Consider the following 144,179-nt stretch of genomic DNA (forward strand, 5'->3'; position numbering starts at 1 on the left):
AGCAAAAATCCAAATATACAGCAATAAAGCTGAGAGAAGAACTAATCTGTCTGAATAGTCCACTAATGGCAATGCAAATTTCCAACTGCTGGCCCAGAAGAACTCCCTAAGATTTCTTAAAAAATTGTTTTAATATTGTATTTACTGGATCTGAAACATGATCTGTATTCAAGGCTGTGATGGTTTGGTGCTGTTGCACTCATTCTCCTTGCTCACAGCAGCTTAAGGTGACAAACCTAAAAAGACATACTGAGAAGAGTTCCTGGAAGAAGGATCAGTGCCCAGGGAATTAAAACTTTTCGCTTTAGCAATGCCAGTGTCAATGATCTGTGGTCTCTAAGGACTCAACTGGACACATTAACAGACCTAGACTACCTTAATGGTCTGAAAATACTAAGTAATATTTGCTGTCATTATTTAAAGATTTGTGACAATTTAAACAAGCAATTTTTACTGCAAATTTTCACATGGAAATTTCAGATCTATGAAAGTAAACTTCCTAATTATGAATTAACAATAATGCTTGTCTTTTGCTGACTCAGTTAGATGACTTGATAGTACATTTTCACTTGTTTTACAAAGAAATATTAACTGGTTAAAGGGGGAAAAACTCAGAAAATCCATATGGATTAAATCACAGTTTGATGGCAGATTATATCTGATAACAGATTCTTAAAGACCATCTAGTAAAACTATTTTAATTCTATATACTGTATATTAATATTTTTTCAACTTGGGAGTTGTAGTAATAAAACTTACTACTATTTTATTTTAATTTATTTTATTTTATTCTTGCCATGCAAACAAAAGTAACCCCTTTTTATACACTTTACTTTCCAAATGGCATCACTTCCTTTGCATGAGTTATTTAAACAATATTATCTTCTTTTCTTTCCACTCTAACAAAAACATTAACTTTGCACACACAAATGTACTGGCCTTTAATCTGGTCATTTACAGTTTCACTGCAGAGCTGTGGGTGATTTTTGCAATACAGTTTGTTATAACTTAATTATGTAGAAAAACAAAGGTGTTACAACTGGGACCCATGTAGAAATAAATCATTTTATAGTGCATTGGTCTTTTCGCTCCGCCTTCAGAGCGCAGTGAAAATCCCATTACCAATTATAGAAGCTGTCTGACAAGTTACCACATGAGGGTAAAGCCTTTATTATGAGGAAGGTTCATTTTTTTCATTAACATTTTTTCTCCAAATGTTTGTCAGCAACAACCAGAGGAGAAGCAATTTAAACAAATTACATGACTTAAAACTTGCATTCTTTACATCCATCCACTTTAATCCATCCATTTTCTATACCAACCTTATCTTGTGAATGCCAGCCATCATATGGTGAGAGGACTAACACAGGGGGACAGACAAACATGTACTATGCATTGTTTACTTATAATATCTACTGTATTATTTGCTTTCAAGAAGCAAAATCCATGCAAATGACGACAACACTGAAACAGCAAACATTCACATATTTGTTCATCACACTGTTTTGGTGGAACTTGCCTGGAGTATACAATTAAGCTGATGGGATCTGGAGTAGCATGTTTTATATATTTCCTCACTCACTGACAGCTCCAATGTGTCTTTTTGTTAGTTAGAGTTAGTAATAACACAATTCCTTGCAATCATTTCATTCATCAGAATGCGGAAGAAAGAGAATTTAAGTGACTTTTAACATAGTATGGTTGTTGATTCAAGAATAAAGAAACAACATCCAGTGAGCAGTTGTCTGGATGACAATACCTTGTTGATGTCAGAGGTCAGAGAAGAATGTACTGGCTCGAGATGATGGAAAAGTAAACTAACTTAACTTTCCAACACCGATTTCCATGGCCCACTGTCCTCCAGATTCTCAGTGTTTCCCTGCTTTAACACAGGTGACTCAAACTAATGTCAAATCCAGGGTTGGGACCATTGTTTTACAGCCAAGGTATGCAGAATATGTCCGCATAACATGTCCAGCCTTGTCCAAAATTTAGATGGTAGGGTCCGAAAAACATGGCTCCTTTCTAACTTGTATTTCAATTCAGGGTGGTGGTTGTGTAATGTTGGAGATTTTCTTTTTACAGTTTGGCCCCTTAGTACCAACATGGCATGGTTTGAACACCACAGCTCACCTAAGTATTGTTGCTGACCATGTCCATTCCTTTATAACCACAGTGTAGAATCTTCTGGTGGTTACTGCCAGCAGGAGAATGCACCATGCCACAAATCTCAAATCATCTCCAACTGGTTTCTTGAACATGAAAACGAGTTCACTGTATTCCAACAGCCTCCACAGTCAATCTAACGAAGCATCTTTGTGATGTGAAACGGGAAATTGTCATCATGGATGTGCAACCAGTACATCTATGATGCTGTGTGATATATGACAAACCCAAATAGACATACTAAGAAGTGCTCCTGGAAAAAGAATCATTGTCCAGGGAATGAAAACTTCACTTTAAACATGCTAGTGTCAATGAGCTGTGATCTCTAAAGACACTGCAGCAACTCTGTGATGCTATCATGTCAATGTGGACCGAAATCTTTGAGGAATGTTCCTAACACCTTGTTGCATCTATGCTACAAAGAATCAAGGCCCTTAAGAAAGTAAAATAGGGTTCCAACCTGTACTAGCAAGGTATACCTAATATAGTGAGTGTTACGAGTATATCAACATTATTTAAGTATGTAAGATTGTAGGTGCATAGCCCGATATAAAGACTAAATATATGCACATGTCAAAAACCAAAATGCTAAATTGAATAGTTTTGACTCTTTAGAGTATTATGGTTTTCAATAAAACATGAACAACATAGGGATGTTGCTGTGTTAGTAATGACTGACCTGTACATTTATTTCCATTTATTGTCTTTATTATGAGCCTCTTCACCATGACTACCCAACAAATGGAAAAATGCCCAAAAGAAAGGGTTTTCTGAAAAATTATTTAAGTTCTTAAATATTAAACAGCCCACCAACATTGATCATTATTTTCCTACTGATGGACAAATATTATCCTTTTTAATTATATTTATGCCCTTCATAACTTTTAAAGAAAATAATATTACAAAGAGTTTTCTTTGAGCCTGCAGCTCATTTGTGTGTTTTATAGATGAAAAATTCTAACATGCCAGAGCTGTTGTTTCCATTTTGAAGGAGAGCGTTTTGAGTGGTGTCAGCAGAAAAGCACAAAATAAATCTAATCCATTATTATTATTTTTTTTATTATTATTATTTAATGCTTTACCCACAGAACACTAAGGTCAGGAGGTTTTCATCCTCGCTACATTGGCTCTGAATGGCTCACCTGACCCTACTATTCAGGGGTTAAAGACGCACTACTGAACTCAGTCAGGCACCTCCTAAAGGTGGCTAACATTCACTCTTATCTCTTGCTCTGCCGTTTCTCTCAACTTAGCTCAATTCAATTAAACTTTATTTATAAAGCACTTTAACATGCCAGCTGAACAAAGTGCTGAACACAGCATATAAACAAAATATTTAAAAGTAAAAACAGAAACAATAGCAACAAAACAATAAAACACAAAAAACAAGAAGACAAGAAAAAATAGGAGTATCATGCTAGAACGAAGCCTAGGTCATAAAAATGGGTTTTTAGGCGGGTTTTAAAAATGGACAACAATGGGGCTTCCCTAACTTGTAGCAGCAAAGAGTTTCACAGTTTAGGAGCAGTGACGGCCAAGGCGCTTTTCCCTCTGAGCTTCCGCCTAGACCTTGGTACCTCCAAATGGAGCTGATCAGCTGATCTGAGGCCCCATTTAAGGATTTAAAAACAAATAAAAGAAACTTAAAATGAACTCTAAAATAAACTCTTTCTTTTCCTCTCTTATTCAAATAACGTCCTCTTGTGTGTCTTGTATGAATCAGCCACGGTGCGGGTTCAAAACGGACAGTGTGTTGATCCAGTTGTTAGTGTGTGCATCAGAAACACATATTTTTAGGGTCAGAAAATTACATAGCGCAGCTAAAACTCTAAGTCTGAGTAAAATCAAAAGTGAAATCACAAAAAATGAATAAATAAATTTTCTCTAGTTTGGATGAAAGTCAAGTTTCCTTTATGACAGTTGCATGAAAACACCTTTTTCTAACAGTTTCATAGGACTGTGTTGTATTAAATCATGTAAACACTGATCTTTTACAGCACACAGACATTTATATGTCTGCTGAGCACATTCAGTTAACTAATAGCTCCAAGCAGCCTGACTTTCCACAAGACTAAAGTGAGCGAAAACTCTCTCGCTTTAGTTTCTGGCCATTTTCTGCAGGCAAGAGTCCACTTTGAAATTGTATCATCAGCCTCAATGGTGCTCAGGGCCACTGCAGGGGCAGATTATATAACAGCTTAATACTGTAAAGCCATGCAGACAAAGTCTCTCAATGTTGGTGTCTGTTTACCCCTAGATGTAAATAAAATGTCATAATGAAATCAGGGGTCTGCTACAGAAAGGAGGTTCAACTAACTCTGAGTCTAAAAATAAACTCTGGCTTAACTTGCACTTAGTTGAGCAACTCTGAGTTTTCTGTATCATGTTGGTTAATTTTATTTAGATTCTGTCCCACTGGGGAAAACATACATGCATGAAATTGAAAGTTAAGTATAAAGACGTGCTTTAGAAATGTAAAGTTTTGTACTAGACCATGATTGTACATCTTATTTTTTTATTTCACACTGGTTGACATACAAATGAAACATTTAGTTCATTCAAATGTTATGGCTACATCTAGCTATTTAAACCCCCAACAAATGCTGTTTTAACTCTTTCAGTACATGTCCTCTCACCTAATGAACTGATGAGCCACCATCCACAGTAGGAAACCTGGCTGTTGTAAGTACTCAACACTCAGATTTTGCTGCATATGGCAGTTTAAAATATACTAGAAGCAGAATGATCTCCTTCATCATGGGAGAAGAAAGAGGTGAGGTGGTGAGGAGATGCCATCTCTGGGAATCCAGATAGGCCGACAGTAGATCTCTACCCATAACCCACTTTCTAGAACGGCCCCAGCTCTTTTCCTTGGAACCAACTCCAGCCACCACCCATAGCCTCTACTCCTAAGCTTTAAACAGTCAACCAGCAGCAGTTTGCAAGGTGACAAATAAATACTGTCTCTCAGCTAAACATCTACTTGCGTTTATTTTACGGCCATATACTTAAGTTCAGTGTCTTGCCTTGTTTGTATGTGTGTGTGTGTGTGTGTGTGTGTGTGTGTGTGTGTGTGTGTGTGTGTGTGTGTGTGTGTGTGTGTGTGTGTGTTTGTGTGTGTGTGCATGTATGTGCAGTGCTCAAAATAATGCTTTTTTTCTCAAACAAAATACAAATCTTTCTTATAAAATTCAAAATTTCTAGCATCTTTGTATGGACACTACAATAATGGAACACATTTTAAATAGATGGAGAAGTGCTGGAATAAACCTGTAACTCTGTGTCCTTCACGCCACCCAGTTTTGCACGTCTATCTGTGGGCCATTAGGGGAGTCGCTGAGGGAGCGAGTGTCACTCTGCATTAGTCCAGCTGCCTCATCCATCCATTCCATCCTGTCTGATAGGATACAGTCTTATATCATAACCTGCTGTGTCAAATCTGAAATCACAAAGACTGCACTGAGTGTTATCACCTCTGCTCTGATCCTAATCATGCTAATGCATCCTTTTATGCATAGGGTTGGACATAATTTCTTGGTGAAAATATCAAGATGATGCTCACACATGAGGACCCTGGCAATTCCCTCTATCAGCAGCTGCAGTGTTGTTCGTGTCCAGACATCAACTCAAGGCACACATCTGGAAATCTCAATTTACCTGAAATTGCAATGGTGAGAGAGAAAACTGGCTCTCTTCCTGACTGACCAAGGGAGAATTTACTAGAGGAGTCTGTATGTGAAAAGGGAAAGTTAGTGTTTAAGATGTTAATCAGATTTGTTTGTTTGTTATCATACTTTTGTCAATGACCTGAGTGAATATGCAGGCCTTCTGCACATTACATTCAGGCCATACAATGTGACTTTTTGTCCTTATTTTTTTTAACTTTGTGAAGCATTGTCTAACATCTGAACAGCCATCAGTTCTAAATCATTACTTTGGATTGTTTAAATACACCTTTTGTATTTGTGATTGCAAAATACTTCGTGAGTTATAGCATTTAAACCTTTTTTATACATTTTAGCTTATTTAGAAATACAGACTGGAAGGCATTGAGAAACCAAGATCTGTAACATGTTTACTCATATCAAAATGATGATGGTGTGATAAGTTGCACTGTTGCCTCTCAGCAAGCTGTTATACTGGTTCAGTGTCGAGTTTGCATATTTCCTAGCTCTTGCACATTGGTTAATTCCATTGGGTAAATGTGTCCAAGCCTTGGACAGATAGTAGACAATATATATTGATCCACCTGCTCATACCAGTGCAGGACTGTGGGAGCCTATCCTCAAATTAGTTAATATTTGACTGACAAAGATTGTCTGTTACCAAAAACTATATTTTTGTTTTTCTTGTTTTTTTGAATGTGTCTGTTTGTTTGGATTTTGTTTTATCTTTACGGCTGTTAAGCAAAACAAACAAAAGTTTGAAGTACAAAATTTAAATCAACATTAAAAGTAATCTTTTACCATAAGGTTTCCACACAGGAAAGAACAACAGTCTCTTGCATGCAAGGTAATTACACACTGTATGATTTTATGTCTACATAACAATATCATGTCTGGGATGTGTGGATTGTACAATGAAGATACCCTCTGAATTGTAACAGGCTGCAACTGTGAAGGGGACCACAAATTCTAAGCATCATGCAAAATTTAAATGAGGTGAAAAATGCCTATATTTTGATTATTAGTGTGTGTACTGATAGGCTCACAGGTATGTTACCCACTTCAAAGGCTCCTGCTTGCATATCCCATCAGTACATTAACTGTCCAGAAATTAACTAGCCAGAAGATATTTAGTCACTGATAACCAGGTATTAGGCTGCTGAGAAACACAAGGTGTTATGTGACACCATAGATACTCACGGATAGATTTAATCATTTATTTTGTGATAAAGGACACCGCCAGAGAGAAAAGCGTGGGAATTATTGGCAGGAATTTTTGGGAGTAGGTGGTTCAGCACCTAGTTATAAGATTCAACAGCAATAAATTATTTTCCCTGAGTGTATACTACTTAGCCTGGCAGACAACATGCACGCTCTACTTCTGAAACACTCCTGGTGGGGCATGACGCCACGTGATGGATGGAAAACATGATGGATGGAACAAAACAGCTTTACATGAGGAAGACAATGGAGCCATGTGCGATGGAATCCAGGATTAAGTTTCAATTAGATACTGGTTGAGAGTAGGAGTGTGCTGGCCAAAACACTGACTGCCTCCTCATCAATCCATAATTTATATGGAGGATGGGGGGAAAAAAGTAATATTGTTCATGCAATGCAGAGCTGAGCTAGATAGTTAAAGATTATTAAACGTGAGATAAAACATTTATGTGTCAGTTTCCATAATTTGAGATGTAGGATATGACAAGTTTTATGCGTTGCTGTTTGTGTCAAAAAAAAGAATTATTGAGAGAAACGATTTAAGGTTACTTCCATCCTTATTTTAAAAGGGTGAAAAGCAAAATGATGAAAGCTAAATGTTTGCAGCGATGCAGTCAAAAAAGAAAAAAATATCTTTCAATATGTACACAGGTGCTGTTGCAGCTCAGTCTTTGTTTTCTTCTGCTCATCTTTTGGTTCTTCAAGAGTGAAGTTGGGCTTAGTAATAGTTCCTAAGCTATGTCAAAACAATGGCTCTTTCAGTTTTTGTATTTCTGAATATCCTCTGATTACTGTCTCAAAAGAAAATTTTCAGTCAAATTTCTTTTGACAAAGTGTAAAAAAACAGAAAACATGCTCTGTCTGACACAACCCCGTGGTTTCTCTGAATTGCCTCTAAATGATGATGTAATATTGGTGAGAAACATCTCCATAGTGATTAGCTGCTTTTTCTTCTCTTTGAGAAGAAATTATTTAATTAGCTTGGCCTTTCCAGGGAGCTTAACCTTTTTAAATGTCAGGTGAAGAGGTTTAAAATAAGTATGCTGTATTTGCAGAAAATCCCTGTTTTAGAGGGATCATGATGACCTATAGAAATATGGCAAAAAGAAGGTCTGACAGTGATGAATCTTACAGCCTTGAGCAATTTGTTATAGCTCAGATATTCTCCTGGAAATCCTTTTAAAGCAGAACTCCCACTCAGCTGAACCGCCCCACCGAGGCACTTGCATAACAATCACCTGTCCATACTTTTTAGGTACTTACAGAGTTTGTCATATTAGGTTTGTGCTCAGTTCAATGCTTTCTTTCTAAATGATATTAAACAAAATTTTGGGTTTACTAGATGGGCAATAGAGGATTAAGTGCAACTATCCTCTACAGTGACAGGGCCATTTGTTTGACGTGGGAAAGATCAATCCAGCTCTATCTTATTTTGGTTTCCTCTGCTTTTGTTGTCACCACTCAAACTGTCTTTATTAATCACTGGCTTTCATGTCAAATAAATGAGGTGTTTTATTGCCTGCATTGCTGTGGCTTCACCACTGGTCAAAATAAATGGAAATGAATATGGGTTATTTTGCAAGGACATGTGGCTCGGCTATAAAGGCTTCTGTCAAAGTGAATTGAATCACACAGATGACACATCCAGTGCACTTTTCCTCTGGAAGGAAAGAAAAATATGTGAAAATTTAATGACTCTAAGAGGAATATGGTGTTCAGGAAAAGTGATGGGAAAATGTGATAAACTGCAGCATGTTTAAAAATGTCACAAGGAGAGGATGTTAAAAATAACAGAAAATTGGCTGGGAACCCTGTTTTAATATGTTCTGCATCCATATTATGACACAAACAAAGTCTCAGTACTGTAAAAAAAAAAAAAAAAAACATGAATGTGGTTACCTGTTAAAAATTGAATAGTCGTTTCATGAAAAAAGATTAAAGACCACAAAGATTAGCTCATCACGTATGCTGTGTACTAGACATAATTTAGAGCATCTGCGCCTCCTCTGCTCATCTAATCCACCTTACCAGTAAATAAGGCACATATGTGCAGCTTTTTCTTGAGTTAATATACAATTCCCTCTGACATGTGGACTGTGCAATAACCAGTAAGTACACATGACAACATACTGTTATCTGATCTTAAAACACTTTATTGTGACTCTAGTTAGTGTTTGGTGGTTCCATTGTTGCATGAAAAATGTCTTATTTTTAACATAGTTTGAGTTGGGATGAGAATTTATTAGTACATAAGGGCAAAAAAGAGAAAATGGACAAAAAAAATAATAATACATAAAACTAAAAAAAAAAAAAAAAAAAAAAAAAACATCATACCAATGCCTTGTTCAAACAGAATGGGAAGAAGCCAACACTTTGTAATCCCACCTTTCTCCATATCCTAATGAACTATAACCATATCATAGTCACTATACATATACATTTTTATACTTAGTTTATTTTGGAGAAACAAGTTGCATTTTCAGCATTTCCTTTTCCACTATCACACTATTTTTATCTTGTATAAGTCATGGCTGATAGTAACATTTCTGAGCCATCTCCAGTTCGCTTCCAGTATAGTACCAAAATTTTAGAGTCACATCATTATGCAGAAATAGTTTTGAAGGCCTTCTGCTCCACAGCTGATGTTTATAGGCCGATGGTGGCATTGTAGACATTCTAATTATAGCAATACTTGTATGCTGAAGTTACCACGCTCCTCACTGTGCTCCGAAAACCACCTACTACTACCAGTGACAGCACACCATATGAAAATACACAAATATGGCACACAACTGATAGAATTTGCATTAAAGATCAAATTCTCAGCAGGGTGATATGAATTCTTCATTATTTTCAGTGCAGAGACAAGCTGTGTGGTCTCGGCCTTGTCAAAGACATCAGCATCAGACAAAAGCAATACTGCAGATTAACTGCAGTTCATTTCTTTTCACTTTTTAAAAAGTATTTTAACTTGTACTGCTTAAATATTCTCTTGAGAGCTTTGCATTAGCTTGATTACAGTTTTATCTGTCAAATAAATGTGCAGAAATAGCTGACATAACATTGTTTGGCAAATCCAATTTTGTATTGATTGACAGCATGCGATTCCCTGAGCCTGTGTTATGGCTTCCTGAACCAATAGAGCATACTGCAGCATTATTTGCATTGGATAGGGCGGACATTTGCTGGGAGTAATTAGTTAAGCTCCTGTGACTTTGGAAATTTAATTGCAGGTAAAGTAGAACCGGCTAACAATGGGATAACTGAAGCATTGCTGCCTGTGTGGAACCAACAAACAACAGAAGCCTCTTTCCTGATGAATAACACTGAAACACACACAAAACATACCAGCATGGAAATTCCCAGACACGCACCTAACAGAAAATACTGCTGACCACTTCATCCTCAAATCCATTACTGACACGAAATATTAATTATCCCTGCAGCTTAATGTTTCATAATAACTTAGAGACATAGAGTGAATTATTAAGAGGTATGGGACAGACTATCTGGAGAATGTTTGTCATTCATCATGAGCTACAGGCTTTTAGTGGGTTGTTTCTTAGAAATGCTTGACCTTGTATTCTGCCTTCATGTATGTTGAAAATGAAAGCATGAGGGAGTACCATTAGGCTAATATCATGTGCCTGAAAACATGTACATCTGTTATATAAAGATAAATACTTCCCTTGCATTTCTAATATGCCTCTGGTTTTCATTATTTGCATGCAATTTAGGCACATTCAGTCCTCCTCATACTTGCTGTTCAGCCTACACAAAACCTTATGTAAGGGTGTTGTTAAATCACCTTAAACTTTGATGTTTATTCATGGAGAAAAAAACATTATAATATGTAAGACTGATTCCTCTTTACATTAACAGATTTATTTTAACAGCCATAATAGCCGAAACATCAATCAGCAAAACAGGTAACATGACATGGTGGACAGAGTGGAAATTATTTAAAAGGATCACTGACTATTAATGGTTTTTTGTTTCACCTTTCCCATTATCTGTAGCGACCAGTTTGTTTTCCCCTCAATTAAGCACGCAGAGCGTGAACAGCACCCATCTCCTAATACTAGGATGTGGCAATAGGGGGGGAAGGGATAATAATAGGCAGCTGTTGTTAACACTGCTGCTCATTTTAAGCATTTCATTGGTAGCATTTCATTTCTTTGTTTTCTCCACCATAATTTGCTCCACTATTAAACAAGCCCTTTTTTGTAAATATCTTTTCAAGGTCTAACATGCTGGGTCACAGAAACCTGACCTGAATCAAATACATACTGTGCCTTTTTCTATACTTTTTTTAACTTCATTCCATTTTCTATTTGTATTCCATTTCACGTTAAACTTTTTTATTCTTTGCTGAAAGTATTAAGTTCGAAAACAGAATTTGACATGTTCCTTTAGCTATAACACTGATCTCAGTAGATGTGTTTTTAATCCGGGAAAGGGGAAGGTATATTTATACATCATAAGACAGCCACATAGCATCTTATGTTCAGGTATTTTGATCATTTAAAATGATTTCTTGGCCGACTGCAGTTATCACTACCAATATAGTCAAATGTACCAAAATACCCAATCTCTAAAGTATCTCAAATAAATATTTTTTGTTGTTCGGCTGCATGGTGGTTATCACCTTCACCTCCTGGTTCAAGTTTCAACTGCCTCTTGTCTAGTAGGTAGAATAGGCTTCAGTCCCCTGTTACCCTGCATTGGAATAAGTCAATAGGCCTAAATGGATGGATAGATAAGACTATTCTTATTATGTTTATCATGCAATTATTGGTTCTATATTATTACATGTTTTGATGATAATCATATTAATAATAACACTGTTAACTATGATAAGACTGTGATTTCAGTACTCCCTCTTACCCATCTTCCAGCACCATAAAATAACAAGTAAATAAATATTATCATCTGTAGTTACCAAATTGTTGTTTTTTCTTTTTTAAATACTACACTCTCACAAAATGTGCAGCAAAGTTGTCTTACACTGTGTGCAGGATTTGCTCAGTGATCCTGTGGCGGAACAAAAGACTGAGTGAGTAGCTGTAAGATACCTATGTTGCAAATGACTCTTTTAAGATGGAAGACTTTTATCCTTCACCTTGCCCTCAAGTAAACTGGAGTGTGGTGAAGGACCATCTCATGTTTGAGCCATAAACTCTATAGCTATAGAGGAGATTACATGTTTGAGAGGAAAGTCATGTTCCCTTTTTCTTTTATCTTTTTCTTCTTCAGTCATAATGTAAAGAAGTCTGAAATGGTTCACTGTATGACTGTTTCTACACAGCTATTAACACTGTAAGTATTTATAAAATTTTCTGTTGCTACTAGCATTTTAGATACCATGGTACTATCGGTAGTCATGTAAATGGAACCAAGTACTAGCATTTGAAAGGCTTCCTGTCTTTAACAATTCTCTTATGAAATATGATGCTTTAGAATTAAACTAGCATTGTTTATGTAATGTAACATTTTGTTAAAACACTGCTAACTATTTGTAAACTAGCATTTGAACAGCTAAACCAGTCATTTTTAGGGTTAATTTCTGAATATTTTAGAAGCAATAGTAAAATTTTCTGGCGTAAACTTCAATTTTAAAAGTTCCAACCTAAAATGCTACTCAATAATAACATTTTAAAAACTACTAAAAACTATTATTTTAAAAGCTACAAGCTAAAATGCTAGTTAACACTAGCATTTTAAAGATACTACATGTATGTCTCAATTCAGGGTCTGCACACTTCAAAGTGCAGATTCATCGGCTACATATGTCATTGTGATGCGCCAAGCACAGTCCCATTTCACAGAATTCTAAGGAACCTCAGAATCCACCCTTCAACTCTGCACTTCGCTTGGCCTCAAACAAAGGCTGTTGGTGATGCATCCTTTGCAGTTTCTTTTCTCACAAAATTCATTGCGCACAAGACGTGGCCAATGAGCAACAAAAATCAGAAGAGTACATTTAGGTCTCAATAAAGTTTTGTTTAAAAAAAAACATGGTTTTTGTGTTTGTTAAATGGTGACATTAAAATTCTGTAATATTTGATATTTGTGGATTTTTAAGGGGTTAATGAAGTGTGTACCAGCAGGAAAACAACAGAGCCTCAGACAATGGCTTTTTTTTTTTTTTTTTTTTTATTGTTGGTGTTACTGGTCGATGTTAACATTCAATAAAGTGTCCTATGATTTGCAAACAGTAATTTCAGAGGTTTAAGTGATTCAACATCCAATGTTTTTGCTATGGGAAATTCTTGTTGGCTAGGTAGGCTGTCCCATTTCACAAAAGTTAAGTGGACTCTGAAGTGTGTAGACTATGGAGGACACGCCGTTGCCTACATAGTCTGCACACTCCTACGTGTGCAGACCCTGAATTGGGACACAATAATATACAATTTAAATAGAAATAGAAATATATAAAACAAATATTGCACTTTAATAGAATTTAAAAAGCTACATGCTAAAATGCAAGCTAATACTAGCATTTAAAAAGCTATTAAAGCCTATAATTTAAAAAATGTCGAGCTAAAATGTTATCTAATACTAGCATGTTCAAATCTACTAAAACTACTAGCCTATTTTTTGATAATATTAACATTTCAAAAGTTGTTAAAAACTACTAGCCTACAACTAGATAACGCTATTACTGTTATCTTTTCAAACTGGAAGCATTTTATATGACTTTACATTATTAAAACCATTACTTGGATGTCAAAGTAGCAATAGAAGCAGAAGGTATAATTTTATATCATTTGATATTATTCATAAAATAAATTTTAAATTGTTATGTAGCTTGCATTTCAGATTCTGAGACTGGTAAAGCAAGTATTTCCAGCTGAAGCTGTCACTTTAAAAACAAGCTAAAATGCTTGCTAATATTAGCATTGTAAAAGTTACTAAAAGCTACTACTACTATGCTTTTCAAGTTAGAATAATTTTATGATTTCTTAAACATAATTTCAACTAGCCATTACTTTTAGACATCAAACGGGGAATATTAGCAAGTACTATTTTATTTTATTTTAATTTATTCTATTTTTAAAACATTAGCTAATTTCTATACAAACTAGTATCTTAGACTCCAAGACTGGCAAAAGTATTTCCGGATAAAACTAGCATTTTAAAAGCTAACTAGTTTCTTTTTTTTTCCCAAAAAGATTCTTCTTTTTAACCTTGTTATACCAATTATAGCAGTTTAGATAAGTGAACCTATGTTGTTTTCATAAAAGGTACCATAGGTGCAACAATATGGTACCGTCATTAAAGGTTCTTTTTATGAAATAAAAAGAACGATATTTCAACTAAATTTTTCAATATGATCCTTTCATATGTAAATATAAGTGTTATCATTGTGCTGATTTTTTTTAATTTAGTGTCGTTCAGCATTTGTGTGTCTTAAACTCTGCTGATAAATATTGGCCATTAATATTTGACCCAATAATGTGTAAAGAGCTAAAAACTTCAGCATTAAGTCACTTATGTCCTCTAACAACATTCACATATGGAGTGATGGCATAACAAAATAATTACCTGTTGTTTATCTTTAAAAACCATGTCCTATGCATATTTATTTGAGTATTGGGAGTTTTATTCTTCTGGTTGCAGACATCTCAAATCTCATGTGGACACAATTTGTGCAGGTGGGCCCACTGCTACAGTTACATGGTTCTGAGACCAAGTGTGTCAGTCTTTGCAGCTGATAACACCACATCTGTCACACTTAGGTCAAAGAGTGTTTGCTAGGTTCCCAAAGTGCATGATTTATTTGTTCCACAGCACTTGCCATTTATTTTGTGCCACATGGTGTGTTTTTTTTTTCTTTTATTCTTGGAGATTGTTTCTATCAAACTGTCCTGCCAATTTGGTAAATGCCAAGTTTTATCTCTGTGAAGATAAATATTTTCTTCTTCTCCTTTTTTTTGGTAACAAAATGAAATCTTCACAATGTACAACATTTTAATGATTTCTTTGTCTAGAATTGCTGTTTCTTTACATCTTTGTGACTCTACAACAATGGCAAGTGCATCTTGATAGGCCACTGCCTTCCCACAGTTTCCCTCATTGAACGAGGCACTGACAGAATAAAGAAGAGCTCCTTGAGAGCAGACTCTCTTATCAGCCTCCAACATCTGGCTGAGACTGATGGGCTCTTGGAACAGCTCTCCAAATATCATTGAGTTTGAGCTGCATAATGCTTGTTTAACTGCATCCTTCCTATAATACTAATTCAACCCCTCTCATTATGTGTCTTTCACCAGAGGAACCCATTTCTATGATTACTGAAATTAGTTCCTCAGTAGGGCAGGATTGATGTGAGGCAATACTCTAAAGGGTAAAGAAGAAAAAAAAAAAAGACGAGACATAAAGGTGAGGCATGTCATGTGTGAGTAAAGGAAAATAAATATGGCATGACCAATTCTGATCAAACATTACAAGTTGAAAAAATATTCAAATTGAAAGCTGCTCTGTCTTTATATCTTTTATGTGAAGGTCATTTATTTAAACGAACACTTTAGTCCTGCTAATTTGAAATTATTCTTGATGCTCATTTTATGGCTTTCACTCATTCTAAGCTATTAGTTTAAAGCTCTAAGGTAATCTGTACTAGATTTAAAAATTTAACCAAACACCTGGTTCAGTTTCTGCAAGTGATTGTGCACCAAATCTGTGATAAAACATGGGGAGGATTTGAGCAGATGTGCCATACTGAGCCATTTTTGTTCTTGTCACAACAGGAAGATATAAACAGGATATACCCAGTTAAGTACATTCATGCTTTGTTTTCTTGTAATCACTGACTCTTTTCTTATCTCATGTTTTCATGTCATCATGGAATAGTTATTTCATCAAGAAATGTCAAATAAGAACAAATGAGTACTTCCACATGCAGTGTTTCTTTTTTATTTGTTTTTCTTTTGTTGCCATTTTTGCCTCTTGTTTCCCCATTTTAAAGGCCAAATCTCCAGGTACCTGTGGGCCTGCTGAGACAACCCCCACAGTTAAACTGGGGAGGGTGTTTTCAACCTTGTGCTGTCTCCAGTTTGAATGGAGTTGCCAGCTGCTTCTTTTGACTTGACAGTGAGAAGCGTGCATGCAGGGGTTCAGAAAATCTCCAGCAGATCCACAAATCCCCACACAAATGCCCTCTTAAAACCAATAGCAATCACCACTACAGGTAGGAATTCTGCCAAGTATTAAAACACTAAAGCCATGAATTAAACCAGAATGCTGCACACCAAGCATTTAGGTGCTGACCAATACTGAGAGCTGAACAAGAACGATGCAACATTTTAAAATACTGTTTAGGTCTTAAACTGTTCATGAAGTATATAGAAATCCTTTTGATTTTAGGTCCTAGTGAAAAAAAAGTTGGAAATTGTGACTCCTCACACGATCTGGGAAGTCACAAAATCAGTCAGTGAATCACACAATAATGTACTTTTTTATACGACACTTCTGCAAGATACACAATATTGAAGATAAAAAGATGCTTTGACAATGAAATAAATAAATACATAAATAGGATCAAGGTCCTGATCTAATCAAAGTTTCAAGGAAATTAATTGACAACTGTTAACGAAACCCTGCTAATGAACACAAACAAACCCCTGAACATTTTTATGGTGGTTAATTATGTGTGCGTTTTAGCATCTCTTAATGAATAATTTTGTGATTTAAAGTGTCACAAACATACCTGCAAGCTAGTATTATGCTTGCTGTGGTTGATGGTAATTACATAAATGCAAATAACATAAATGAGTCTTAGAAGCATTACTTTTCTTATCCATCAGTGAAATATTTTTACATTGGTTTATTAAACGTGTTTAAACTTATTTGATTTTAAAGTTTCTAATTCTAAAATAGAACTTGTATGAAATTCAAGGCAATTTCATGATTTCTTTTAACCCTCGGCTGAAAATAAAAGAATCTGCCTTCAAAATCCAATATCGTATCCCACACATGTCAAGACTATTTTGTGATTTACAGAAAATATAAGCTTGTAACATCAGGTTGACAGAATAATTACCCAGTAATCATCAGTAAGACAAGCCTTAAAATAATTGCAATTATGGAGGCAATGACTATCTTTTTTTTTTTTTCTTTTTTTTTTTATAAGGTTACAGTTGTTTCCAACTTATTTACTTATATTTGCTCTAACAGTCAAAGATAAAGATTTTACCATGCTGCATTGGAAAGGAAGATTTAGGAAGGAAATTAATAATTGTTGCTGGTGAGGTTCTAAGCCAATTGCTCTGAATCATCTTAATCACTTCACCTGCTTTTCAGTTGTCTCACTGCTTGCCTGATTATGCATTCCAGTTGTCCTTGAAACGTGGAATACCAAAGGAAATTTAGCCGGAAATGATGAAGGAATCTTGTTTTTTTGAATGGCAAACTCAAACATTTCAGAGGAGCCCGCGATTCCAGATTTAAAGATGGCTGTGCCCAGTACCACCTGTTATTGTCTTTATTAAAGTTCTTTATAATATATTTTGTGTCTGTTAAGTTTTTAGTGTAAACAGCAGCAAATTTTTGTTGTTAATAATCATGTTGGTTTAGCAGATTTGCTTGTGAAAAAAAGTTAATATGTTTGGTTTATTAATCATTGTCACCAAAATTGGCCACTGTTCTCATAGTGCACATTTTTATAATGGGTTTGTGATTTATTCATTTTTATATGGCATTTGTAGATGCTCACAAGTTGGCTGCTTTGGAGGTGTCCACTTCTTCCGAGTTGATGCAACTGGAACACCAACTATCTGGTAATGATGTCACCATCTTTTGATCGTTCGGAAATCCAAGAAAACTGGAATGTACCACAAGTTGTCATGTTCTCTGCCCTGCCTGGGCTCATCAGTAGATTTAGGTCACCTGGTATTAATTGCTACTCTGCCTCTGCCATAGTTCCTGCTCTGACAGGCTAACCAGTCCAATTCAGCCCACCTGGGTTTCCCAAATTGCAACTTGATTTCTCTGCACTACTTAATCGCTCTTTAGTCTCTCCTTCTCTGCCAGATTATGAGCAACAGCACCTCGCCAAGTTGAAAGCCAGCATGCAGTTGTCTTCAGATTGCCTACTGTTTTCGTCCTTGGGTTACCCCTCTTGCCTTGCCCTTGTTGGATTCCTCTTGCCTGGTTTCTTGGATTTCTGGATTTTGGCCCATGCTTTGCTTCTGGAACCCGAGCCTCGCCTATCGTCTTGGATAAGTACCCTGTCTGCCTCAGTGTTCTGACCATTGCCTGCCTTTTGACCTTGACTCTGGATTTTGGACTTTTTCAGCTCCCCTCCAGCCCCCTCCAGGACTAGACGGCTTCTTTAAGTCTTGCTGGACTCTTGCCCCTTTGCTCAATAAATCTGGGTTCTTTGTATTCGTACTGCTGTGCGTGGTTGAATTTCCGGGTCCTCACAGTCAATCATTACAATAAGTAACACTCCTTGGTGTGTTTTTCTTTTTTCAAATCCAGAAGGCAAAACATAGGATTATTTTTCTTTTCATATAGATCAAATCTGTGAAATTTTACAGTTGTGAGAGAATGAAGTTCCTGCTGAGGCTCAGCTTTGAGGATAAAACAGCATGGCCAAAATGTCCTAATTACAAATGATGCAGCACAATCACCATCATCTAAAATCAATTATGACAAGGCCTTAACTCACTTGCTGGGGTTCCCCTGGTAGCAAATAATATGTTTTGCCTTATGGGTTTTGTTTGAAAATGAAGCATGATTATCATAGTTCTCACAGGGAATCAGCATGCACTGTTAAAGAGGAACTAAATTACTTCTTTTGCATTCATTCATTTAACTGTATTATATATCATTAAACTGAATCGATGTTGCAGGTTGTCTCTTATCGCAACTCAAAGTACCATCGATATCCCAGATCTGGTTGTCATGTGATGTCGTGGAAATAGAAAAAAGAAGTCAGCAGGTCATGGACTGATACTGTTCATTACGACTTTAGCCACATGAGGACAACCGCCAACGTTCTACAACACAGAAAAAGAATCAATGTGACATCATTGCAAATCTATCCACAGAGACACAATTAACCAAGGGACTGGGCATTAACTTCGACCCTCAGTGGACAAGAAATCTCTGCATATAACTAAGACAGGGCACACAATTACTCTATTAACAGCGCTTCTTTGAATGTATAACTACTTTGGTTTTTCTGGGTAAAATTCACAATGAATGTGATCAAAGTACCTTTTTATTTAATGGTATTATTAAACTAGTGTATGTCTCATACTTATAAATTGCCCATAAGTATCAGTCATTTGGTTATTAATTACTTTAGCATGAAATTATATTGTTGTTTTTAAATGTAAACAAAAAAGGAAAAGGAAAAACAGAAAAAAACTAAACAAATAAATAAAAAAAAAAAAATACAGAGAAAAGTATAAAGTCCAATTTGAATGGGACCTTGGCATGCTGTAGTATCAATAGCAAAAGCTTTACTCATGTGCGATGCAATTAAAAACTCAATTTTCAAAGGGCTTTGGTGAGGGTTAGAAATGGGCTAGTAATCTCTTAATTGTTCTCTCATAAGCAGAATCAAAGGAATGATAGATGTTTCATTAGAGGAGTAAAAATTCAAATAAATACAATGACACACAACATTTCTGGAGAAATATTTCTTAGTTTACTATCACCAAACAATGTCCAGTATATATGATATATTTACAGTTTCTGGTAAAGTAAGAAAAATCCACAAACAGTGAATTTTTTGCTTTCATTTAGGCTTTTTAGATCACTTTCAGAACCACGGACAGCTCTGCTAAATAGCCCGAGTTTCTTCTGCAAGCACAGATGTTGCTCACTGCAGTATTTTGTTGCAACACTTTAATTACAGCACAACTTAGCTTTAGCATCGTTATGACAAGCTTCTGCAATGTCACATTTATTTCTGTCCAAAGGTGCATTCATTTTTCACCCAGATCTTGTATTGCTAATGGGAGAGTCCACTGTGCTAAGCCTTATCCCACACATCCCAAAAATTCTCAATAGGGTTCAGGTCTGGACTTTGCTGTGGTCAATCCATGTTTGAAAATGATGTCTCATACTTCCTTGAACCACTTTTTCACAATCTGAGCCCGACGATTCCTTGCATTTTCACCTTGGAATATGCTTGTGGCATCAGTGAAGAAGAAATCCATTGATGGAATAACCTCTCATTCAGTATATTTAGGTAGTCAGCTGACCTCATTATTTGGGCACATAATGTTGCTGAACCTAGACCTGACATAGAACATAGTCAACATACAGTAGACTGCCCCTGTAGGCTTGTACAGCAGGCACTAGGCCTGATGAATATAGCAGTTCATCCAACTCTCTTCTTACCCTGATGCACCCATTGCTCTGGAACAGGGTAAATCTGGAATCATCAGACCACATGACCTTCCATTACTCCAGAGTCCAATCTTTATGCTCCCTAGCAAACTGAAGCCTTTTTTTCTGGTTAGTCTCATTGATTAGTGGTTTTCTTATGGTTACACTGCTGTTTAGTCCCAGTCCCTGGACAGGTCGCCAGTGCAGGGCCAACACAGAGAGACAAACAACCATTCACGTTCAGTCACTCCTAGGCAGAATTTAGTGACCAATTAACATGCATGTTTTTGGATGGTGGGAGGAAGCCAGAGTACGCACAATAAACCACATAAGGCCACGGTGCTAATCGCCACACCACAGGGCTGCCATTTGGAATTATTTAATTTCAAATCATCAGATTTTAGTCATATAGCAATAATTCAGTTTCTTTTTATATTTTATTATTATTATTATTTAATGTATTTTAGTGGACGACTGAATCATATCTGCAAATCTTTATTTTCGCCTATTGTTGTGGAAACGTTACTCCTGTATTCTCGAAATGCAGCTGCTGCTGCCACAGCTGGAATCGGCCAAGCCAAGCATATCATTGGCCACCTGAGATTGCAGTGTTTTTATTGACTCGGTCAACGGTAGGCTAATATTGACAAGTCCCGCACTTATTCCAAAGTGTCGTAATCTAGCGGGTTCATGCTTTTTAATTTAACGTCAGTTCAAGTTTGACTAATGCTGGCCAGCCTCGACAGGTCCAATCGGAGTTCAGATCAGCTCTTTCTTCCCCCACCAGCCCACCCCTCCACTCCCTCTCCGTCTCTCTCCGCTCCTCTCTCTCCCTGCCTTAGTTGAAAAAAAAAAAGCTCTGCAGCTGGGCTGCACCTCAATGAATGAATTGGTGCACTGTGAGCGACCATCATCTATCCACTGGATTTCCATTTGCTCCCGGTTTTCACCCAGAACATATGAATTTGCTCAGACAGACCTTTTTGAGGAGTTGAACAGATAGGTCGGAGAAAATGGCACAGCGCATGGTTTTCTTTCTGCTGTGGTTCTTTGACCGGTCATTCGCAGGATTTCCCAATCAGATTAACATCGGTAAGTGCTGTAGCCTACTACGTTAAACGGCTTTAGATTGTACCTTGTTTGAGCTAATTATATAAATTTTTTATGCCGGTCACTGTGCGCGGAGCTCTGCGCAATGATGCCGACTAACTTGTTTTTCCAGAGGCTGCTACATGATTAAAGCCGCTGGTTTGATAACTAAATTATAGCTACGTCTATTGTTGACACTGTTATAACTGGTTAACAATTGCCTGAATATAGGAGGCAGCTTTTTTTATATATATATATATATATAAAGATAAAGGGAGACTGAGAACCCCCCTCAAAGCGAAGAGTTACAGACAGGCGCGCCGGTAAACGATGCCTTAGTTATTTTGTCAAATATCAATTAGCTTATTTGTCTATAACCCAAAACGCAGAATTCTCCGTTCAAATAATAACGGCAAAAACCGGCAGCAGCTTGAGTGCGACTCAGAGAGAGTTGTCTGATCTTGGTTTTCATCTCTTCAAGGGGGACTGTTCATGCGTTCCACGGTGCAGGAGCACAGCGCGTTCAGGTTCGCTGTCCAACTCTACAACACCAATCAAAACACCACTGAAAAGCCTTTTCATCTCAACTACAATGTCGACAACCTCGAGTCGTCCAACAGCTTCTCAGTCACCCATGCATGTAAGTGTGCTTACTTGTCAGTCATGTCCTGAGTCCCACTTCTTTTGTCCACCAAGAATGAGCAGAATTATTTATGTCAAACTCCTATGGAGCTTATAGAGGCAGCTCATTGCAGACAAGTTCATGTCACCTCGCTCTGATTCATAAAGTCTCAGTGGAAATAACAGAAACATGTACAAATATGTTTTTATTTTTCTCTAAAGAACACCTTTTTTCATGCAACCCCCCCCCCCCCCCACACACACACACACCTCATTGTTTAAAATGTAGTTTATATCATAATTGTGTCAGTGAGATCGTTACAGACACACAGTTGCCATTGTTAGGATTGTTACACTGTTATTACATTTATAGCATCTGTGCTTGTGGATTGCTGTTACAGTAACATGCAGTGAACGTGCCTCAATTAATAGGGTGTCAAGGACTTCCTGAAGGAAGAATTCATACTCTAGCAAAAAGTGGACTATACAGCAAATAACAAATTTGATTCTAAAGAATAGCTTGTATGGAGCAAAATAACAAAACAAACAAACAAAAAATAAATAAATAAATAAATAAAAACAATGATAATTTATTTGATATCCTCTCTTATTTTTTATTTTATTTTATTTTGTTTAATCTACCATGTTGCTTTGATCATCCGCAGTTGGTATAACTTTAGTATGGCAGATGTGGTGAATAACCACTTCATCTTTACCCCTTGTGGCTGTAGATTCCTATAACAGTGAACAAATTGACATTATCAGAATTAATTGAAACCAAAATGCCATTCTCCTACGCCAGTTCAGTTTGGCCAAATAGCCACCTTTGTAGGCACACAGCTCTGTCTGTCTGACTGGTGTGGTTTTGTCCCTCTAACCCCTATATGACATGGTCATAATGGCCCCCTGACTCCTGGTGTGCCAAAGCGTCTCCGCCTGCTCAGTCCTCTGACTCCCCCTCTGTTTGAGAGCATCTCCCCAGCATTGCAGAGTCAGCTCATTAGCACTCAGCCCTCATAGCACCTTACTGTGCTGTCATTGGGTGAAAGAGGAAAAAAATCCATAGCTCCCCAACCAACGCCAGCAAATGAGTTGGACTCAGACCTGCAGAGGAGGTGGGCCTGAGCAGTGAAGGAGATGAAGCAGAGCATCATATCACAGGCAGCAGAGCTGCAAGTGCCTTAACGAAGGCATCCAGAAGAAACAATAAGTAAATGAGAGTGACTACATATTAGATAATGCTGAGCAATTTCATGCATGTTGAATAGGAAGGGAAGCAAAAAGGCTTGATATAAAAATCTAATTAAATTCAGGGGCAGACTGAGCTTCAGCAAAAAGTAAGAGCGTCCTTTGGGAGCCGTGACCCCGTTTCATGCTCCATGTCTTTGCATCTCCATCATACTGTCGCAATACTGCGATATACTTCAGATTATAGAAGCATAAGCCTTTAATGGTGCAAAGAAACTCATGTAAGAGTATGAGCACAAAAAGTCATTTTATGTTTGCTGCTGCTTTGCTGCTGGCATGCAAAATGACAAACTGCAGTGCTGGGAAATTCTGCCCCAGTGGAATGTTACAGTACACAAAAAGGAGTTTTACACCAATCAGCCACAACATTCAAACCGCTGACAAGTGGTGAAGTCAGAAACATTGATCACCTAGTTGAAATACAGTGTTCCACTGAGAAACATTGGGCTCTCGCAATCAAATAAATATGAAACGTAATAGTTAAACATTGTTGCAAACCAAGCAAAGCGTGCCCCCAGATGGCGAAGGCACTCCTCATCAACACCACCGCCTATCAAAAACTGCTCAGTAGCAGCCAAAGAACACAACGAGTTAAAGACTTTGTTGGTTGCAGAGAATTATCTGTGTAGTTTTACTTAGAGGATCAAAGAAAGGAAAGCATTTTAAAAGAAACCCCAACAAGTAAGTGATTGGATTGACAATCTGTTCATCATTGCCTCTCAAAAGTATAGATCAGCCAGTATGATCAGCAGCTGAAGCCAAGTGGTAAATCAAACTCTTGCTATTGCCAGTTAGACAAACTGAGAAAAGCTTTCAGTCTTTGCATGTCTTTTAATAAGAAAGTATTCTTCAGATCTTGTTCAATTGCCAAAGAAACATCTTTATCTATTTATTGATTATCATCAAAACTTAACAGTAGCTGCTATTTTTTTATTAATTTGAAGCCTTGAGCACAAACATATACTGTCACTAGAAACCTGGTAAGATAGACCATCCTTTTATTGTGATTTTTATTTTATTATTCAATAGGAAAATACAACACTTATGCACACATAATTACATGTTTATCTGGCCTCTATATTCACAAGATCCCAGTCTAATAGAACATCCTAGGGTTGTACTGGAATGAGTCCAATCCATGGAGATCCAAGAGATGTGCTGCCAACATAGCAGTCACCAAACGAGAACCAAATGGGTTCTGCTTGGCCCTAACAGGTCAGAGCAGATCTGGCAGCACAAAGGTACCTGCACAATATTTGGCCAGAGACTTCCTCAGTGTATCTGTTAAATGTACAACACATAAAGTATTTTTCTAACTGTAAAATAACCAACAAACTTCAATAATACTGATCCAGTAATACTGTTAAATCAGACCAACATGTAGCTTTCTTTAGAATATAATTTATGTTCTGCTGTATTAGCTGACACTTTTGTCAGAGAGTGCCCTGAGACTCTTATCCAGCTGAGCTCGCAAACTGCAGACAGTTCATGCTGAGCTCACAACAGTCCACAAGCACCTCAAATTGTCTCTACCAATACAGAGCAAAGCAGAGATGACTGTTTTTAAATATCACTTATCTGCTGACTTCCAGGCCTTTGAGACTGTGCCTTTAGGCAGGGAAGGCCTCCTGTGTTCTGTTTTACATTTGACTGTGTGGCTGTTTGGTCTGTAAACTGTCACTATCATTTAATGGACATTCAAAGTAACAATGTCATCAATAGACCTCTATGAATGACTCAGGCATTTATCAGCAGTACCATATATTCCACTATGTGAGTGGTCAAGGTTTTACAAAAGTGGAATTTGTATGGGTTTGGCATGAAAATAAATCTGCTTTAAAACAAGATTTTTCATTTTGATCAAGATGATGTTGATCTAGATATTTATTTTCCCTTTTTTATGCCTCTTTTATTACTTTGGAATCTATTCTCTTCTTGCACATCTAATATAAATACCCTCTACTCTGACTCTTCATAAAGTTCAGTTACATTCTTTTGCTGTACATCTGCTAAAATGAGTCTGGCACAGCACGTAGAAGGCATAAATACATTCAAATTCAACCTAAGTTTACTTTGTTTTATAGAAACAAAACACAAAAATCCTTAGGTATTATAAAAGCAAAGTCTTATGTCGGTTTAATTTCTTTCAAGTTGGTTTAAAGCTGTGCGCTATTAATTGAATTACTGACTGTCAGAAAAACAATGCATGGCTTCAGTAATCCTCGAGGCTTTGGCTTTGTACCACAGCAGCATGGCATGTGCTTTGGTGACAAGACTGTTGTTGCTTTGAAGTAAGAGAAGTAATTGTGAAATGTGTAATTACCAGCTCAGGGTCCAAAAAAGCTCTGGAAGCTGAGGTTCAGGTAGGCTCACAGAGAACGTAGAAGTAGTTCAAAGCAAATGGTACCAGTTTGAGGAAAGCAGAGGAGACAGCCTTAATGTTGCTGATGGTCATGGCTAGCCAACTTAATGATGCTGCCATCCTTTCCTTTCCTGTTTACCCTTCTTCTTTACTTTCTCTACCCAAGGCAAAAAAAAGAAAGCCATCAAGACCCCTAACGCCACTCCTTGCTTTGCTATTTATGAGATTACTTGCCTTGATTCTTGTTAAAAGCAAATTTTGCACTGCTTGGCTTTTGAATCTGGTCTCACTAGTCCTCATTCCTCATTCTGTCATTAAGCTAATGGTCTGTGTCCTCTCTGCCTGCCTTTTTACATCTGCCTACTCTTCTTTTATTGAATCCTCCAGGTCTTTAAACCCTGGCAGAAGCACATGCTTCTTTGGCTTCTCTGTTCTCCCACTCTTTCCCACAGTTATTGGCTGTAGACAAAACTCCCTCACTCCACACGGTAAGAGTGTGAATAAGAACACAGAATGAAGCAGGACACCGTTACTGCATTCGTGTTTTATAATGATGAGAGAAAAGCAGAATGACTGTGGTAATGTACCAGCCGCCAACCAGCTGAGGTTGTAGTTCTGGTACATAAGCCGGAATAAAATCCACAATTTCATACTTACTTTATTTTTTTTCATAAATACAGTATCTAACAAAATATATGTTTATCAATGAGCTGTTTGCAGTGTGGGTAGATGGATTTTGTTACCTGTGGCCAGAGCCAGGCTACCTGTTTTGTTTTTTTCCATTAGCTAACTGGCTGCTGGCTCTACTGTAGCTCTGACACAGAAATGATATAAATCTTCTCTGCCATCATTCTGACAAACAACTTGTTTCATTCGGACTAGATGTTATTAAATCTGCTGCTGCTACTTTAGTCAATAGTAATTGTATTGATTATACACTATATTATAGAAATAATTGCTTTAGAAATAATTTTGCTTTAGTAAAGAGCACTGATGAGATACAAAATAATTAAAACAGATTTGTAGAAATGGCTGGATGGTCTCTTTTTTAAAATATTTGGATTGTCTGGTGACTTATCTCATCTTTGTAAAAGATGAAATGATGATCACACTGTAGTGAACATACTTTGATTTTGTCATGAACTCAGTTAAGAGCATAAATAGCAAGATTATGCTCATTAAAACAAATATTATTACATGAAAATAAAATTAATCCATAACAATTTACATCATTTATTAGTTTCAAAAATAGTTTTGAAAGGAAGACAAAATTTTAGACTTTTAGACAATATTTTTGCATTATATTTGAGTTCAGAACTTCTGCTCAAACAAGACTTTTAAATACCAAACCTAAAGACACAACACCTGTTACAACATGTGTGATATCAACTGTCTGCACGTTTGATTCTGTCAGCAATGAGAAGTGTCCTGCCAGGTTTTCTGTCAGGATAGTTCTTATTGCTGACAGAGCCTGAAAGCGCCTGTAAAATTTACTCTGCATTCTGACCTTCATCTTAACTAAAATGCCATATTAACAATCATTAGTTTGATGAGAGAAGTTGACTTTGGACAAATAAGTCCTTAGTCACAGCTGTGAACATAATCCAGCAAAAAACACTTTATCCTCCCTATTTATGAAGTGTCTGATTACTTTCCATCTAGAATTTTTATCATCAGGTGTCCAGAAACAAAGTTATTACGAGTGCTATTTAAAAAATTTAAATTTGGTCTCATCTCGACGAGAGAAGCTGATTTTGGATGGAAGCAGTGAAGCTCTTTGAACATGTGTATATGTGGAAAAAACAAAATAAATCAGATTAATGGATTTACATGCACAATGACATTGGAGTATTGGTGAGAAATCAATGTATTTATCCAATTTCTCATAATCTGATAATGGCAGCTATCTAATAAAAGAGATTTAGTTGCTTATATGACTACTTGAATCACCTCATAACTGCGTAAATCAGGTCATGATCAGATTTTTGGTATGCATGGTAATGGGCTCATTGTAAACTTTTTTCCCACCTTGAAATAATCTGTTCTTTGCTGTTTTGCTTGTTTCTTGGATTTGCACTCCACATCTTGAAGTCTTCCATAATGAGTTGTGTTTAGTCATATGGATTTAGTGATTCTTCAAAATATTCAAACTGATTGAGCAATTAAATAGCTCCTGGAAATTAAATTGGACATATTGCAGGATGATCTCTGATACTATATGACTAGTGATGCAATAGGTTCATTATGAGAAGCCCACTTAAGGGATATTATCAATCATTTACAGGTTAAAAAAAAGAAAAAAAAAAAAATAGGAGCATATTCTACTGTCTGAAGCACTAGTGTAGATACTGTCTCTACAGGCTGGTCTAGTCAAAGGACTGGTCAACTATGACAAAGTTCAAAGCAGCTGGTCATTCATTGTTTGAGGCATGCACAGCCATTAGGCCAGCATTGTCTACATGTCCTACATGGTAATCTGGGAAAGTCATGGAAGAAAAGTTATTCTCTCCAACACAGTCCTGACTTTTCAAACACAAGAAACATAATATGACCACTTAAACAGAATTCCTGCAGATGATTAGTTGATTAGGATCATTATTAAGATTCAAAAACACATTGCAGAAGCCCAAATTTTGTTTACACATGCAACCTAAACAATATCATCTTTACTGACCTTTACACCCACTCAGAGAGTGCTGGATCTGCACATGTTGCCCAGAAACACCTTTTTACACCAGCGGCCTACACTGGGACAGAGCACATGTGGCAAATGGCATATGCTGCAAATCCCAGATGAAGGGGTCTTTACCAAATCTTTGCATGCGTTGCTGAGTACAGCTTTTGGGGCTGTTGTTATTGTGGTCTTGCATGAGTAGATTGTAAACAAAGTGACAGGGAGACTTTTTTTTTTTTTTTTTTTTTTAACAGTGCTTGGCCTGCTAGCACTGACAGAGACAGACTATGGTTGGGAGAAGCTCCTCAGGTGATGGTTGTTGTGCCACAGTTCTTGTTCTTGCAAGGTGTAACTCAGCTTGAAAGGTGAGACGAAGGAAACATGTTTAGGGAAACTGGAAAAGAGTAAGTAACAGCTAGTGGATAAAGAATAACAGCTAGAGTTTATAATTCTTTTTTTAAAAGGTTGCTCAGGGTATGTGTGTTTATGAGCGCATGACTGCTTGTTTGAGAGTTAAAGACTTCTGCAGGCTATGGAGGTTGTACGGGGACATCACAGTCCAGCTGTGTTGGAGGCACAGATGGAGGTTTGTTTATGGATGCACAGGCATGTGCATTTGCACGCAAGTGTGTAGACATATGCACAGAGTGCACTTTTGTATGCAGTGGCATGCCTCCCTCTTAAAATTTCTTACTGAGTAAATCTATTTTCCATAATACACTTCATCATTCCTCCAAAGTAAAGGCCACAGTAAAAACATATAGCTAGCTCACCTCTTTGTTAAAAAGACATACTATAAAATGTGATTTGTAAATATACATATCAAAAAAAAAAAAAAAAAAAAAAAACTAAAGAATGCATTTAATAATAATAAGCACTATAAAACAGCAAAAGCGTGACACATGAGCCATAATACGATAATGTAAGAGAGAGATTTTGAGGACAGCAGGCTAGGTGGTCTGTTGAAGTGGCTCAATATGGGTCTCACTCAAATAAGTAGTACAGTAACAGGCAGTGCTGGGGTTACATGCTCTGGGAGCTGTAAAATCTCAGAGAGGCCAGCACAAAGTCAATACAAGGGGTGACTTATAAACACAGTTCAGATACAAAAGAACAAAGCACAGTGATTGTTTCATAGGATTTTTTTTCTTGAAGGAACTGAAATTAGCCAAAAATATTCATTTTTCTACTTGCAAATGTTTAAGCAAGTGCTACAGTAACTACACAACAGCAACACCTGGATCTATATCTTACTAAATTTTATTTCTAATGAAAAAAAAAACCCGATTTTGGTAAATTTCTTGGAAGAATCCATGAAATCTTGTTGGCGTTATTACAGTCATGGATGCAGTTTGTAGAGGACAGGAGGCTCAAGTTGTTCATGCAGCACATAACACATAAAAAGCTGGAAAAATTCCAAAGGCCAAACCTCTGAAGGGAACATTATTTTTGACCTAATTTACTGCCCATGAGATGCCCTCTGTTGTTAGTTAAGCACATTGCCAAAGCAGTAATGAGATTCAAAATAAAGAAAAAAATAACATGGTACACACTGCAAGGCAGATTCAACACAATGAATTTTTAATCAGAATATCAAAGAGCCTCTTAAACCCAACCTAAGGAGAAGTGCTGCTGTCAGAGAGTTATTTGTCTTGGAATCGGTAAAGCTGGCAGATGTTGTTTGGTAAAACAACAGATTTCCTCCTTTGCTACTGTGGTGCCTTCAAATCTCTATAACATCTTTAGCAAACACTGGGCATTTGGCCATTTTCAGCAGTCATGAAGTGAGACAAATATGTAGTATAGGGAAAAAAAATTTGATTTCAGAGATCAGTGAACATTTTCAATTTTAAAGATTTCGTCAGCCCTGGTTTTTATCAATTTTTTATGGTGTGTTCAGGCCTTCTGTAGGGTTGGGGTGGTCTTTGAATTTCTTATTGATTTCCTTTATCTATCTGCTCAGTTTTATAGGGCAGATAGAAATTGCAAGGCAGACGTGGAATTAAAAGGAATGGTTATGGATGGAAAGTCCTGGCAACCTGAGGATACCATCATAATTCTACAGCCTGTCACCAAAAAAATAGCCAAAAAGGAAATATTGTGTCTAATATTGTATAAGCATAAGAGCAGAGCAGATTATATACAGTGTATATACAGTATACTAATTCTGGGAAAACAAATGCTTTACATACCTCAGGAAATACCACAAGCAAAGCTATGACACAAATAGACCTCTACTTCTATAAAAAGCTATTTTTGTTACAGCTTAAGCCCTAATGCTACTCCTAACCAACCTAACAAGAATAGGTTCAAGTATAATATGTGGAACAGTGATGCATATGTGAGCTTTATGGCAAGCCATGAATGCAAGGCGTAGATCAAACTCCCATTTTCGTCAGCAGACTTGATGCAACATGACAGCTCATCTCTGCTCCACACATCTGTTCACCCCTGTTCAAATAATGAGATGGGGTCTGAACTATAAGTCAACAATGACAGGCTAAGTCTGTGTTCCCTTATTGAAGATGATATCAACACAGCCTTGTGATGAACAAAAGGAGCTGGCTGACCATATGAAAAACCAGCGATAAACCACACAGCAAGACGCACACAAAATTTTAGCGGTGCATTAAACTCATCCGCCGCTGTTCTCTGTGCAAAGCAAAACTGCTTCTGATAAGACACAAGCGCTACTTGTTGTGCATTTGAAGTTAAGTGAACGAAGGGCAAGCTATGATTTTAAACTATTCATCTCAAGCCAGCAGTCCGGCTCTGTGTGATGGCTGCTTTCCATTTTGTTTTCTCAGTGAGCAAAACCTCTCAAGGCGAGTGGGTTATGTTGTTTGTGCTAGAGATTATTTTTCATTTCAAAATGCCATTTACCCTCACGCACCGCTTCTGAAATGGCAGGGTGGGGGTGTGTAGAAGAAGAGGGAAAGAGGAGCATTTTCAAAACTTGCCTCTTGTAAACATCTCTGATGCTGCAGTCAGCATTTTCAACTTTTCCTCACGCTGCCTGTCTTTCTCGTTTCTATTGCCCACGCCCACTTTATATATATTTAATCTCTCCCCACAAAGCTCATCACAGCTATGTTCTCACAGTCAATGCAGTCACATTCAGCTTGCTATTGGCCATTCACAAGACTCCACTACAATACCCGTAATCACTGAATCAGTAATCCCCTACTTGAGCTGGAATAGCACATCCGCATCGTGCCTGCATTGCTCGGCCTTTCTGGTTCCTAAAGAAAAAAGGGAAACTCTGTAGCCTTCTTCACTAGGAGCTGCTGACTACATTGTCCAAACCAAGGTCAGACAGCATTTTATTTATTTATTTATTTTTATCTCTGAAGAACCCAAAGATTCCAAAGAAAAGCAGCCTAATCTTGTTGGACCAGTTGGACTATACATTATCAGCTGTATATTTATATCATTTTCTGCTTTATACTTGCATATCTTTTCTGTGCAAAAAATGGTCAAAAATAAAGGGGACAACATGGTTGTGTTGTGATAAATGCAAAACACCAACAGGGAGTGTCACAGTGTAGAGTCCCAACTTTTAAATATTGGATCACAGAGCAATGGGGCTTCCAGCTTGCAGCCTTCCGTCTGCCGCCTGAGCAGATTGATCTGCACGTTTCTAGGCTGTTTCAAATGAGGCAGGCGCGAGCAGAGCTCTGCCAAAGCAGCATGTCTGTGCAGAAACAAGGGCTCCATCATAAGTGATTGCTTGTGACAGTTCACAGTCGCTGGGCCACTGAAGCATCATAACCTTGTGAAACTAGTGGATGGGCACTCTAGCATACAGGCAAAATGAGACAAGGAGGAAAAACTATATATATTAGCATATTCCTTGCAGTGATGCAAAGATGCAAATAAGACATGCTGTGCCATGAATAGCCTTCATGGTTAATATTAAACATTTATTATATAACAGAAGACATAATGCAGACCAACACTCCTGTGGATGGGGTGAATTTATACAATTACTGCAACTGTGACTGCAGCTGCAGAGCAAGACCTCCTCAGCAGTGTCATGGAGGGATCTGTTGATGTGATGGGGTAAACTGTTAATGGCAGGGAAGCAGAAATATCTTCTGGCAAGGCTGATGAACATAATCCAATCCTCCTAAATCATTTTAGTTGGCTTTGTCAGCACAATAAGTTTATTTCAGGTTGTTCACACGGAATGCATGAATTTGATCAGTTCTGCGTGAATGCTGTAAAGAGTAGGATGAAAACCAAACAGCCATGAGTAATATGCTTTGATGCTGTTGTAGGGGACTATAATGCTCCATTGGTGCTTTGACTTGCCTGCTGCTTGGTTGTCAAGAAGAATGTCACCATCTTTGTCCCTCAGTTTAGTGAAGTTATATTGATATGATGTCTATGTGTGGTCTTGCTTCACATGTTTCTTACCTTTGCTGTCCTGTCCTTTGAGCTCACTATCCTCATGAGTGAAAATTAAGCAAACATGATGTGCTCTTTCAACCATGACCCTCCTCTGTTTCTCCCTCCAATGGTTAATTCGGAGAGAGTGCTGTTGTGTGGCTCTTGCCATTTCACACATGGCTACGTAAAACCTGTGGGCGTTTGCTCTCAGGCCGCTGCTCTTGTTTGTGTGTCCATGCATGACTGTGGCGTTGAAATATTGAAGTGGTCCATCATTCTGTGATCAACCATCGGGTAGCCGTCTGCTCTGTCCCTGTCTCTTAATTTTATTTTTCCGCCCTCCTTTATATCAGTATTGTAGCTTCATTTTCTGCAGCGTGGTGTGCAGATCAGGAAAGCGAACCTCATCTGGACCCATGACAGAGCTAATCCATTGCAGCTGCAGAATGAAAAGGCCGTTTGGAGAGAATCCATTCCAAAGGCCTCAATGGAAAACCTCTCTCTGACGCTGGTGCCCTTTGCAGCCCTGACGGTGCTAGAATATGATGAAAAAGGACACAAAAGAGTTCAGTGGCTTAGCTGTGTTTATAAAAGAAGGGAGTAAAGAAGGGAGTAGTGAGGGAAAGCGGCACAGCAGTAAGATGAAGAGATGAAGTAGCCCCTGGTTGTGTATGCACATATGAACAGAACTGCAGGCATGTAGGTATTCTATGCTAAAGTTCAGTGTAAAGAAAATGCTGTCATTCATGTTGTGATGATTTATATTGCCTAGGATGAGCTACATGCCTTCTGTAGCAGACCCACAATGGCAGTGACATAAAAAGTGTCCAAAAGAAGGACCTTTAAAATGATTTAACACAAATATTCTGGTGAAAATGAACAGTAAGAGTAAATAACACAACTTTTCTGAAACATGCTAAGCGCATAGTCAGGTTTGACCCCACTCACTTTATATTCTATTGCCTTCTTCTCATGGTTTTGTGCAAAGTGTTTTCCTGCCCATTGTAGTGTTTCTCCTGCAGCTGCTGCCGCTACTGTACATGAACCATCCCTAAGCTGTAAGGGGATAGACTTTGGATCTTTTATGTGTAAAGAAGCTTAAGTTTTCAAACTGCTCTCAAGTGGCCAAAGTTTATGAAAAGTCAGTGAACATTTCACTCCCAATTTCAGGGGTTCTTCCCTGAGTAAAGCTTATTTTTTTTAGTCTGGCACCATTTATCTGAATGAAATATTTAGGAGTAATGAAGACTTGTTACACAGGGTAATTTTTACAGATCTCTAGCAGATACAGTTTTTTTTGCTGATTACTACCAAAAGTCAATTGATTTTTGTATACCCCCCCCCCCCCCCCCCCCCCCCAAAAAAAAAAAAAAAAACTAACGTATAATACAACTGCCCAAAAAACACTTTTTAAGAGCATACGATAAAGTTTCAGTTTTGCCATTTTAGGTCATAAGTTATGTTGGTACATCAACAGATCTCAGCAATCTGTGAGTGCACAGCTGTATGACTAAAAATAGATCCAATGGGCCAGCAAACCAAGGCAGTCAGTTGTACCGACTGACAAAAAGCCTGGGGTTAGACAAGTACACTTGAAAGATAAAGCAAAGTCGAATGTTAAAATTTCACAACAGTCAATTTTAAATAAGCTTCTGAACTCTGAAGTCTGTTTTTTGGATCATATTTGATTTTTTTATATATATATATATTTTATGCACCACTTTGGACTAATTCTTATAAAAATAACCATGATCTCAGCAAATATTTTAAACCAATAACCAGAGGCAAAAAGATCAAATAAGATAAACTGCATTTTCTATTTGAATATTTTTAGAAATTTAAAAATATCTTTAATAGAATGCATTCAGACTGAAAATGAATTGTACATGTGAGAGGCTGCCACTGGCTAATCCTGTCTTGACTGTCAGTCAGATGTTAATGATGTCTATGTAGACTATAGACACATACATGTAAAAAGTTAAAAATGTTCATGTTTTACTTTAAAACACTGATTAAAAACCAAACCAACACATTACATAGTATACATGTAAGATAAAAAAAAAAAAGATAAATGACTAACTGCCATGAACGAATGTCTTACCTCAGCACAATAAGTAATTATGTTGAAAAATCAAAGTTTCAATATTGACCAAAATAAGTGGGATTATGATTTTGAGTAGTGAATTCATGAAATTTAGATTTGTCAGCATACTTGTTGGAGATTAAAAAAAAAAAAAAAAAAAACTTCAGTTCAACTCAATTCTTAAATTGTGTTAACATGTCAATGTGCTGTTAAGAGATGCTTAAAGACTTCATGAAATGTTCATGCAAATAACAGCAGTTTTCATCTGTAGCATTTCCATCTTGCAGCCTACCAGCAGTTTCACTACATGGATTCAAGAGTTTCATATGTAACAAACCTCAGAAACCAATCCTGTCCATTTTCTTGGTGGAACTTGACAGAGCTAGTAATCAGCAAAAAAGCTTAACTCACATAGTAGCACAGTGTTTGTAAAATCTGATTAATACAAGAAAATAATAATACATTATTGCATTACTACACTGTGTGGAATTCGCCCTTCTTGTGTTTAATCTGAAATAGTTGAACAGTAAAGGTTGGATTCTACCAAAGTTAATGCTGTTTGACATAAAACAGTTTGCGGTATTGGAGATGAGTCAAGTGGGAGTAGCTGCATATTTTAAACATAGCAAATGAGAAGTGGTTACATCTCATGCCAATGAAGAATTATTTAGATTGAAGTAAGATTATTTTTTGGTAGTTTGATTGATGCCAGTCTGGGGAATAACCATATGGGAACATAATTATTGCTAAAGACTAACTAAAAAAAGGACTAAAGCAGCAACTTTGGCACTTCTCACATTCAAGTTTTTTTTATATCTGGTAAATTCCTGCATTGCATTCAGGTTTTCAATGACCTTTATTACAGATATTCACAATGAAATGCTGCAACAAAATTTCTATTCTGTAGTAATTTCCTATATATGACATAAAAAAGTAAATTGAAGTGAAGCAAGACACTGTTACAGTCATGGACAAAATTGTTGGTACCCTTCGGTTAATGAAAGAAAATATCACAATGGTCACAGAAATAACTTGAATCTCACAAAAGTAATAATAAATAAAAATTCTATGAAATTTAACCAATGAAAGTCAGACATTGCTTTTCAACCATGTTTCAACAGAATTATTTAAAAAAATAAACTCATGAAACAGGCCTGGACAAAAATGATGGTACCCTTAACTTAATATTTTGTTGCACAACCTTTTGAGGCAATCACTGCAATCAAACAATTCCTGTAACTGTCAGTGAGACTTCTGCACCTCTCAGCAGGTATTTTGGTCCACTCCTCATAAGCAAACTGCTCCAGTTGTCTCAGGTTTGAAGGAAGCCTTTTCCAGACGGCATGTTTCAGCTCCTCCCAAAGATGCTCAATACGATTTAGGTCAGGGCTCATAGAAGGCCACTTTAGAATAGTCCAATGTTTCATTCTTAGCCATTCTTGGGTGATTTTAGCTGTGTTTTGGGTCATTGTCCTGTTGCAAGACCCATAACCTGCGACTGAGACCAAGCTTTCTGACACTGGCCAGCACATTTCTCTCTAGAATCTCTTGATAGTCTTGAGATTTCATTGTACCGGCACAGATTCAAGACACCCTGTACCAGATGCAGCAAAGCAGCCCCAGAACATAACAGAGCCTCCTCCATGTTTCAAAGTAGGGACAGTGTTCTTTTCTTCATATGCTTCATTTTTCCATCTGTAAACATAGAGCTGATGAGCCTTGGCAAAAAGTTCCATTTTTGTCTCATCTGTCCATAGGACGTTCTCCCAGAAGCTTTGTGGCTTGTCAACATGTAGTTTGGCTTTTTTATGATTTGTTTTCAACAATGGTGTCCTCCTTGGTCGTCTCCCATTAAGTCCACTTTGGCTCAAACGACGACGGATGGTGCGATCTGACACTGATGTTCCTTGAGCTTGAAGTTGACCTTTATTCTCTTTAAAAGTTTTTCTGGGCTCTTTTGTTACCGTTCGTATTATCCGTCTGTTTGATTTGTCATCAGTTTTCCTCCTGCGGCCACGTCCAGGGAGGTTGGCTACAGTCCCATGGATCTTAAATTTCTGAATAATATGTGCAACTGTAGTCACAGGAACATCAAGCTGCTTGGAGATGGTCTTATAGCCTTTACCTTTAACATGCTTGTCTATAATTTTCTTTCTAATCTCCTGAGACAACTCTTTCCTTTGCTTCCTCTGGTCCATATTGAGTGTGGTACACACCATGTCACCAAACAGCACAGTGACTACCTGTAGCTTATATATAGGCCCATTGACTGGTTACAAGATCGTAGACACCTGTAATGCTAATTAGTGGACACACCTTGGATTAACACGTCCCTTTGGTCACATTATTTTCAGTCTTTTGTAGGGGTACCATCATTTTTGTCCAGGCCTGTTTCATGAGTTTATTTTTTTAAATAATTCTGTTGAAACATGGTTGAAAAGCAATGTCTGACTTTCATTGGTTAAATTTCATAGAATTTTTATTTATTATTACTTTTGTGAGATTCAAGTTATTTCTGTGACCATTGTGATATTTTCTTTCATTAACCGAAGGGTACCAACAATTTTGTCCATGACTGTAGATTGTTTTTTATCTAGATTTTATGCATAAAAACTTTGTGTCATATTCGCTCCATATAAATTAAGTTGCTCTTTGGTGCAGTTGCATGCTGAAAATTTTGTTTTTTTAGGGGGAAATTTGCTTTGGAAAAGCATAAATAAGTATATATGTGGCACATTGCAGTGGTCTGCTTGGTCAGGGCTTGGATTAAATCTCAGTCCCTTGTTTAGCTCCCCCTGTTTTCCATATACAGTATGTCTCTCTGCTACCCTCTGCAGCATTATCATTCAGGACAGTACACCATTTCAGCAAGGGCACTAATGAGATGAAAACTGGCACTGGACTCTACATGCCTAACCGCGTCTGCTTTGAGGCTAAGAAAGAAAGGGACCACTCAAATTGATGTATTTAAGGTTAAAAAACTGATGCCATCTACTGTCCTGGTTTACTTATTTTATTATTTCTCACAAACTGACAAAGAGCTGGTACAGACTGGTCCTAGAGAGTTTCTGTCTTTAAATTCAGCCCTGTATCGAAGCTTCACCATGAAAATCCTTCAGCTGTAATGCTTGGATTGTATCACCACCACAGGATATGAAGGATATGTGCAATTTGATCAGGCAAGGGCTCAGTTTACAGGGGCAGGAAGAATAACTCCTAAGATTGGTAGATAGTCATTCTGTGTCCATGTGCAGCACACTCTTGGCCTTGCCTGCAGATCTAAGCCATGCATTTATAGCTGCTGCAGCTCAGTTGGCAGACAATTTTCTTCTCTAAGCCCACAGTTTGATCACCGGCCCTTCCACATGCACGATGCTCATCCTCAAGTTGTTCTAAATGACAGGCCAGCACCTTGTATTTGTCCGTGTGAACAAAGAAAGACACCATAAAGCACTTTATAGAACCTGACTAAGAATAAAATGAACAGTGCATGTGCATTTAGCTTTTGCATTAGATATAAGGGTTGGAATTAGTGGAAACAACTGGCCATGAAGCATTAGACTTAAATGGAGTGCACTTGAAATGCAAAATGCAAATTTCAAGACATCTTTGCTGCAGCTGACTACGAATAGAACTGATGTGTACAGGGGGGCAGTGGAAAATCTAGTATTCCAGGGCTTGCAGACATCCACAAAGTTTACTCTCCATGCTTGTTTTTATTTCTTTTTTTCAGTCATTCAAATAAGAGTAAATAAGAGCAGGTAAGGGGAAGGTTTTCAGCTTCCAGGTTCTTCTTGCTGTGTATGTAGAATTGGATTCAAAACAAGTCAGCTGGGTGCAGCACACTATCCATGAAATATCACCATGAATTTTTGCTCCGGCGAGAACAGCACTCTTGTAGTCAAGTCAAATAATTTAGTCATCTTCTTAAACTATTCCTTTAATCTCTTTGATGGGGCTGAGATTTTTTCTTTGCATCTTCTTTCTTCAAGGCAGCCCTGAGGTGAACTGTCTCCTGTGATTCAGCAGAGCTAATCTGCCCTGCTTGTTGTGATGGCAGAGGCCAAGACCACTTCTGACAGCAACACTTTGAATGTTTGCTTTTATGATGTGACATGCTGAACTCTGTCTTTCTTGTTGCTTTTCCTCACTGTCCTTGGAACCCTGCTTCCCCCATCATCCACACACCCATTTCACAGTTGGTGATAAGACTGATTTTTTAGGACACACTGGGACACCTTAAGTGTCCGTCCTTGCTCAGTTTTGCTGCAATCCACACCCCTCTTCATCCACAAAAACCCCATGCTCTTCTACACTTCATGCACCATTCTCTTCTCTTCTTCCACATTCATCTGCAAAGACGAGCACACTTTATGCCCGCAGTGGTGATTGGGAGGATTAGTGGTGTGTGAGCGACTTTGTCACCAGCTTTCTGGGAAATCCAATTACAGAATATCATAAGCCTTACATGTTTCATACTCTGCTGAATCCTCCTTAAAAATGTACACTGCCATACTCAAAAGGTCAGCGTTTAGCAGCTGTCCTCACTGTATACTGTACTGACAAGGTGAGAAGAGCAGTCATCTTTGAAAGGATAAGACAAGTCCTGTAGCACTCCTTTTGCCTCTGCATTGCAGCAAATGGTGGACTGCACGAGCCTATCGGAGAAGTTATTTACTCCTTGCAATGTGCTGGGATCTCAGTGTATGTCAGCTGAGGTGAAGTTAGGGCCAAAGGGGTTAGCTCTGTTATCTGTTCAAATAGATAGTCCTTAATTGCATGTGTCAATGAGATGACTTGCTGCGGATTGGAGTGTGCAAAGTGATGTTTCTGCATGTATTAAACTGATTATACTCAGAGTTATTCAGCAAGTCACCCAATCTGACATCTGCATCACAACACTTATCTGAACATTTGGAGTGTTGGATCAAACATTTGAACAGCATCCTTGTTCAAACCTCCTGCTCTTTTGCTCTTTGCATAATGAGAAAGCAGTAAAGGTAATGTAGACATCCCCACATGTGAAGGTCCTTTTTCTGAAGTGTAGGTATTTTTGACTGGTAGTGCTGTCAGTCCAGTGTGTTGCTGTGTGTTGAAACAAAAGCATGATGGTAAGACCTTGAAGGTGAAAATATCTGTCAGAAGGAGATGGAGATGAGTCATTGAATCCCTTGAGGATTGCTCACTAGCCACAAGTACATGACTATATCATCAAGATGGCAGGTGGAGAGGATAGGCAGCTCATGGCTGAAGGGCTGTAGAGAAAAACAAGAGAGGAAAGAGAATAAGAAATGAACTTCAGTGTTTTGGAAGTAGAGCACGTGAGCCAGATCTGACCTTTGCTCTACAGGTCTGTTTCGCATTCCCAGCACAATATGTTCATAGAAGTTCACAGTTACTCTCAAACCTTTGATGTGGCAGACATCTTTAATGGTAAACTGAGGGTTCAGAATTCAGATAGCTTAATGAAACTTGATCCTAGGAATTTAATTATGTACTGTATGCTAAAATCATTTACCTTCTTCTTAAACAATTTACTGAATAGGTTGCCTAGTACTGCCACTACAATGAGTAAAACAAAGGAAGCATTTGTTTTGCTTAGTTTCAATCATTTTTAGAACAGATTCTGTACCTTCAGTATCATTACATTAGCTCAGCTCCAAGCAGATCATCCTCTTCAACAGAGCCTCTCCAGGCCTGGCTCGTTCTGTCCTAATGTCCATGATGCACTGCTTAAGTCCAACACTCATGTACATTTAAAAAGATGCACAAGCAGATCTTAATCTACCAAAGGCACTGGTGACTAACTTGTTTTTTTGTTTGTTTGTTTGTTTGTTTGTTTTTTTCCAAGCCCAAACAGCTGATGAGGCACTGAGCAATGGGAATTCTCAACCTGGCTGCTTGAACATGATGGAGCAGATGACAAATTCAGAGTTCAATTAAAAAAAAACACTGCTCTATAAAACAAAGTGAACTTTAGATGTGATCACCTGTGAAACAGCTGCTTTGCAATAAATTTCATGTGTGTTTCCAAAGGTACCCTGTGAAGTACCTTGTATCATTCGTTATCCAGCAGTTTTCTGCCTTAATGTATTCTGCATGCTCAGCATTGTTGTTCACAGCCATTTGCAGGTTTCTGGACTATATCATCTGTATACATAAAAATTCACTTTTTTTATTTTGTATTTTTCTACTTCTAATGCCATCACATTTGCATGGCTTTGTCTTGTTGCAGTAGGTTTAACTCTCAGAACAACTGTGCAAAGTCACGTTTTTTAAATGCAACCATGATTATGCCACATAATTCCAAAGAACAAAGGGTAACATTATATAATATTAAAATATATGCATACAACACTAACTGATGGATACATTGTATGTTATTAGTATGTGCATGTGTGTTTTTGTGCACACTGGTGTCCTTTAATCAAGCGGATAATTTGAAGTATAAATAGATTTTAGAAGTTGATTCAGCAAGACTTTTAACAGCTTCCGTTTATAGTCTCACGGCACCACTGCAGTCGGATGGTTCTTGAATCTGGGTCTGCCATTTGAGTTAACAGTTTGAAACACTTCACATCTATGTATGACAAGACATGATGCAATCCCCCTGGGCACTTTCAAGATGTCTCCTTGTGACAGCATTCCTTCTTCAGTTCAGAACAGGAACGGCCGGTCCTGATATAAGCGAGTTGAATGGGGAGGGGGGAGGAGGGTGGACCAGCAATAGCAGCAAGTAGGACCAGAGGGCAGAAGAAAGAAGAAAAAAGAAACTTAGGCAGAAAATGGATGAGAAGTGGTTTGGAAGATGAAAATCTGAGCTGGGAATGTGGATTTTGTGACAAAGGCGAGGAAAACTGCTAAAGAGATATGATCATCATTGACATTTACCCCCTTCCCAAGGGCCTACAAGACTCTGGCTCACAGGCTGCTAAAGAGCATGGATGCCTAAATGTTATGAGTGCAGAAAACTTCTTGTTTTTCTTTTTTATTATTATTATTATTTTATGAATTAGCTCAGCCTGCAGGACAAGACATATCCCTCCTAACTGGCATTCCGGGCCAGCCATCTCAAGTGATGCATCGGAAATGTAACATCCCTGTAGCACTGCTGAGTGTCCTGATTATAGAAGGGAATGAGGGCGGCACACTGTGTGTTTGACCAGTGAACTGGAGATGGGATGCATGGTTCCCTGCAGCAGAAGTGGGAGGGAGAGGGTTGGGTTGGGGGTGGAGGAAGAGGCACAGTTAGCTACAGAGAAAGTAAAAAAAGAAAAGATCAAATGCGATTGAGGAAGACGGAAAATAGAGGAAGCAGAAGAGAGAGAGTTGTGTTGTGTTCTTTACCACTCAGTCAAACACAAGCTTCTACAATAACTACCTGCACGCATGTGGTTTTCTGGCTTAAGTGAATTAACATTATTGAAATTCCGTGCTGCTCACAGAATCTTATTAAAACTGATGCATTATTTCTTCAGAGTCAGTCAGGTTTAGCCGCCTTTATTTCCATGTGGAGCAAAACATTTATTTCTCTTTTATTTGATTACAAGGAGATGAAGCTGAGGGCAGAGTATTTCTTCTCAGCAGCTCCGCTCTAGACTGCGCCCTCTATTCTCTGTTTCTCCCAAAGCCCAACAGAAGCCTGTGGTTCACTGATGGAGCCAGGCGAAATTATGGGTGAAACAATCTGAGAGGGGAAAGTGAGAGGCACTCAGGTGAAGAGAAGTACTGCTATGCTTGAAGAGGATGTGCTTTGGGGGATGACCAGATGGCCGAGGTGAAAAAGCAAGCAACAAAAGAAGAGGTTAAATAGAGTGGTGAGGATAAAAGAGAAGAAAGTGGAGAAAGACAGCGAGGTAGTGAAGGAAGATGAAATCAGTACTGCATGGAAAGATATTTTGGTACAGAAAGTAGAATTCACACTGTACAGAGCATGGATCTGTTGAGCTTTTGAGCTTCAGAAGGATAATCCAGAACTTTCCATATGTGGAATATTTCAGAAATATTGTCAACTTTAAATTATTTCCCTGTTACACACAGATATTAAGCAAACATCAAGATTTTTTTCCATGTATATTGTCCGCTACAGTAGGTAAAAGTATTTAAAAATAGATAAAAAAGCCAAATAAGATTAAAAATAAAAAAGCATCAATGTGCATGTATTTACTCCAGTCTACTAAAAAAAACTTTAATTACAAAGTTTGAGTATGACAAAAAAATCTATGATAATAATAATAATAATAATAATAATAATACCTGTCCTACACAGTGTTTTTCTGCTGTTGGTGATAACAGTCAGCACTTCTTTTTTTCCTCATTTAGCATCAGCAAAAACAATTAATTGGTTGTCATTTTTTTTTCTCACAGCACTTTATAGAATTTATGTTTAAACCTTGCAGCCAAAATAATGATTACTTTTATCGATGAGAATACGTGTTTAATTTATTAACCCTGAGCAGAAGCATTGTTGCTGTTAGGGGTGAAATGAATACTGGGATGTTATGTTTAATCAAAGTAAAATTACCTTTACTAGAAATACAAGGACGGTCTGTTGAAATGTAACCTGAGAAGAGAAAAGCCTTTATATCTAAGGATGATCATGCATTTTCATTTAGGCCAAGAAGAACAGAAATTAATATTAAAATATACATATTCTTGCAGATCATCATGACTGTTTTTTGTGACTCACACCAAGTCATTATGTCCAAAACTGGAGATAGTGTTTTGCTTCCTGTAATTAATGCAACAATAACTCAGCTAACACATAAACACAAAGATACAAAACAAAACACCAAAACCTTAAGATTTAATCAGTGACTTGAATCTGCAACTTTGAGACATACTTGAATTTGGGAACAGAGCTTCAAAACCTTGGCCCATTCTCCCCTTTAATACAAATTGAGACTACATTTAATGTTCAATATAGTCATGAGTCATTCTTTTTACTTTGCTTCCAAGAATGTTGCAAAGCGATCTTGAGCAATAGTTCTAGTCTTTCTTAATTTCTTCCAAAGTTTGTCTGGTTGCTTTTTCATTCATCTTCAGTCCTTGTGCTTGACTATTTTAAAATGAATGCTTTGTTTTCTTTGTTAAACAACATAACACTAGCCTATAAATCATTCAAACATAAAAACAGGTTCTGAACTAAAGAGATGAAACATTGCTGTGTCTGAATATAACAGACAACATTTTAATTTTCTTGAGGAAATTAGAATTGGCTCATATAGTACTGAACCTCAGAAACTGAGGAAAACAAACAGAATTTGTTTTTTTTTTTCTTTTGAGATAAAAATGTACTGTGTAAACCACCTTTTAGTTAAACTATTAGTGTAGCGTTCCCAGTCGCCATCACATGCAGCATAACAATCCTGAGATGTTAGTAAGTTAAAGACAGATTGCAATCAGTCACAAAATAATGCAGTGAAAAGGCAAAAAAATTCTTTCCCACTAATTACATTCTTAAACACACTCATCACAGGGATTTGAACTCTTCAAGTAATCACACTTGCGTGCTGCTGTTGACTGGTGTCTACAGCCCAGATGCTGCAACCATACATCTTTCTGTACACTGCAAATCAGAAGAAAAATAAAAGATAAAAAAGACAAAAAATATAGAACTGTATTGGTTAGTCTTCATATTGAATTCAACCAAAATATTTACAAAAAAACATACTTCAAAAGAAGACACAAAAATAGCACAATAAATAAAAATTGTCACAATAAAAGGAGGATTTTTTTTTCTTTTTTTTTAATCCTTGCAGCTGCAGATTTGCTTGATGTTTATGCAGCTCAAAACATTACTAGGCTAAAACCTGCAACCGCAAAGTATCAATGGTGGTTGGCCTCTAACCATGGAAAAGGGTCAATGGTGATTAAAAGTGAGAAAACAAGACACTTCTTCACAGCTCAGCTTAAGGCACTCCACTGAAAATCAATAACACTGCTTCCATTAATTGTATGTAGTTTTACACTGACCCTGGCTGGGTCTGTAGGGTAATTCTTACATGTGACTGCAAGTCTTAGTCCTGTTATAAGATGTCACAAATGATGCTCATTAGGACCGACTATGGAGAAGAAAGAGGTGCAGAAGGAGACTATGAGGACAGGATAGTGTATACTTCAGGCAGAGTTGCTGGGTGCTGGCAGATATAGTGAAGTGAGAGTGACCAGAATTTACCCCCAAAACAGAACACATCAGTCCTTGTCTGGAACATCCTCATCTGTGTTTCCCCCAGGTTTCTGGCGGCGGCCAGTTGACGGTGGCTGCTGTCAAATGGCGGCAGCGGAGGGGGAAAGACATGCGCAGTATAGAGGAAGGAATTAACTTGACCTTCTTGGGAGGACAGGGGCTTGCCAATGGGGTAGCGGGGATGCCCCCTTTAGTAATGGTAGGGAAAACACTGCTCATAAATCTCACTGCCAAAAGAAAACCTTCACAGAGCTCAGATCACTCCACATAGCATTACTCATGGGATCACTGCAGAGCACAAAAACCTGTTCACAGCACTAAGGTGGTCAACTTAGTAAAGACAGTGTTTCATTAAAAAGGGTGACAATAAGAATAGAAGAATAAAAATAAAAAATAGACTAGAAGACATTTGAGAGGGGATGGCGTAGTACTAAAGTTTGGTCTCGCTCAAAGCTCCACCTTACAACCAGAGGACAGCGGAGAGAAAGAGGCTGGGAGATCAATCCCCCTAGGATAGGTCTTGTGTCAGTGCTGGCCCAAATTAAGAAAGAGTGCAGAGGAAACTGGGCCTTGACAAGGGCTGAAACTCCTACTGGCTCCCATTCATTGTGTGAGATTGCACCACTCACCCTGCAGCACTCACCCACAATACTGCTGTCCATCTGTTGATTCACTTATCAAGAAGCTCTGTTCTGTGTATGTGAGTCTATGTGCTTGTATGTGTGCATTGGCATGTGCGCTGGCTTATGTGTGTGTTTGCGACTGTGAAAGGATGCCTATACCGTTAAAAAGGTGCCTGTACAGAGACAGATAGGGAGGGAATAGAATTAAAGCGGATGATGCAAATCCCACCAGTGACTAGATCTCTTATTCACGCAGCAATTGTGCTTAAGAGCCAAATACATGAGAACTGCCATGTTGTCCTTTGAGCATCAGAGGCTTGCACATGCATTCACAAAGACAGATTAATTCTCATGGGTGTAAAAATAAGAAAGAAAAAATAAATAAAAAAGCAAACAAGGTTCTTTTGTGTGTGTTAACATCTGTGTGTGTGTTTGTCTGTGTATGATTGCATGCTTGATTAGGATGGGGGCACAAAATACAAACTGTCATGTCGGTGATGGATTGTTTTCAGCTCAGAGGATACTTACACCCTTTATTTAAAGCAAGAGCCAAAGCAGCATCTCATGTATCGCAAGCGACTTGAGTGGATATCCTTCAGCCAATCAGGAACAAACATTTGACAGTCATTACAAAAGATTGGATAGAACCATCTCCCTTGTCAACTAGCCGTCATGCTGGAACAGTCAAAGTGTTTACGGATGTTGGGAATGCTTGATTACTCAGCAGGAACACTTCAGAGTCAATCAGAATATGTGAACAGCCATTCACGATGGGCTAGGAAAGCAAAACACACCTGTTGCTCTTGATATTGGTTTACACATTGATGGTTTCTGACTTGATGGGAGTTGTCTCAGCCTTTTCCAGTTTATGGTCTCCAAAAGGAGTACATCATGAGTATACAAATCATGTTTTGTGTCTGAAAAAAATTGCTGATGGACATGCTAACTAATAATAATAATAATAATAAATGTTTCTAGTATTACTTAGATTTTTAATCCCTGATTGCAATATTGCTGATCAAATAAAAGCTTTTGTTTAGTAGAGAAAGATTTTTTTTCTTTTAGTGTATAATCTCATGAACTCTCTTGACATTTGAAATGGAAACAACTCTGTGGCATTAATTGGCATTGCAGCATCAACAGAAACATTTTCATAAGGTCACTGAAATAGAAGCTGTGTTCACTTTCAGCGGAGGCTGAAAGAGTTGTCTTTTTCAGCGTTTTTGCTGAAGCGAGGACAGACAGCAGTGGCGCTCACAGCTGCTGTGAATGCTGCAGTGAGTCGTTCACTTTGGATGAGGGAGCAGAGAGATAACTGGTGGGAGCTCCTAGTGGGAGCAGGAGACCTTCAGTGAATGGCGTGACGTTTCTATCCTTTGGCTGCCACTTTTTTTTTGCCGGCGCAGACACATGCTGCACTGCCTCCATTTGTGAGCTCCTATCATCAGATCCTTTCTCCTTCTGCTGGAATGGACACTATGTTTGTGTGCATGCTGCATTAGTGTACATTGCACACAGATACAGATGAATAAATGTTAGCCCATTAAGCACTGTAGAAGGCTGTTTTTTTTTTTTTTTTTTTTTCCTGGAAAAAAAAACATGGGAAAACTTATTAAGGCATAGCACTGCAGAAAAAAATCTTTAAAATAAGATTTTTATTTTTATTTTACTACAAAAATCAGTGATGTATTGCATTTAAATGGTGACAAAAGTGCACATCTAAATATAAAATTCCAGAAAATTGCATTAGACATATATCTTAACAAATTGATTAGTTGAAATGGTGCACAAGGCCAACAGCTGTTTTTAAAAGTCAACCAATGCCTTGATGAGAGGTATGTGTCATTGCACAGAGACGTGGTGCTGTTTACAGCACATAGCATGTTATCAGCTGGTTTGGCGTAAGGAGGGTAGGGGCGACGTTGGCACAGACACAGTTAGCTATGAGAAATAAACTCATAGCTAAAAATATATAAAAATAGCGCTGAATGTTGTGCTACCAGCTTTAGCAATAAACACCACACAGCTCTTCTATTTCCAGCAGGGTTCTATGTCTGCTTCACCACTGCTGGGCGCAGTAAAGGGAGCTAAGGCTGCAGCTTCACCCAGGAGGAATCACCTCTCCTCCACCTCCAGACCTCTGTTTGGAGGCAACAGACCAGAGCTAAACCATCACAGAAATGTTGTGCTTCAGGAGCAAACAGACCAGATGGATAGATGGGGAAAATAACTGGCTTGTGTTGTAGCTGAATGCTCCTGTGGCTGCGTCTCCATGACCCACAGAACAATTAAGGACATTAGAGCCCACAGAGTGTTAAAAATATAACAAAATAAAAAACAAGCAAACATTTGTTTATGGGACACACATTATATAAATAAAATCTCACACGTTTTACAGTTTCCTGTTGGAGATTGTATTTTTAAAAAATTCCTTATTGATGTCACTATGATGTCATGAATAGTTGACTAATCATTTTTTGAAGGCCTGACTAGTCAACTTCAAAAATCCCCCCAAATGCTTGTGAAACTGCAGCAAATGTTTTTTCGAAAAGGGGCCAGAATAATTTGCCTAATTTGTTTATTGAGACATTCTTCATGTTGTAGTGGATGACTTCAACGTATCGATTTTCATGGCATATTTTGCTGATAAACACGTTTTGTTTAACATCCTCGTTGATTGCTGTTTTTGTTGAACCAAACCGTCCATCTCACATTCAACTTCTGTCTCTGAACGCTAAACTTGCTCGGCGCATGCACTTTTTGCCTCTGTCGATGCTTTTTTTCTGTCTGTGAGGATACAACAAGACAAGTGTGTGTAGGACAGTTTTCTGAATGGGTGGGGGAGTGTGCTGTCGGCTGTTAAATGGACATTAGGAGAGAGAAGCCAAACTACGAAGAAAATCACATTTAAATGTCTTAAAACATTGGGGTGATATATCACATCAAACAACTCAGGAAGCCTTGAGAATATGTGATACATCACACACCCCTAGTTTGTTCCTACATTATTTATGGCCTGATTTAGAGAATATTTTAGTACAAAAACATTTTTGCAATATCACAAATTTCCTCTTAAAAACTCTTTTTACTTTAAAATAACAACAAAAAGTAACAAGAATTTTAAAAATGGCTTTATCCAGAGTGCAGATACAGAACATGATACAGAAAATTATGTACATATCACTTAACATTTTACATTATTCATCATTATGGTTTTTTTCTTTTTTTTTTCCTTTAATAGCCCCACAATTATATGTCCATAATGTATAATGTTCATCTGCTCAGTGCTTTCTTTGATCCGTGGACTCATGGAAAGATTTTGAACTACAGTAAATCTCCTCGTCCCTGGATCTGCAGGAGTTTCCTCCAGTTAAAAGGAAGTTTTTGTTTTGTTTTGTTGCTTTTTCTCATCATCGTTGCCTCGTGCTTGCTCTCAGGGAATTGATGGCCGGCTCTTTGAATTGGTGCTCTATAAATAAAATGGGATTAAACTAAAACAGACAGGATGTTCAAGAAACACTACATTCATTTTGGTTAGTAGCACTAAGTGAGCTCTTTGCTGAGTGCGCTATGCTCGAAAGACTAATAAAAATGCTTGGGGGTGAGTTTTAATAACAGATATGGCCTGGTCTCAGAACAGGGACCTCCAGAGTGAAACGAGTCAATACTGGGTGAAAAAGAGGGTTTGTATTGCAGTCACAAGGGATGAGTAACATTATGTGGAGCTGCTAACATTTATTTTTTTAAGGTGCTTTATAAGCTTAATTTTGTGTTGACATTGCTGATAATGTTTTAGGTAAAACGGTACTCCAATGCTGAAGGACTCACTAATAACTTATCTTAAATAGAAATAATAACATTACCTACAAAGGCGTCTTTCATTAGACTGTACAGTATCAGTGAAAATTGTTGACACACTTTCCCATAAAACATAATAGGTAAATGTGTCCAAACTGTGTCCACTTGGTAAAAGCTATTACAGTGCATATTTTTAAAACTTTTCTTTTCTAATGCTTTGTCTATATTTTGGGTCTTTTTTGTTTGTTTTTTTGCTTTAGAAAATATAAATGACAATTTCTGAAAATGTCCATCATGCTCCTTAAGCCCAACCTGATTTCACTATGTTTGCAGCTTTTTTTGTATAGTGAGAAAATTCAGAAAACACAAATTGACAAAACACAAAGATATGCTGCAAAAGCTTAAATTACCAACGTTTTTATAATTAGTTTATTTTTAATAAATACAGCATTTTTGGTATTTTTTTAAACTGGGAGCTACAGTATGATTGATGTGTCATAGGTAAGGTTGTAGAAACAACTTGTTGAATTTTTTTATTTATTTAATTTCAAACATATGTTGTCAGTGATTCACAAGTGCTCAAAGGATCATTTAGAGCCACAAAAATCCCTGATTCTTTGTTGGTGGTTTGTCAGATGAACTATTACCTCCTAAAGTGATGAGGCTCACACTTTTGAAAATGCATACACGCTGTTGGCCGTTTTAACACTTGTGTCTTACCCTCTGCTGTCCCTGCAGTTTGCTCTCAGTTCTCCCGTGGGGTGTACGCCATCTTTGGTTTCTACGACAAGAAGTCCATGAACACCCTGACCTCCTTCTGCGGCGCTCTGCACACCTCCTTTGTCACGCCCAGTTACCCCACCGATAATGAGGTGCAGTTTGTCATCCAGATGCGGCCCGCCCTCCGGGGTGCAGTCCTCAGCCTGCTCTCCCACTACAAATGGCAGAAGTTTGTCTACCTCTACGACACTGACCGAGGTAAGTTAAAGTGCAAGCCTTGAGTCGAGGTTTATGTAGCTTGAGTTACAGCATGGAACCATGAGTAGCTGATGCACAGCAGGGCTAGCAAAGGACACATTTACCTTGTAATTGTCCATGAAAGCCTTGTAAGTGCTTCAACTTTTAACACTGCACTTTTTATACAATATTGTTTTTATGTAAATGTAAAATGTATTCACCAGCAGTGCTTTACACTTGTAATAACACATCATACTCAAAGCACTGACATGCACTGGGAGCAATAAGCTTTGTATTCTTCTAACAGTTGACTAGTTGATGTCAGTTAATCTTCCGTTTAATCGTGTTGTTGATACTGACTCATGTTTCATCTTGAATGAGGTATGTCACAGCTGCTACTAAAATGATTTCAACAGAAATCAGAGTCTCTGCCTTCCTGTGGGGGCCGCTTATTGTGCTGCATCAATGGGGGATCTTTGTATATGACAACCTGTCAACACAGCAACATATTCATTTCTTGGATTTCTAATGTCAGACTAGAAAATAAGCTCATTATCGCTCAGTCGAATAATAATCCTGTTCCTACTGTAACTTCAGTTTGTTCAAACAACACCAAGGCAGGAGAGAAGTTCATAACATGCCAGGCAAAGCCAGATTATGGCTTCCTTTTTGTGAGGGTTACAGAAACAGTGTGTTTCTCATGCTCTGCAAAGCAGAGTTTGTATTTTCTTTCTTTATTTGTTCATTATAGAAAGGTCCTGACCTGCAGATATGCTTCAAGGCACCTGTCTCTTCTGCAGCATGCACTCTGCTCTCTTGCATGGTTCCTGTTTTTTATGGTCCAGCCTGACGCCCCCGCTTCTCTCTGTCTCACTTTGAGGGAGAATATGTAGAGCGTTTAAGCAAAGAGTCTTCTGTCTATGGGTCTCCAGGCCTGTAGGGTCTAGAGCTGAGGGCCTTAATCCTCCACACAGCCTACAGATAATATGTGGTTAATTAGGGTCATTTTGACTAGGACACTCACTGCATCTTCCCCTGCGGATGCTAGCAACCCACATGTCCTTCAGCACAACCAATACAGCTCAACCCCCGTCCTTTTCCACTTCTGTCTGGTAAGTGAGACTGTCTGGGGCAGAATTGGATTCAGAGCAGTTGCAGGGGAAAATAGCCTGAAATACAAAAAGTGAAGAGGTGTTAGTGAGACGGAGAGGTAGAGATGACAAACCGACGTGTTCTTTAAAAAGATAAAAGGGCAACATAGGGCAACAGAGGGAGAGAAAACAAAGAGTAGGAAACAAAACACCAATTCAGTTCAGCAATTAAGGCAACAGCAGGCGCTTGTGATTTACAGCCTGTTACCTGTGTACAGACAATTCCCAGCATAGAGCACATCCGCGTGCTGAGGCCCATGCCAAACCACTTCTACCTCATTCCCTACTGCCAGTGGTGTAAGACAATCCCTTATTAGTGGGAGGACATTGGCCCCAGGAGGGGATTAAAGTCGTTTATTGATGCACTCCATCCAACACTTTGGGGGGCTTTGACACTTGGCTCATCAAGCAGACAGATGTGTGTCAGAGAGCCTCTACTTCCGTTTATCAGGTAGTGCAGCTCCCCTGGCAATATGGACACTGACTGCTGGCTAAACCGTGAGGAGTGTTAGGGGAAAATGGTTTTTAAGGGTGCATGTTTTTTTTGTTTGTTTTTGTTTTTTTCACCCTCTAGCTTTAAAGCAAAAGGAAAACTAAGACAGCTCAATTCACTCTATTACTTTGAGTTATTTTATTTATTTCTGTATTTGTATGTTTTTTTCACATTCTGGACAACCCGAATTGATCAAGTCTACTCATTCCTTAATGAAAACCATAAATCAGTAATCAAACTGACTGTGAGTGACTTAATAATACTGGGTATCATTTGAATTAACTAAAAGTAAGAAAAATAGTGTTTGCTGGATTATTTCTTATTGTTTGATAATAATGTTGGAAAGTCTGTTTATTTCCCATTTAAATGGTGCAATAATTGTAAGGAAAATGCATTGGCGGAATGAGTAGCAGAGTTGAGCATGTGGGTTGTGCCCATGAAAAACCTTCCAAATTTGTTCAGCCAATGCCAAACAGCTTTTTCTGCTATTGACTCTTGATTTGAGCTTCGGGTACCTCTGTCAGCACGTAAGCAGTCTTTTACAGATTTGCAGTCAAGGTTTGCAGCACGATATGGCCGACGGCTCTCTACAAAGACAATCCCAACCAGACTACATACAGACAAACCTTGATCTTATAGGGCTGCCAGAAGGCCTGCTAAGAATGTCCTTTCCATTTGCGCTGGGGTCAGCAACATGTGCACTGGAACTCTGACATATGGAGGAACACTATTATTCAGCAATGAGTCCAGAGTCTGCCTATGGTAGTTGAGATTATAGGGTTGAAGTGTGAAGAACATGTGGAGGACACTGTGCAGATTTCTGCACCGCCGGGGTATCAGGTTTTGGTGGAGGCAGTGTGATGGGGCGACATCTCCCATGCTGGAAAAAACAGGCTTGTCATCATTTGAGGAAATGTCAATGCAAAAAAGATATTGAGATGAGATTCTGCAACCAGTGGGAATCTTTATATCTATACAATGTGTGACTGATCCTCTGATATGCCATCACTTACCCCGGTCCCCCCTCCCCCACCACCATACCCACATCCAGACACACACAAAAAACCTGATCCTTGCAGACAGATGAAAGTCACCTTCCCAAATTTCGGCATCAGTGCTACACAGCACCACACTTTCTCCCTCTATAGCTACCTGAGTAGTGTTTAAAACCTGCCTGAAGCATCAAAGAACTCCAAGAGTGACATCTGTCTCACCCTTGCAGCACCTGTCCCTCTCCCCTTCTTCCTTATCATAATTTCATTATATACTGTATTATGATTGACTCTCAGAAGTTTTTTGGTGTTGCTATAACACCTCAATGTCTTCCCACACACATCATACAGTGCACCATTACTGTTCACATTGCTTATTTCACATGTGACTATGGCAGGTGGAAGAAAAAGTAATTCCTACCAACTGGATACAATTTAGACAAGATCCTGACAATAGAGTACTTTACACTGTGTTCCAGTTCATGATACACTCCACATTTACCCCAAATGAGTAAAATATTGATGTTCTAACATGAAAATTGATTTTAGAACATAAAAAGCTGTTATCGGAAGTATTGATGTTTCAGTATTGATCTGCACACCACTACTATTAGGTCAAAAATGATTGAGAGGCAAAGAGCTACTCATTCTTTGTTTATAGCACACTGATCTAGCCACCAGACAGGTTTTATAAAAATATAAAACATGGTGATATACATAAAAAAACAGAAGGAAAACCTCAACCATACTGGTAATCCACTTAAAGAGTAGTGTCAGCGAAAAGTGTGGGAGAAAATATCTACCTCTGATGTGAAGTCAGGGCTTACTAGTAAAAGATTATTACAGCCCAGTTTTAGCCAAACTTTATAATTTTTTATCTCCATCTTAGGTTCATTACTCTCATAAATTTTTTAAGGTCAAATAAAAATGAGAATTTATTGTTTATTCAAGGCAGCGGTTCCCAAACTTTTTAAGCCACGGCCCCCAAGATAAGATACGCTGGTGTTTCCCCCCAATTTCCTAATAAATTTTCAAGAAATCTTAGAAATGGAATAAGGAACAAGTCATTATGTTCTGGGGGTGATCCAGATCACTGCATGGATCCAGGAATTTTTTTAATTTTTCTTTACTTGGGGAGATAGGGATAATTTTGTCATTAGAGCTTCTAACTCAAAAATAATGCCCACAAAACATTGGCTTGGCCGAGGTCTGTGCTTTCTCAGTGCTTCTAGTTTCTGAATTTATTTGGCTATTGATGTTCAATGTACATTTTGGTTTTGTTTTCTTTTTTTATGTCAGAACTTTTTTTCTTCTTAGTGTAACATGGCATTATTCTATCCAGGCTCCCTCTCACAACCTAGATGTCCCTCATTGGTACAGATGGCAATTGTTGGGAATCAGTGATGTGAGTTACTTTATTCTTGCAAAGTGACACTGTTAAAGATAACCAGAATTTCATTGTTTTACCTGAGGGTTGGAAACAGAGATGATTTTTTTTTTAGAAAATCCTAGTGCACCTACAAGTACAGCATTAGGACATAAGCAAGAGAGAAACACCTATATGAGTATTTCACAGCCCTGTCTGCAGGTCGTTTTTTCTGGTTTCTTTGTATATTAACATTGAATGAAACACGTAAACCCAAATTACAGATAACCTTCAGCTCAGGATGTGCAACACAAATCGTCTGTTGCAATCTATTATTTTCTTGAGTGCCTTTTTGCTTTTTAATTTGTGTTTGATAAAAGCATTGATCATCCACAGCACTGGAAGCAGCTTTGCAATTATTCAACAAAATCTCCCATTAGGGAGGAAAAACACAACACTATAGAAAAAAAAAAGCAGCTGAGTTCCACCAAGAGGTTTTATTCAGTCAATAGAAAAGATTAATTACAGCCACACTATTCATTTGGCTCTGTTATTAGACTGGCAAAAAAAATGCTTTTAGGGCTTGTTGCAGTGCTTTCAGTCAGAGAGTGATTGTCCGTATGCTTCAGCCTCAAATATATTGGAGAGAAATAGAGGGAAATTTGTACCCTAAATGCCAATATGAGACAGCTGCTTGAAAGCAGACATTATGAGGAAGGAACAGCAACGGAAGCAAATGGAGCTTCGGTAGGTTGTGTTAAACCAGCTTAATGAGTGGCTACTCTCCTCTTATCTGTAGTAATTTATTGACAGGCTACCTTATGTGTGTGTGTTAACACTCTGTAAGTGTGGGTAGAGGGAGATGAAAGATCCAAACAGCTATCACCACTCCTTCCTTTGATTTATGCCTCCCGAACATCACATATGACTAGCCAGAAAAAAAAAAAAAAAAACTCTCTCCCCCAACACTTCTTCAGTTATGTCTTATGTTCTCCCTACCCTTAGGTCTGCTACTCAGAATATTATCTTTTTACCTCACACAAATTCCCGCTTAAAAACTGGAAGAGTACAGGGTGCTGGGGTGAAGGTAGATGGATCCTGCCCTTTCTGTTCTGGTGGTCAGGTATGGGCAGATAATTGCCAGGTCTGTGCAGCAGAGACAGATGATTACAGGCTTTATTGTCTCTCCCAGGCACAATCAACCCTGATTCAGCAGTCTCACCTCTTGCTGATTTATGAGTCACTCTACCCTATTTCTCCTTCTCCCACTCCCCCCATTCCTCTTCTTTATATGCCTTTGCTTTTTCTTATGTCACCTTCTCCCATCTTTGCGCTCACTGTGGCAGTTGCACAGCATTCACAACCTTACCTCCCTCAAATGTAGAAAGAAAGATGAATTATAAAACAAATCACAAGCAGTCAGAAAATGTATTGTTGGTTTGACACCAGGAAACAAATTTGAATTTTCAGGATCAGTTAACTTGAATGTCAATGCTGCAGGGAGTCAGGAATTTTTGATGCAATGGGTCTTGCATTAGAAGCAGAGGTGTACAAAAGCAGACTTCTCATACCCAAGGGCGGTTTGTTTTGCTGGCTGGAAAGGCAATTGTTTTAGGCCTATTTTCTCAGCTACCTATTTAAGCACCTGCTAATTCAATTCGTTATTTGGAAATATGGGTTTTGATTAACCTTCATTTTTTTTTCCATTTTAAAATTGGAAGCATGTAAAAGAAGCATTAAAAATACCAAATGAAATGGAAAAATATAATGTTGGTTGCATGGATGGTTAAAACAGGTGACCACAAGCAGAACAGTTCATACAGCAACGATCCAATCATCTTTACATGGAAACATGAAATATCTTTGTTTTGTATTCTAGTCAAGCTACAATCTTAAAAGCAGAAAAATTATACCAAATTAAAAAGTTTTAAAAACTACCCTTCTTTAAATGGCTTGTTATAAAAGTCAGTTGACCGTCTGTAGAACCCAACTCTGAAACGGTATCCAGCTGTATATCAGAAACAAAATGCTCTACAGTATAGAGCAAAAAAGATGGGAAGCAGAATTTAATGATTTACAAATCTCATATATCCATATTTTATTCACAACAGAATATTTTTTTGCTTATATTATGCACTACAGATAACAAAATATTAGTTCTTCAAAATTTGATGTAGGGCAACATCATTCAAATGTTTCTCACACTCTGCTTTTACCCGACAAAACACTGGGGAGTTTTGTCCTACTTGATGCAAAGATGCCTGGCTGAGTTTTCTCCCAACTAAACCCACCAATCTGCCTTTTAGACCCAATTCTCACATCACTTTTAAAAACATTTTATGGTTTCCTTGAGTATGAACTTTTAAATATTGTAAATTACTCTCTTTAGATGGATGTTTTCTTATCTGCCTTCAAAGTGGCAGTGGGGAGGCCCCTTCTGAAGAATAGTCATTTATATCCCACTGTTTTTGATAATTACCGACCTATATTCAAGCTACCTTTTTGAAGTAAAATCATAGAAAATTTTGTTTTTATTCACTTAAATGAGTTTTTGGATAAAAAACAATATTTTGGAAAAATATCAATCTGGCTTTAGTACAAACCACAGTACTAAGACGGCCATTTGACAGACTGTAAATGACCTCAGATCCTCTGGTACCAGCCTCTTAGTCGTTCCCAAAGTCAGAATCAAAGCTTAAAGTGAGGCCTCTCTCCACCACTACGGGCTTCGACTGTGGAACAACCTTCCAGAAAACCTCAGGGCTGCAGAGACTGTTGCTGTTTTGAAAAACAGGCTCAAGACCTTTCTTTGTAGCTTAGCTTCTAGCTAAATTTTATTGGATTTTGTTTAGATTTATAAGTACAGTTTTTCTAAACTCCTTTATTTTATTTTATTTTATTTTATTTGATCATTTTCTCTTTTATCTGTATTTTTCTTGTAGCTCTTATAAGTTCTTATTGTTAATAAGTTTATTTAATCTTGTTTTTACTTTTTAACTCCAGTGTTTTTCTCCTGGTGATCTCCACACCGGTAGCTGTACCTGCTTTGTCTGTGGGGATGTTGTTGCCATGGTGACTGCCCTTGTCTGGGTGGCTGGGGGTCCTGCACTGCAGCCCTGTGGACGTGGTGTGGACCCCGGCTTGCCCTGACCTGGGTGGTTCCTGTGGCGGCACCCTCTGTGGTTATGGGTGGGCTGGCTTCCCGTGTGACTGGATCCCCTAGATACCGTTTTCTCACATCATCATCAAGCCAGATGTTTTCATTCTATTGATTTTTTTATACTTACATTTAATTAAGAGACATTAACTAGGGATGGGAGTTCATGTTTGTACAGAATGTGGTATGGGCGAGTGGGGGGAGTGTACATGTGCTTTGTTTGTATGTGTGTGAGTATGCGTGTGTGAGATTGTGTGTGAAAGAGACTACAATGAGGTGTGTTTTAATGTCCTGTTATGTATTTTGCTGTGTGAAGACTTTTAAATTTTGTTTTCAACATGCATAATTTGTTTTTATTATGTAAAGCACTTTGTGTTGCTTTGTACATTTATAAGCAGTTTATAAATAAAATTTGATTGATTAATTGATTAATTGAAAATTTGCTCTTCATTTTGTAGTTTTGTGCAGATTGCTGAACCTCTGCCCTTCTGAGAGACTCAGCCTCTCTAAAGTTATTTTTTTGATACTCAGTCGTGTCACTGACATCCTTCAGTTGCCCCATTTCAGCTTTTTTTTTAGAAGTATTGCTTCTGCCAAATTCAGAATGTCTCACTGTCAGCATTTCATATGTTTTCTGTTTTTTTATGAATTAAAAATTGGTTTATGAGATTTGCAAATTATTGTATTCTGTTTATATTTACATTTTAAACAGTGCTTCAACTTTTGAAACTAATACTTATAAGTACTTCTAATTATTTATTTAAGTGTTTGTCTATCCTCTTCTGATTATACAATTAAATTAAATATACTTTACCAGTCCCTGAAGGAAAATTTTAAATCATTACAGTAATCAAGTAATCACTAAGCTCTCAGTGTTTACATCACTGCCTTGTCTCTTATGGAGAGTTTTTTCTCAAGCTTAAAAATCTACAGTTTTCCTAGAATTAAGCTGGAAGGCAGAAGGCAAGTTTCATAAATACAGATGCTAATATAAATGATTGAGTCTTCTGACAGTGTATAGACACTTATTTGTTATATAGTTAGATTGTGAAACCAGTCTGCAGAGGGCAGTTCAATTCATGTTTTGTGCTACAGCCTAGAGCCTCCACCTTATTAGTTATCATCGTGTTGAGAGAAAAGCATTGAGTCTATTTTAGAAAATATTCATTGCCACATAAGGGCACTGACAACATATTAAGAACAATGTTGGGTCCACTGTTCCCATCATTTCCTCTGACAGCATTCTCAATATCATGTTCAGAGGAACAATGATCCAGCACATAGTGGCTATTCAGAGAATACAGTTATTTACTTTAACTTTTTAACTGTTGCCATATGAAATGGCAATTGGAAAAATGTCCCATGTTGTTCTAGGACCACAAATTCAAATGTTCTTCAAACAAATCTGCTGTAATCTGCATTTAGTTTTAAGAGACCCCAGGGCCATTCATTTATTCAGCAAATGTTTCCAGTGATCCTAAATACAGTTGTCAAACTTTTGTGCTAAGTAAGATCCATGCACAGTATTGGTCTTAAGAGGTTACTGCAGTACTTGTCCACAGAGTTGCTATAAAACATGCAGATATGCAAGTTGTGTACTGTTGTATGTTCTCAGATGGTGTCTGCATAGCAAATATTTAAGCAACTGTGTTTTATTTTTCTTGATAAAGTGTTGGAGATTTATAGTGCAGTTATGAAACACAGTAGTTTGTGAGCAAAGCTTGGACAGTTATATAATAGAGAAAGTTAAACATCCAAGTTGCCCTGAAGAAAGCATTTACTTTTATTATAAGAAAAAAAGAAAGAAAAAAAGTAATTCAATCAGGCAGCTGTCTCCCAGACAACAGTCTGAGCCTAAACCCAGATCAAACACGGCAATCTGGGACTTTTATAATGGAAGCAATGATTATTTTCTGCTGTTTTAAAACAAACAAACTGAAAAAAGACGGCTTCCAAAAGAAAGTTTAGTGTCTCAGAAAGTCAAACCCATCTTCTGTGGAGTGGAATTGAGCAAGAGGTTATTGGAAAGCAATGTTTCCCATAAATTTCTGGCATTGGAGTGGCAGTGGTAATTCCTAAATTTCAAGAAAAAAAAATCATGTGCTGACTGTAAGATAATAACATGATAAAATAATAAAAGATATACCTTTTATCATAAATGATAAAAGGGTCATTTTTAGGAGTATTGACAGTCTGTTGCCTCAGTCAGAAGACAATGACTGCATGTGACAGAAAAGACTGAGTGGAGCATGAGTGACACCGACAGAGGACATGCTCACACTGCTGATCTGCAGACTGCAGCATGTGTAGATGTTTATGTGCAGTACCTGGGTGGCTGATATCGGAAACACTAAAGCTGAGTGGAGTCATCCAGATTATTCAAAATTTACTTAGACATAATTGCTGTAGAACACCTGTTTATCATGTGTGTATTTGGTGTTGGAAACAGATAAAAGATTCAGCATTTATTTGCAGTCTTTTTTTTAATGTTTTTTTTTTTATTTTATTTTATAGGTAGCCCACTTAATACGGGTGTAACATAATAATAATAATAATAATAATAATAATAATAATAATAATAATAATAATAACTTTTGCTTACTTACCCATCTCTAGATGCTCTAGAGAGCAGTGGGCCCACAGTGGTTTAACCTTTTAAATAGCTGGTAATGTCAGTGACAGGTACTTAACTCCTTTGCAAAACTCCTAAAAGGTAACAAAAAAAGAAAAAGAGAAAGAGAAAGTTGGAGAAAATAAATCGCCCACTCATGGTAGTCTGGCTGCATCATTTAGAAGTACTCTGCTTTTCATTAAACCCTTGTAACGTCACATGGCTCCTGGCAGAATGATGTGCCAGCAAGGACAGGATGCTTGTGAATGGGAGGGTGACCACACCTAGTCAATCTGACCTCCTATTGTTTCTGCCAAGCTACAGTACATTAAAGAGAAAGATGGAAAGATAGATATGGAGTGGTGGAGGAATAAAAAAAAACTAAAGCAAACTTTGCTCCCTATCCTTCAGCAATCCCTCTAATTGGCTATCCAGAGACAGTTGCCTTTGTTCCCTAAAAGAGTCAAACAATACATGCCTCCCGCTGCTCTCCTGGATAGCTTTGATGGGAAACCAAATGAAGTCTGTCCCTTAATTAGATTGTTGTGGTTTGGCATCGCATTTCTGTTGTGCACAGTTTAAAGAAAAAAATAAAATGAAAAAAATCAAGGCATTTGATATATTACTAAAAAGATGTCCAAACTAAAGTGATTTAACACATAAAGAATATGAATCAGCTGCTTTTTATTCCAGTATAACCATTAAAGGATGAGGTGTTTTTTATGGGTCCTCCCTCTGTAATTTGCGCTTTATCTTTTACAAGACGCCTGAGAAACCGAAGCAACATTTTTACATGTTTTCAGCTACTTTTTATCCAATTTCAATTAGTTATACAAGTAATTTTTTCTGCCATTATGATGCTAACACAAATAATGTCTTGTTAAGTACAGCATTGCCTCCCACAATAGTGTGATTTATTCTTATTGCTCACAGTGTGAGATAAGTGTGAATGCCAGCTCCTTATTGCAACCGTGTCTATATGACACACCGCGGTTTGTTTCCTCAGCTTTGTGGTCCCATCACAGCCACAATAATGGTATATCTGTTGCACCCAGCTGAGATTTTACCCTCATACACACACACATATATGCCTCTTGTGCTTTAGTGGGGGCCTCTCCTTCACAGCGGCTTCATAACAACTAAATTATGCATGCATCAGAAGAATAAATCAGCTTGGACACACTGACAAGGAAGGGCACATCAGAGAAGCCGTAAAATGCACAAGAAGAATAATATTAAAGAAATACGGATGAAGCTATGCATCACTGGCATTCTCCATCTCTTTTTATTTTGCACACATAAACTGGTATTACTGCCAAAGTGACATCCCAATATACAGTGTCCAACCTGCAGTGGCAACTTGCGTAATTCAGTAACCCCTTAAAAACTACCAGCCAAGCACCTGTGCCTTAGAAAACATGATATGAGAGCTATCATGTGTCGCAATAAGCACACAATAAACCCCTCTGCTCTCTCTGTGTCCTCTTAACTGAACCTGGAATAAAGCCATTTTGCCACCTGCCCACTGTTAGCTTCAACGGCCATGAAATTACAGCTGAGAGCTTCTTTTTTTCATTATTACAAAATGTCCTGGCCTTTCCTCCAAGCAACCGTAGTGGAGGAGGACTGCTTTGATGTTACTTTATGTCAGAAGGAAAATTTGTTTGTGTGAAAGAACAAATAACATTTATATGTCATCCTTGAGAGCAAACACAATAGTGGAATAATATTTGAACGTTTTCATAAAAGGTCTTCCCTCATTTTGCCATTTTTCTTTGTGTTTCAGCTGATTAGCCAAACCTGCCCAGAGACGTTTATGCAGCACTTGATCAGTCCCTTTAGACACACACACACACAACTGTGCTTGTGTATGTTAGTGCCTATGTCCCCTCTATGTGAGCTGCGTGTGCCAATATGTCACAGTATGTTGTGTGTGTAAGAGGGAACAACAACTGACAGGAAAAGATGGAGGGGTTCTGAAAAGTCTGTGGGTGGATTTCCACAGTGGAAATGTGCTCCTCTCCTTGCATGCACTTCCGAAGCTACAGACAGCATGTTTCCTCTGTTTGGTTTTACATGCGGTGTCTTGTTGATGAAGACTACACTTGGCAGTGAAAAGGTTTTGGTTGTAGGCCCACTGTAAATACCACATCAAAGCTGTGGCTACATACTTTTGGGCTACTTTGCCATTTGCTTCAGGGGGAATGCTACATATCTGCCACTGCTGTAATGGACTTACCCTTCTTCCGTGGGCAACTAGAAGTGCAGATACTACATATTCTACATAACATCTTTTTTTCCTTTAAGTTAAATCCGTCTGTTTCTAAGTCGTTTTTGCTGCACAGTTCATTGCCAGGAGCTGAGACAATTATCCAACATCAGCTTGACTCTCTTCTGTTTGATGTTGGTGTTTAAAGTGTAGCTTGCTGGTGGACTCCAGAATACAAGTCAAATAATGCTAGTAAATGTAAGTCTACTTTAGAAAGACTGTTGGTCTTAGAGCTATGCCAGATATATGCTAGATAATACCAGGATTTCATATAAAACTGTTCTTCCTAAGCCCAAGATTTTGATCCCTACTCTAGGGGCCCTTAGAGGCCTGTGAGCGTATGTAACCCAAAGGCACTTTCACTCACCAAGCCCTAAGATGGTTTTTTTTTTGTTGTTGTTGTTGTTTTTTGTTTGTTTGTTTGTTTGTTTTTTTGGCTACCAAAAAAAAAAAAGACAAAAAAAAAAAACGGTCGTTAAAACATAAGGGGTAAGATTTTTACATTTTGAGAATTTCAAATAGAAATTTCTTTGTGTGTGTGTGTGTGTGTGTGTGTGTGTGTGTGTTCTTATACAAAAGACAGCTCTCATATTTTGTTTCAAAGTTCCCCTGTTTGCTCCAAGGCCACCAATTAAAGCAAATCTATCTTTATTTTAGCACTAAAGGAAATTATACTTAATTGAAGCTAAATCTTCTATATCACAATGTAAGATATATGTTTGAAGTTATATGTACAGCCTTGTGAAAAAGGAAGTACACATCTTTTCAACTCTATCATACATATTAAGAAATAATAATAATAATAAAATCCCACTAATTTTGTCAATGTGAATGAGCACCTCGTTCAAAGCAGACGTTCTGTCAGTTTGGTGGTCTATGTCAAGGAGGAAAGACATCAACAATGATCTTAGCTGAGCACTCTTCGTTGTCCTTCAATCTGGGATTTCAAGGCCATTTCCAAACTATTTGAAGTCTATTATTCTACAGTAAGAAAGTGAAAAACATTCAAGACTGATGCCAATCTTTCCAGAACTGGATGTTCTGGCAAGTCTTCTCCAAACTCAGAGCATCCCAAACAAAAACAAAAAAAAAAAAAAGAAAAAATCATACACCTGATTGTTTTGCTTTCTAATAGAACTTTTCTAAGGGGACTGTAATTGTGTTGCATCTTCAAAGTTAATTTGCATCACTGTGCTGATGTTCACTCGGTATCGAGCCAACCTCACAAAATGTTATCTTTCTGGTTTCAGCTCAGTTGTTTCTGATTCCATGTGAGACCCTGGACAGTGCTTGGCAGGGCTTTTCAGGCTGCCAGACACCATCATTTACCAGAGGATTGGCACATTAGAGCAGAGAGCAGCCACATTTACTGTTGGCTCAGTGGCTAGTACCTTTTTTTCTGGTGTGCCCTCTCGGATTTGATCTTTTGTTGATGGGTATTACATCATATTTGCTGTTCATTTTTCCCTCCTTGCAGGTAGTTTAAGGATGTTGCGGTTTCCTTTATTTATTTTGTACCACAATGGAGTTAATAATGACTTATTTACTTACATTTAATTGTTTTAATTAGATAAGTAGATTGGACTGCAGGATTACTGTAAAGCCAATGATAAGAAGGTAATGTGAGCAAATGCTATAACTTTCTCTAAAGCTGGCAGTTTTAGATAAAACTGAGGTTCATGCTTAGTGGAATTTGTAGTATTTCTCTCAATTGCCTAGTTAGTGCAGATCAGCTGTGAGATATGAGGAAGGGGTGTGAGATAGGGAGAGACAGCGAAACCGAGGCCTGTGACACTCTGCGACAAACCCTAATGAGAGGCAGGGAACCAAAGGAGCTGGGCAATGAGATTAGATGCAACTCAATTCAATTACTGCTGAGCCGCCACGGGTGACGCTTCAAAACTCATCCTGTTAAGATCCGGTTCACAGACGAAGAAGAGGACTGCGGCTTTCACTCAGCCACTGTATGCTACACTGCCACAACATCTCATTCGCAACAGCTCTGATTTATAAGCACACAGGGCGTCTTTAGGCTCCATCTGGATTTGATAGCAGGAAAATGTAGGAATAATTGAGTTTTCACCCATCACAGCTGTTTATACACTGTTCCACAAACTGTTGGCCTAAAGTTGTTTCAAGGGGGTATTTGGGATTAAGGAGCAACTAAACACCCCATTCAAGCGTGAAAACACCCCCCCAACAAATTCAGAAAGTGACTTTGGGCCTGGACATGCAGTTGTGCCACTGGCACTGACACTCCTACTCTCCTCTTGGCTTTCTTCCTTCATATTAACTGTGATTAAGTCAACCTGTATGACATGGGTTGAAATTAGACTTCTGTAAACATACTGCACACGTTGCAACAGAACACAGAGATGACACACACACACATTTACCTGTATATGTAACAGTGCTATTTCAGTTTTAGCAAATCCAAGTGTGTTTTCTGCCTCAGTTTTGCTGTTGTTATTTTATTTACTGTATCCTGGCAACACTGACTAGCAGAGACACTGATGTACTTCCTCAGACTCCAGGAGAATAAAGAGTCTGTTGTCCACCACTTTGCCTTGTTTTTACTTTGGGGATTAATAAATTATTTAATTTAATTTATTTTTATTGTTCTTTGGGATTTTATTGTTATGTATCTTTTAAACTTCTGCTTTTGTTATTGTTTTTAGGTTTATTTGATCTTTGTTTTAACTTTTTAACACCAGCGTTTTCTTCATGGGAACCCACCACACTGGGGCTCTGCCTGTTCGGCCTGCAAAGTTGCTGTTGTCTGGATGGCTGCGGTCCTGCACTGCAGGTTCCTGTGATGGCGCTTCCTGTGGTCATGGATGGGTGGGCTCTGGGTGTGGATGGATCCCCCAAATTTTTTGTTTCCTCACAGCAGCACCAAGCCAGAGGCTTATTTTATTAGTATTACTATACCTACTTTTGAATAAGAGACAGAAAAGTGGATTTGGAGTTCTTGTTTGGATTGAATACAGAGGGAGGGAGAACTGGAGGAAATGGGGGTGTGGGGGTATTTGTGTTTGTGTGTGTGTGTGTGTGTGTGTGCGTGTGTATGTGTGTACGCATGTGTGACTGCATTAGACAGAAACTAATATATTTTTAAATTACTTTGTTATACTTTATTCTGTGAAGGCTTGTTTTATTTTATTATTGTTATTATTATGTAAAGCACTTTGTATTGCTTTTTGGCATGAAAAGCGCTTTATAAATAAAATTTTATTTGATTTGATTTAATTTGATTTGATTTAATGTGGTCTTACTCTTTAGTGATCCACAGCTTTACTCACTGCTTCTGAAAGACTGTTATTACCATATATATATAAAGAATGGAGTGATATAAGCATATTGTGTAATTAATCAAAAATATAGTCTAATGATAAGGATTTTAATGAAGAAAAACAAGCATCAAAAATTAAAAAATAATATTTCAAATGTGGAAAAGGGTTGTTAAATTATACACCATAACTACTGGTGAGATTTTCTTCCATCTGTTTTACTCAGAATACAAATACAAGGATTATCAGGTCTGATCTGTCTGTGCACAAGCTGACTCCTCCCATATTTAGCCATGAATGGACTATTGTCAAATTAAAATTGAACTTTTCACCACAATTGAATTGGCACGGTAATGATAAAAACAAAAGCTGACACACTTTAACCTTGTTGTCCTTTGTTTCATTTGGTTGTCTTGGTTCTTGTGTATCAGAAGAAAAATGATGATGATGGAAACTATCAACTTATTTACTGTTAGATATATGAATAGTAGATTATGTTAATTTACAACACCAGTCAAAAGTTTAGACATCCCTACCCATTAAATTTGAATGAGTGCATGTCCAGACTTGTTTAGACTGAATGTGAAAAGCCAAACATGGCAGAAATGTGGAAAATTCAAGCTGTGTAAAACAAAATGCTTCCTAAACACATTCTTGTGTTATTTTTCATTCCTAACTTGACATATCTGGCGTGACTTGGCATAAACAAAATCTGCACATGTTCACTATACATTTGTTTGTTTTTTTTATGATGTGTAGAGTAAAATAATGGAAGTTAAATGGTTTTGATCCTAAAGTCAAAACTTTAAGCTTCACGCCAGATCATTATCTAGCTTTGTGGTTTTCTTTTTAGTTTTGATGAGGTTTAACAACAACAAGTTGGTTACAATCGGGAAAATAATCTTGCAATAATAACAAATTGCATGTTGAGAGATAAAGAGTACCCTGTGTATATAAAGAATCCCTAACCAAACATCTGTATGTGATTGGGAAGCTTAAGTTTACACATATATAGTGTATTATAGAGCATACAATAATGCATGTTGGCTGCATTGTACTGTTTTTTTTGCAGTACATCATGTAACTGGCTGCGTGTGAAACATCTCTCTGTCTCAAAGGTATGATTAGCTCTGAGGAGCTTGATCAGCAAAAGCTGCTGCATTTGTTTTACAGCAATTTATAGGATGTGATAAGGAAACCATGTTGTTGTCTTCTATAATTTATGTAGTTGACTGTATTACATTTTCAGATGCAACACAGCTGTGGGGCTCCCGTTGGCAAAGTGGTGCATGGGATTTATAGCTTTCCTCCATGTTGGGAATAAATATCACTATCAAAAGCGTTTATGGGGTCTCTGGTGCTGTTTAGGAGGATGGATTCATTGATTGGCTCAAGCTGGGAATAGATTGTGGTCCAGGAAAGTTGAGTGGCAGATGTAAATCTTTTCAGATAGGTAACTTGATTTACGTTTTTTTTTTATTTTTTTTTTTTACTCACTTGTGAAGACAAGGAAGGTATTTTAGGTTTTGTCAGTGCTGTCAGATTAAGTTAAGTACTCAAAGGATGTTTTTCCTTTTTTCTAAGTCTAAATCATAAAAAATGAAAAACTTTTCCGCTGACTTAAAAAACGAAGAAGAAAAACATGAGTAAAAGTAATCCAGTTCTGCACAGACTATTTACCACCACCAGATTCCATCTCTTCATTACCATACAAATGTAAAACTAGGCAGGCATGGAATCTTCTGTGAATCTTAAATGAATCCAATTGTTCCTGCACAGTTCAGGGTTTGCTGGAGGAGACAAATGCTGCACAAATCAGCGATTTTTATAAAAAAAAAAAAAACAAAAAAAAAAACCCTCTGTGATCGTAATCTGATTGACAAAACACTGCTTCCCTCCTCCAATTTTTGTAGTTTTTCTTGCCCCTCAAGCCACAGAAAATGGGCATTTTCAGGCACAATAGTACAGATAGAGAGAGAAGCCCAAATCCCTACAGTGCTCCCCTTTGAGTATTTTATTTTATTTGTCATTTTAAATGTTCTGAGATACATAATACTGCCTGTCAAGCAGCACAGGAATCAGTTTTTAACCAGCCTCAACATCTCTGACACAAATATCCAATCATGTCTCATCTTTTTAACCTTTCTGCATGTCAAACACCTGATGTGATTAACGTTTTCTAAAGGGCTTGTTGCCTCTTTTTTTTTTTTTTTTTTTTCACCTTTTGCAGCCTTTTCAACATTTCAAACCAAAAGAGACCATTTTGACCCAGTTAATCTGCGTGACACCTTTTAATGTGAGAAGCTTTTACTGCTGGGAAGACTGCCATGCTATCCAGCTGGCTTATGGTTGGTGAGGTTCTGAGCATATGCCTTAGGAAAATGAATAATGCATCCATGTTATTCAGACCTGCTTTCTCTAACTTTTCCTTTAGGTAGAAAAAATGCGAAGTATACCATATGAGACACTGCTGCTGCTGCTCCTCTCATCTAATAAGGAAATGTGACTTTCCATCATGTGCTTCTTTGCTTTGCTTATAGTTTTCTAATTTATTGTGGGAAGAATAAATATTGCATTAAAGGTAAAACATCTAGGTATTTAACATTTAAACCCCTTATATGCTGATCTCATACCAGTTACGTGTACTGCCTCAGATCTTGTATTTTCAGCGTTTAGTTGTTGCTTTTCTTAAACAGCCCTGTGACCCAGAAACCTCAGAGGGAACTCTGTACACACATATCTCCCCAAACCATCAATGCACACATGAGTTTTTTGTGCTACATTCATAAAGTTACATTTCATAACGAACCGGCTATCTCCTTAGAGATGCAACCTGACAACTGGATTGTTTCATAACTTTGAGGTCCAGTAAAGGAGACGTCTCCAGGCAGTATACCACTACTCCTCGGGACAGATAACCCATGCTCTCTGTGCTGTGTGGCAAAAGGTCATTTGGTGGAGATGTTGCTGTGTGCTGCAGTAGCACACGAGGAATGCACACGCACATTATCCAGGAGTCTTAGAGTATTAACAAGGGTTGGAGCAGATGGAACATGCAAAAGTAGAGAACTAAAAAAGTCATATAGCGATTTCCTTGTTATAGTTGTTGTTGACTTTGTTGGCTTTCTGCAGCCGGCTCAATGAGATAAGGTTATAAAGAGAAATAGCTCACACACACAAAAAATAAATAAATAAATGTGTCAAATGTTTACTTTTCGTATTGCTCTTCAGACTGTGGCAGGCAATTTGCATAATACACAGTTAGATCAAGATTTACTAATCATTATTCAAAATCTGTATATGCCAAAAATTGTAATGGTGCACTTTCTTTTCCTTTTCTCTCTCTCTATCAGTTACCCACAAGACATGCAATAAAACAAATGGAAAAAAAAGCTCATTGGACATTCACTTTGCATTTTTTGCTTTGTCCTTGGTTTAATGAAATACTAGCAATGTGTTTGAGTTTCATTAATAACCTTCAAGTTCACCGTCACTACTTCAACACTAGAGACGCGTTAAGCCATTTTTTATTTCAGCTTGTGCTACATGCAGTAAATCCTTCTAGAAATAGGTCTACATTATTCATACTGTGGTATGCGATTTGACCATAGTGTTTCTGAGCTCTCTGTTAAATGAAAATATTTCACGTGTGAATTAATCATTAGAAGGGCTCATTCTCCATTCTTCTCGTAGCATAATGATCTCTTTCTAACACTGGCCAGGATGAATCTTTCATCGTCTTTATCTTTAAATGTGTTGGCACAATCCTCCAAGGACAAAGAGACGGCAGCGTGTTCCCCAGCACTGTCAAAGTTAACATGTGACTGAGCTAAATGCCATAATTTAATTGATGCCAAGTGCAATAACATCACCAAGTAATCATTTTTAAAATATGGAGATAGAATTTGTGTCCTTACTTTTCTTTTTAATATGCAAATGTAAATTCACACACACATACTCATAAAAAGGTCTAGACTCTAGACGATATTCTAGTGGGCTTGCAGACTTAGGAATACTGTTTTAGATTGTAATGAGATGGCTTTTAACCTCTGGATTCAACAGCAAACCTCTTTAGAATTCCTCAGAAGCTACACAGTTCTTCCATAACTGCTAATCTGTGCCAGTCTCGTTTGGTTTTAATCCTCTGGGTCTTCCTCTCCCTCTCTCTAGGTTTCTCCATACTGCAGGCCATCATGGAGGCAGCAGTAGCCAACAACTGGCAGGTGACCGCTCGCTCTGTCAGCAGCACAACCGATGCAGCAGAGTTCAGGCGCATCATTGAGGAGATGGACAGAAGGCAGGAGAAGCGTTATGTGATCGACTGCGAAGTTGACAGGATCAACACTATATTAGAGCAGGTGAGTCTCACATTTACCTTTCACGTGAGGTCTGGCATGTTTAAAAGATGATGCAAACACAATTTTTCTTGTGTAATCAATTTCTAAGAGAGACTGAAGCTGCAACTTTCACATTCCAAAAATTTGTTGAAGCCAAGTTTACACATATTATCAGGGACATTTGTATGATTTGGACTTCAAGAAGTGTTTCTTTTTCATTTAGGATTGTTAAAGTTACAATTGTTGAAGTGTGTTCACATTACGTGGTTGTTTTGCAGCAGGGAGTCACACACTGCAAGATTTCTCACCAGACTTTATAGCAGAGTCATCCAACGGATCTTTTATCAAGCAGTTCCAGCTGTCGTGCAAACAAGTTTCTTTCTCTTGTAAATTATGTTAAAGTTTGCACAATTAGCTTGTGGTGACTTGATGTATTTTTGCTGAAGAAATGCTCTATAGCTTTTATCTCTCTCAAGTCTGTTATTGATATTAAATGCTTAAAAGATCTGAGAGGTTGGGGGTGGAGGGGATACAAAGAACATCAACAAATGTGTGAACAAATGTGTTTGAAGTATTCATACAAAACTACTGATGACTGCAGATCTGCCTCTTAAGTTTGAGTTAAATTAACAGCAATTTTGATCCTTTATGATCCATATTTGTTTCTTTTTTGAGTCAAAGTTAACATTTTACATTTCAGTATAGCGTGGATAAGTATCTCAACATTTCTTTACAAATCCTTTCGTAAGACAAGGATGTGCTGTTTTACCCAACAGACCACTTTAAACTGAAAAAATCAGTTTGGAGCTTGGAGGTCATCAGCTTGGAGGTGTGGTGGTGAGATAAACTGGGGGACATTAAGATGTGAAATGTAGAATCACTTGCCCCCCTTTTCCTTTCCTTTTATCCTATCTTTTTGAAGTTTAAGTTTGTAGAGATTATGAGTGAGTGCTGGGTGCTGGAAATAGGTCGCAGAACTGGCGAACTGAAGACTTTTAAAAGGGCAAACTTATATAAAAACCAAAAGCGAAACAGAAGCAGGTAAACTCCAAAACAAGCTCAATGACAAAAATCCAAACTGGCATCCTGGGATTTACAAGGCATGTACACTGCAGGCAAGGAAGACAGAGGCTGGGAGAGCAGAGAGACTAACAAAGGAAGAGGAAGAAACAGGACACTGTATACACACAGGAGTTGATGACACACAGGTGGCAACAAGCAGGACAGAGCAATCACAAAGAAATATGTGAAGTCAGACATCACACACAAAGGTGGTACCAACTACAAACTAAATGTGTGACAGAAGCTTAACAAAACCAGCAATCACAACAAAATCAAGATTACGCCATTCATTTATTTTCGACACCAGTTTTTTTTTTTTTTTGTCTGTCCTGGCTACCACTGGGAACAAGTACAGATTACTAACCTTTTTTTTTTTTTTTTTTTTTTTAACTTGTCCTGTCCAGCATCATAGCAAGCAAAATGATAATCTGGTTGCTGTATCGTGCTGAACAAATTTGCTCTGCCAAGGGGAGGCCTATGGATAAGGCTCCTCTTGATAATGTGATTAATTTATTTATTTATTTACTTTGAATCACGGAATCTATGTAATCTTGCTGGACCTGACCGGAGGGGACAGAAAAAGATGGAGAATAGCAAAAAAAGAGCAAAAGGGAAAGAAGAAAGGAGACAAAAAGATCACAGACAGAAGGAAAACGACCCTACAATCCACACCATCACCAGACAACAAACTGTTACACCTGTACATGAACACACCAGAAAATTTCCTACAACTTTTACAAAAGCAGAAACACACACACAGAAAAAAAAAAAAAAAAAACGGGCTGCCAGTCATTAAGAGTTTTTAAATAATAACCAAATCAAATCAAAAAGACATAACAGCAACCAGATACTAACTCACAGGAAAAATACAATTTTTTTTTTTTTTTTTTTTTTTCCTTTCCTTTCCTTTCTCCTCTCTCTCCTTCTTTAATAATTATCGCTTAATATTAAAAACCCACTAGACAACTCAGTGACTGTGTCAGCATGCAGAGCATGAGAAACAAGGAGTGATCAGTGATGAAGAGTGGTGAGTGAGATCATGCAAATGCGACCTCGCCTCCACGGAGGCCAGAGGCAGACCAGGGCCTAGGCCGGGCCCTCAGCAGCAGACCCGGAGCACCAACCCATGCCACCCCACCACAAAGACAACTCCAGCCCCACCCAAAGGGCGGCAGAGGAGAGCCCCAGCAAGAGCCCCCCACGGTCCCGGGGCACAGGCCCCAGTGGGCCAAGATCAGCAGCCGCCGGCCCCGCCAGGGACCGGCCCACCCAGGGCAGCCCAAGCGAAGGGCCCAGGACCCCGGGAGCCCAGAGGCGGCCGCCCCACCCCCCAAAGGCAGAGGGCCCGCAACATGCCTAGGAGGACCAGGCCCCCCCAGACAGCCTCCCGGCGTAGACCAGCACACACCCCGATGTTCCAGCCGCACACCCCAGGAACCAGGGTGCTATCGGCCCCCTCCCCCCACTCCCCATCTACTTCAACCTGCACCCCATATAACCCCACACTCACACCCTCCCCCGTGCCGCACCCCCAATCGCTCACCACCACACAATCACGCCACACACAACCCTCCCACCATGCCCCGTGGGGGACACCCCAGGCGGACCAGCGGACAGCAGGCCCCAACCCAGATTACTAACCTAACACAACCAGAAGATCTTTATAGAACGTCTGAACCCACTGACCATAATATTGTGTTCAGACTAAACTAAACCTGAACTGTGTGGGTGGTATGATTAAAAAATGTCAACAGAAAAACACAATTAGACATGATTTTGCACGACAAGAATATATAATCCCAAAGCTTTATGATAACAGCTGTACTCTACCAAACGGATTAAAAAGAAAACACACAGGCATGGAGAAAAGTAAGAAAAGCTGCCACAGCTAAGTTACGTGTCTGTTTAAAGGATTTCAGCTGTTGGTTATACTTCTTGACGGACAAACTTTTATATAGCACTAGCATTAGCTGCGTAGCTAGCTTACTGGTTTGACTTATTCAAAAGCACAGAGACAAACCTTTAATATAACATTAGATTTAAATTTGCTCTCAGAAATCGCTTAGAAACAAAACATATATTTACAAACACCCCAAATGTATCATATCTAATGTCAAATCACTGCAAGCACATAACAACTAACAGGAAGTGACCATTTCAGTTTTCTCTTATCAGCTTTGATTTGAACTACAGCTGTTTTTAGCTATATAGATTGGTAGTCCGACAAATGCCCAGATATAACCAGGAAAACAAAAATTCCAGGAAACTCCGGAATTTCATTGATTCAACAATATAATTCAGTATAAGGAGGTCCTCTACCTTTACAAAAAATAAAAAAATAAAACTTGCCAACATCCATTTTTATTTGGTTTTACTTGGCATTTGTCTTATTGACAAAAGATTCTATCTATATTCCATCCTGGGTCAGAAAGCAATAGTTGTATTTGTGGGTATTTATTAAGCTCAAGTCTTATTAACCCTGATGGAAATGGGACATTTGGGTGTTGATAGAAACTTTCTCTCAGCCTCAACAACAGCATTAAAAAGTTTTAAAATAAGTTACAGTTAAAAACAAATGTGGCACAAGGGCACAAACCAACAGATTACCAGTGTGCACAACTACTGGTTCTCCATCATTCCTGCTGTATTAAACAAGGTTTCACATGATGTCGTGCTTATTAGAAATTGGGCTCAGCCTGTAGGGATGACTGATGCCATCCTGTCCTGCTGTAGTAGACTGCCTGGTTGTCTCTGCAAGCAATAATTGGTTTGGAATATAAGGTGCTAGCACACTGAGGTTAGCCATGCTGTTTCTGGCAAAGGGAATGTAGTAAATCTCTATGTTTTTGTTTGTGGACTCCTATTAAAATTGCTTTGAAAGATATAAATTTTGTTGAAAAAGGACAAAATTAGGAGATGTCAGTAAATATTACATGCAGGATAAAAAAATAAAAAAAAACGGAAAAAAACTGTTTTGTGTGTGGATTTTAATTTAGGCATAAACTGATTTATTTTTTGTTTTTTGCCAAACCAAACAGATGCCAGCAGTAATCCTACCTGTTTGAGGAGGTCAGTTTCATGTTGTGTGATTGCTTTGTTGCTGCCTTGTTTTAACATCAATGTATTCTTGAAGCAGCCCGAGAGCCTAAGGAGGAGAAGTCTTAGTGTTAGAAGCTATTTGGAGAGACCCACAGATGATGCAGACTGTTTAATCCCTCTCTAACAACCCAGAACCCCTCCATTCTTCTATCACGTCGATTGCCTGAGGAGCAAATGAAAGGTCCACCAGTCCTTGTAGTAGGGGAAATACAATTACCATGAACAGATGAGTGGCTATTATGCAGTGCATCTCCTCTGTTCGCTTGCCTCACTCCACCCTGTACACCCCTGCTTGCTACTGCCTGCTTATAAGGCAATCAGTTCCAGAATTGGATTCTGCTCGTTAACATTCATTTAGATATTGGCTTCTCTTAGCCTCACAATATCCCCTCAACGACTGTTAGTTTCACTTGTTTTTATGAATCTAATTTGATCCCAGTGTCATAGTTTAAAGCAGAATTGCTGTTAGTATTAATTTGCTGTGTCTAATTTAATTCTTAAGCTGCGAATTTCCTCCTTTTACAATCCAGGGACTTGACTGAATTTATTCCCCGTTTCTGTTAACAACAAGCATCAGCTTTTAAGAAAAGCTTACAATATTTATTGTAAATCGTATTTGAGGCATAATGGTTTTGTCTATAATCCCCCCCCTTGCAAACAATAAGGATGCAGGGCAATAATCTGCTTGATGTTCTCCCGTTGCTGTATGTGTACTCATTAATGACTTAATTATTTTTTTCTCTTAACCCCCCAGTCTCCCAAATCATCATCATATATTTTGTCATCTTAACTGTTATTTTTCAGAAAGATAAAATAATGCTTTTATAGCAATTAACCTTCAAAGCATCCCGTTCCTGAGGTTTGTCCCTAATTTCAGTGACAACCTCAGCATGGAACATCTTTTTTTTTCCCCCTTTTCCGAGCTAATTGGAATAATCCGGCCAGCACAGCCAATATGAATGAGTCACAGGCATTCAGGGAACCTGCTGGACTTCTCTCTGTAGCTGCCCCCTATTGAGCCAACCTATTATACACTGAAACTGGAATGGACTGTCTCCCATGAGGGCAATCACACCAAAAATGGCACCCACTGTCAGTTATGTGAAAACCTGCTGCTTCTACCGGCTGGTGTGGTTCTATTAAGTGACGATTGTAGACAGATATAGATACTTTTGTGGTGAGCTGGTGGGAGAGTTTGAATAACAGCAGTCTGAGGGCACATGGCGTAATGTCTGCATGTCGCTTCGGTCCATCAAGGTCACTGGCTGTTGAGAAGGAATCATGAAGCAGGGCAGATCCAGCGAGCTGATTGCTGGGGGAAATGTGAATCAGCTCAGTGGCTTAGTTTTATTATTTCACTCTGAGTAATCCCACCGCAGAGTGAATGACTTTATATCAGCCAATGAAGCTCATGGAGTGTGGAGTTGTCTTGAAAAGGCAAGCATCAAGCTTGGAATATTTGATGTATTGTTATTTGATGTATTGTTGTTCTGCAGAACAAAAATCTGCTTCTTTTCATTAGCAACATTTTCAAACTGTTGTTTTCTTTCAAAGTAGCTTTATGGACGTTAAAAAGTACATATTTACTTAAATTTTACAAAAGCTGGTCTATCTGTCTGCATAAACATAGGTTTCACAGGGTTTCATTTTTAAATTCCTGATGTAGAATTCGTCTCAAAGACCTGCATGTGCTCAGCATAGACTGTAAATAAAAGATGGATGGAGCCACCATAACACCATTGGTTGGTTTGTAAAGTTGTTTTGAAAGCTTGGATTCAGAATTCAGCCGTCACCATGTTAATCTTTTTGAAGCAAGAAGTGACAAGAGAGTTGAAATGCAGAGTGATCCTTAGGAGCTGACTGACTGATGTTACTTTGCTGATACATATCTTTAGCAATGTGGTTCTATTTGAAGAAAAATCGCTGGCACACTGATGAGTTAGAATGGAAATTCCTTTTGAGACCTTGAGGATTTGTGAGAAAAGCTTTACAGACAAACTAGGAAGACTAGTTGAGATTTTTTTAAATGGCTTATTTATTTATTTACTTACTTACTTACTTCTGGGGCCAGAGGCCTGACATGAAGGATCTTTTCAGGGGGTCACCAGATCATTGTAAAAACAATGCCTATATCTATCAAATAAATTTGGGAGTTTTATCACAGCTGTCAAAATTAATGCAGTAATGCAAAGAAATTAATCTGTGAAATTAACATGTTGAGTCTTGCAGGACAAGATTTTACAAGAACTACAGCTAATGCGCTAAATGCCATTAAATGGAACCTGCAAATCTCAATTGTACTTTGTCCAAATTTTTTAAAAATATTGCTTCTATTTTGTGAAAAACTGTAATGGAAACGCAACTATTAACTGATTAGACTTTGAGAATTAAAGGTTGAAAAAAAGGGTTAAAAAATGTGTGTTTTCGGGGTCAAAGGCTGTCTTCACTTTAGCATCAAAATGTTCAGCAAAATCCTGCCTCTTGCCTTATTTAACATTATAATATTTTACAATTACAGCATAATAACTCAGGAACAAGGGATGAAATTGTGGATTATATTTCATATTTTACCATAGAAAGAATAAGTAGCACTAATCTCAAACTGTAATTGTAATTATCAATCATCTGTCCTGTCCAGCTTACAATCTATGTGTAGCATCCTCATTTGAAAATTTGTAGCATCTTTGCAGAAAAATCCATATTTGAATGACTGACTGCTGTCAAGGCGTGAATTTGTGCTGTATGTGTGTGTAAAACCAACCAGTTGAGGAATCTTTTCTTTTGTTTCTTTTTTCCTCTATTTCTAACGCTTTACAATGAAGGATGAAAAGTTAATCACACATAGTGTACATAGAACAGAAAATGTGCTGCATCTCCAGATTTATGTCACCTGTATTGATTCAATTTTTTATTTTTAATTTATTTATTTATTTTTGACATGATGTGAGAACAAACCAAGACAAGTATTTGCATACTGCTGCATCAGGTCGAGTTTTGTTTAAGAGTAGATCGAGCTTCCCTGCAAATTTCTATTGGGATGCTGAGGAGAATGCTACACCAAAGCCATTATCATTTCATGCTGTAACAACCACACAGGATTTACCGCCTATAGGACTCCTCCATCAATACTGCACTGCAGATAAATTAACCCTGTGTAATGCTTCCCCTACAACAAAACTGAGGAAGCCTCTGGCTGCCCTGCTTTCTCATATCCAATCGATGATTTTCATTGAACGATTTAGGTTCATGATGTTGGATGTGGAATAAAATGTTTGTGACATTAAAGAAGGACTATAAGCCAGAAAAATAACTGTGTTTAAGTTAATCATATTTCTGCTCCCTCTGCTTGTCATAACATTGCTTGTAATAATACAGACTGGGTGTTTTTTTCTTTTCTTTGGCCATCTGTATTGTCAGGCTTAATCTGACGCATCTATGAGACTGCTCATATCCGTTGAGATGCTCCTAGCTGGCCCTCTTCCCTCATGGGATTTCTGTGCTGGAGTCGGCTCAGAAGCAACAACCTGCTCATCACTAGTGTAAATAGAGGCAGACAAAAAGAAGAAGAAGAAAAAAAAAACAAAAAGCAAAATACTGGGACAGGCCCAGGGCGAGCAAGCTGTTCAAAGACAGGCTGGCAATGAGCACTCTGCCAGCTGCATACAAGGAAAAATACAATAAGAAGTGAACTGAATTCACCCGAAAAGCATAAAGAAAGAGAGATGCATCTGGGGATTTGTTAGAACAACATTCTGTTGCTTATAGAGGCATTAAAGGTGGCTATATTGCCTCCCCATGCAGAACTGGAGGTTGTTAATGCCATTCTTTTTACTCTTGAATTGAGAACTCTGAGGAAATCTGCAGTTGGATGTATTACAGGACTAAAACCTTTGTGTGATGTGAAATTTAAGAAATGGGTGGAAATCTGACCACAGCAGATAAGAAGTCGCAGGAAAAAGAGGGAATGGATGATGGATTTACTGTAGAAGATAAAAAAATGTCAGCAATAAAATCTAGGTCCTTAATCAATGTTGTGGATGACACAATGAGAACAGCAAGCAGCATCAGCATTTTGTAAACCCAAGGATGACATATTGTGATGCAAACATAGATGGAAACAGAGGTCTTAAAATATAAAATAAAATCTAGACGAACCTACTTTTGTAGTATCTGATTTCTAAGAGAAAAGAAAATCTGCCAAATAATAATTCACTGTGGTTATTTGTCTTGAAGTACTGACACCTGTCATATATTTCATTTTGGCTAAAAATATTGAGGAATAAAGGGGGAAGATGGTAAGCTAATCTCTGCAAAAACTAAAGCTGCTCATCATCAACCTATTCTTCCTAGTTTGCTCAAAGGAGGGGTTCAAAAAATATGGAGGAGTCCTTCCTGCTGGATATAAATCTGGATATGCATGGTGCTTTTAAATCCCTGGCACCAACCTTTGCTGTTGAGGGCCATTTACTTACTGTGATTAAAGAATTAAATGAGATTTAAGTGTTATCATTAAATAGAATGTGACCTGCTGACTCAGTGACTTAAATAGAGGCTTACAGCTTTAAACTGTGCATTGCTATAAACCAGAGGAACATCAATCATATCAATCATGCAAAATTGCCCTGATCATTTTCAGTAAAAACAAGATAGGCTATCTTAGAACTTCAAAGTTCTGGTTCACAAACATTTACTGCAGTGTCAGTGACTGGTTCCTCTTAAGATTTTAAGTCTCAAAGGGCTCTTCTATCTCTGACCAATTGAAATACATTATCATCTGAATATGAGTCAGGTGTTTCTAAAATATTCTGCAATTGGGAGAAGGCCAGTACTTCTGCCACTCTATTCAGGGTCATATATCATTGCTGCCAAGAAAAGCATCTCAGCCACAGCCAGCACCGGCTGTAAATTAGAAAGTGCTCAACCTAAAGCACCTCTACAAGAGCCCTGAAGTAAAAATGGAGACTGAAGAGAGGAAAGTCTTTTTACATCACACACATGTAAGAGATCAAATTTACCCCATTGTCCCAAACTGCGTCAAGTGGAGCACTTTGGTATTTCACTGCATGACAAAAAGATATCAAACAATCAACTCACCATGCCACAAACGCTGATTAATAATTTTAATTTGATTTATACTTTAGATTCAAAGGGTTTGATTCTGGTTGCACTATTGTGAAAATGACACTGTTAAATTAAAAATGTATCAGCAGGATTTTCCTTCAGAACTGCCTTAAGTCTTCATGGCATAGACTAAATGACGTGTTAAAAACATACAATGAAATTTTGGTCCATAATGACTTGATAGCCAATTGCACAGTTGACTGCACATCCATATATCCATGCTAAAAAAATCTCCCATTTCACCACATCCAAAAGGTGCTGGATTGGATTTAGATTTGTGGGCCATTGGAGTATAGTGAGTTCATGGTTAACTTACAAAAAAAAAAGCTTTTTTAAATTATTTGGTCTTTGTGGGATGATGCAATATTCTGTTAGTATTAGCCAACAGAAGATGGGTACACTGTACATTGTGGTTTTTTTTGTGTTTTTTTTTTTTTTGTTTTGTTTTGTTTTGTTTTTTTTTATAAAAAATGTTGTATCCCCTGTATTAAAGCCAATTTTTAAGGACACTCTTAATTCAACTTCCATTGTATTGATTTTTCTGATTTCATATTCAATGAAAAAAATGTCTATTTTATTTAATGTGCTACACATTTTTTTTTCACAGCTCATACATTTTTTAAGAAGGATCTTTCACAAAATCCCTGATCAAAATATCCAGTAGAATTTTTTATTTTTAGAAGCATTTGTCCATCACAGCCAACTGAGATTACTGGTGAACCTGCAAAACAGATTTAAGATCTGAAAAAGGATCACACTCATGGTACATTGACTTTGGATCCCATCTTGATGAATCACTGAACAAGTGAAAGTATTCACCCATTAGTGCCACTTCATTAAGCAATAGTGTGTTTTGCCAAATAATCAGTTAATATATTGTCCTTAAAATAATTAAATTTCTGTGTCATCATAGCAGGTGAGTTCCCAGGGTCAAGTTGTCAACCTCTCATGTCAACCTAACTGATGCAACTTTTTGGATTCTCCAAAAGTTTACTATTTTTTTTCTAAACCACAATTTTCATCAGAATTACTGCAAATGTTCTTCACACCGACCCTCAAATGAGGAAGTATTTGTATTTTTCTTTTTTTTTCTGTTGTGTTATTATGTGTTCATTCATTTTGTTTTTCCTACAGCCATGCTTTTAACATGATCTGATCAAGTTGCCATGGAGACTGTGCCCTGCTGAACTGCTTTCCCCCCCTCGTTGCTGTTCATAGCTTTATTTTTTTACTGTTATTTTATTAATTTTATAAAAAAAAAAGCTACCTACCAATAATCAACCATCTACAACAATATGAAATCAAGTGAAGCCCTAACGCAAAAAAAAAAATAAACCCTTTTTTTATTTTAGCTGGGAGCTGGCAAGTTGTGGTTTCTGAGTTTTCACATTTCAAATGGAGACTAAAAATAATTGCATCATTATTTGCTCATCTTTCATGTGCCTTAGTGATATTTACAGGCTCTTGGTAATCATTTCTCGCCTGTCGTTTCCTGTGTCATGGCAAGCTTTGCAGTGGAAAGGTCATACTTTGTGGAAAACGTTTATCAAAAATCTGAAGCTAGTTTTACATTCAGAACTGTCTGTGTGGTGGGGTCGAAGCATAGCGAGACCAAATGAGGGTAAAGTCAAGGTCATCTTAGTTGTCTGTCCCCATCAGGCTTTAAAGGAAAGTCTACAAACTGCACCATCTTCTTAAGCTGCAGAATAAAAGGTGGTGGAGTCAGCTAGTGGATCGATGTGCAGGAAGAAAAGTGTATGAAAAAGTGAGACCGCACCATTCACTGGGAAACTGAATTACTTTTTAGTGGATTAGTATTTGTTGGTGAGTGATCTAAAGACGATCAGTAGCAAGGGAAACCACTTGGGAGGTAAAAAATTGGATAATGCAGGATGATGATAATCTGAGCTGTCTGAATAATTTTTGAAAGTTAACACAAAATAAACTGTCCTCATAGTCAATACCGACTTACAGCTGAGGACGACTTTATAAATTATAGCAGCAAAGTTAAACATTTTAAAGAAAAGAAAATGGAAGAAAATGAGCGACTTCAGTGTAAGGAAAGTGCTTGAACTTCTGAAGCTTACTCACTAAAATACTTTTACTTATTTATATTTTAACACACTTGAGCATTAGCACCACTTTTGAGACTCACATCCAATTGTTTATTATTCAAGCTTCAACTAATTTACAGTTTGGATGACTACATTGCATTTCTCCTTGAAAAGGGGAACCTATGCTAATTTAGATAATGAAAAACAGAGGGGTAGGGCCAAAGAGTGGAATTGGGATTTGGCATAACGTAGCAAATAAAACTATACAATTATTATTTTTCTTTCTGTTTATTCTAAGTCAATATTGTTTGTGGCAATAATGTGTGATTACTGAAATAAATATATCAGAAAAAAGACTTAAGATTTCTTATGGTTATCATTCAGAGATGGTCATCACACTCAAGACAATCAGTGATGCATCATAACTAGGAACAAAGAAATCTGTCCATCCCAACTGGAGACAGAGTGTCCGTCTGCTTAATAAAGGAGTTTGAATGGAAAGGTGTATGTGTTTGGCTGGAGGTTCTGTGTATCTCTGTGTCATCAGTGTCTTACTGTGCTCCATCCCGAGGTTTTTGCTTGTAGCTCTTGCCAGACTGGCTGTGAGCTGCAGGCTGTAGGCAGGTGGTAAGGTCTTTCTCTGCCCAGCTCCAGGGCAGGTGTTAGGAGGCTTACAGCCAGAGTCAAGGTTAGTGCACAGTGACGAAGTGTGGTGTGGGCATTTTGTCCAAGAAAACACAACAGTGCTCCAAGTTTAAAAAGCCAGACTTGTGAGCAGTCACCTTTCCATGTCTATTCCTGAAATCATTCCAGTAAAAGTGTTGCAGAAATTTCTTTTTATCCTTCCTGACATTTATTCATTAGAATCACACTCATGGGTTTTAAAAGCCCACTCTCGCTATTTCTGCTGTGCAATCAAGTCATTTCCTCCTTATTTTAATTTTCAGCTTCTTTATTTGTTCATTTCAGTCTGTCCCTGTGCTCTGTTAGAGGTTTAAGCCTGATGTAGAAGCTGAAAGAGAATGCTGACCTATCCATACAGTTGATAGTATGATTGTAGAGCTTTGTGTGGTCCTGCCCCATCATGTTTGCTTCTTATAGAAGCACTGACAGCTTCTTTCCTTATTTTTAACAACCTTCTTATGTCGTTAAGAAGGGAGACAGTTATACCCACAAGAGTTTTGAGTTTAAGCAAAAGCATTGTTTAGGTTTTAGGTGCTACAGCATACCAATGCACCAGGATCAGTTAAAATGAGCAAAGTTAAACTCACTGTTGTTGCAGCAGAGAGAGGTAAAACTTTAAATATTGTCCAAAGAATTTTTGCATTCTGGGATACACGGGTGCTTTCCCTCACTCAGCTGGAATGTCATAAATGAAACACAGTCACAAATATCCGGTGTCCCCAGTCCAACACACACACACACACACACACACACACACACACACACAAACAAGAGATAAACTGACAGTTTGTTTTTGTGACAGAGCCAGAGCCAGAACATGTGCAAACATGCTGATTTTGCTGTAAACTTGTGTTGCTGTGTTTGTAGAGCACAGATGACAACCGAGACATGGTTGACAGGTTTCTCCATGGCAGCCGCTCAGAAGTCCATCGCAACCGACTGAAAACGCATAAATAACAAACCTCACAAGGCCCAGTCGAAAATCCAGTCCAGCATGTAAAGTGCAGAAAGCCAAGACAATTTAGCATTTAGCTGTTGGGTTTATCTGCAGACCAAAATGACGAATAAAATCTGGGATAAAAGGCAGCATATGTTTTGTATCACAGTGATGAAATGGCCTAGAACACCACTTACTATTTTCAGACAAGCTGCGTAGGTTGAAACATGCTGTTCTGCCACAAAGGTGTGATATTTTCAAAGAAAGGAGAGATCCAAATCTCCATCTCACTGTAAGTTCCTTTGAAATATTTTTCCAATTTCTACCTTCAGTCCAGCAGTTGTGGAGAACTCATCCCTGCACTGTTAATGACTTCAAAGTAAGCAAAAATATTCAAGGATGTTCCACATCGGTCCTGCTTCTCTCTCATTATCGTTTCTTTAACGAACACTTCCTCTAACTGCCCCCCCCCTTTGGTATTCCATTAAAAGAGTTTGCTTTGTTTAAATTTCCGTGACATCCTGTGTGCTTGCAGGTCGTCTCTGCATTGACAGAGATTGTTGCAGCTGCTTACATTAGCCATGACTCTTAGCTCTCATCTCATGGGTGGTTTACTGTATTGATATGTTTCCTCTTATAGGTTGTGACCCTGGGAAAGAACAGTCGTGGTTACCACTACATTCTGGCCAATCTGGTGAGTAATAACCATCCTGCCCCCCTGAGAGGGAATCGAACCTGCTTTTCACATGCATGTGAAGGAGAAAATATACATGAACAATAGGTGGTGTATGGGTTTTTGCACAAAATTAGAGGGAAAAAAGACAAAATAAGCCAAGCCTGTGTAGTTTTTTATGCATAAGATTTGTTAAAAAAAAAATAAAACAAAAAAACACGCATTTTATGCTGAATAATAACTTTAATTAACATTGTCATATTTTAGTTCTGACATTGATAAAAACAATGTAGTTTTTTTTTTTTTTAAACCAGCTTTAGAGGGCAGAAATCTTTTCCCATTGTCAAACTGCTCAGTTACTCCTGAAGTTGGCATGGGAATTATAAACTGAAGGCCAACCATGCTCTCACTTGTTGGTCTGCTGCTGTGTCTCTGGCTGTAGAAGATGTGATTATGCAGCAGTCAGACACATGTCCTTGCACACCTTGACACAATGCTGCACTTAGAAAAATAGCAATTCCACCAAAAAGATAAATAACTGTGATGGCTCTAGGGTAAAGAAAGAAATTTAAGGCGGCTGGAGCAGCGTAGGTTTTTTAAACACATTTGAAACAGTTAGTTGTTAAAGGATGTAGCACAAACTCTTCCTTCTTATTTATCTGAAAATAAATTCAGGTAAAGAGAAATATTTGCCCATGTCCATTGGGAAACATAGTGTCTCCTAACACAGCATAGGATTCTTAGTAAAAACGCACCACCTATGTAGTTGCTAAAATTTTGCAGTGTTTTGCCTTAGGTTAAATTTTAAAAATCCAATTTAAAAACAAGCTACATAAATCTCATCCTCCTCCTCCATTTTTCTTTTGTCTCATGTCAGGGCTTTTCCAACGTGAGCCTGGACAAAGTCTTCGCTGGTGGAGCCAACATTTCAGGGTTTCAGATAGTCAACCCTGAGAACCAGATTGTGCAGCAGTTCATTCAGCGCTGGGAGCGGCTAGATGAAAGAGAATTCCCAGAAGCTCGAAATGCTCCTCTGAAGGTATAAGTCTTTGAAAGGCCTTACACTGTGCCTGCAGAATACAGCAATCGTCCCTTCTGAAGTTGCTTCTATCAGTTCTTCTCCTCTCATCCTGTTTGCCTTTGTCATTCTCTCACCCTTCCACTCCTCGTCTCCTTCGCCGTCTTTGCATCTTACTGAGGAATCAATATATTGATAGGCAGTGCGAGCCAAGGTTATATTGCAGCTTCAATTTACATCTAATTAAACAATGATCAAGGAAGAAATGGAATTTAAATGCCATTTAATTAGGTTTTGCCATGGTGCAGTGGTCAACAAACAAGTGCCTCAGCCCTCTGGTAAAAAGGTCAAGAGAAGTTGGGGAGGAAGTGTGTGAGAGATTAAATCATGCTTTAATTCTCTGTTTACGCTTTAACTCAATGCTCAATCAAAAAGTTTTGAAAAAGGGTTTTGACCCTGAGACAAGTCTGGGCTTGTTGATTCAAATCTGTCAAATAAAACCAGTTTTATTAAAATCAAAGTGTCAACGCTAGATCCTCTCAGGTATACTACAGAAATAATAATTTCAAGTATGGTGTTTGGCTGTTTTAGCTGTTTCTTTTTTGTTTTTGGTGCAGTACACCTCAGCACTGACCCATGATGCCATCCTGGTGATAGCAGAGGCCTTCAGGTACCTGCGGCGCCAGCGCGTGGATGTTTCCCGCCGAGGTAGCGCGGGAGACTGTCTGGCCAATCCTGCTGTACCTTGGAGCCAGGGCATCGACATTGAGAGAGCGCTAAAAACAGTAAGGAGTGATGGGAGGAAGTGGCAAGTTGAAACCTAAAGAAAAGGCTGGGAGAAGTGAAGCAGTGATAGCAAGTGAGTCAGATAAAGATGGAAAGTGACAGAGAGAAAGGGGAGAGAGTGCACAGCTATTCTCCACTCTATGCCTCCAGATATCTCAGCACAGAGCTCACTCAAATCCAGACCCTCATTTCCATAAAACTACATCTTTTATTAAAGCTCATCCAGTTCATCATTTGATTAACAGACTGACAGAGCTCTAGTAACGCAAAAGACACAAGCGCCTTAATTCAAGCTGTAAATGTAAAACGATGGCTCTTGCACATTTCCCCTGTGTCTGTATGTCTGTCTGTCCATCAGGTCCAAGTGCAGGGTATGACTGGGAACATCCAATTTGACAACTATGGCCGCAGAACCAATTACACCATTGATGTTTATGAGATGAAAACAGGTGGGCCAAGGAAGGTAAGGCCTGCATCAGCTCCCATCTGTCAGTTGTCACAAACAAACTGAATCAAAACCAGTCTGACATTTCTCAAACACATGCAACAGCAGGCATAATCCACAATTAGGTTCATTAGTTGATAAAATATGACATTTTTGCTTCATGTTCTATGATGAAGAAAAAAACTCAGTTACTTAAAGTTTCTGAGACATTTTGCGTCATTTTATGGTAAAAATGTGGCTTAAAACCCTGTTGTACACAATCTGACACTTGTCTTCTGCTGGTGGTAATTTTGACACATCAGTAATAAATGGAAAATGTACAATAATTATTTTTATTAATTTCTTTTTGTTACATTTGGACTTCAGATAAAAAAAAGACCTGTATCCCCATTTTTTTCTTGAGTTGGGCTTTAAAGTGATAAGAAAATAATCTTTCCTCATATTTTATTATTTTTTTCCTTTAAATTCATCCAATTTGTAAATTTTTTTAAATTTTCTTAAAATTTTAGAAATTTTCTTCTGAGTTTGTAATCTTGGTTTTCTATATTCTTTACTAAAGAATGACAACCCTTTTTGAAATGGTCCCATTTGTAATCCTATAGACTGTGAAGCTGAATATGTTTTATGGCAGAGCTTGTGTCCTGTGCTGCTAACATGCTGCTACGCTGAACTACCCTGTTGTAACAATTCACAAACCAATGGTTGACGTCATGGTAACTTAATGTTTCATTTGTGAGTCTCAAAAACATGAACCAACACAGAGAGTCCTGCTTTCGTTACATGTAAAGCCCGCCCAGAACTGCCAGGACAGGGAATGGATTAAGGGCCTTACACACCAAATCAACATTCAGACTTCAGAACATCTGAACGTCTGTCTCTCTTGTCTTTTCTGTGTGCTCTGTCAGATCCTGTTGATATCTTATTTGGCTGATTCAACATGCTGAACTGTCCCTAGAGATCCCCCTGTCTCTTTGACAAAGTAAATGAAGTCTTGTGCAATAATGGGACATTAACTAGGTTATCTTTCAGTGCATGATGACTAGATGTTAAATAAAGGCTTGCATATACAGAATAATCCAAATGTAAAGGAAATTAAAAAATACTTCATTAATCTCCAAAAAGTAAATTATAAGTAACACAATATAAATATATGAGTAAGTTGTTTTTTTGTTTGTTTGTTTGTTTGTTTTTTGTTTTTTTGTTTTTTTGTCTCAATTTATAAACTCTTGACTAACCTGGCTAAAACTGTGTAGGATTGTAAGGACTTTTACATCTTATGCAGATGTAAATTATACATCATAGCTTCCAGCTGGAGATCATCTCTTTTCTTAGATGCTGTCAACATCTGGGGATGAAGCATGGGTTCCTCCTGTCACCTCTGGTTTAGTGTGTAAGAGCCCTTAGTCCAAACTATTGTTTCTGGCCTTGAATGGACAGCTTGAAGTCAGGGTCATGATCTTGCAAATCATATGAGAATTCTGCTGCCTAAAAGTATAACTGCAGCCACATCCATCTTTTTCTTTTTTTTATATACATTCTGAGTATGGGTCCAGAGTGGCTAAACGGTCGAATCAAAGTAAAGCTGATTGCCTTTCTCTACCTCTGTGCTGTTAGGTAGCAGCATTGATGAACTAAAGTCAAGCATTACAATATCTATAAATCATAAAGAGCCTGTAATCTGTTAACTAAAGCTTTTGTATCAAAAGAGTGGTATAAGACTTTTGTTGCTGCCATAGAATAGTGCAGATATGATTTTGGTCTCTCCTGACAGCAATTACCATTCCAATAACTAATTACTGCAAAGGGTATCCAAGAATTTCTCTGTATCCTCTTCAAAATGGTATTTCCCAGTGGAACATTCCTTTTATAAGCAGTACCATATGGTGACCTCTGGTTTTATTTCATAACCTCCCAGAGTTCCAAGAGACAGCTGTGAATTTCTCTTTAGCTGGATAAGTGTGGGCTCAGTCTGATATGATGTGTGATTATGCTGCCTGCCTCGCAGGCGTCTAAAGCCCACACTTCAATTAGCATTGCATAGCCCTCACAGTCATCCCCACACAGCCGAACAGAGAAGAGAGAGCTGAGATGGATGGAGAGTGTGGGAAAAAGGAGGTCAGCTGGAGAGAGTGAAGGAGCGAGGGAAGATGAGACAAGACGGGCAGCACTTTGTCAGGACCTGCAGCCCCTGCCACCCCAGTGACAGTTAGAGGATGAGGGTTCTTAGCTGTGACTGTCACGAGTGATGTATGGGCTGATATCTGTCCCAGCTGCTTGGGGTGAAATCAGGATGTAGCCTCTGAAGCAGCACTCTATGACACAAGACCTAACAGTCCTGTCCCACTAGAAGCACCTCTCAGATATCACTGTCGGACAAGAGTTGGGAGAGAGAGAGAAAAAAAAAAAACAAGCTTTAAGAGCTTTCTTCAGTATAGCAAGTTCACTAAGTACACAGCTGCAATCACAAAATGAAGCTCTAGTTAGAGAGGTTAGCTGCTTACTAGCACCTCCTCTTGGTTCTTAAACTTAATGCACTGTTGTACACCTGCTTGCCCTGATCATTAAAAGATCTAAGGCAAAAGAAATGTAGACCATATGTGAAGGGGGAACTCTTAGCCAGCAACAGTTAGACTATTGGCAACAACATATGCAACACGTTTCATCACAAGCCAGAGCAGCCATTATTTCAGATGGGCAAACAAACAGTTGACAGTGGTTTGACTTAAGCATCTGCTCAGCAGAATACAGAGTAACTGCAATGGCAGGACTGTGCAGGAGAAGATGTGAAGCCACTGGAATGCTATGCTTAATTATTAATTGTATATGCAGTTCACAGGTCTGAATATCAATTATTTATCGTAAAACCTGGGAAGCTGGAGGTGGGAGGAATTTAGGTTGTCTGCCATATGCTCATATGTTGCACAGAAGCAGTTCAGCTCCCCACAAACAGAAAAAGTCATTAGTGTATTTGCAATTTTGACATTCAGTTGCATTTTGAATGAAAAAAACAAAGTCCCTTCTCTATGCTTGGATGTTTTGGTAACATAAAGTATGTTTGTCCAGTCCACATTAGGATTCTGCTCATTTGCTGCTATTTTGGTTGAACTTCAGGTCAGAGACTGCCTCTGGGAACTACTGCATTATTTTAATAAATCTGCATCACTGCAGTCCCTAGTAATATTTGTACCATCTACATGCTCACTTTTATCTTGTCAATGTGTTGGAACTCATCACTAACAGCTTTTTTCTCTTTGCAGATTGGGTATTGGAACGAGTACTCGCGATTTGTAAATATTATGGATCCGCAGGTCTCCAACGACTCCTCAGTGGAAAACCGAACCATTGTGGTCACTACTATTATGGTACACTTTCCATGCAGTTTTAAATGTTTCACGTATTCTGCCACTCAAGGTCATGGTGTTGATTCCAATGAGTGATACATTCTGTCCTGGGCGGGTAGAACCACATCTTTTTTGTGTTGCTTTCCATCCACTCACTACATGTTGAAACAGTCGGTCCAAACCGGGGGAGTGTTTCAACTGTATCCGTGTGGGTGTCAAAGCATTTTGATTTTCCATACTTCAGTGGCCTGTCGTAGCAGTGACATCACAATAAATGGTATAAGTTATAATGGTTGACTCCATCAGTTGCAAAAAGCATACAAACGCATACGTAAGTAGACCTGTCTGTCCTCATCAAGTAAATGTTCAATGACACTTGGGACAGACTGGCTTCAGAATGACCGGAGAATGATCCTGCAATGGTTTTACAAGCTGGGCAAAACAAAAAAAAAAACCTATTGGAAGGGGTGGTATTTTTCCTCATCATCCCTTCTCTAAATGATTTTGTATTGCTCCTCCATGTGTTCTGTGTTGAAGTATAAATAACTTTCCTTTAGAGTACAATTTTCTTATCATTTTTAGCAAACCACATTTTGATAAACAACACGTTTTAGATTTATTTTATTTTAACTGTATTTATTAAACTAAGTATTTCAGGTTCATCGAATGGCTTCCTTCGCAAATGTATTTACTGACTGCATAAATACACTGTAATATCCTGCATGCAGTACTCTATTTTCGGCCAACAAACATTTTGAAATGATGGAGAAAAAGTGTCTAGACAGCAATAAGTATCTCTGGAATATATGCACAGTTAGAATTTGCTTTATATAAATCACTCACTCAGTAGCAAGAGGAAACATTTAACATCTCTAGGCAAGAAGTAAACATGTGTTAACGGCGATGGGGGGGGGGTACTCAATGGATCCAAGGTGAGGGGATACATTCAGCACAGAACAAACAAACCATTGCTCTCGTACTTGCACTCTAATTGTGAATGGCTGCAATGACAATGCGTGCTCTCCTGAGCAGTCCTATTGTTTGATATTTATGACGTGCTCAGTAAGAGAAAGAACAAGCTGCAGCAGTGTTTTGAAAGGAGAGGAACACTAGCACGCTCATGCTCTCCTGTTGTAATTATTTATGTTATGGAGTATTTTTAGTTTGCATTATTCTGAATAGCAAATAGCTCCTTTACTTTTTTTTTCTTTCTTTTTTTTTTTTTTTTTTTTTTTTTTTTTTTGGAATGAAATAGCCTTTAGCTGCGCATTGGTGCAATGTGCTTGAATATGTTGAGATACTAAGGGCACTCTCTGATCCCTCTCCTGTCACTAGCATTTACTTGTGAAACCCATCCCCATTCCATTCCCACCCTCCGCTGAGCTGACCCACACCTTGCCTATACCTGGCCCTTTGAAAGCATATTGTGGCCTTTTATGTTCTCCTAATGAAATGACAAACTTTTTTTAAACTATTTTCTGCAATAGAAAATATTCATGTTACAGTCCCTTCCCTCTAAACCTTTTTTATCATGCCAGAGTTGCACCCTTGGGCTCAAAATGAGTTGGGTACATGAGGCCTGGTGTCTGCTGGCCGCCACAGCTTGATGAGAGCAGCATGACCATGTGATCATGCTGCTGTTATCAGTGCATACTTGTGCATTCGCAGGGCATCATCTGTGTATGCACGACTGCATGGATACAGTTATAGCAGTTAATGAAATTTTGACTCTGTGTGTGTGAATGTGTGTGTGTGTGACTGTGCATGTGTCAGTGTGTATTACTGTCTGGTCACATTATGATGACTTTTTATGGGCAAAAAGCAAGTACAAATGAGTTAAATCTTTAAATTCTAAATGAAAGACCTGTTTTAAGGCTCAGGGATAAAAAGCTCTGTCACTTAGTCAGGACCTCTGGTGTCACTTTGTTGTGCACTGGGTATGCTCTTTAAATATGAAGCATTAACTTGTAAAAGGGTTATTTTAAACCAAACCTTTATCTTTTTTGAAGGGCTCTTCTACACAAAACCAACATGAAGAACTAGAGCAATGACAGGCGATGCTATTGTATGTCCTCTCGTGGCCTGCACAATTAAGCACACTGTAAAGACAATTTCCAACCAACTGCAGGTCAGAGCGTATAATCTACACTTGCACAAGAGATAGCTTGTGCAATGCAGAAAAGGGTGGTATTATTTACATTAAATTACAACAAGGAAAACCGACAGACCACATAGATGTGCTGAAAATGTAAACAAACAATGCTTTTTTTGTGTGTATTTTCCAATAATGTTAAATAGAGCTTTTCTCTCTCATCATGATTATCAGTTTATTTTCAGTTTTATTTACTACAAATGGTCACACTGTTGTGAAAACTATTGCTTGTTTTGGAGAAATGAGGATGACAAATGAGAAGAGACTACATATGACATGTTAAGTTAGCCACTTGCTTTCTGTCGTCACTCCTGCCTCCATTCTCCTGCACTCATTCATTACTTTCAACACACAATGAGAGATCTATCTCGCTGACATAGCCGATGTCCACTCAACACCTTTAATCTGATGGAAAGAGGGAAAAAAAAAATGTTGACAAAGAATGACAAGGTCAATGATGCATTACTTACTGAAAACACGAAAGAGACAGACACCCACCAACACTCCAGATGTGCCAGACAGCCCATTGTTGGCATTGTGTTTAAGGGCCCTAACCTTAACCAAGTCAATTTGCTCTCTGAAAGGTAGAGACGATGAAACGTTTCTCTGAGGGGTTTTTCAGTCTTTCTTTGATAGCAACAGTTAAAGCAGACTGGAAGTTAATAGTTATAGAGGGGAAGTGACATAGAAGAAAATAACCTCCACTGGAACCCAAGCTGGCTGCAACTAGGACTGCCTCTGTAGATGTAATGTATTCTCTGAAGGCATTTTCCAGGGACAAGAAATCTGAAGAAAAGTAGAAATAAAACAGAATGTTAAAAAGCCCAAATAAACATTAGTATTAAACACACTGAGAATGAGAAAAAGTTGTCTATAGGGAAATTTAAGGCTTAGGAAAGCACTGTTAGGTTAAAGGTAGGGGCTGGGGTAAAGTAGAGCAACTCTAAATTAATGTTCTGTAAAGCCATGGAAATACAACTTGTGTATGTTTGGGTGTGTGTTTGTGCATGAATAACATATGAATGCATGGATGCATATTTCTGTATAAGCTAAATGTGTGCAAAGGCATGGGAGTGAATAAACCAGTGTGTGTTTGAATCAACAGGAAGCTCCTTATGTGATGTACAAGAAAAATTATATGCATCTGGAGGGGAATGACAGATATGAAGGCTACTGCGTCGATTTAGCATCTGAGATTGCCAAACATGTTGGAATTAAGTACAAACTGTCTATAGTAATGGATGGAAAATACGGAGCCCGAGACCCTGAGACCAAGACGTGGAACGGGATGGTGGGTGAACTGGTCTATGGGGTGAGTACTGGGAGTCTCGATTTCACAGATTACATGACAGTTTGCAAGGAACTTCAACATGAGAGGAGATCTCATTTTTTTGTCTTAAGGTTATCACCAACCCATTGTGAGCTCATCAGCTCTTGGCCAGTTCAAAGTCTGATGCTTTCAGAAAGCTCAGCTGTGACTGAGTTTGTCAAATGCAGCCTCAAGCATTGGGGAGTTGGTGATCATCTTGAGACGGAGAAAATGAAATCATTTCTCAGTGCTGTTCATTGCAATTAATCCTTCTTGCTTAGCCTAGACAACTCTCTCTCTTACAGTCGAAACAGAGGTAGGTACATGAAAACAATGACTCCATATGGCAAACACACTGTAATCACTTTGATGAATGAAAGATTGTATGCCTTTGAAGTGATTGTGTAATTATGTTCAATGTTTCATGTATTTGATGAATATGCCACATTCCCAGCTGAGAAAATCTGCTTTAGAATCAACAGCTAGATGACGGTTTGTGGTTTGCAACAACTAGATCCATATGTGGTTTGCTTCACAAAGATTAAACCTCTCACATTAGCAAAGGGGGTCATGCTGTGTTTTACATCTGACAGAGTTTGGGCTCTCGCAATACCTTAAGAATTCCCAAATTACCCCCCCCCCCCCCCCCCCCCCCCACTCCCCACTCACACCCTGTCTACCCTCCTCCTCGACCCTTTCTCGCCTTTATCCAATGCCTTAGTAGTTGAAAAGGGGCCAAATACAAAATGCATGAGGGTAAGGCTTCCTCACTTGTTCAGTATCCTAAGTACCAGCCTGAGAAATTGCTTGGTTTGATGTGTAATCGTCACCAAATTATCTTTTAAATGGGAAAACTCCACTCCTTGCAGATGGAAGGCAGGATAATATAAAAACATTCCCATCACATTTCTGTAAAGTCTTTGCAGGCCTGTAATTTTACAGCAGGTTGGCCAACACTAATAGTTTTGTACATTTTGACCTTTTGACCAGTAAATTAATTTGATTTTGAGTGTCTTTAAAGGTTAGGCCCGAGGCTGCTCTTTATTGCTTTGTTTCCCGCACCATTGATTGAGTACTGCTTACGCCTGCACAAGGATTAAATGGTTATAACCCTTTGCTGTGTTGTGTTGACAGGGTAAAGAAAACAATCATGTTTATTGGCTCTATTTGTGTCGTTCTTACTCTGACCTTGTAAGAAACATTTTCTGCTATGTGCTGCTTCAAACCAATGTTGTCTTAGTTTTGACATTAAAAAGGCAAAACAGTACAATACAACAATACAAAGCATTGTCTTTTGCGTAGTGGCTCCTTTGAAGAGGAGCATTATTTAATTAATTGCATACACACAGGCTGCAGTAACACTGTCTAACATGATTAATTATTTTCTTCTGCTTTTACAGAGAAACCCATTGTGATTTCTAGAGAAGCAGCCCCACCTCTACGGATGTGTTTTGATAGCATAATGTGATTGAAGTAGCAGAGCAAAAGGAGGGAGATAAAGAGAAACAGCTTGAAAAAAAAAAGTAGCTGATGCCAGAATAAGCTGTGTTTGGGAAAGCCGGAGTTCTGACTGGCATGAAGTGTGCACAGCCAGGCTTTCTGATTTCTATATATACACAGCAAAGCCTTTACATTCAGCAAATTAAAACTTAACACTTTTAATTAGACTGGTAACACGTTTTTCTTTTTATTTCAATGTAAACTTCACCGTCCTATTTACATGAAATGAAAATAAGTTTTATTTTCTGTGTCTCATTTGATCGAATACTTGTGGACTGTTTTCAAGCTGGTTCTCTGAGGGCCTTGCAGAACCTTTGGAGCTCTTTCTCCTTCCTATCTCTAAATTTAGTAACATTTCAACGTGAAAATTTGATTGATTTTACTGTCATTACCTCAGACTTATTGGCTAAAATCACAGCAGCTCTGCTTTTCCTGTGTGTGTCATCGTTTTTTTTCAGCTCGTCTTCAAATGTAGCAGTTTGTGCCTTATTTCTGAAAATCATATGTAAACTGTATGAGAAAAACAGCACCAATCACTAACACATTAAAATGACCTATTTTCTTAATGCAGGTCATGACTAATGCTTGCTGTGCATGTCCCTGTTTCCAGAGAGCAGATATAGCCGTTGCACCTCTCACTATTACTCTGGTTCGAGAGGAGGTGATAGACTTTTCCAAGCCTTTTATGAGCTTGGGCATCTCCATTATGATAAAGAAGCCGCAAAAGTCCAAGCCTGGTGTTTTCTCCTTCCTGGACCCACTGGCCTATGAAATCTGGATGTGTATAGTGTTTGCCTATATTGGAGTGAGCGTGGTCCTGTTCCTGGTCAGTCGGTTCAGTCCTTATGAGTGGAACCTTGAGGAACAGGATGAGACCAAAGACCCCCAAACTCCCCCTGATCCTCCTAATGACTTTGGCATCTTCAATTCCCTCTGGTTCTCGCTGGGCGCCTTCATGCAGCAGGGCTGTGACATCTCTCCCAGGTAGGTCAGCTTCACAAAAATCTGTCTGTTATGACATATATCAGAGTTCATTTAAACAATTTAGACTTCTTTCCTTGGAAGTGTGCTGTTATGGAGTAAATCGTTAAAACTCCATAAACTTGTTTTAACGATTTACATGGAAATTCTGGTGACTGATGCAATTCACTATATTAAACACAACTGGTAGATCTTAGCAGTTTGATAGCCACCACATGTCGCCATAATTACATTCTGTCTTTCCTTGTCATTAACCTCCCTCTCTTAGGTCTCTGTCGGGCCGTATTGTTGGTGGTGTATGGTGGTTCTTCACCCTCATCATCATCTCTTCGTATACAGCCAACCTTGCCGCCTTTTTGACTGTGGAAAGAATGGTCTCACCTATAGAAAGTGCCGAAGATCTGGCAAAGCAGACCGAGATAGCATACGGTACACTGGACTCAGGCTCCACTAAAGAATTTTTTAGGGTGAGTGGTGTCAGCACACTTACACTTTTTATCCAGCGACACTGGAATGGCAAATAAATACTATATCATAAAAACCACTCTACATATTGTCCTTGATTTAAAAAAAAAAAATCTTTTTGCTTATTCATTTTGTATCTTCAGTGCAGCACTCTTGACCTGCACAAGATGGCTCCAAATGAGGCATGTTGACAGAGAAGCAGTTCTTGAACTCTCATGACATGGATGTCAAATTTATGCAGCAGTACTGCAGTGTGCAACCTTGAGGCACTAGGGCTGTCAGCAGAAAGCGTGATAACAACATAGAAGCCTGGGAGGTGATGAAAACAGGACGGTAATCAAAGCACCAGCATAAGACTCAAACTCAGAAGGGTCAGTTCATGAAGTATAATTAGCTAGCTGGTTGAGGCTAGCTGGACCTGATGAAGAAGAGCCCCGTAGGTCAAACAGAGCAGTCTGAAAGACATTTTCGAAGGAATAAGCAATATGTCTGTTGGCATGAGGGGCTAGTCAGGCAATTAAGTTATAAATTAACTTCAATCTGAGGCGAAAGTTTATTAGTCTGTGAGAGGCAACCACATGCTCACAATGCAAAACAGTGCAGTATGTATTCACAGCGATCAACCCTCTGCTGTGAGATCCATAGACATCTTAGCTTGTGGCGTGGCCATGATAGCAGGCCAATGTTGGAAACAAATTAATGAAACAGCACTCTGTTAATTTTGCCTGTGATGACGAAAAGGCAATATGACAGCCTTTTATCTTACACTCCCTCATTACTCATCAGCAGGAGAGAAACAATTCATATGTTTCACAGCTGCAGCCTGCTGGCAAAGAGAGCACTTCATTTGAGTTACCCCTGGGTTGATTTGCTCACAGCAACAAAATGCAGAATCAAATGCATGTTTTTTTCAGACAAAGGACAAGATAGTGTCTGCTGAGCTTTAAATCCTTTTGTTTCAAGTTTGTAACTCTCAAGCTGGTTATAAAAGAGCGAATGCAGTGAAGATAACACTTTGTATTCAAGAAAACATGTATGACAGCATCACTTTACTCTCCACAGAACACCTCACATGGCTTGTCATTGCTTTGACTTTTTATCAGAGATGCTGCACAGGTTCTATAAGTATATTGTACACCATACAGTATGTTATGTGTCACGGGCTTGACGGATTCCAGTAGCAGATTAGGTTTCCGTCCTGGCATTTGAGCTTCTGAAGGTCTGCTTTGTGGTAGAACAATCTGAGAAGTGATAGGAGAGTCTGGTTTTCCTGTATGCTGTGTAATGAGTGTCCTAGTTACATCCTTAAGTCTTCGAATAGGAAATGACATGTGTGAACTGCTATTCCAGGGGACTTTTAATTAAAGCTGTAGAGGGCTGACAAGGAAAGAAAAACACTGATTAATAGGAGTTCAAGTTTTATTTCTGATCTGTTTTCAGAAAATACATTCAAGCTTAATTAGACCCAAATGACATCGACCAGGTGGAAATTTTAAATCAAGTCCAATGTTTTAAACCAGATGTTTCATCACATCTGACACTTTTGGCCTTTAATTATTTATGCTTTCAATTGGTTTATTTTCCACAGCTCCCTAATAGAAATAATATAATTCTGTCATGAAAAAGAAACAATGCCCCACCCTCTGTCAGTAAAATAAGAAATATATACATACATACACACTCACACACACACACACACACATATATATATATAGAGAGAGAGGGGGTTCCACACCTGCACTTTTCCCACATTCTTTTTTTAAACTTGTGACAGTCCAGCTGTGTCTTGCATTAACGTGTCTGCTCTAGCGGCTCTCTGGTCGTCTCCGTTTGTGCAGTGACGGCTGTAGGTGATCAGCTGATTGACTTTTCTCTCGTTGCATTTGTTTGTCAGCTGAGAAAGAGGAAACTAGCAGTTCATGGTTCACACGTCACATATTTACCCAAAAGTGTTGTTTTTGGCAGGACCTTCTCTAACAAAGGAGCTGACAAAAGGATTTATATTTCAGCTATGGGGGGGGGCCGGGCAGGAGCACTGACCAGGAAAAGTGGGGCACAAATGAGACCTTTTTTTAGGTCTAGATTTGATGACATATGGAATTGATTATTACAACTAAAGTGATCCTCGAATGTAAAAACATGAAGAAAAACTTGTAAAACAAACAGCCAGTGATCTATTTTATCAACAGTTGTTTAGTTTGGGTGGTGCTGCTGTAGGACTTTTATCACTGCTGCAAAAACACTAACAAATCACTGATAAAAGGAAAAACTTGTTTTTATTCAGATCATCAGTTTTATTAGAGTTTCTTCATCAATGTTGGCTGTTTAACTTCAGTTGTCACATCTGGTGGTTTTATGACAGAAATTGTCACTATGGAGACGGTTGTTGAGATGATGATATATGAATTCTGAATTATGATCTACATGGTAGAGATTATATAGATAAACATATAGAATTATATTACATGCTGCATTTACTGACCATTGGGTATCTGATGTTTACCTTAGGGAAGGTCAGTTAATAGTAAATATTTCAAGCATTGGCTCTTTTTGTTGATACAACACAGTAAAAACGGGCAAATGTCAGGCATTTAAAAACCCGCCAATGGTGATTAATTATGATTTATTTGTAAACTGTGATTAATCATTAACTATTTTAAAGCTGTGATTATTCATGATTAATTCATTTGAAAGCTGCGATTAATCTGATTAAAAATTCTAAATCATTTGACAGCCCTAATGTATACATATATTAGTTTATAAAGCAATTAATTACATAAATTAGTTAACGCCATTAAGTCACTTTTAACAAGCTTTACAGTTGACTTAGTTCAAAAGCCCTAAACACAAGGTCAAGACAAAGGATCACAAATGCAAGCTGCTCTGAACTACCACAGCGAACAAATGTCTGCAACACGGTGAAATAGTGTTGGATCAGCTGGACAGCAAACGATCAGGCCGATCACAGACAGCACAGCATTTCAATTAGGCTAAATTCTGAACTCTGACAGGGCCATGGCAACATCCATATTTTTTTCTCACTCAGCTATTCTGTTGTAGATTTGCATCTGCGTTTATGGATCATTGTTCTGTTGCATGAGTCACTTTTAGCTTTCAGACAGATGGGCTCACATTTAACCTATTTGTTTGTGTTTGACTACAAAGTAACAGGTCCTATGGCTGCAGGACAATCCCGAATTCTCTCAGCTGTGATTGACAGTTGTATGAGGTGTTTCTCGTGATATTCAGTGGTTGCTTTTTGCCTAACATGGTAGTGTGTGTTACATTTCACCTTTGGTCTGTTCAAAGGACATTGTTTCAGAAGTCTTGTGGTTTGTTCAGATGCAAATATATAAACCTAAGCTGTACTGTGTGCCCTAGAGAGAAGAGGCTTTTGTTTGGCAATCTTCAAAACAAATTACAATTTTTTAGTCATATTTGTAGTTGCATTGTCATGTACTCTAAGATTTACCATGCTAGCTTAGGCCTGTAGTGTCTGAAATGTAGCTTTTTTGTTTGTTTGTTTTGTTGTTAGCTTCTTGGAGGATTATGCAGTCTGCTCTTGGGGTAAATCTGCAGAAACATCTACTACTGGGAAAATTAAAAACTATGTTGGATGCTTTCAATTTTTTAATTAGATAGTTTGAAAATGGTCTTATAGCCCATTTTCAGATCAATGGACAGCAGAAATGTTTAAAGTCCTTTTTTGCTATTCCAAGTCAAGTCTCGAGTCTTATGGCTCAAGTCCAAGTCAATTCACAAATCAGTTTTAGTTGTAATGAGTAACCTGCCATGCGACGCGTGCCATCAGGTCTGCTTAGAAGAGGCAATATAACATTCAAGAAATTTAAAATCCATACTCAGCCTTTATCCACCAGCATTTAGTAACAGCGCTGATCTGTAGCTTAAACTGGCAAATGCTCTCTGTCCATCTCTATGTTGTTTGTGGTGGGTCTGGTCCCAGTTTATGGCAAAGTCAGCAGTTTATGGAATCAATCAATCAATCAATCTTTATTTATATAGCACTTTTCATACAAGAATGCAGCACAAAGTGCTTTCCATGGTTCCATGGAAACTGTTCATTAAATGTCTTGTTCTTCTTGTAAACACATTCAGTGGAGCCAACTTGATGAAGTTAACTTTAGTACAACAGTAGTTACAAGCTAACATTTATGTTACTGTGCCTCTAAGCTCATCGCTAACATAGATGCTAACATTAAGCTTTTATATTACAGTGACTAACCTCTCCAGGTGTGTTTAAAGGTGGATGAAGGTGGATGTGGTGGATCAGGCTTTCTGGATGATCATACCACAGACATTCCAGTTTGCTGGTCTTATATTGGTCCTGTTTTATTAAGTCTTTGATACCCAAAAGTTATAATGGTGCTGCAACAATGGCTCCATTTACCAATGTTGTCAACGTTTTGACTAACTGCACGTACACTGCGGACGCATCTGTGTGACATTATGTCAGTGTTATGTCTGGAGAAATGATTGCACACAGGAGAACAGACAGAGAGAAGATCAAGAAAAAAATAAGATTGTTTACGAGTCTCAAATTGCAAGTCCGAGTCGAGCCTCAACCCTTTTGAGTGCAAATCCAAGTCAAGTTTCAAGTCACTGAAAATGTTGTTTACGAGTCTCAAATTGCAAGTCCGAGTCGAGCCTCAACCCTTTTGAGTGCAAATCCAAGTCAAGTTTCAAGTCACTGAAAATGTGACTTACATGCAAACTACAGTCCGAGTCTAAGACTCGAATCCCAGTCTCTGATGGACAGCAACATCTTCATCTCTCACATCAGTGCTGATATCTTTCTTCCTTGGCATTGTTTTAACACAACTGAATGTTCCTGACCAGTGAACTATCAAAATGTCTCTTTTTATAGATTAAGTCACACCTTATGATAAAAAGTTCATTATTCACATTATTTACAGTATAGTGTACTTAGATTTTTACTGCTTCTGCATTTTTGTTCATTTTTGTTAAACAAATAGCAACATTGTTCAGGTTGTCATCTTGTTGTTCATCTGGAGTTTCATTTATTTAATTTTAAGAAAATTTTTAGGCATAAAATAAATATTGAGCTTATCTAACTCTTGTTTAGATGATTTGGTTAAAATGTCCCATAGTCTTCTGTGGTTGAAAATGTCTATTCTAAACTTTTTTTTTTTTCTTAGCTCCCAAGAAACTGACATATTAGACATACTGTTTCTTACCTGACAGAGACAATTCTTCCCTCACTGTGTGTGTCTTCATTTGGGAATGGAAAGAAGCAGTAGAGGAATGTTCAAAGTGAGCGATGTTGGAGTAGATCCCCCACAAAGCCCAGATTCTGACACTTCTAACCAACAAGGACAGCTGGGCTGGGAGTCCGCTGACGTGCCCAGCGGAAGCCTGAATTACTTCAGGCATTTGGCAGTGCCGTCCTACCAACTCTTGGCTCCTCTTCCCCAGACTACCTTGCTTGTTTGGACTCCTTCCTCCCCAGTCTTCAGCCTGTCTGTTGCTTTATCTTGAGACAGTGTGGGATAGCTTCAAGCATTGTGCTGCTCTTCCTCAGTGTTACAGCTGTCATGCGCCACTGCACCACTGTGGCTTGCTTCATCACTTTAATTCTTGTCACAGATCTTCTCATGCAGTCAGTTGGATATTTGTGTTTTAGATAATTAGAAAATGATGAGTTGTACCAGTGAGGCTATGTTTAGCCTCTTGATGAGGTTTTGTTTCATTCAAAGGCATAGCTCAGTTACACTTTGAGACATACATTGAAGGAAACTGGATCAGAATAATGGCTGGGATGATAAAATGTGGTAATGTGGTTGTTTAATTGTGTGTAAAGACTGGGGTGAGACCATCAAAGACAACCACACCACTGTCCCTTCATGCACCTCATTTAACAGAGCAACAATGAAAGAATGATAATTGCACAGAGAAATGAGACCACAGCATACTTTTCTGCTCTTCTCAAAATATTATACATTACCCAAACCCCCAACAGCAACCACCATGCATCTTACTGATCTGCAGGTGTGGTGGAGATGGGGGACACCAGCTTGGATGCAAAAACCAATACATTTTACTAAGCATGAAAATCAATTTCACGTCTCAGCTATTGTGGTACACAGTATCGCTTCAGGATGGTCCAACACAATGTTTAATAAGTTGCACTTTATGCAGAGCCAACCTGCATTAGAGCACGAGTGCATGAAGAAATGCCAGCAAGAAGATTTATACAAGAAATCCTTAGGTTGCCCTGCAATCATATGAAGCACAATATAACACAACTCCCAGAGTTCTTGTCACTTTGTGTTTCAATACAGTGCTGAGTTAAGGGAAGCTCCTATAAAGATTAGAGCCTGTTTGCATAAAAGCAAAAGCTGACAAAAGCACTCACTGCAAGATAGGCGTAACCTCTGAGGAAAAATCAGTCTCCTCCGAGGGCCCCGTCAAACTTGTAAGATGAGTAGTACCCGCAGACACTGGAGAGGAGATATAGAGTCCAGCAACACACATCAAAGACAAGCAATTGGTATTCATGGTGTATCAGGTTGTACTTCAGTGACAAAGTACATCCCAAGAGCTTCAACTTTCATCTCTGCATATTGAGTTACAGGTAGTCCTGGCATACAGGATATTGGACAGAAGCGGTGATGTCTACAAGCAAAATGGAAGGGAAGTTAAGTCGAATGAAATGTAGCAGTGGGGTGTTTTGGAGATGGCTTTTAGATGCACAAGCAGTGGAGAATATGTGGAAGAGGTTACAATGAAAGCACCCCGTGCGACGCCAGAGGGAAAATTAAAAATAGGCTGCAGTTCGAAGGGCAGTGGGCAGAGGTCTGGAAATGCTGCGTAACACAGAATCAATACAGATTAAGTGGTTATTTAGAATGGAGAGGTCAATTTCTCTGACTTTAGAGTTTAATCACTCGTCTCTTCTTGGACATTTTAATGAAAGGGTCGGAGAGTCTCAAACAAAACACCTCCAATTGCTTAGTAAACCAATGATTTCTTTAAATACAGAATTCTAAAACTCTAGTGTTGTCTTTTGTCCTTTGCTGCACAGAAGACTTAAAGGACTTTTTCAGGCTTTAAAGTACTTCAAATAAATACCTGAAGATTGTCCTGTTTTAGTGTAAGCAGGGTTCTTTTCTCAGGCACTTATAGAGAAATAGTTGGGTTCATTATGTAGAGTTTTTCTTTTGAAAGACATTTTTAAACTCCTCCAGATAAAATAGTTATTAAGATTTTTTTTTCTCATGAAACTTAAGTTTGGAGTAAGGAAAAAATGCAAGCATAGCAGGTAATTATTACAATATTATTTAGTCAATACACAAAAAGCTCTTTTAAAGTTTTTTTTTCTTTTTTTTTTTTACTCAATTCTATGTTTGCAATATCGTCTTTTACAGCAACCAGTTCTTTGTGTTGAAGCTGTTATTTCAGAAATGTTTTAGCTCAAGACAATGTCCACAATTTGCCTACGGATTTCTGTTTAATTGTAATGGTCATCACAACAATGACTGTATGTATTAAAAACAGGCACCAAAATGCAGCCAATATCTAAGAACATTATGTGAGGCATGAGGCTTACTGTTGAAAGTGTTTTGTGCAACAGCAGGATCATTGGTAGAAACTGAGGCTTTAAGTTATAATATGTATGGCTGGAATTACACTGAGATAAACAACTGAAATATTGCAATTTGATTAGTCGGTTATGGAAGTTTTATGTCTGACAGTTAAAAAATGAAGTCTCACAGCTATAGGGCAAAAAAGAATAACAATACCTTCATGTAAAAATAAACCTTACAAGCCACTTTTGTCTATGGGTAGCCTTTTAATTATATCTGCAGTCTTACTATGGCACAAAGAGTCAACAACTGAGTTTAAACACTAGTACTTAAACTTAAATAACAGCCCACACACAGTCTCTAGAGATGGCAGATACTAAAACAAAGCTGATGATCGGTTTCTCCTTACCTGTCTTTGCTCTAGGCAAGTCTTGTTTATTTCATTTTTTCATTTTAGGTCAAAGGGTTTGAAAAACAGACCAGAGCTTGTCTTCATGACTATTACAAGACAGCAGGAAACTCATTGATTCAGGCAGATTTGCAGGTTGAACACCTACACAGATGATGTAACTGTCGCTGAAGTAGGAGGCTTGACTATTTAAGTGCTCCATTATGAAGACAGCAACATTATGATTGCTTTAGAATGATTTTAAAGACACTTAGAGGAGGAGGATAATATGTTCGCAAGTTACACAGCGTAAAATCCTGTTTTTTTTTTTTTTTTTTTTTTTTTTTTTTACTTTCTCAAATAGATACAAAATGAAGTAACTTGTTAATTGGCTGAAGCTCATTTAGAATACAGTGGTGTTTTCTAACAGGGCCATTATACAATGTGAAGGGGGGCCATATGTATAATGCTGTATTTATGGCAGTATTTAATTGCTCAACAAATTGTCTATTCATTGCTCATGGACTTGTGCAGTCATCTTATTGAATTTCAAATGACTACAAAAGAATGTGAATGATAACATTTTAATGGAGATGAGAGTTGACTTCTGTGTTGTGTTCATATTAGTGTTCTGCATATATATGTGTGTGCATGTGTTTGTGAGAGTGCATATTAGTGTGCCCGCAGTCAATAATCAAATATCCCTTTTTCCCTGCTGGGTATTTTCAATGACTCTTTTTTCTCTCTATGTCTGCTGGAAGTTTCTCAGCTGTGATCTTTTAGTTTCACTGGAATTGGCCTATTTAGGTTTTGGTTGTACTTTGTCGCCGCTCTAATATTGATGAATTGACTTAATAAAGCACAGAGGCAGCCCACTCTCTCATCACTAATCAATGCCTAGATTCATTCTTTTTCCTTCATTTGAGAAGGCGTCTGGAACTTTCCCACTGCTGAGCAGATGAGCTCCGCATCTTTGGGGAAATGTGCTTGAAACTGATGTTATTTGCATTATGTCTGACACATAAAAATATGATTGTCGACAAAAGCATTACATCTAACTGACTACTGCTCAACCCTTCTGTTGCATTTACATTACAACAGAATAGCTATAACCCCAACTTCAGTATTGTTCATTAAACTGGGGAACATTTGTCATACAGCTTTCCTTTTTGTTTTTTTATAGCTGTAATGTTGCTGTCTCATCTTAACCTCACCCTGATACATTGTGACGGATGCCTGCAACAAATTGTATATGATTGCATAAAGCCAGTAAAGCACTTTTGTTAGGTCAAGGTGAATGCTTTTATTTATTAATGGAAACGCATTAGAGATGGATATGCTGTTGTTATGAGAACTTTTCTCAATTCAAGTCAGTAATGGGTCTCTGTGATGTTTGAACTCAAAACCTCAGAGCTCAGTGTGTGTTCTCATTCAAAAGTAATTTGATTTTATCTTAGGATAAAGCACTGCATGATAGAGGATCTTATCTTTCTTTCTAGGACTAATAATTGACTGTGTGACCTTTATTAAAACACAATAACCAGCAGCAATTGGATTTTTTGTTTTTTTGTTATGCTAATTTGAAATTACTACAAGAATCAGAATAAATGGAAACACAACTAAATAAATACTTTTAGCCCTGCAAAATGTACAGTGAAAGGTTTGGACAAGTTGTGCCTAACCAGTTGACCGGTACTGTACCAGAAATCCAAAAAATACATTAATTGAGAAAACACATCAGTAGTCTCATAGCATAAATCCTAAATCATATTTCAGTCAAACTCTACTCTTCAAAAACTGCTGATTCACTGTGCACCATTGCCTATAAAACCTTGAAATATGACTTAGGCAGTTATATACTGTGATGCTAATGCTCTGAAAAGCTAGGGACATTAGAATTTGGGATTCTTAGTAACTTTTGCAAATTGAAAAATCTTGTTGCATCAAAAAACTTCATCAGACTCATAAAGCAAACAAGACTGGTTTGTCGTTTCTGCTGCTAAAACAACTTAGCATTGTGTTTTAGAGGGTGTTAACTCATAAACACATTAGCATTTTGTTCCAAATACTCTGTGCCTGAAGTCTCTTGTCTTGTTCAATTAATTGAGCAATCACAAAAAACTAAGTGGCTATTGCTGAACTAATAACTTGTTGCCAGAAGGCTGAAGAAAAGTAAAGAAAGAAAATAACTGAGTGGAAGTATGCTATTTTTGGCATAGGGAAATATGAATATAGCTGAGGCATCTAAACCTACATTCTTGAAACACACAAACTTGCTGATTGACTGTAGATCCTTTAATGCCTTTTTCTGGCCCTGACTAAAAGAAAGTATATTTTCCTATGTTAAGTCTTCAGGACACAGTGTCACTCAGGAAGTATAGCTAATCGCTGCTTGGACTAGGATCACACCAGGATGTGTGGCATGCCTATTCCAAAGTAAATCCAGCAGCACTGAATAATTTAATTGATGCTTATTATAGATAGAGCCCAACTCCCCCAGATTTTACAGTCTTGCTAAGCCCAACCCCAGGCAGTGGAGACGTGCTCGCCTTTGTCACTTTGTCATGGGTTACCTTGTTGTTCACTTCTCCTGCTTCTTCTGCACAACGCCTCTGAGTCACTCTTGAGATATTTCATTAACCATGTTGTTAAAATGAATGACTGTAATAAGTCCTACAAGTTAAATTAGGTCAATAAACCAAGGTTCAGTTCACTCTCTGAGGCTCAATTTTCAACTGTTTCTGAATATATTCCAATTTAAAAATAAATAAAACCATTATTACCAACAATTTATTATCACAAATTTGGTTTTGTTAAGTATATTTTTTCCCCAAATCTCAATTTGCATGACATGTGGGTGATGTGTGATACTCATTCAGTTATTGCTTGTTTAAATAACATATTAATACAACTAAGGAAAGATGGATTTTGTAAATTTTTGTACTTCATGATCGTCCATAAGTCCATAAGCTATAATTCCTGGAAGTATTTAAAGATATCACACAGCCAGTTACCTGGATGTCTATAAATACTTCACAAAGACAGTTTAAGTGATGAGATCATTAAGCACAAAAATCCTACAAAACCCATCCTACAGAAATGATTTTTTTATTTCTAAACTACTCCTCTTCTCCTTTTCTTCTCTGCACAGCGATCCAAAATAGCAGTGTATGAGAAGATGTGGTCATACATGAAATCTGCTGAGCCCTCAGTGTTTGTTAAGACCACGCCCGATGGCGTGGCCCGGGTACGAAAATCGAAAGGCAAGTTTGCCTTTCTCCTCGAATCCACCATGAACGAGTACATCGAGCAGCGGAAGCCATGCGACACCATGAAAGTGGGAGGGAACCTCGACTCGAAAGGCTACGGTGTGGCGACACCCAAAGGCTCAGCATTAAGGTGGGTGGAATAATATAACAATACCCCCCATGTTGTTATAGTATTCCACCTACCCTGATGTCCCCCTGTTGTCATTCTCTTTTTCCTTTTCCTTTTTTTTTTATTTCTTCTTTTTTTTCCCCCTTTGGCACAGAGGTAACAGTAGTATGTTTTTTAAATTTACTTGGTTAAAAAGGTTATTAAGTAATAATCAATGTTTTCCATATTTTTACTAAAGAGTTGCTGTTTTATGGTAGAGGAGTCAAATCCAGATAAGGCTAAAGCTAACAATCATTTCATATATATGTCTTTCTTACTGCTTCTTTTCTCTCTCCTTCGATCTCTCCTTCTTACCCGTGTGCTGTCCTACCTGACTGTTGTGTTGTCACTTTTAATTTAACAGTTCAATGGTTTTTCAATTTAGCCTTTAAAAGCTGCGCTGTCACTTGTGACGAATGTTAATTGCATGATGTTTGTTGTTGTTACTTTTCTTCTCAATGACAAGTGTCCCCATCCCGCACACTTCAGTTCTAAACTACGTAACCCTTCATGCCACCTTTTCCAAGATTTAACACTGTCTCTACCTTATATGAGCCTTTCTTATCTCTCCATATTCCTTAAATTCTTAAACAATTTGTCCTTTCCTAGACCATTCTGATTAACAGGTTGCAGTCTGTGCATCAGCTCCCTCTTTGACAGTGGTAGTCTCACTACCATTACTTATTATTATGATGCTTACTACAATTATTACTTTGCATTAGATTTCTCACGGACCTGTGCATTTTCTTACAAGTTATGTTTTATCGTTTCAAGAAATGCTGTTAACCTGGCAGTTTTAAAACTGAATGAGCAAGGCCTCTTGGACAAATTGAAAAACAAATGGTGGTACGACAAGGGAGAGTGCGGCAGCGGGGGAGGTGACTCCAAGGTCAGCCTCGATGTCACCACAATCGGGTACCATAGTGCAGAGTAATCGGCAAGGCTGTTAAAACACTCCAACCACAGAAAAGAACTTTCCCAAACAACCTGCTGCTGTCTCATGGCAGAGCATATCCAAGATCGCTGATAGTCTGATCAGATGGTTTAATGGCTCAGATCAAACCAAGGAGCTCTTGTTTAACTTGCAGAAAAATGTTGCTTGTAAGTGACTGTCATGGAATTCATTATTATCACTGACAATGCAGTGTTTCTGGAGCTGAATGTGGTTGCCCTGCAGATGAGAGGGGGTGACTTTTATTAATCACTCTTGCACATTTGCAGGGCAGATCGTCACGTTTCAAAGGGCTTTATCTGGATAGAAAAATGTTTTAGACCAGCTGATGAAGTCATACAGGTGTAATTAAAGAGGAGATTGACAGTGACATTACATTAAAAAGGCCAAAGCCTCCACACTTTCATAACACAGGTGAGGTTTGCTAATCCGGTAAAGTATGGCTTTGCAGTACTTCACTGCACAGCTGCTTCACATCCGTGACTCTGTTTCAGAGCTGATGGGCTTAGAAGCAAATTCTCCTTAATGGCAAAAAAAAGAAAAAAACCTCAAAATGGCTGCTTAGCTGAGGCCAACAGGAAAGCAAGGGGAACAGCGGCGTCTTGAGGGGACTAAGCATTGCAGGCAAACGTGAGAATTCTAATTAAAAAAAAGACTTGAGATTTCCTTTTAATAAGTGACCTGTTTGATTACATGCACTTCCTTTCTCTTTTCACAAATAATCCATCTTTGACCCTTTTGACCATCTGATGTCTCCATCTTTCTTTGTGGTGATCAATGAATTTTTCATTACGGCTTCTACTGGTGTAAAGTGGGAAACCTCAGTCAACCATGAGAACTGAGTGTGATTAGATGATGTGCAATTTCCTTAAAATAAGGCAGTGACATTATTTCTTTACAATACAGTTCATTTGCTGACAAATGAGGCTTCTTAGTACATACTTGGTTAGGTTATCGACAAACTGCAAGGTGCTATTGTGTCATTGCACTCTTAATGGGACATTTCATGACATATCAGCCAAGACATCACAGATTTATTTGTCTCTCTTTTTCAGAGTAAGATGAATCGATGTGTTGGTAAAATATCGGACTTTGAATGAATTTTAAAAATAGGGATGCATTGCTTGTCCGTGCTCTGGTCAAGTTTCAAAGAGTTTTGGTCATTTTGCTTCCATAACTTAGTCTAATGAAGGAAAAGAAAGGAAAACATTATTAGAAAAAAAAACCTGTAAGTTGTAAGAAACATTTAGTTACTGGGGATGAACCCTTGGCCTTTAAGTGAGAGGTTGTTTTTTTCACACTCTTTTGATTTATATAAAATTCTATGGTTAGATGAATTTTTATTATTTCCTACCTTCTAATGGTTACTATAAAGAATTAAATTTATGTGGTTATAATAAAAATTTCATTTACAGGGTAGGGTTAGAAAGCTGCAAAACTTTGGGTCATGGCTCCTGTCACCTAACATTACATAAAATAACATAAACATAAAATATCTGCCTACCAAATTATTATTATTATTTTTATTATTATATATATATATATGTATATATATATATATATACATATATATATATATATATATGAAAGACAAAAAGGAAAAGAAAGTAATTCTACAGTCCCTAGCAAACTCCAAATTTCACAGTCAGCAAATCTGCTGCCTCCAGTGTAACACTGAGCGTATATTCAATATTAACTATTAACTGAATAAATTCAGGTAAGAAATAGCTAATAATATAATAATAATAACATCAAACATGCATCTTTTCTTCTTCTGACGTTGTCATATCATTTGGACATCAAATTGTTTATGAGCAGTGGATTTTTAAATTTGACTGACCAGAGCACTGCAGAGCAGATGAATTACCTTCCCTTTGCTTTAATATTTTGGATTTGTCCATCAGACAGAATCCCAACAAAGTGATTTAGAATAACATCATGACACAATGTTGAAAAAGAACATTGCTTTGTCCTGTGCTCACTCAGCTCTGGAAGCTTCACTTCACATCTCAGAGCATTTAAAAACATCTCTCTTAGTTCTCATCGTGTGCTACCATCAATTTAAAATAAACACAGGTTTGCCGTGGCTGTCTATTTCCTGGCTTTTCCAGACTCCCTGGGAGTCAGTGGGAAAGGTGGAACAAAGCAGCCTGAAGCCAAGTGTTCATACAGCAAATTGCTTGGCCGGGTCCTGCTTACAAGTCCATGTTCAGACAGACATCAGGAGATGCACATAAACATGCACACAGCTGCATGCACATCCACTCACACACAGCTAACATGGAGCCCACTCTTACCCTCAGGCACAACACAGTGTAGCTTAGATTGAGTTTCAGACACAGAGCATGTTGCAGGGTAATTGCATTGTTAATCAATGTCTCTCCAAGTCAAGACAATAGTTGGGTCTTCACAGTCCGTTTCTCTAGATTGGCTATGAGGGATATACAGTGCTGTAATCTTCTCTCAGTGCATTATGCATTGCATGGATCCCCTCGAGGAACATTGTTCCCTGGGAGTAGTCAGGTCACTCATTTATCGACATACCATTTTTCTTTTTCTTCAATTTAATTCTCACTTCCACTGAGAAAATGACCTAAACTACAAATGAGCCACAGTCGTAATGTGCAGGTATGATCTTTGTACAGGTTTTTTGAGGTAGTTTTCTTTTTTTCTTTTTTTTTCGCAAGTAATCTTGTGCAATGGAATATTATGCTAATTTATATTGACATACAATTTTATATGTCAAGATATAACTTCTAGACATATCCAACAGCTGCAACTCACATTTAATTCTGCAGCTGCAGGCAAACATGAGATGAATATTCCACTCATGCTTTTGAGCTTCGTCCTGCAGCTCTGTGCAGCTTGACTTCGACACACTCATCTATCACTAATCTGCCCTAATTGGCAGATAAGGCTTTCTTCGTGATATTTTACAACAGAACACGCAAGAATTAATTAAGCTTTCAGTTTTGGGCATTGCCTCTTAAATCTGAAATTGGCTGTAACACTCTCAGAATTGACTTCTGTCATTAGAGTTTTTCCCACTGCAGGATTTTAAAAAGGCATGATATGTAATATATGGATTTTTCTGCTTGATAAGACAAAGCTCCTGATCGTTTGAACTGCTGCTGAAAGCCTCTGTGACTACATGCCCCTAATTTAATGTACCTTGGTCTTGTTTATATATTAGACTTGCAGATTGTACTGTAAGTACCTGCTTGTCGCCCTGTTAACAGCGTCTGCCAATTACTCAAAGCGATATGGGTAGGTCCTGGCTTTAGACTAGGGGTTATAAAGGTAATAGGTAGAATGCCTGCTCTTTGTGATGTTGACATAGCCAGGTGCCCTGCTTTATCGCTTTGTATAGAATGTAGTAGTTTAAAAGTTGAATAACATAAAATAACATAATATAATGTTATTTATGTTATTTCCCACGTGAAGAACTCCTGTAAACCTTGCAGTATTGAAACTCAGTGAACAAGGCATCTTAGACAAGCTGAAAAACAAATGGTGGTACGATAAGGGTGAATGTGGAACCAAGGACTCTGGAAGTAAGGTCAGTCGCTGCAGGTCTTTTGTACTGATTCCAAATTGCATTTTGACGTACTGTTCATATGCAAGACAAAATTTCTATAACATCTATATTATGCATTTTGTTTATTTGCTACACATAACTGTTCCTTTTGAAGTGCTTCAGAAGTTCTGCCACAAGCTGTAACACAGTTTACGTGGCTTTTGACACACGGCACTGCTTCCCCAGATTCACTTCTTTTCTTTAATGTCATAGAAAGAAGTCAATTTTTTATACAATTTAAAATGTAAAAACTCTGTTTTTTTTCTGTGAAAACTGTAATGATAACACAGCGGGGAAATTGTACAAGTGCCTTTCACATATATTATTATAACTGAATCACAGCAGTTAACACTTGTTGATAAATGCTGTTTTTGCTCATTTTCATTCTTGACATTCATGATACTTTGACCATTATGCTGCTGTTTCTATTTACCAAACTGTTAATGAAAATTTGATTTATTTGTGTTCTTACTAGTTTGCATCGAGATGTGTCTATTAGATTCTTTGGCCTCCTGTGGTGTGATGAACAAGCAAACCCTCTCATTGTGATGAGTTGCGCAAATTCAACCTCTCCATGCAGCAAGAGCACCGTGGGGTGTCCTCTAAATCTTGTGGCGGCTTGAGATGAGGTTTAGAGGCTTTGTTTGCACACTACAAGAAGTCGAAGAAAGTAATAAACCCACCATTTAACCCTCTGAGATCCAGCCTCAGCTTTAGATAACAGTTCAGGGTATCTAGATAGCTTTGTAGCATCCTCTTACTCATAGGGTTAAACTGCAAATAGTAAAACTCTAATGAACAAATTTTTACTGAATATGTTTGGTAGGTAAGCAGCAGCAAAATGGTTTGATCTTTAGTGCTTTTTAGCTTTAATTGAGCTATTATTCATTTACTATGAACTTGACTGTACTGTATGACAGTGTTATATGAGAGTTATACGTACATGTCTCTAAGAGGATTGAAAAGACAGGGATTTTCAGAGCTGTCGACCTATGCGATACTGACCAGCTTCCTTATATGGTCAAGAGCAGAAGCCATTTTAAGACAGGAAAAGCTCTACATTCACCAGCAGAAAGAAGTAGTGTTGGCTTCTTTCTCCTTAGAGGAGAATGCTTTGACTATGGTAGTCTAAAGTACCTTATTCCTTTCTAACCATTATATAAGTATAATTTAAGTCAAAATTAAAGCCTTAGTGTCTCATTACATGTCAAGCTTTTTGTTGCTTCTAGCTGCTAATGTCTATAATTTTCTACTTATAGAATCAGTAAGAATGAGTATGATCATTTTTACTGCTAAATCAGATTTAGTGTTAAGTCAAATTATTTCTATGTAAGGTTAGGATTTGAGGATAGCTTGAGGACTGTAATTTGTTCTATTGTCCTTGCTCCACTGCAAAACTCTTAAATCTGTTATTCACTTTTTCTCAGGACAAGACAAGTGCTCTCAGCCTAAGCAATGTGGCGGGTGTCTTCTATATTCTGGTTGGAGGGCTGGGGCTGGCCATGATGGTGGCTCTGATAGAATTCTGTTATAAATCACGACAAGAAACCAAACGGCTGAAATTGGCCAAGAATGCCCAGAATTTTAAGCCGGCTCCCCCGACCAACACCCAGAACTTTGCCACATACAGAGAAGGCTACAACGTTTACGGAACCGAGAGTGTTAAGATCTAGAGGTATGTCGCCTTCCCTGACTGTCCACAGGGTTGCCCGTGCACAGGACGGGGTAGATGAACCTTTTAGCTTCCTCACATATCAGAGAGTAAATTATTCATCTGAATGTTTGCTGTTTGTAAAATTGTTTGTGGTGTCTTGGTGTATGAAAGAACACACATTTTTTTACTTAAGTGCTTCATAACATATACTACCATGAATGTGCCTGAGCCTGATGTTAGATTAGATCAAACAAGTGTGTGTTGTGCAATAACATGTTGTTACTAGAAGCTGTGTTATGCTTTAAGCTAATTTTTTTTTTCATCTAAATCAACTCAAACCTCAGTTTTGTCATAGCAGTTCTCAGTAACAACACAAGCCGTTGATTGAGAGGCAGCACAGACATTCTTTAATTGAGAAAATAAACAATCTGAGATGAATGGAAATAAATGCTGAAACGGTCAGTAGAGCTGACAGAATTTGCGGTGATAAGGTTCTGATAAGACTCTCACATCAATGCTGTGCAGCTTTAAAAAATTGTTTCTTAATAGAAACAAAAACCACATCACACAGAAAACACAATGAACTGTTCTTATAGTATTCAAGTTAAATTTCCACAGAAGAATTACAAGCATCACTTTTAATGGAAACTCATTGAGAACTATCACTAAAGACCGGTGGAAAGTCATACAAATGTCTATGCAGCAGCTGCACAGCACTGCACTGAACAAAGGACAGTAAATGTTAGCTCAGTGATTGGATTGACTGCATGTGTGTTTCTGTTGAACAAAGCCTGCTGCATGTCCAAATATTTTAAATGCCACTAGAACATTGTTTTCTCAATCATCGTATTACACTGAGCAAAAACAAAATCCACTGACAGAGAAGAAGCATTTTGATTATTCACATGACAGACATCTGTAGGTTTTTGTGTGTGTGTTCTTGTGACTAGTTTAAAGAAGGCAGAACTCAGTTGGAAAAAAGACTATTTTTATGTTAAATATTCAAAATTTGCATATTATTTGAGGAACTTGTTTGCTTTTGTTCACCCCACTGTCAAACAAATTTGATCAAACTGGAGCCGTGCAGTCCTGTACGATCAGATCTGCAGACTGAAGTTCATTTAACAGATTTTAAATTTGGCCTGTCGTGATCTATAAAAAGATAATGGAGTAAAACATTCAAGCATTTTTATTGACTCTTAAGCAGATCTTGTAAAATTTAACAATGTCATATATTTCAGTATGCGCTAAATGAAGTAAAGAGGTTATCTTTTATATAGTAACCCCCCTCTCCCCATGTGTTCCTTCTGCTTTGTATGTTGACACAGATTTACGAAATATTTCCACTGTCCTCTACAACTGTGACTAAACATCTAAAAAAAGGCACAGGATCACGGGGATTGTGCTTCAAGTCAAATCCTCTTGGGCGGACACGGCACGATAATCTGCAATGATGACACGACTGGACTGGTCATGGGAAGAGCCGATGAGGTTCCCTCCTCTCAGTGCCTTATGGAACTCTGAGTCCAACCAATGCAACTCATTCACAATGATATTGCTTTTTGCTTGAAACTCATACAAAACAGAAGAATGGTGCAGTAATGAAAAAGAATATATGTATATATAAGATGTATATCCGTATATGCATTTATATATATGTATATTTAACATGAATGAGAGAACTAAAGCCATCATTTGCAACCCTAAGCACATTTTGAAGTGCCAGAAACACGACAAATCTAATTGGTTTCTTGTTATCAATGTGATCAGATTGCTCTTCATCCTGCTGCCAGATTTTCACTGGTTCTCTGTGTTCAAATTATTTTATTAGATCTTCTCAGTGCACTGTAAGACACTGGTTATTAAATAATAGCTTTTATACTGCTGTGAGTCACTTCTAATGACCATGTACTTGTTGTAAAAGATAAATTGATCTCGTTGGAGTGAAACATCATTCAGCCCAAAACAAAGATGCGAGTTGTTTGTACTCTGAACTCTGGTGCTTCTGCCGCTGTCTTCTGAAAGTTTGTTGGGACTCATGAAGATGAGAACATGACCCGATTTGGCTCTCACACACTCCAGAACCAGGTCATGTTTCACACTTCCAATACTGCCAAGAGTGTGTAATGTATGACAAGGAGTGTGTGAAGCCCCTCCAAGGAAAATGTGTTTGTGAAAAGTATTAAGGGAGGTTTGATGCTCAGAGGAGTCTTTCCTTCAACTTTAGAGTCACCCGTCAAAGAAAACCAAACAAAAAGGGTCTGTTAATTGTAGAATAACTGCAATCCAACTAAAGGATAACAGTAATGGCTTTTTAACTGTAGTTTTTCGAATTATCTTAATGTTTTCTTTAACAGTTGCACATTTTCCAATGAGTTGTGGTTCGCATTTAATTTAATTTCTTTAATGAAAATTACAGTGTTTGGTGACTTCACTTAGTAAATAAAAATGATAAATATATGAATACAACTGAAAATAGATTTATACAGGTTATACTGGGGCGAGTCCAGAAGCTTAGCACATTTCCATATTGCTGTGACCATTTATTTTCTTTCATAAAGACTGTGATTCCATAGGATTTAGGAAGATACTTATCTAATCACCTGAAACTATGGACAGCTAGTTTTATATAATGTAATAAAGTGATAATGTGAAGATAAAGACAGCAGAGTGAGAAGGATGTGTATATTTAGATAAATGAGAATAATTTATATGACACAATGACAGATTTGTTTTTCCCTTCTTCTGCTGTTTTGGTTATTTTTTTTCTAAGAAACTGCATGTGAAATCAGTGACGCTTGACAAGCTCTGCTACTCACAAACTGTCCTTCAGGTGTTAGAAATCCTGACCTGATAATTCTTTTTTCAATCAGTTTCACCTTTTTTTTTAAAGTACATCTCACCTTCTGCAGAAACAGAAAAAAAATGCCAGCCATAGTAGTGGGTACAAAAGAGCAAAAGATGCATGCGTAATTTACTGAACCTCATCATAGGGTCGATGTACAGAGAATTTTAATACATTTTGTAAATAAAATGTACAGAAAGAATCTGGTGTCTGTATGATTCCTGCCTGCTTGTGTCAAATGGAAAACTATGGAGGGTTTGTGTGGCCTGCAGAGATCATAGGCCTCAATTCGAGTTACACACACTGTTTTCACTCAAGCATCCTGCTGGTGGAGTATCAGTCGCCTTAGCAGACCCCATGCAGACAAGTACACAAAGGGATGAGGTTTTCGTATCATAGTCCAATATTGAGCTGTTAGTCAGTAGAATGGTGTGTGTGTGCGTGTGTTTGTTTTGGATCAATAGTGAGCACCATCTGCTTCAATCCTGCTATCTTGCCTTGTGTCCACTGATTGAGGGCTCCATTGACAACTTCATCTTCCATGTGATCTTTCTTTCCTTCTCTCTCTTTATAAGATGTTTTGTGACAGAATCAATAGTGTATTATAACCCCAACTGCTTACCAAGCACGCTGCACGCACACGCTGTATCACTTTTGATTCTATTACAACTTCATAACTTCAGCAGTATATTAAAGGGAGGAAGCTTTCATCAGACGGCATTTTATCAGTTAATCATTTCAGCCCTGCTTATTTCCAAATTCATACACATAGAGACAACCTGCACAAGTTGATAATTTAGTGTGTCACTTCAATGGTCCATGAGTCTGAATTGTAGGGTAAAATGAATTCTTCTTTTCAGAGATCCAGTCTGCTACAGTTCAAATAACAAATCCCACAAAATGTCACCATTGTCCCTTCTTTCTTTTCCTTTTTTTTTTTTTTTTTTTTCAATTTTGGATGCAGACACTGTAATTTAGGATTTATTCACTGCACCATTCCTGTGGAACCGACTTGGGCTGTACAAAATGCTTCTCTACAATCCAAACAAGCCATTTCTGACAAAGCCTGAAAGGATATTTCTTTTTGTTCTTCCTTTGCTTCACTGCCTCTCCTTTATGGGTTTTTTTCCCCTCTTTGTTATGCCTGGACCTCTACCAAGTAGGAATAAGACAACAGGGGGAGGAGTGTTGTGTGTACGTGAATGGCGCTGCACTGCAGTACATGATGCTCATGAGACTGTTCCTCAGAATTAGTTTACCTACCTATCAAAGAAAGTGACGCAGTGATGGTGTTTGTCCTGCAAGAATATGAGAAACACAAGGGGGCAACAAGCTATTAGGATGAGGCCTCTTATTCAGAAAGTGACACAGGGAGGGGAAGTGGTAATCTGGTAATCTCATCACAGAAGCAGGATAGCACATGTCCTCCCACCAGAGGACGACTACTCGTCCCCCAACTGTGTCTTTGTACTCTTGGAACTGTGCGACTAGGAGCTGGTTTCTGGTGCTCGCTGCTTCTTTGTGCCTGTGGCTGTGAAAGTTAATCTGATCCAACATAGGCTCTGTCACTATGGAGAAGATGGTTTTATATATATGTGAGGAAAGTGTGTATGAGAGAGAAACAGGGAGAGAGGCAAACTCAAAAGGCTAAAGGAGGACATGGTATGGAGAGGATACTTTGATTACTGTTTAAAAAAAAAAAAGATTTTCTGGTTCAATAGCTCCCTCACTTTGCTGCCTATTGCAGTCTTTCACCCCATCGCTCTCTCTACAAGGACACAATGAATAAATCAGATTCCAACTCACTTGTTCCATTTCCTTCTTTTCTCCACTTTCCCTCTTCAGCTATCTCCAAGTGCACCTGAGGAGACCTGCACTTGACAAGCTAAGTTGACATTTATCAGCCTCCCAAGGATATATGCTCTATTATTTAAGAAAATGGTCTAAATTCACATAGATAGAGCTTTTGTTGGCATGATTTTTCCCAAGTGCAGCTCTCTCTGAGCTTTGTTAACATCAACAAATTCTCATTTGTTTTCATTAAACTCTCTGAAGCACATTTTAATGAAATCAAAGACATAGATGTAGCAAGTTAACACATGAAGATCATGTGTGGAGCCTCTGGGGCACAACTGCAGACAATATTAACAGAACAATAGCACAGAAACCATTTTTCTACATAAATTACATAAAAGTATTGCACTGACAATGTTTTGCTTGGATGTCTCCAGTTTATGCAAAACCTCACTTCTTCCTCCAGACCTGAATGCAGGTGTGATTCCCAAACACTTCCGACAACATGGACAGATCCGGTTATCGTTTGATTAAACCTGAGTGGGCAAGATGAGACTCTGCACACAGTGTGATCGCTGGCAGTAGATGTGCCAGTTCCAGCATCTACCGAGACAGCTGCTCTCATGGGAGACTTGCGCATTAGACACTTGACGTCTGCATTTAATCGAGAATGAGTGCTGCAGTGCACGAGACACACACAGTCTTGACAGCAAAAACACCTCAAAGTGATGGGTCAGATGGGAATGGCAAGAGTTGTTGAGGCTGACAAGAAGACTATGGGTATGCAACTGGCTGGTTGGGGTGTTTGTCCAGTGATATGGTCATTTCTGCAGCAAGATGCAGGAAGCGTCATAAACATTTAAGCTCATGTGATCAGTGCTTAAAAAATAGAGGACTTTAAAAAAATGCAGATATTGAGTCATACTAAGTACCAGAAAGAAAATCAGGAATTGTTGGTTAACCATAAGGTGATGAGCAAAATCAAATAACTTACATAAGTATTTATCACTTTACTAATTTGGACCAAATCAGTGTAAAAATAAGGACTTCCTCGATCATTTCTTAGGAAATTATGATAATATATATATATATATATATATATATATATATCAGTACTGTTCACTTAGATTTTAGTAGTTTGCAGCCCCATAATGCTGATTAATAACTTAGCAGTCCTTCTGTTGTGATATATTACAGACTATGCCACAAGACTGATCTCGTAATGATAGATAACATGTACAAACGTATTAATTTCATGAATTTGTAGTTACAACTAAAGAGATATTTATCAATCAGGATGACTCAGATCAGAGAAACGAGACTCAGTAAAAACGAACCGGTCCTCAAATAGATTCAGTGGGTGGAGTATTTGTCCTTTAAATTTGGTGTTCGGTGGTTCAGTCTTCAGCCTTTCTATGTGACAAAATGTCACGGAACCCCATATTGCCCCCAGTATCCTCACTGGTGTGTGTTTGCATCTTTCTTTTGTGTAATGTAGGTTCAAAGGTAATGAAATGTATAACAATACATTATTACCGGTTGATATGTTGATTTATTAATTATAAGGTAAATATTCCCAAGCAATTCATTGAATTATTATTTTTTTAATTTATTTGACAGGGACACAATACATTGAGCTCAGAAAGAAAATATGTTTTGTGTCATGGTTTAGCAAAGCGGCTTATTTCCACCTGCAGTTACTGGACACACTCACTAAAATGAAGATTAAAATAAAACAAAAACGAATGAAGAATGTATACGTATTAAAACATCCAAACTTATAAAGAGTTATCAATTACTTTAAATACAAGTTCCTCATAAGCACATGTTCCCTCAATCTTTTTCTCCTTTATTGTAAGATGGAAGTACCTGTTCAAAGAGGTACCACACAGACCTGGTATTGTTATTATTGTGTCTTCTAGTGAAAGGACATTTTGACATGGTCACAACACATCCTTGTATACAGCAGTCTACAAAAATGCCCTCTGCTGACACCTTAACATCATGCAGACCTCCCCAAGCTGCCCCACATTGACCGACATGTGGACAATAACACTCTCCAGGTTTGTGACAGTAGACCAAAAAAAAAAAAGCTTCACAATCTTCCAAAAGCTTTCAGTGTTACCTACTGTCAGTGTTGTTTCCCTCAGCCTGCCTCAGTGACACCTCAGGTCATGATTCCCTACTTTTTTTTTTTTTTTTTTTTCTCAATTCCAAAATTAAAGACTGCTCTCAGGGACATTTTACAGCAGATGTTGAGCCCTTTGCTCAAAACATAAAATATCTTCGGGCTGCATTACATTATTGATTGTTAAAGCTCTATGGAGGAAAAGGTTTCTCCTCCTACAAATGGATTTAGCTGTATTAGTACTGCTGGTACAATATGATGAGTGCAGCAAGGTTTGATTTTGAGGCAACACAGACTAAAAACTGATTGAAAGGCTATCTATCTATCTATCTATCTATCTATCTATCTATCTATCTATCTATCTATCTATCTATCTATCTATCTATCTATCTATCTATCTATCTATCTATCTATCTATCTATCTATTATTGAAGCATTAAATTGAGAAATATCTATAACTTTTGCTATTTATTCTGTAGTTACAGATTTAAATTATGATGAAAAGAAATTAGTATCAGGCAAAAACAGTATTCTTTGTGTTGCATGCCTTTGCAAAAGGCAAACATACAGTTAACAAGAAAATTGCACAGCACAGCTATAACCATATTAAGTGTTTACAGCTGCAGTTCATCTATCCAGGGGTTTGCAGTTAGCAAATAGTTGGATAATAAATGTAAGACTGAGGCGAACAACCTTATACCTTAGCACAGCACTCAGACTGGAGCTTCATTAAAAAGCAAACAAAACGAGGGAGCTAGGGGGAGCCACGTTCAGGTTATATTAACCTTCTTTTTCTACAAGGTTCCTGATGTTTCTAGAATTGAAAGAATAGCAATAATTTGTCAATGTTGTGTGTTTATTCATTAAATACATTAAATTTTGCAGTGCAGGTGATCCATTATGTTTATTTCATCACCATGGACAGCATCATTGTTTGTCGTGTGCAGTGAGCCTTCCAAACTTAATCTGTTGTTAAAGCAACTTTCTGTGCCTCTATGAGATGTTTCTGATTGTATCAGCTGCATAATAGTAGCAGAATGTTTTTGGGAGTAACCCTGTTTTTGACATTATATGAATGTGCATGTGACTTTTGAAGTCACAGTGCATGCACAAAATAAGGTTCTGTTGTGATTTAGCAGCATCAAAAACATTCATATTCTCTGAAATATTAGTCATGTGAAATATGACATACTAATATTACTAATAATATTTCTATCTGACTACCTATGCTACCCAAGAATTAAGTCAGTTCCAAGGGCAAAAGAGGGTCCAAGCCAATACTAGCAAGATGTACCTAATAAAGGGCCATGAGTGTGTACTGAAGAGATGGGCTGCTTGTGGATTTGGATAAAGTCGGGCTAGTTGTTCAACAGACTTGGGAAGCTATCAGTCTTCTCATCAGGGGTTAGAACATAAAAAAAGGTGGATCCCTCTTAAAATTCACTGCAGTGGTTCCTGCATGGATGAAAGAACATAAATAAAAAGTCTGCAGGTAATATAGGAGAGCTGCAAGCCAGCATGGACCCACATCCCTGCAGAGTACTTCTTACTCAATTCATCCTTTGATGAATCCCTCTGTTCAGGGTGTAAACGTAAAGTCCTGAGCACCAGCGAAGTGTGCGTGAGTTGCAGAGTGTGTTGAAATGATTTATGCCAGCTTTGATTGCTCATGTGTGTGCGTGTGTGTGAAGTTTTGTACTTTCAATAAACATGTGGAGGACAGAAAGAGGCACTGGGGAGATTGTGCCGTGTCGGATCAGAGAGCTCAGAAAAAAAAGCTAAGAAGGAGGGGCCGAAGGCCTGCAGAGCTTCGTTAATAGCTCCAGTAGAGCTGACAAGTTGCTCTGTGTGACAGCACATCTGGACATTGCACTTGTTCATTATTGCTAAGGACAGCAGGCTTTTACAGAAACAGTTTTGGCACACAGCTGACTGCACAAACATACCTTTTCAAAAAGAATTCATGCTAACCCAGATATATTTCACACTTTATCACTCCATATTTTTAAAGTGAACAGATCATCAGTCATAAGCTGCCAAAATGCTGCCCTTTTATTTCTAAAGGAAAAAAAATCCAAATGTCTGCATGATTGAACTGTGCTGGTCATTGTTTCCTCTGGGTTGGCTATTAGTGTCCAGTGGCTAATCTAATCATCAGATTCGTTGTGTTTTTTTTGTTGTTGTTGTTGTTGTTTTTTTCTTTTTTTCATTCTTTCTTTCTTATATATACATTATTATGATTGCTCCAAAGATTAACAAAGGGGAGTCTGACTCAGCTGCGGCCGATTAGCAGTTGATGACAGTTTAACTCTGCTGGCTGCTCAAACTAAAGCATTTTCTGAATGTGTGTTTGTTCTGGTGAAACAGCCACTGATGGATTTTTACTAAACTGTGAGAATATAACAACATTTTTACTAATTCATAAACCGATCATTCCCTCAGAAGGCCACTTTATAACTTACTGGCATCTGTAGGATGGATCTGGGCTTCTCAAAAGCATCTTGAACATTTGTGATGCCTTGAAAAGAATAGTTTTACTTTAGTTTTTATATATTTCTAAAATTTTCCAGAACATAAAAACATGTTGATTTTTGCCTCGTTTTCACCTTCAACAGACATTCAGCCAAAATAAATGAGTGAATGAATGACAGGTATAGCAACAGCGATCATAAAGCAAGCTGACAACTGACATCTTGCAGTAGCCGTCAATCCTGGACGAAGTCCATAAAAACACTTTCTGTTTCCAGAAAAATAAATTACTGCACACACACTGGCCGCCCACAATATTAAAACCACTGACAGGGGAATTGAATAACATTTTTCACATCGTTATGTAATTTCACACACACCGTCAACCTAAACAGAGTGACAGACCATGGCAACAGAGCTCCCTGATGGTCATAGCTAGGACCCAGTCCAATTAAATCAATAAAGATGCAGCACAAGCTGCTAATCCACGGCTATTCCGCCCTGGAACTCACAGGGCCCAAAGGATCTGTGTTAAACTGCCCAGGACAAGACACCTGCCCCGTGACTAAAAGCAGTTTAACTATTTAGGTGCTTTTAAACTAGAACATCTGTGTTTTGGTCTCTGTGGATTTGATGTTTGGGCTCTAAACTGATGTCAGTGCAACTGCAGTCCACAGTCATCCACAGCATCATTTCTCCATAAACCTTTTAAACTTACATCCAGTGGCCCAAGGCAGAATTCAATTACATCCTCTGATGGCTTATTTGTTCATATTTTCTACTATTGCTTTTCACGATGTGTAAACCAGATTACATTGAATCCAATTATCTCTTTAAAAATTCTCCAGGCTTGTTGCATTTTTCTGGAGAGCCACTATTTCTGAGAGCAGGGTTGAGCAGATGATCAAGAAAGCATAGATAAGGCATTTTAAATGGAAGGATGCATGTCAACAAATATTCTGATTATTTAGCATTACTATAAATTTGTGTGTTTTCTATACCCACACTGTTCCGGCATGGATCATTTAGAGTCACACCATCCCAACTTGAACTGTGAGAGAAAACTGCTTCTCTCTCCTAAATAAAGGTTTGAACCCAAAACTTTCCTACTGCGAGGTGATAGCGCCAGAAGCAGCACCGTTGTGTCACCCACATTAACTACTGAGCAGCAGCTGAAGAGTAACATCAAATATCAACACACAGTTGGAAGGCTGTAACACACTCGCACATTCTGAATCAGCTGCAGTTCTTTCCACGGCCCCCTGTGAAGGCCCCCATTCATGCAGATATTATACTTTTACCATTTGAGAGTGTTTGAAGGTTAGTGGGGCATTACTTTTGTCATCAGAGGGTGTATGCATGTCTCTTTGCTGACATACTGTACAATTTGTGCATCTCCATGCTGCACGAGCACCAACTGTGCATGAGATGAAAAACCAAAGTGTATGCTGAATAAGACAAGCTGTGCGATAAGATTTGTTGCCTTTAAAAAATCAAAAGATAGTTGTATTTGCAAGAATGCATGGAGGGAACTTCATAGAGGGAAATTTACAAGGCTTAAGACTATAAAGTATATGAAGTCTAAGGTGGCTGATCCAGTGCACAAGCATGCATCCTCCAAGTGGATTCAAAAGCAAGGTAAGAGTAGCTGCATGTTGGTAATGTCTGTGTGTGCATTTCTTAAGGAGAATAATCATGTCCTAATCTTAATTATCATTTTAAACCTTCCAGATAGTTTGTGGAAGGGAAGATAAAGTTTTTAAACACTCACCCAGCAGCTTGAATGTCATAAAGCTGACAAGGTGTAGGTGTGATTGAACAACATCAAAATATTTCTAGGATCCAAGAAATTGATCTAATTGGTTTTTATTAAAGTCAAGCTGCTAGTTGCATAATCTTGCCACAAATGACAGCTACAATGAAACATTACCTCGGTTCAGCTACACGCACGGTTGAGTTGAGAGCAACACAACACTGGAGTGAGTGAGAAAATGTTGTTCTGCCACTTCTAATTTTCTCTGTGGGAGTTTATTGTACAGATAAGTATACCTAAATCCACTGTACAGGCAAAAAGCTGGATTTACATGGACATTACATTTCTTCTATCCACTTGAAATCAGTCTTATTAAAGATTTCAGCTGGCATGTTTACATGGATGCTGTGATCCATTGTGTCCTTATAAGATGGAAAGATTTGATGTGATTTGATTGTAACACTTTTGACATGAGTAATGTGTACTAATTCAGAAAAATTCTATCAAATTTTAATACCTGAATTTTTGGCCGTCAAGATGGTCAATATTCCGTAACTCTTGCTACAGTCCAGTTCTGTTTTGCTGTTACTATTTTTTAAGTCTTTCCTAAAACTCATCATGTCACCAAATGTGACTATTTTCCTACATGGTTATTCTTTCCTGTTGATCTGGTCATGAAAGGGTTTAAACCACCTCTCTCCATCAAATTAAAAATTATTTCCGATCAAGGCCGATCGGATAAGCTGAGGAGTTTACACGACACATCTAAATTCTGATTGGACATTCAATCAGATCACAAGTGACAAAAGAAAGAGAAAAATTAAATAATGAGCACAGCTTTACTTGAATTCAGCTGTTTGTATCCATTTTTACTTTAATGTATTTATTGTGTATGTCAAAAGATGGATCTCTGGAGCATGTGCAGAGTGCCTTGGCCCATTTGAGTTTAGTACATGCAGGAATTATTGTCTGGGTACATACTCACTTTCACACACTTGGACTCAGTATAACTGTAGTCTGTTTTTTTTGTTTGTTTGTTTTGTTTGTTTTGATGTATTTGAGATGTAACAAACCATCACTCTATCAACAGTAAACAATTCAATTTGCACCTCCATAGTAGTGTGGCACAGGCTCAGTCTCAATTTTAAAATACCAGGCTGCAAATGCCACAAAGATAAAGTGTAGACCAAGATGTTACATGAATAACAAGGACGTGCAGAGTGAGCGAAGTAATTCAATTAATTTACTGAAGCATCTGAAGAGAAAAACTGTGTTTGTGTGTCTGTGTGTGAGGAGGAAGAAAAGAGTAGGTAATATTCTTGCTGTTTGATGTTTTTATTCGCAACTGACAGTAACATAAAAGTGCTGCTTTTTAAATTTGACAAGCCCTTGAGTACACACGTAAAAATGTAACCTCTGAGTGAAAGGATGTAAAAAAAACAAAACCTGCGTGAGACAAACAGATCAGTTGTGTCCAACTCATTACTGCTGGAAACAAAAGTGTGTGTACTGTACAGTAAATGAGCGACATAGTCCAGGTCTTTGAACAAGAAGCGTTGCTTTCTGTCACACTCGCTCTGCTACAACCTAATTAGAGCACAAAAAGCAGTACTGTTCTTGCTTGTCATCCAGGTATGTACTGAAGATGTACCACAAAACACCTTTGAGCAATCATCAAAAGTTATATCAAAGCTTGCCTGTAAATTGCTTTCCCACACTCATTTTTAATCATGTGTGCGAGGTTACAGTAGATGAGATTTTGAGTACAAATGCCAGCCATGCAGCATGTTTTCCACACAAAAGGCTACACACATAAAAGACACTAATGAATGTCTTTGTTAGTGCGCATATGAGGAAGAAAGTTAGATCACAAAGAATTTCTATGAATGCATTCCAAAACTTTTTCCATAAATATATGCATTTCAAGGATGGCAGTAGTGTTTTAATGAGAGATTTTAGCATTTATGCAAATGCTAATGTTAAATTTTGTTTAGTTTTGGATCAAACATTAATGAGTTCTTGTTTTATTCTATCCAAAATATCATTGATACACATTTTATGGGAGTAATTATATCAGGGTACCAGTATTTTCCCAGCTGTGTTTGACTTGGTTCCCTAACAGTTTTGAAATTGCTTCAGTTTATACAGTTTGTGTAGCTGATGCAAGAGAATTATGTTATTTATTTATTTATTTTTGTTTTGTTTTTCCTGTAAAATATTTATTCACATCCTTATATTTATGAATTCCTCCATTGCACTGAGGTCTGACAGAAACAAACAAAAAATAATAGTAATAAGCTGAAATCCAGGCTTGGCTTCACTTATGCATTGTATTCATTGTTCTCAATATCATTTCACATTATCTCAATAGTAGAATCCCTGCCAACATCATGGTAACCTTAAACCAGGCAGGGTGGGTGTCACAGAGACGCTGCCTCATCAAAATTCAAAGAAATTGCTTTTTCAAGTGGAGTCATCAGCATATTTTCAAATTGACTGTCATTTCCGTCATTGACCATAACAGCAAAAACACTTCATCTGCTCCGCGGCTTGACGGGAGCTATTCAACAGGGGCCTGTTCAATAGAAGTGCCAAGCCTGCAAGACTGCCGCGTCCAATCACAGGGAGCGGACAGGCATGCCAGGCTGAGAGGGAAATGGAGCAGTGGGGGAAGAGATATTGTCCAGAAATTACTTTACATGAAGTCACGAACAAAAGAAACCCATCTGGTCAATAGATTCCCTTTAAATGTCAGAGAAGCATTACCTTTATGCAAGGAGTGAAAAGTCATGAGGACTGCAAAGGGTAAAATACAGAACCTCTATAACTTACATAGCATGGACTTTACCTTAACATAACACATCTTGGGTGCTCAGAGAGTAATGAAGAGGCAAAAAACTTCAAAGAAAGAACCCTTTAGGAAAAGTGTTTTACAGTACCAGATTTATGGGATTTTTCAATTGTCTGCACATAACACCCATGTCTTATGAGGAGGGCTATTTTTGAGCCATCTCCCTCAGCAATAGCTCAGTTTAATAGAAAAGTACCAGGATACTTGCCTAGAACACTGTTCAATTTGATTACGCAGTTCATGGGGACTGCGGACTTTGATAACGGATTGATTTATTTTTCAGGGAGCTTGAAATAATAATCCTCTACTAAACCTTCATGGCCTCCAGGCTCAAACTTTTAATAGCGTTATGAGAGAGATGAGAATAGCGCATTTCTCCAGGCTTGGTGCAGCTCTGCTCAGCTGTCCTGTATCTGCCGGAGCCTCAGCATGATGGCCTGTTTGTTTGTGATTCTTCTATGAGCCATCCAGGAATGTGCCCTTGGGTTTTTATCTTAAATTGTGTGTTAATAATAAGTGCCATTAGTCATAGTGGTGTTTGGTGTTTACAAAGACAGTAGCTCTTTGTAAAGGCTGCAGACTCTTTGTAATAGATGTGAAGCTTGTTATTAAAAACCAGAAGAGAACAAAGAGGTTACAGGATTCACCACGTTGCAACCAAATGCTAACTTAAGAACGACTGTGATGAGGGTATATGAGGGAGATTCTGATATAAACAGCCTGAACTGCCTTGAATTGCCATCGGGGGCTCATAAAAACTGAATGGATCCTGTGCTTTGTGTGAATAATTTAAGTTAGGAGGGCAAAAACCGAACAGATGCTGCATTCTCAGTGAGTGCATACAGGAATGGACATCACTGCTGACGTGACAAGATGGGCACAAATTTAGAGGCGTGATCAGTGGAAATCCTGTCAAGACTTGCTGATTAAAAACATCAGAGGAGAGTTCAAACTGGGATGTATTTATTGTGATTTTTAGAAAATTTAAAAGCGTAAGACATTGCTGCATCATTTATACGATAAATATCATATTATAGTCCATTAAAGGAATTTCATAATGGAAGTTAATTCTGGCCAAGAAAAAAATGTATTCTTGCTGAGATAAAAATGAGTCCAGTGGGTGGATACAGTTGTTGTAAATTCACATAAAAACTGGAGTCCAGCACATAATGAAACATTGTCTCCTGACAGATAATAAAATTTGTACATTACTTAATGGAAAAATACTAAACATATACTCAATACTGGCTTAAAAATCGTATGATAACCCTAACCTTCAGCAGTTTTCTACTACGAAACAGCTCCTGTTGGGCTACTGCTGACATTTCCAAAATATTTGTCCTCAGTTTGTTCACTTTTCACTCTACCAATGACTTGCTTTCCTATTTTGCTACTACCTGCTAATGCTTACGATGAGCAGTTAAAACTTGTGTCAGTAGGTAACTTTACATCTGAGCAGATAAGAACTGCATATGGAGTGTGGAGTTCCCCAAGGTGCCATCCTGGGCCCTCTGTTTAACATTTATATATATATATATACATATACAGTATATATATATATAGATACCTCTTGACCCAGTACCCAGTATGAACCTACCAGGCCTCTCAGGTCATCTGGATCCAGTCTCTTATCAGTTCCCAGAGTCAGAACTGGAAATGGAGATTCAGCTTCTATGCTCCACATGTCTGGAACAAACTCCCAGAAAGCCTCAAATCAGCTTAAACACTCAGTTTATTTAAATCCTGGTTAAAGACCCACCTGTTCTCTGCCACATAAAAACCATAGTTTTTATTTTAAAAAGTCCAAATCTGCATCTGTTTCTTTTAAGCTTGAATTTTTAAACTTGATCATATTTAATTCGGTTTTTATCCACTATTCTAGCTTTTTCCTTTTTCTTTTGTTTTTAATGTTAAATAATGTTTGTTATTTTCTGTGAAGCACTTTGAATCACCCTGTTGTTGAATTGTGCTATACAAATAAACTTGCCTTGCCTTAAAAATACATGCTTAGAAAAATATGTGATGTCACAGATTACAAAGTTTTATGATCACAGTTCCTGTTATCTGACATAATGCTAACAAAACAAAGCAATTTCCAAAATAAAAACAAAACACTGTCAACTCAAACTTTATAAAGCCTCATTGAGAAACTACTACTTAATGTATAGACAAAAAAGGGGGAAGAAGTTGTGCTAAACCCAAAATCCAACAATTGCAAAAATGAAAAAAGGTGCACAAGGAGAAAATACTCACACTGAGTCGTTTATTTGGCTCACATCACAGACAGAGTTCACTTACACATTTCGACACAGAGCCTTTATTAGAGCATCTTGCTCTGATGATACTCTGATGATGCCCTTTTTTTTCATTTTTACAACTAAATGTATGTGTTGACAAATATGTTTTTACTATTTTTGATTAAACAGAGCTGTATAATTCAAATCATTGAGGAAATCAGGCAAACTCAAATTCATCCCTTTGGATGTTATTTAATCTTGAAATTTGGCATAATTAGGGGTGTGTCCTTTTGATTGACATGTATCCAATATCCGCAGCAAGACGGGAGAGTGTCACACAACCGCGGTTTTTAGCCGGCTAACAGTGCGCCTTAGCTTTAGCCCACCTACCTTCATTAGCCGGTTAGCTCAAGTTAGATCTGAGTTGGCTCAGTTAGCTCTTAGCTACAGGCAGCTTGGAGTTGGATAGACATCAATCATCCACCCCCACGCTCACAGCCCCTCTCAGCTCAGCCAGTTTGCCCCTTTTTGTATTTTCCATGAGCAATGGCAAGCGTGATGCTGCCAAGATGGCGATGGTAGGAACCACCCAACGAGCTTCACTTTTGCTCTTCAGAAACCTACGGGTGATGTCACGGAGGCTCTGTTCATCTTTTATATACAGTCTATGGTTCAGATACAACCTGAGGGGATAAGGAAAGACTTCAGTCCGTCAACATTTCATCATAACAAGCCCACCAATCAATGTGATCAATTAATTAATTAACTTGATCAGATTCCATTCTCAAGTCTTTCATTTAAAAAGAACAACAAAGTCCAGGTACAGAATAAGGGGGTTAAATGGTCTATTTACACAGAGCACTGTCATCATTCATTTGCTGTCATACATAAGATGCATTTTCAAAACCAAGACATGGCAAACGTTTTGCTTTCAGTTGTGTTACAAATCACATTTGGTTATTAATGCATTATTATTTGGTTATTAAACATTTGAACAGAAATCTTCCTGGTTTCATTTTGGCAATTTAACATTGTAGCTGAAAATCTAAACCTACTTGGTTGGTGTTAGAAAATTATCCTTTTTAGGACTAAAGTATACTCTTTACAGCATGACTGTGACCATCATAAACACTACGTTCACATTTCATTTAAAACTGCTCTCCTCACTAAAGATCACATATTCTTCAAACACATTATGGACTGTTTTGGCCTGCATGACCAAACATCCTCACCCCTAGCCAACTTACACAGCTCTTAGTAGAAATGTCTCTAAGTAGGAAAAGGCCGTATACTCGACTAATTTTATTTCACCCATCATCAGAACACTGTAGTTTTTAATCTAAGATTTCCTTAAAGGCCTATTTATACTCAACATTAGATATAAATATGGAGCTTCCTGTCCATCCTCTGCATTCGTTTTATGCATATTTCTGTCCATTTTCAAAAAGCTTTTGGATGCATAGCCAAACAGAGCAGTACTACAGAAAACTGTAAGAAACAGTACTGAGTATTATTGCCCTTGGGTATAACGCCAAGTTAGCTTGTTTTTCTGTAAAGTCACTTTAAAACATTGTCAGTCCCTTTTGGGTTTGTTTTCTTGTCAAATGTCACTAAGCCATCAAATGAGTCAGAAAAGCAGAGTTTTAAGGTCAGAAAGTCAGGCAATGCTTACTTAAGACCTTTTATCTTTATCACGTGACTCATCCTTTAAAATAGAGACATAAATAAGATGTTGCTGTTAAACCATTGTTAAGCACATGCAGTTCAGTCATTGCACACATTAATCTGACATTGTGGATAACAACCCAGTGGTTAAAATAGTGAGTTCTCTAGTGCTGGCTTGATGTGTATAACCCAACTGCCCAACGTGGACCTGTTGTGTATCAGTTACTTCCACCTTTGCCAGCTCAGAGTTGTATCACTGACAGATCAAACTCTAACTCCCAAGCCAGCTCTGTACGTTGGGTTATTTCCCTGTGCTTTGCTTAAAAGGCAACTGTGGAAAAACCCTTAAGAGATGGATATTTTTGCCAGATTGTGCTATTCTTTGCTGTGTGTATGCACCAACTGTTTATCACTTTGTGTAAAGGCTACACACACAGGAAACAATGTGAAGCGCAAAAAAATCAGTAAGCTCACCGACACCTTTAAAATGGCAGCATGTAACTTTTTATTTATCCTGCTGTCACAGACATACAGAAAATGACCCCTGCTTCATCACAACAAATCGTCTGGTAAAGGCACAAAACATTTAAAATTGATGTGCCAGAAGGCAGACAGCAACAACTCTCTCTTTCATTGTCCTGAAGTGACAAATCAAACTCTCTAAAATGTTTCTTGCACCTGATTCATTTGACACAACATTGAGCAGCAACTATTGTCATTTTCAGGCTGTCCAGTTCAAGAAATTACCAAGTAATTTTGTTGTCTGAACGTCACCAAAGCAACAGAAACAATAAACTGAAAACACCTGATAAACACAATGAATGTCTTTTAAATGTCCAACTCTACAACCATCACAATATACATATTAGCATATTATATCCATCCGTTCATCTATCCATTGTCTATACCCATTTATTATTGCGGGGTCATGGGGGGGACTGGACTCATTTTACATAATTAACATTACAATAAAACTTTTTTATATAGATAACAGCTGTCTAAATATAAGGAGAAAGGCTTTGTTTTCTTGTCAGTCATGTTTTTCAGTTCCAATCTAACAGCTTTAACAACATTTAGAAAGGCTATACTACTGAAATGAGTTTTTGTAAGACTGTGAAGTAGAGAGCTCCACTTCAGTGGTTCTTACAGACATAAAGTATCCCAGTTGTATTCCCATCTGTAGCAGATTTAAACAGGGATGTTTGTCTCTACTGTTCAGCATTGATTTTTATCTTTTCTTTTTTAAAAACATATTAAAAAGTCTGATTTGTGGAGTTTTTAAAGCTTTTTTGTAAACCCTTTGAGCCTGCATGGTTTCCTGAATATTTTGTTTATAAATTATATGACTGACAGGATGTGTTTATATTGTGACACATTAAAATGTAAAACTCTTAAACTAAAGAAATTTGACATCCCATATGACTCTTCCCACTATTTTCTTTCCCTCTCACCTCCTTATACATATACATTTTGTTGGAACAAACTAAAATATAATCTTTTTTTTTGGTCTTTGATTTTTAAACCTTAAGGCTTTGGTAAGACACTAAGGAATCAGAATTGTGAGAGGAAAAACTGGAAGTGTTAGAAAAGCAGCAAACATTGGGCTGAAGCTCATGGTAAAGCTCCAATAAGCCAAGGCGTGCTGCAGATTTGGTTGATAATTATTTAAGCCCTTGCTGGAATACAGTAGCAATCCCTCTCACAAACACTGAATCCATTATTCTCATAAAAAACACTGATTATAGCTTCTTTGAGGAAATTAATTTGCCAATTTCTTTATCCAAAAGGCTGTTGCATGAAACGGTATCATCACAATCTCAGCACAGAACACATGACGATGTTTCCATCTCACTATTGTTAAGCAATAAAATACTCTAAATCCATATTACCTTCCACTCACACAATTATATTATTCGGTAGGCATGAGATAGGTGTCTGGCATTATCCTCTATCAAAAGACAAAGATGTTATTATTTCACCAGCCTGCACTCACCTCCCACAGCCAGAAAAGCTCATTACGATTGATAACTGATAGGATCGCTTAATCATGACTGGACAAAGGCCATGGCCATCCCAACAAGTCCCCCGATTGAATTAATGGCATTCATTTAGCCTCAATGAGAGCTTGTACAGATGCTGCGACCTTATCCTGCCACTTCATCTTCCCAGGGATTGACTGGGCTAAAAGATGAGCTCAGGGAGGGAGAGGAAGGGTGAGAAAGGAAGAAAGTGGAGAGAAAAAACAGATAAGGGAAAAATGAGAGAATAAGCCCCCAGAATAGGAAAGAAGAGAAGAATTTAAAGTAAGGGAGGTGTTCATTTCACTACTAGTAGACTGGCACAGTCCCTCTGGGAGGAATGGTGCCAGCACAGATTGTCCCAAAGCAGATTACCATCAGCTTTGCAGTGACTTGAGTAAGGTTGGACTAATGACTCTCCAATGCCACATTTCATCTAAACTCTCCTGAAACATATGTGAACAACATTACAGAGAGGGGGGGAAATCACTTCTTCCTCATTAATAGGACTAACCTGAGGCATAATATCCACTCGGGGACCCCAGACCTTGAGTTAGAGGGCATCATTCAGCTGCTGCTTTAAAATCTGTGCTGGCATGAATGTGCCTGCCCGTACAATATGAATCATTTACAGCCTTGCTCCAACAGCTTGCTAACTTGCTGCTGTGCTCTCTAACTCCCCCAAGCAACCCTGAACAAGCAGCTCTGGAATACAAAACGTTGCTGACCCCAAATGTCCCTGCAGAGATACAATGCTATGTAGTTAGGAGAGCATTGCACACTTTTCACTCCAAAGGTAGAGTTTATCTTTGGGTCGGAGCTAACGCCACTTATCCTCTCTGGATGGTGATTTGGACCTGGTTCAGACTTGCTGTTTTAGGTAGATGCATGCCACGAGTTCTTCATAGCCCTGTTACAGACTTGCAGTGTGATCCAAGGAAATAGACCAAGAACCTCTTAAACTAGAAGTTAAAATTGTAACATGTTTTTTATAAACTGTATTACAAACTAAGTTGCATTATGGTCAGATACTAACTTCATTTAATGAAATGTTGAAGAAAGCCAGATCTACATATTTTTTCCCAGCTTATCTCCACAACCAAGAGAATTCCAAAAATACTGTTTGACACAATTAGCTCTATTGTGTCTCTGTTGCCCCACCTATTCCTGTACACTCTAAAGCAGACAGAAATCACACCAAAGCCTTTGTGCCTAGGACATGGGCCAACTCTTCCTTATACCTGGTCTAGTTTTACACCTGTGACATTAGATATCATCTCTGCTCATGCAGCCACAATGACGTCATCTTCTAGCACCTCTGATGACCTCGCTACCAAATTCTTTATTAAAGCTTTTGATTCTATTGGTCCCTGATTTGTAAACCTGCTTACCACCTCACTCCTGACTGGTGTTTTCCCCAGCTTTTTAAACATGCTGTTGTGGAACCAACGCTTTTAAAACCTGGATTCAACATTACACAAAAAAAATCCAAATCAGTATTCAAACTACCTTCAATGGCAAACAGTCTCTGTCCAACTAATTTCCTATTTGGAGAAAAAATTGCATCCATAATCACTTCCAATTTGGTTTCCATAAAATGCATTCTACTGAAACAGCACTACTCAAAGTTTCTACTGACATTATATCAGCAGACTAACAAGTACAAAGTCCTAGTGTTGTTAGACCTCTCCTCAGTTTTTGACAGAGTCAGTTATAAGATCCTGATAAACAGACTGAGGGATCGCGTTAGAATGTTTAAATTGGTTCTCTAAATTCTTATCCGACAGTAGTTTCAGTGTGCTTGTAAATCAGTTAATGTCTGAGTCTTAAGGGCTGTCACGCGGAGTCCATCAAGGCTCTTTTTCTGGGGCCTATTCTGTTTTTGTTATATATTCTTCCTTCAAGTCAGATAATAAAACAGTTCAGTAATATCTCTTATCATCTTTATGCTGATGATTTACAACTATACTGCTTATTTAAACCCATTGGGCTCCAACTGCCACTGAATAATGCCACCCCTGACATTAAACAGAAACTGGGGGATTTAAGACCCACACACAAGCCCAGTCTTAGAAACCTGGGAGTAACTTTTAATGAAGAGCTGTTTCTAGAGCAAAGCGCAAAACATCTGTTAAGAAACAGCTTTTCTTTTTTTTTACATTTGAGGAACTTCTCAAAACCCAGAACATTGGTGTCAACAAGTGAGCCAGAGATGATAATCCTTCTCATCATGTTCAGACTACTGCAACAGTTTGCTCACTTGTCTTAATAAGAAAGAACTAAAGTGTCTTCAGGTAAAGAACTCTGCAGTGAGACTTCTGTCTCATTCAAACAGAAAAGCTCATATAACCCCTTTTTTAAAGTCACTTTACCAGTTGGTTTTAGAATTCATTTTAAAATCTTGATTTTTATTTTCAGAGCTCTTCATGGTCAGGCACCTCTTTATATTGCTGATCTTGTAGTCTGAGGTCGTCCAATGAAAATCTTTTAATGGTCCCTCCCTTTAGGACCCCTTCAGCCTGGATTCTGTGGATATTTTTAAAAAAAGCAGCTGAAGACATTTTTATTACAATAAGCTTTTAGTTAAACTTGGGCTCTTATAACTGATTTTACATTTTATACCTCTATTTTTATACATTTTATTCTGTGTATTTTATTTTGTTGTGAATAATACTGACTGCTTTCTCTGTGAAACACTTTGTGACCAAAGGTGCTTTACAAATAAACTTTACTTAGATATTCTCAAGTCGATTGACCCAGACACTGCATCTTTAATTCTTTTCTTACTTCTAGACTGAATTCTAGCTTTTTGTCATTCATATAGCATAAAAATTCAGAGCATCACAGAAAGTGCCATAACATGGTGATAATTTAGCATCTAGCACCAGAACCTAGTCAAGACATTGTCCAGTATGTTTCTTTATAGACACAGAGTAAACAAGATCAAATGTGTTGTTAATTGCAAACAGTGTAGCCAGCTATGGGATAAACTTTGTGCCACTGGGGACCGAATATGAATTCTTTATATTTGAATTTGAATCATTCAATTTGAATTTGAATATGCCTGTTTGAATACTTGCTTTAAAAAACTGAATCCAAATTACCATATTTGATATTGAATCTTTGTTTTTTGTGTATATTGGTAAAGTTGAAACTTTTGTATTTAAAAAAATTCATTCCCTAATTCATTTTCATAGTTCAGTTTCAGTTCTCTCCATTCAAATTCAGATCTGAAATTCAAATGTCACGATCAACGGATACGTGACCTTACTTGCTTGCTGAGACAGAAAGACAGTTGACGACCTATTTAAAATTAAATGCAACATTTCATAAAGATACTGGCATGTCCACCGTGGTGTTTGAAGGACGGAGATTTAACGTTTGTGGACCCTGACCACTGCCGGTTGGGACGTTGCTGGACGACAGAATGTTGCTCCAATCTCACCTCTCCTGGACTGACGGAGCCCAATAAGCCTGCAAGCTGCTTTCATAGCAATGCGCCGTCACAGACATGATCTGGCGTGTCTGCAGCATGGCAAATTACTTACTAAAATGTTTCCAAACCAACGCAAAAGATCAAGCTGGTCCATTATAGCCTACATGGTGTATGTACGTCACTCTAGGTGCACATCAATCTGTGCAAACTTACACATATTTTTCTTGTATTAGGAGTTACCATTAATGTGAAAAGTCTGCAACCAGCCCACAGTGGCAAACCACTGAGACCGTTGAGGAAACTGTAACTACCGCTACAGAAACGGCAAGTGCCATTGCAAAAACGGTAACTGCCGTTGTAGCGAGAGTGACTGGCCTGGATCTTAGCGTCTCTCTCTCTCTCTCTCCCTGACGCCACCCTCCCCTCGCCCTCCCCCTGCTTGTAGCCATTGAAAACAACTGCACAAAATTGAAGTTACTCTTTTGTATTGTGTGTTTAGGTTAGTTTTATATAGGTTTTGTAAGACATACGTGTATTTTAATGTATTGTAATGTAGTGTAGAAAGGCCCAACAAGCGACAAGTGTTGAGAACTAGCTTTGGCTAAAAACTCTACATGGCATCAGCTACATTATTTTGTGACTATGTACAAATGCAATGTCCCTGTCAAATAACTCAAATAAATAAATAAATAAATGAAGGGTTAAATTTGGGCTGCAGACAAGGGTCCTAGGTGGGTTTGTCCGCAGTTTCCACGGTGGCCTCACCAGTGTTTGTCCATTTGGGCCTCAAATGGGTTCTGACTGGGTTCCAAATAGGGCTCATGTCCATGTTACCCAGCTACAGCCCAAACTCATTCAGCCCACATTTATACTTTATAGGGCTCATTTAGCCAGCCTACATGGGCTCCTCAATGTGGGGCCCATTTTATAAAAAAAGTTGGGCCCTATTTAACTTTCCTCTGTTTATGCCCAGGCTCAATTAACCCACCTTATGAGGCTCATACAGCAGGCCTACATGGGCTTTGCATATGGGACCCATGTAAAGCCTGGTACACACATAACGATATTTGAGCTGTTTTTGTCCCGATTTTGCCTCTTCTCGATCTTAGATGGCAAACGCTCGATCATCGTGAGATTTCCCTGTCCAATCATCATATGGTCCGTGGTGTGTTACGAGCTGATTTTTCCAGATAATTCGCTCCAAAACAAGTCGTAGCCGACAATTGGGAACATTGAACATGTTTAATATCTCAGTGCCGATTTCTGAAGAACGCCAACGACTCATGCATTGTGACTGCATGGATGGTGACGTGGCACGGAATGTATCCAATCAGAGAGTGAGTTGACTGGGGAGCAAGGAAGTAAATAAAGTCCGTGTTCACGCCATCTCCAGTTTGTTATTTTGTTCAGTTCTGGTTTTTTCTGTTAACAATAGTCCCCAAGACCACCATCATTCCCTCGTCCTATATATCCCCTTTTATGCTGTGTGTTATGTTTTCCAATTGTTACTATGGTTCTTCTTCTTCGTTTTTTGCCAGTTGTTACTATGCTTCTTCTTTTACGTTTTTTGCCGGTTGTTGCCATGGTTCTTCTTCTACGTTTCAATGTTTGTTTGGCTCGGAGGACTAGATTGTAGATAAGTTGCTAGAAAGCATCGTCATGTTTGTGTTGTTCCGTGATTACATTTTTGGAGCACGCCACACACAGTACGATTTAAACAGAATTTTTTATCTTCACGTGTGAGGTCTCAACCACATAAAAAATCTCACAAGATTAAAAAAAATGTTATCTGTGTACCAGGCTTTACTGAAACCACATAGGACCTACAACAGTTCAAGTCCATGCCCACTCAGTACCCAAATAGCCCGTATTTAACCCCCGGGGGCCTCATACGGACATGCTGGCTGGGCGTCAACCCAAGAACTTGCATGTTTTGTTTTGTTTTTGTTTTTTTTTACATGATTCTGTCCAGCATCATAGCAAAATGGTTTGGCTGCTTTGTTGTGTTGGACAATTTGTTTGTCCAAGGGAGAGTTTTATGGATGGAAGCTTTGCAAATAAATATATAATATATATAGCTATAAATATATGATTCCTTCTCATGCTCAGTGTAATTCCTGTTTGTTTTATTTGTTTATTGTTGGAGTACACATTAATGCTTAAAATGGGGAGTGAACAGAAGAATTTCAATGGTTTGTCACATCACCTTTTTTTTAATTTATTCAATTATACTTAAAGCAGCATCGATGAAAAGCTGAGACTTTAAAGACCCTAACGGGGAAGTGGATCATTGAAATGAGAAGAGACAAAGTCACCATATTTATCAAAAACAAGTTCCCACTGAGAAATACTGAAAAAAATATGGATATTTCTCCCTCTAAAGTTCAGAAAATCCTTAAACAATTCAAGCAAACTGATGGAATTTGAATGGGTAAAGAGTAAAGAGAAACACCAGTCCAAGTTGAACAACAATGAGCAGTCAACACTGCATGGAAAGCTTTCATCCATAGCTGAAATAACCACTTCCACATTCCACTTTAAACATCTTAAAAACATTGCCAATATCACAAAACACGTTGACACAATTTAGTATTTACAGTTTATCAGAGCAGATTACTCTTAGTTAAAGGGGCCCTATTATGCTATTTTGACTTTTCTGAGCTTTCTACAGTATTATAGTGTTGAATACTCATCAGACAAGTGAGCGACGACAAACATGCATTTATCATATAAACACATGTTTGAGTTTTCCAGTGTGTCTCTACATTCAGGTTCTATGGTGCTGAAAACAATCATTTTAGAGATTTTCTTCCACCTCAATATTTTAGTGACTTCCAAGGGGACTCTTACTGGTAATCTTCTCCAGATTGTGCACGTTAACGAGAAGAAAGGCACACTCACCTTCACTGCTCAGTGTAAGGCAGAAGACACCAAGGCAATGGTCAAACTAAAGGAATTAACCAAGACTTACTTTACCTGATTGCTGAGAGGACTGCGATAAAATAAAAAAAAATGGGTTTGTGAAAAATGCTGAATTGATTCCTGCCCTTGTGGACTTGCATATCAAAATATATTAGCCTTAAATGAGCATAATAGAGCCACTTAAAGGTAACTGCTTGCATGAAAAGGGTTGTTTAATCTTTCTAAATGAATAGGACTTCATTTAAAACTGATGGGGTTTTGTGAAAAAGATAAAAACCAAACAAGGCAGCAGGTTCAGAGATAATTTACACAATCAGCTTCATTAACAGTCCAAGTTCCACATGTAGAGGAGCGGTTAGGGTGTCTTTTACTTAGTACAGTATGTCAGGTGAGCACAGACCTGCTAAAAACACCCACACAACTCTGTTGATGTCCCCATCGAGTACAGATAACACACATCGCACAAGCAAGGTTAAATTGAGTACATCTGTAGTTGCATTGTTGCACATTGCCTCCATACATTGCCTTTACACTGCATAAACTGGGCTAATCAAATGAGTATGAAACACAATGCAGCACATGTTTGAAGATTTCCTACTGGAGTATGGTGCCCTCTGTAAAAACACTGTCACCCCACTGCTGGCTTTGTTTAAAAAGCTATTCTTTGAAGTGCATACTTTTCTTTTTTCTTTTTTTTTTTTTACTGTGCTCTTGAGATGCAGGGCGTATATGAAAACAGACCGGGAGCATGTGTATGACACTTGTGACAAATAAGCTCAAGTCTATTAGTTTATAAAAGGTTTCTCAGCATGTGTGTGTGGGTGTGTATATATACTGTATATATGAATATACAATTTAGGCTGGCACTTAAATCCTAGATTGCACCTTTAAGGTTTGGGGCAAATTGCCCAGTTGTACTTGAAAGCTATACATCATTGTCAGTAGTCTGCAAACTAATAGCACTCCCCCAATGTGCAGCATACAGCTGACTAATGGATGTGTGGCAAACATAGCATTTCTTTCATTTAGTAATCAGTTAGTAATTACACAGAGGGATAGCTATCATAGTAACACTCATTGTATAAAGCTTCAGTGGCCATCAGCACTGAGACTCAGAGGGAGGGCTGTTGTCCTCATTTTAGGGTAACAGATTTAACAGATTTGCATCAGCCAATGGAAAGTGCACATTGAAAAGTGTGTGTGCCCTGTGGAAGACCTCCTAAACATAATTGTAATTAATGGCTAAGATGCCATTGACAAACAAACGGGCATGAAGAAAATGCAAGGCATCCATGTGTGCATCTTTAGCATTTTGCAGGTCTTCATTTGTGCACATGAAAACATGAATGTGTGAGTCTGTTTTTAAAAGAGTTCTAAGAGTTCACAGGTCAAACTACTACTTTCTCCTTTTTGGTCTTCCGTTTTTCACCTTCCTCCACTGTTACTGGTTAAGGCAGGCACGGATCATCTGGGTCTATTAATTAGTCCAATCACTGGCAAGCAGGCCCACATTATCACTGCAGCACGACAGTCTTTTAAAGCTGAAATTAAACCATGCACACCACTGTTTCTGTGCCAAGGGGAGTAGAGATTTAGCTCCACTGGCACTGTGCACGGATAAATAGCCGCCACAAAATAGCCTGTAGCACTGCTTCTGCAAAAATAAATAAATAAAAAGAGGAGGGCAAATTAAATGTGCTGCTGTTTATGACAAAAAGACCATAATATATAATGACAAATTTGTGATGTGCACTATGGTTCAAAGAGAACTTCAAAAGGAGGGAATGTCTGTGAGAATAAGAGCAGAGAAACAAAAGAGAAGACTGAAGGACGTGTGCAACTGAGAAGCGAGATTTCAACAAGCCAAGGTCTCCTTTGTTGAAGAAGAAAAATGAATGGCAAAGGATGTGAGAATCAGAGACAGCAAAAGGCAGAATATGTAAAAGAAGCATCAATAAGAGCTGATATGCACAGCTGCATTCATAGCCAAATACTCTGGCCCAGGCTTCAAGTTTGGGAAGTATCGTTAAACTGTTTCCCAGCTTAAGGCCTGTTTACTCTCCTTAAAATGCAGATGTTGGTAATAAATCCTGCGTTTGCTCATTTATTTGGGAGGACTGCACCTTGCTTTATTAAACCCATCTATCACTCAGAGCTCCTGAATCAATGGGATGCAGAGGAAAGCAGTGTCAGCACAGCAACACGCAGGGAGAATACCAGCAGCAAATACGAACTGGAGGAGAGAAGAAGCAGGAATAGATCAAAGCATCTTTCACACATTGCAAATGTGTGGTGTGTTGACATAGGTCACATAAACTAATGCACACATATACACACACACATATACACACACACACACACACACACACACACACATATATATATATATATATATATAAAGATGTGTGTGTGTGCGTGTATTAGTTTAAAAAGCACAAATTCTGAAGAAATTCTGCCAAGAGTATCAGGTGCAGTATGTAAATACAGACCTAAAAGCAGTCAGGTAATTAATTACACTCAGTCTGCTTTTAGTATTTAGATATGCAGTTTTATCCCGTATGGCGTTCGTCTACGAGAACCTGGGGTGAACTGCTTCAAACCGAGCCCATCTGGAGACTCCCTCCCAGGGACTCACTCTCCTGTGGAAGGAAGGACCATATCAACCTCTATTCCACAGCTGCCACATCCACCTCCCAGCCTGCCAGGAGCTTGTTAATAAGTCTGTGTCAGCCCGCAAACCTGAGTAAAAGGAATATAGAAGAGATGTAGCTCAGCTGAGGGAGATGAGAGGTAGAGGGGGGAGAAGAAAGTTGGAAAGCAAAGTGTGAGTGGGAGGGGATAAACGGGTGGAAAAGAAAGTGAGTTGGCAAGGAAAGTAGCAAGTTCCTATGTAAATGGACATCAAAGGCTCAAGATTGGTTTGTAGTCTTTTTGTGTGTGTGTGTGCGTGTGTGTGTGTATGTGTGTTTCTTTCTGCTTATCAGCTAACTGAAACAGCCTCATCTTTGGATGGAAGTACCACCTGAGAGGCGTAACTTTTTTTAAAAATATATCAGGAAAGCCTCTATCCATCCTTCATGTGGCGCTGGGAGTTAGCTGTCAGCTGCAATGATCAATGTTCTGTAATCTGTCAGTAACTTATGTGTGTGCCTGCCAGAGTCTGTTTGTTTATTCACATTGTGGACACAGCTGTAGACTTGACACTTGAAGTCAAGCTATGACTCAAAGTGAAGTTTTGACTTGGACTTGATCGCTGTATGCTGTAATTTGATTTACTTACAGGTCTAGACTGAGGGCAAACCAGTTTAGCACCCTGACTCGAAGCAGCCGTGCTGTTGCAACATGTGAAGGGTGTGTTTTCACAATGACTTGTTGAAATAAACAGGGCCTTACTTGAAAAACACATCTGCTTGGCAGCACATGTTACTAAATAACCAGCTTGTATCATTCAGTATTAAGTGTACCTTCACAGATGTGAGTTACAGACGCCATGTGCACTAATGCACCCCCATACCATCACAGATGTTGGCTTTTGAACTATGAGCTAATAAGCTTGATGGTTTCCTTTTTCTTTTGCCTAGATCAGGGGTGCCCAAATCCGGTCCTCGAGATCTACCATCCTGCAACTTTTAGATGCAACCCTTCTCCAACACACCTGATTCAAATGACTGGCTCGTTACCAGGCCTCTGCAGAGCTGAATGACATGCAGATGACCTTTGATTCAAGCGTGTTGGAGAAGGGTTGCATCTAAAAGTTGCAGGATGGTAGATCTCGAGGACCGAACTTGGGCACCCCTGGCCTAGATGATGTAGCATCTATAATTTCCAAAAGCGATTTAAAATCCTGGATCTTTAAATTCTTTTCAGCTTTGCCTTCTGCATTTTAAATTAGTACTGATGCAAAGAGGGCAACAAGGTTTCTTCATTACATGTTTGTTTTTACTGCATTTTTCAGCTTGTATTTGGAACAAACTGTTTTTTGATGCAGTGTTCCCGGAGGATTATTGCCTTTCACCATCAGTGTTCAGCTTTGTCTTGTCTTTACATTTATTTGGAATATCTAATTGTTTAAATATCAGTCAGTGTATGGTTGTGATGGCCAGCCACACATGGTAATATCCACATCTCACCACAAGTATCTACTTTAATTTTATTTGCAGCTCTAAGTCTAAACACTACACATTCCATTTCACATTATTTCTTTATTAAATCACTGTAATTTCCCATACATCTTGGCATTGTAAGGTCAAATTATGTTTGTATTAATTCTTTGAGTTACCTGGGATTCAGTCTGTCCTTACTGGTGCAACAAAGGCATGGCTGCTGCCAGCTTAATTGGGATTTAGCACATGCTGCAGTGTCATGGGGTGTTTGGGGATTTATTTTGAAATGATAAGATATTGATTTAAAATATTTAATATATTACCTTTGCATTGTTTTTAATTGAATACATGTTTCCATTACTTTGAGTTGTAAAGGTAAGGATGGGTTATCCCTTTCACACAAGCTGCTTACACCACAGTCAAGTACTGTTGATAAAAGGCAACTGTGCAGAAAACTTTGCAGGAGTGAGCAGCCCAGTGCATCGTCATCTATCAGAGCTAACAGGAACACCCTGGGGCATGCTGCAACAGCCGCACACACTCAGGCTGTCTAGGAGGCCTTGTCTGTGTTTATCAAAGGGTCAACACCCACATGAGCCGAGCTCATTGGAAGGTCAATGCACACATCACTCCTGTGACTCTCATGTAACCATCAATCATCATCCTGATTTAAGTCT

The 144,179-nt window shown here is 38.2% G+C and overlaps 1 protein-coding gene across 4 annotated transcripts; it reads left to right on the forward strand.

The window, feature by feature from the left end:
• Window positions 1–21,264: 21,264 nt before the first annotated feature.
• On the forward strand, window positions 21,265–116,328 carry LOC121643102 (glutamate receptor 3). 4 transcript variants are annotated; one of them, XR_006011039.1, is made up of 16 exons: window positions 21,265–21,491; window positions 21,970–22,128; window positions 50,217–50,456; window positions 69,935–70,122; window positions 83,699–83,752; window positions 84,609–84,770; window positions 85,367–85,534; window positions 85,894–85,998; window positions 89,238–89,342; window positions 92,579–92,785; window positions 94,893–95,266; window positions 95,532–95,730; window positions 106,833–107,080; window positions 107,873–107,987; window positions 111,495–111,609; window positions 113,055–113,182. XR_006011039.1 is itself a non-coding variant. In XM_041990319.1 (16 exons), the coding sequence occupies exons 1-15, from the start codon at window positions 21,413–21,415 to the stop codon at window positions 113,298–113,300; spliced, it is 2,649 nt and encodes an 882-aa protein (XP_041846253.1). In that variant the 5' UTR covers window positions 21,265–21,412; the 3' UTR covers window positions 113,301–113,302; window positions 114,610–116,328. The 4 variants fall into 4 exon arrangements, 3 of the variants coding, with proteins under 3 accessions (XP_041846253.1, XP_041846252.1, XP_041846254.1); XM_041990319.1 differs by lacking the exon at window positions 111,495–111,609 and adding an exon at window positions 114,610–116,328 and having other exon boundaries at window positions 113,055–113,302; XM_041990318.1 differs by lacking the exon at window positions 107,873–107,987 and adding an exon at window positions 114,610–116,328 and having other exon boundaries at window positions 113,055–113,302.
• The last annotated feature ends 27,851 nt before the right edge of the window (window positions 116,329–144,179 follow it).

The sequence above is a fragment of the Melanotaenia boesemani genome, chromosome 7 (genome assembly GCF_017639745.1).
Source record: "Melanotaenia boesemani isolate fMelBoe1 chromosome 7, fMelBoe1.pri, whole genome shotgun sequence".
Classification (NCBI taxonomy): domain Eukaryota; kingdom Metazoa; phylum Chordata; class Actinopteri; order Atheriniformes; family Melanotaeniidae; genus Melanotaenia; species Melanotaenia boesemani.

Bases quoted from the DNA above. Each gene is read 5' to 3' on its own strand.
- LOC121643102 (XM_041990319.1), top strand. From the start codon at position 21,413: ATGGCACAGCGCATGGTTTTCTTTCTGCTGTGGTTCTTTGACCGGTCA. The intron at 21,492-21,969 runs GTAAGTGCTGTA...CATCTCTTCAAG, and splicing joins TCCCAATCAGATTAACATCG to GGGGACTGTTCATGCGTTCC. The intron at 70,123-83,698 runs GTGAGTCTCACA...TTCCTCTTATAG, and splicing joins TCAACACTATATTAGAGCAG to GTTGTGACCCTGGGAAAGAA.